This window comes from Equus caballus, chromosome X (assembly GCF_041296265.1).
Source record: "Equus caballus isolate H_3958 breed thoroughbred chromosome X, TB-T2T, whole genome shotgun sequence".
In the NCBI taxonomy this organism is placed as follows: Eukaryota; Metazoa; Chordata; class Mammalia; order Perissodactyla; family Equidae; genus Equus; species Equus caballus.
Window position 1 is genome coordinate 129,117,879 of NC_091715.1, and position 144,179 is coordinate 129,262,057.

Sequence of the window (144,179 nt, forward strand, 5' to 3'; positions counted from 1 at the left end):
CCAATCTTCTTAAAAAAAAAAAAGCCTGGTCATTTCTAACTCAATTGCTATAAGCTTAAATGGGATTTCGAATAAGCAAAGTTAAAAAGGAATAGGGATGCTTCAAAGATTAGGAGAGGGAATTTCTCCTCCTCCTCACTAATACCTTAGGGAAAATTGAAATAACTATCAGAGGGGAAACTTCAAATGCCCTTCTAGATCACAGGGCTACATTATCAGTTCTTAACCCTACCCTTGTTGGTTTCCCTCTCCCTTGGAGTACACAATCGCCTCAAGTGGTAGGGGTTTCTAATTTACCAATGCAAGTCTTTAAATCTGAGCCAATAACCTTTCAATTAGGAACCATCACAAGGAAACATGTTTCTCCTGGTAAAGTGTGCTCCAATTTGTTGGATTGCACAAGACCTCCTAGAAGCAAATAATGCTCATATTGCCTTTTCACGAAAGGGTGAAATGCTTCTAGATTTAGAAACTTTGGATGCTGACCAAAATTTAATTACTGAAAAACTGATGGGTATAAACTCAGTGACTCAAAGAGACCAAGAAAAATTTGATGACCTGTTATTGCAAGTGCCTAAAGAACTTTGGTCATCACCTTCTTCAAATATTGAAAAGATTAAATTGGCTACTCTTATTAAGGTGACTGTTGACAACTCTAAGCCTCTACCTAATATTCAGCAATATCCACTTAAACCAGAGACATTAAATGGGATAAGACCTATTGTTCAAGAATTTCTTGAGAGGATACTTGTAATTCCTTGTACCAGTCCATGTAATATAGCTATTTTAGCAGTAAAAAAAAATTAATGGAAAAGTCTGGAGATTTGTTCAAGATCTGAAAGCTATAAATAATATTGTGATTCCTCGACATCTTGTGGTCCCAAATCCACATACTCTTCTCTCAGTCATTCCAACTAACAGCTGCTATTCTTCAGTAATTGACTTATGCAGCACCTTCTTTAGCATTCCAGTAGAAAAAGACAGTTAATATCTCTCTGCCTTTATGTGGGAAGATCACCAGTATACCTGGACAGTTACACCACAGGGCTATACTGAAAGCCCTACTTACTTTTCTCAAATACTCAAGGCTGATTTAACTAATGTAGATTTTCATAATGACTCTTCTTTAATTCAATATGTAGATGACTTGCTCTTGTGCTCAAAAACTTAATTAGACTCTCAAAGTGATACAACCTATCTGCTACAACAACTGGCATCTAAGGGACATAAAGTATCCAAGGATAAACTACAATTTTGGTTGCCTTTTGTGAAATATCTAAGGCACATAATATCTAAAGATGGACTGTTGATTGATTCTGCATGGATTAGAGGAATTTTGGCTTTTTCTTTCCCTCAAACAAAAAAACAATTGAGGGGCTTTCTAGGACTAACTAAATTTTGCACGAAATGGGTGCCTAACTTTCCACTTATCAAACTTTACATGCATTACTCAAGTCTGACCAGCCTGACCTGATTGAATGGATGACAGAAAGAGAGAAGGCAGTAAGTAACTTAAAGTCCATCTTGGCTCAGGTACCAGCTTTAGGACACTCTAATTACAGCTGGCCATCTTTCTTCGTTCTGCACAAAGATAAAGGAAAGGCTTCAGGTTTTTTTAACTCAAAAACGTGGTGATGAACATCAACCTATAAGATGTTATAGTCAGCAATTAAATTCAGTAGCAAAAGGACTTCCACCATGTATGAGGGCTATCTCAGCAACAGCTGTCTTGTATAAAGCTACTGAAGAAATGGTGGCAGGGGTCTCCTTTGAATATTTATGTCCCACACTCAGTTGAATCTCTTCTACTCACACTCAGCATTACTCTGTAAGCTGATTAGCCTCTTATGAACTTCTGTTGCTTTCTGCACCTTAGCCCAATGTATTAATCTTAATCCTGCAACTTTGCTTCCAGCACCACAGGAGGGAAAAGACCACAACTGTATTTTCATAACAGATTACCTTCTTCCTCCTAGGAATGACTTACAAGAGACTCTTATTGATAACACTGATCTAATTTGGTTTACAGATGGGTCTTACTTAAAGGATGAGCAAGGACATTACTGGGCAGGATATACAATAACATCTTCAGTGGACGTAATTCAGAGTCCTTATTTACCAGAAATAAAGTCAGCACAGCAAGCTGAATTAATTGCTTTAGCTCACGTTTGTCAATTGGCTAAAGACTAGGTGGCAAATATTTATACTGGCAGCCATTATGCTTTTGGAGTGGCATACGATTTTGGAATGCTATGGAAACATCAGGGTTTTTAAATCTCTTCAGGGCAACCTATAAAAAATGGAAAAGAAGGTGCAGAATTATTAAATGCTATACCACTGCCAAAACAATTGGCAATTATTAAAATACCAGGGCATTCCAAATCTGACCACTTTGGAAGCTAAAGGAAATCAACTTGTGGATGCAGCTGCTAAGCAGGCAGCTTATCCTGTCCAGCCCTGAAAATGCCCACTGCCATTTTTCACCTCCTAGCAAAAGCTACCTCCTGGCTCTGGGAAAAGCTCCTGACAAGCTTTTCCATTTGAACATATATCATGGGAGAGTAGCAGTGTTGCTGGTATGGGAAAATGGGAGGGTATTCTATAGTGGGAAGTGTTGCTGCCACCACCCTTTTCAGAGTTGAGCATTTCTTTTAAATAGCCCTCTTTGTCAATTTGTTATTGTGGTAAATGGAGGAATGCAGTGTGTCAAATTTCTTATAATAAGTAATTTAGTTTGAAAATATCTAAGTATCTTATCCCTGGCACTCATCTCTAACTTTCTGTTCTAGTGGAAGACTTTTGGCAAAATCAAATATCAGTGTGAGTGCATCTGTAATATTTTTTACTTGCTTTCTTCTGACAGTAACCAGGAATTTTTTAAATCCTCAGAGCAAGTGTTCAAAGTGTAAACACTCTCCTTTATCCACCTCTGATCTAGTTCACCAATAGGTTAGTCAACCTACAATTTGCATCATTCTGTCATTTGTAGATGAAGACATTCTGTGTATCATGCTTTTAATGACTAGACTTTTGGTTATTTCCTGAGGAAAAATGTAAATATCTTGCTATTATTTAGAGAGTATAAGCACCTGGCCATGATGTCACTCTGCTGAAGATGGCAAGACTTGGTCTGGATCCATAGAGGACTAGATGCTGCAGTTTGATTCTATATCCTAGCTTGCAAAAAGTGACATATTCAAAAGTACTTAAATGATCAAAATCTAAAAAACAAACAAATAAAAAACAGCAAAATCTCCCAAATCTCTAAGCTGAAGAGTTCATGAGAAGTACAGAAATTTTAAACCATGATGAGCAAATAATGACAGCTAACAGATAAGAGAAGAAAATGACCTCCTTAGAAACATCATCATTTTTAACCATTCTTACAATAATTTATTTAGGAAGAGAGCACTGATGGATGCTAAAGTCATTAGGTGAAAGATCATAGGAAAATAAAGTATTTACACACTCTCAGACTACTTACTTATTATATAGAGGAAATTCTCCATTAATTACAATGGAGCTATCTTGAGACACTTTAATGTTTAACTTCAGTCTAATAATTAAGAAAAAAATCAGACAAGAGAGGACACGCCAGCATCATGGCAGAGTGAGCTCCCCGGGACTCTCTCCCCTTCAAATTACAACCAAAAGACGCAAGCGCATTCCAACAAAAAAATCCTAATAGCACAGAAATCGTCAGAGACCCACAGCAGCCAAATGACGGAGGGTGGAGAGGCTGGAGACCCCTCTGAGGAGCTGGACTGGGGTAAGACAGAACTTCGCTCCCTCCCCTAGAGACTGGGATTGCTGCCACGGGAGGCTCCATTATGGAAGGAGCAGGGGAGGGGCCGCCCGTCTGGGGTATCATCCAGGACTCCCACAGACTCTTGCAGTGGAAACCCTCTAACTGCGGAAAGCTTTTGCGTGGGGGGAACCCCATCAAGCCAAGGCCCCAGGAAACCAGAGAACAGAGCTGATCAGAATCCAGATCTGCCCAGGAGAGAAAGTGCCCCTCCTCCTCCAACCCGCACTGTGCACCATCATCACAGCTGAAGGTGGAGGGCTCAGAACGCACGGCTCTCTACCTCCCCATCTAGTGACGACAGGCTGTAACTGCAACTGAATAATGGCATCATGCACAAAAACCGTTCCTCTACCATCCAGCAATTTATAAAAGCTCCAGTCCAAAAGGAAAACAATAAAAATACAGAAGTACGTCCTGAGGACTTGAAAATAGGTAAACTAAGTGACAATGAATTCAGAATAGCTATCATCAAAAAACTCAATGAGGTAAAGGGAAATATAGAAAAACAAGTCAATGAGTTCTGGAGTTACTTCACAAAAGAGATTGAAACTATAAAGAAGAATCAATCAGAAGTACTAGAGGTGAAAAATACAATGGATCAGATAAAACAGAATATGGATTCCCTGAATGCCCATGTAGACACCATAGAGGAGAAAATTAGCATAATCGAACATAGACAAGTTGAATGGCTACAGACAGAGGAAGAAAGAGAACTAGGAATAAAAACACTGAAGAAAACCTCAGAGAAATAGCTGACTCAATGAGAAAATGCAACTTAAGAAGCATCGGTATTCCTGAGGGCATGGAAAAGGAAAATGGAGCAGAAAGTGTGCTCAACAAAATAACAGCAGAGAACTTCCCAAATCTAGTGATTGAGAGAGAAATGTGTGTGGAGGAAGCTTTCAGATCTCCTAGATTTGTCAATGTAAAAAGACATACTGCAAGGCATATAGTAGTAAAAATGGCAAAAATGAATGACAAAGAAAGAATACGCAGGGCAGCAAGGCAGAAGAAAACAACCTACAAAGGAACCCCCCATCAGACTTTCAGTGGATTTCTCCACAGAAACCTTACAAGCTAGGAGAGATTGGAATGACATATCCAAAACTTTAAAGGATAAAAATCTTCAGCCAAGAATACTCTATCCAGCAAAAATATCCTTCAGATATGAGGGAGAAATTAAATCTTTTCCAGACAAACAAAAGCTAAGGGACTTCATAGCCATAAGACCTCCACTACAAGAAATCCTCAAAAAGGTCCTCATACCTGAAAAAAGGAAAAAAGGGAGAAAGGGGTCACAAAAAACAGAGTAGGGAGACAAATAGATAGAATCAGAATAGGATAGCAAATATTCAACTATAGCATTAGGATAAAGGGAAGGAAAGCAAAGGCAATCTTATCACTCTAACCACAAACTCACAACACAAGTTGGAATAAGAGATGAAAATAATAATTTAGGAGGGGGGGAGGAAAGGGACTGAATCAATTTAGGCTAAGGAAGTAAGAGACCACCAGAAAATGGACTATGTTATGCACGAGATTCTGAATGCACAAACTTCAAGATAGCCACTAAACTAAAAAACAGAACAGAGACACAAAACATAAATAAGGAAAAAGCTAAGAAACCCAGCATAAGAAATTGCAGAAGTGAATGGGTAGGCTAAAACACACAAGACAAGAAACAAAGGAAATGCAGGAAAACCAGAAAACAAGTAACAGAATGACAGCATTAAGCCCTCATGCATCAATAATTGCCCTCAATGTAAACGGATTGAACTCTCCAATAAAAAGACACAGAGTGGCAAGATGGATTAAAGAACAAGATCCAACAATTTGTGACCTCCAGGAAACAAACGTCAGCTACAAAGACAAACACAGGCTCAAAGTGAAGGCATGGAAGGCAATACGCCAAGCTAATAGCAAAGAAAAGAAAGCAGGTGTCACAAAACTTATATCAGACAAAACAGACTTCAAGATAAGGCAGGTAAAGAGAGATACAGAGGGCCAATATATAATGATCAAAGGGACACTTCATCAAGAAGAAATAATGCTTATAAATATCTATGCACCCAACACAGGAGCACCAAAGTTCATAAAGCAACTATTAACAAACCTAAAAGAAGATATCAAAAATAACACAATAATTGTAGGGGACCTCAACACCCCACTAACAGCAATGGACAGATCATCCAGACAGAAAATCAACAAAGAAAGAGTGGAGCTAAACGAAAAGCTAAAACAATTGGACTTAATAGACATACATAGAACACTTCATCCAAAAACACCAGAATACTCATTCTTCTCAAGCATGCATGGAACATTCTCAAGGATAGACCATATGTTGGGAAACAAGACAAGCCTCTACGAATTTTAAAAAATTGAGATAATAACAAGCATCTTCTCCAGTCATAATGTTATAAAGCTAGAAATTAATTAGAAAAAAATTAGAATTAGAAAAAGAAAAAAGCTGAGAAAGGCACAAAGAGGTGGAGGCTAAACGACATGCTATTGAACAAGCAATGGGTCATTGAAGAAATCAAAGAAGAAATAAAAAAAATACCCGGATTCAAATGAAAATAATAACATGCCATGCCAACTCATATAGGATACAGCAAAACCTGTATTAAGAGGAAAATTCATCGCAGTACAGGCACATCTTAACAAACAAGAAAAATCCCAAATAAGCAATCTTAAACTACACCTAACTGAATTAGAGAAAGAAGAACAAACAAAGCCCAAAGTCAGCAGAAGGAGAGAAATAATAAAAATCAGAGCAGAAATAAATGCCACTGAAACAAAAAAGGCAGTATAAAGGATCAATGAAACAAAAAGCTGGTTCTTTGAGAAGATAAATAAAATTGACAAACCCCTAGCCAGACTTACAAAGAAAAAAAGAGAGAAAGCTCAAATAAACAAAATCAGAAATGAAAGAGGAGAAATAACAACAGACTCCACAGAAATACAACAGATTATAAAAGAATACTATGAAAAACTATATGCCAACAAAATGGATAACCTAGAGGAAATGGATAAATTCTTGGATTCCTACAATCTCCCAAAGCTTAGTCAAGAAGAAGCAGACAATTTGAACAGACCAATCAAAAGGAAAGAGATTGAAACAGCAATCAAAAGCAACCCAAAGAATAAAACCCAGGACCAGATGGCTTTCCTGGGGAATTATTCCAAACTCTCAGCTTTTCAAGCTATTCCAAAACCTAGGGAGGATGGAACACTTCCTAACACATTCTACGAGGCCAACATCACACTGATACCAAAGCCTGACAAGGACAGCACGAAAAAGGAGAACTATAGGCCAATATCGCTGATGAACATAGATGCAAAAATACTCAATAAAATTTTGGCAACCAGAATTCAGCAATTCATCAAAAGGATCATACATCATGATCAACTGGGATTCATACCAGGGACACAGGTGTGGTTCAACATCTGCAAATCAATCAACATGATACATCACATCAACAAATTGAGGAAGAAAAACCACGTGATCATCTCAATAGATGCAGAGAAAGCACTTGACAAGATCCAACAGCCATTTATGGTAAAAACTCTGAACAAAATGGGCATAGAAGGAAACTACCTCAACATAATAAAGCCCATATATGACAAACCCACAGCCAACATCATACTCAATGGGCAAAAACTGAGCGCCATCCCCCTGAAAACAGGAATGAGACAAGAATGCCCTCTATCACCACTCTTATTTAACATAGTACTGGAGGTTTGGGCCAGAGCAATTAGGCAAGGAAAAGGAATAAAAGGAATCCAAATGGGGAGGGAAGAAGTGAAACTCTCGCTGTTTGCAGATAACATGATCTTATATATACAAAACCCCAAAGAATCCATTGGAAAACTTAGAAATAATCAACAACTACAGCAAAGTTGCAGGGTATAAGATCAATTTACATAAATCAGTAGCATTTCTATACTCTAATAACGAACTAACAGAAAAAGAACTCAAGGACACAATACCATGCACAATCGCAACAAAAAGAATAAAATACCTCAGGGTGAATTTAACTAAGGACGTGAAGGACCTATACAACGAAAAATACAAGGCTTTTCTGAAAGAAATGGATGACGACATATAGAGATGGAAAGACTTTCCATGAACATGGATTGGAAGAATAAACATAGTTAAAATGTCCATTCTACCTAAAGCAATCTACAGATTCAACACAATCCCAATCAGAATCAATCCCAATGACATTCTTTACAGAAATAGAACAAAGAATCCTAAAATTCACTTGGGGCAACAAAAGACCCCAAATTGCTAAAGCAATCCTGAGAAAAAAGAACAAAGCTGGAGGCATCACAATCCATGACTTCAAAACATACTACAAAGCTACAGTAATCAAAACAGCATGGTACTGGTACAAAAACAGGTGCACAGATCAATGGAACAGAATTGAAACCCCAGAAATAAAACCACACATCCACAGACTGCTAATCTTTGATAAAGGAGCTGAGGGCATACAATGGAGAAAAGAAAGTCTTTTCAAGAAATGGTGCTGGGAAAAACTGGAAAGCCACATGTAAAAGAATGAAAATTGACCATTCTTTTTCACCATTCACCAAAATAAACTCAAAATGGATCAAAGACCTAAAGGTAAGACCTGAAACCATAAGGCTTCTAGAAGAAAATGTAGGCAGTACACTCTTTGACATCAGTATTAAAAGGATCTTTTCGGACACCATGTCTTCTCAGACAAGGGAAACAATAGAAAGAATAAACAAATGGGACTTCATCAGACTAAGGAGCTTCTTCGAGGCAAAGGAAAACAGGATTGAAACAAAAAAACAACCCACTAACTGGGAAAAAATATTTGCAAGTCATACATCCGACAAAGGGTTAATATCCATAATATATAAAGAACTTACACAACTCAACAACAAAAAATCAAACAACCCGATCAAAAAATGGGCAGCAGGTATGAACAGACATTTCTCCAAAGAAGATATACAGATGGCCAATAGGCACATGAAAAAATATTCATCATCGCTGATCATGAGGGAAATGCAAAGCAAAACTACACTAAGATATCACCTTACACCCATTAGAATGACAAAAATAACCAAAACAAACAGTAACAAATGTTGGAGAGGTTGTGGAGAAAAAGGAGCCCTCATTCACTGCTGGTGGGAATGCAAACTGGTGCAGCCACTATGGAAAACAGTATGGAGATTCTTCAAAAAATTAAGAATAGAACTACCATATGACCCAGCTATCCCTTTATCCCAGATATCCTTTGGGTATCTGTCCAAAGAGCTTGAAGTCAGCAATTCCAAAAGTCCGACGCACCTCTATGTTCACTGCAGCATTATTTACAATAGCCAAGATGTGGAAGCAACCTAAGTGCCCATCCACAGATCATTGGATAAAGAAGATGTGGTATATATACAATGGAATACTACTCAGCCGTAAAAAAGAAAAAATCGTCCCATTTGCAACAACACAGATGGACCTTGAGGGAATTAAGTGAAATAAGCCAGACAGAGAAGTATAATCTCTGTATGACTCCACTCATGTGAGGAATTTAAAAATGCAAAGAGAACAGATTAGTGGCTACTGGGGGAAAGGTGGGGGGCAGGGTGGGCACAAAGGGTGAAGTGGTGCACCTACAACATGACTGACAAACAATAATGTACAACTGAAATTTCACAAGATTGTAACCTATCATTAACTCGGTAAAAATTAAATTAAAAAAAAAGAAAAAGAAAAAATCAGACAAATCTAAATTCAGAGGTGTTCTGCTTGGAATGAACTTTTCAAAAATGTCACTATCTTGTAAGAAAAAATAATGGAGAAGTATAGATATTTTCTAGGTGAAATTAGACTATGGAGACACGACAAGGAAATGTGTTGTACAATCTTTGATTAGAAATGAGACACAAAGGATGGTATTGGAGCAATTAGGGAATTTTCATTATAGACTGAAAGTAGAATTGTAACTATGAAAAAGTATGTCTGTGTAAGAGAGACAGAATGAGAGAGAGGATCAAATATAATAAAATTGAAACAATTGCTGAGTCTAGGTAAATGGGATATGGGTGTTCATTGTACTATTCCCTCAACTTTTCTGTAGGGTTGAAAGCTTTAAAACCTAAAAGTTGGAGGAAAAATCAGGAAATGCCAAAAGACAGATGCAGGTAACTGAGGTAGAAGTCAGCTCACCCCACATACAACTTCCATTAGCTTCGGAGCCACCTTGGGACTCTGCAGTGGGCTATAAACTCTGGAGGATGACTCATGCCCTTTTCAAAACTGTTTCTCCAGCATTCTGGCACGGTTTCCAGAATATATGTCAGGTGAGGTGAATGTGCCTAGAAGAGTGCCTTCTTTCCAGGATATGCTCCCAGGGAGCAAGGATAGAGTTTGCTGTAGGGGCAAACAAACCAAGTGATGTTCTCAGGCATGGTGTCTTGAGGCCTTTGGATTTCTGGAAGAACCAGGTGACTGGAACTGCATCAGCATAGATGCCACCCACGATGGAACTTGAGTGTCTTTGGCTGGAGATTGTCCCCTGGCAGTGCCCTTTCTGAGCCTCAACTGCCTTCTTTGGTAGGGAAGAACAGAGCTTGCAGGGATGTCTCTGTTGTCCTTTTTCCTCCTTCAATTCATTGGCCCATGAAGCCCCAAGTTGGCTAGAGGGGCTGATGCTCTTCATGGTCCCATCCAGTAAGGGGCCAGGTTTTCTGTTACCACTCCTTATACTTATTTCGATGGATTGCTTTAACCACTCTTCAAATGTTGAACCAGGCTTGCACCCTTGATTTATGTTCTTGACATCTGTGAGGCAAGAAATTCTCAAAGTTCTTTATCCCAATGTCAGCAACCTTGGATAAGGACTTTCTGTTGCTGCCATTGGCTGGATCAGACCTTGGGCAATGGCCAAAGAGTCTGTAATAATTTGCAGATTCAGGAAATTATTGGCAAGGGCATCCAGTGTTAAGACAACTGCCTGAAATTCAATCATTTGTGCAGATCCTTGAGTCTCATCCTTTTTAGAGGCTTCTTGGTCAAGCTCCACCACATATGATGGTGGAGATGAGGTCTAAAAACTCCCTTTGCTTTACAGTCAGTTCATTCCAAGGGCCTCTCCATTAAGTCAAGGGTTCCAGGAGAGGAATGACCTACTTCAGCACTACAGCATCTGGCAAGAGAGTAAGGGCAAAGAAAGATACATTTTCCTGAAGGTGGGATATTCCAGAAGGCCAAGTTTGGCTCTATCATGTAGGAGGGAGATCTTGGTGTTTGTACCCAGCTTATGGGGTGCTGCTTCCGTCACCCAAAGCATAACTGGTAGCTGGGTTTGGGGAGTAAACAAATCAGGGCCTATTTCTAGGAGAGCCCAGTATGTGGTCACCAACTGCCTCTTTAATGTCATATAGCCTGGGGCCAAGTGCTTACATCAGAAGATCTTGGGTGACTCATGCTATCATAGATGGTCTAGAGACTCCTAGAAGTTTAGAAGAAGGTTTCTAAAGCCTCTACAGTGAAAGGGTCTCTAGGGGGCACTAACAGGAGTGCCTGTTGTCTTGAAATTTGAACAGATTCTAGGGCCTTTTGCTGGAGGGGCCCCATTAAAGGCAGGCTTATTTGAACATATCAGCATAAGTGAGCTTAAGCAAAATTTTTAAATGAGGAATATGTTGTCTCCAGAAGCCAAAAATGACTAAAAGATGTTGCTTTTTTTTTTAATGTTGTGGGTGGTGAGAGGGTTGGTCAATAATTGTGTCAGAGTCAGAGGTGGAGATGTGACTACAGAAGCAGAGGTTGGAGTGATGGGAACTACGAGCCAGCGAATGTGGGCAGCCTATAGAGGCTGGAAAAGGCAAGAATGGATTCTTCCCTAGAGCGCCAAAAGGAACACAGTCCTCCTGACCCATTTTAGACTTCTGACTTTCGTAACTATAAGATAATATGTTTGTATTGTTTTAAGCTGCTGTATTTGCGGTAATTTGTTACAACAGCAATGGAAAACTACTACAAGGACTTAATGGGTGGACCTTGACATCAAGATTGAGGAAATCCACCATGAAGTGTCATTCATTTTTCCCAAGTTTTAGAACAGGCCAAATTAGACTACTAAATGGAGAGGCAGTGGGGATAATTATCACTTGTATAACTAGATCGTGCATAATAAGTTTCAATTCTTCAAGACCCTGTTTTAATTTATATTGGGCTTCAGGGGCCAGCCCGGTAGTGTAGTGGTTAAGTTCGCACACTGTGGTTCAGCAACACGGGGTTTGTGGTTTCAGATCCCAGGCACAGACCTACATACCACTCATCAAGCCAGGCCATGGCAGCATCCCACATACAAAATAGAGGAAGATTGGCACATGTGTTAGCTCAGCAACAATCTTCCTCAAGCAAAAAGAGGAGGATTGGCAACAGATGTTAGCTGTTGGGCTAATTTTCCTCACCAAAAAAAAAAACACACACACAAAAATAATTTATATTGGGCTTCATCAACTATTTCAGGCAGGGGAGAGGGGAGTTCATGGGGTCCCATCTTGTCAAGCCAATTGTAAATGCCAAAGACTTAATTTTAATTTCTTACTTCTTAGGTCAGAGTGTCTATGCTCACTGTGGGATATTTTAGGGCAATGGGCAGTATGACTACGGAAAATTTAGGCAAGGCAAAAGTACTAATGTTTAGAGTGACTTGTATTTATGCGCCCTCTATTTTGTGTTTGGTAACTGCCCTAAGAGCATAGGGACTACTTTGCTTAAATTTTGGGATCCCCAGGTATAACTGTACTTTCAGCCCCAGTACTGATTAAGGCCATGAAAGTTTACCTGGTGGTTTATTTTATCTTATTTTATTTTATTTTATGTTAATTTTGGTGAGGAGGATTGGCCCTGAGCTAGCATCCATTGCCAATCTTCCTCTTTTTGCTTGAGGAAGATTGTCCCTGAGCTAACATCTGTGCCAATCTTCTTCTGTTTTGCATGTGGGACGCCGCCACAGCGTGACTTGATGAGTAGTAGAAGGTCTGCACCTGGGATCTGAACCCGTGAACCCCAGGCCGCCAAAGCAGAGCGCACAAACCTAACCACTATGCAACTGGACCAGCCCCTCATGTTTACCAGGTGGTTTATTTTAGCAGATGTTAAACTTAAGCCTGAACTCAGACGCATAAAAGCTGACCAACATCCTTTTATCTTTTTGTTGTATGTATTATTTCAGTAAATGTTGGATTTCCAACTGGGTGAAATTGTGAACCTCTCTTTCAATTTTTTCTTTCTTTCCCCTGTATCCAGATTTGTTTTTTTTTTTTTCCAGTGGATTCTCAATATACTTTGGGGGGTCCTCTCTACTCTGCTCACTCTGCTCATATTTATAAGTTTCTTTATCCCCTTTCTAGTGTCATAGGGGTTCAATGAGTACTTTTCCCTAACAACGCTGAGGATCAGGAGCTCTGTTGCAAGAGAGACACAGGCAGAAAAAACAGCAAAGGCATTTGTTAGGGCCCTAGAAAGCCATATGCTTTTAGGAGTGTGAAGTCAGCATTCCACATGATAACTACTCTTCTTCCATACAAGCAACCACCTGCTGGGCACACATATTGCATAGGGCATTGTGTTTTCCGTTGAGCGCTCTATAGAATGGGGGCCAATACCTGGTTGAGACACACAACTAACGGCATAGGGTAAGAGTCATTCCATGAGCCTAGTGTCAGAAATAACTTATGCTGGAATTCATACACAATGCAATCTGAAATATATAACCATGTCTGGAATGAGACACATGACCCAGGGTCATTTTAAGGAGTATCCCAATCTTATAATTCTGTCTCTATGTGCTAATTGTTGAAATTTCCAAATTAGGTTAGTTAAATCAGTAACAGGGGCGTGGTAGGACCCATCAAATGTAGAACAAAAGAGCACAACTCAAACAGCAAGCTTTCATAGGCAGCAGCTCAATTCATCCTTTCAGGAGGCATCCAAGCCAGTTAGGAAGCCACAGTCAAGCAGTGGTGGTATTCATCACCTAGACATGCTGCTGACTGTACCAATAGTTGTTGTAAGCCCACAGAGATGCAGTGGACACCGTCCCCCACGCACACACTCAAAATTTGGTTTGGGTATCAAGACTGATGATGCTACATAAGCACCAAGAGTGTATTAACAGGTTTATTACTCACATACTGAGGCTTTCTGAGGAGAGCGGGGCAGACTTGCCAAGATGGGAGTTGAAATCTACCAGTAGTCAAACATCAAAAATGGAGTAATATACTTGATTACAGACAATTTCTTGACAAACTCTGGGGTAAAAGTGATTAGGACTGCACATTACAGATAAGAAAATAGGCTTAAATAGATCAATACACATGGCCCACATACTCACCGCTTGTAAGTGTCAGCACAGGGGTTTGGACACACATTTACCTTGTGTCAGTGCTTGTGTTATTAACCCAACAAGGTAAAGTGGGAAAATGTGCTCTAACAACAAGTTGATTTCCAAGTAAGAGAGCACAATGTTTTTATTATGTCAGGATCCTTATAAATTAATGATAAATGTCATACCAGTTATATGCAGTATACAATTACCCTTTAAATTTCAGGGTGTTGCTGCTGGTATATTCACTCTTGCTCCAATTGGACATGAAACTCACCTTTACATCAGTGCCCCGTGCTGCATTAATAGAAATGTATTTTCTTGCCTGAGGACACACACATACCTCTCTGCCACCAACAACACTGTGGGCAGAGGCTGCAGGTCAGTGTGTCTGCAGATTATGCAATCTCATGGTTTTGTCCCTGCTTAGGGTAACGACTCCCTGAGCACCACCAGTATCACTAGCAGCAGCACCTCGAGCCCAGATGCCCAGACTGGCGCCCATCTGGGTCACAGGCGGACCTCGGGATCCCCAGTCCCTATGAGAACTGGAATTGAGCTCAGGCATGGCTGCAAGGGTAGTTGTCCTACTTCTCTGGGCATATGGAGCAGGCTGAATAATTCAGCTAAAGTTCTCAAGACCAGATTCTGGCAGAACTTCCAGGGATACAAATGGAACATCCTCTTTTGAGTGAACACAAGTAATTGCACAGCCGAGGGCCTGACCATCAGCCATGGTGTGGAGACCAGCTTGAGACTCAGGAGCCCTGCCCCTTCTGATACCGTGAGGATCACGAGCTTTGCCTTAGCCCAAGATCTCTTCTTTGGAAATGGGACAGAGAGGAGGGAGCTGTGCCACTGGGGAGGTGAACTCCGAAGGGATTGAATATGTATCCAACTGAGACTGCTGAAACCAGGGAGGTTGGCTGAGATGACCACAATGATGAATGCTAAGGTCATCTGAGCACTACCTGCCTGCTAGACGCTGTTCTGAGTGCCTTAACAGTATCTTCTCATTTAATCCTCACAAACTCCCAACGGGAGGAAGTATTGTTGTCATCCCCACTTTACAAAGGAGGAACCTTTGGATCAGGGAGGTTAAAAGACTTGCCCAGGGTCACACAGAACTGGGAGTGGAAATCAAACCACCTATCTCTTGAGCCTGTGTTCCTAACCACTTCTGCATGTTATGTATTTTTACCACTTTGGACAAATGACAGTTCTCACCCTCCCATTACCCAGCAGGGTTGGAGTTCATTAGTTCAATTAGTTTGTTGATGGCAGATAAAGATGCCACATTATCTTGGTTTATCAGGATGTTTTCTCACCCATCCTACTGAGCAGACACTGTTCCTGCAGGAGCAGCAACTGACCCGGAAGGGAAGGCAAGGAAGGAAAGGAAAGGTACCTTCCCTGAGTCCCAGGCTCTGATTGGTTAAGCACCAAGAGGAGTGATCATGACTCACAATGTGGTTCAGAACCTAGTAATCACATCTGTTTACAGAATCCAAGCACTGGCCACAACCACGTGGGTTACTCCGTGTTCAGAGCTGAATACGGTGAGTGAGAGGTGCTGGAAGAGGGGGCACATACTACCTATGTTTGGGTACCATCTCCACAGCTGTTCCCTGGATAGGATACTCGGCTAGCTTGGCCTCAGAGCTCTTCCTTGGCTTGAGCAAAATCCCTCCACTCCAACTTCTCCTGTGTGAGGAGTTACCAAAATGTCCTCACAGTGTTCTCTGTGTTTCAACAGGTCCACTGGACAACGGACAGTGATTGTGGCCTCAAGATCCAATCACCCAGAGAGAGGTGCAAGGGAACTCAGCTCCCGGTAGGAGTTTCTGCTCTTTCCCCATCTCTGCATCAAGCCTTGGCCACAGTTCTGAGATTACTACATTTATAATACACAGTACACATAAATGGGGTGTTTAATTGTAGAAATTTCTGCTGAGTGGTCGTACTTCTCATGCCATATTACCTTGCGAGTCTCTGATATGGAACAACTATAGAGTTAACATTGAAGTGTGACCCGTGTGCGTATTGTCTAGAGGTAGGACATGGATTCTGACGGGATGTCAGAGGGATAATGGTGAGGACAGGGCTTTGTGTGCTTTATGGAGCTGTTCCCCTGAGGAACTAAAATGACTGTTATGAGGAGATGTGACTTGGCCCCGCGCTGGCTGCCCCCTCAGTCCCACATAACCACTGAGGAAATTGAGGCACAGCTGCCTGTAAGAGGGACCCAGGCCACACGCCCTTCCTTGAATGGCAGGGAAGGCTCAGTTACCCAGGTTTCCTCCCATCCCATAGAGAACCATGGAAAGACACTGAGATATGTGTTCAGTGTTCAACCAAATGGAAGGACAAAGATTGTTTCCTTGCCTTCCACAAGGATCAAGAGGAGGCATCCTGAAGGGTTGGGGGCTGGGGCGCTGAAGCCAGACAAATTAGGTTCACATCCAGGTTCTGCCACATACCAGCTATGTGACCTGGGGCCCGTTACATACCTTTCCTGTGCCTCAGTTCCCTGTCCTGGATAAGTGGGCGTGGCAGTGGCCCCAACAAGCTGTTAGAGGTCCCCTGAGCTGCAGGATGTAAAGCCCTTGGGGAAGTGCCTGGAGGCAGAACCCCTGAGCAGAGGTCTGGTATTGCTGGTGGTGTTACTCTTGTTGTTACCATATGTACTCCTGGGAAGAAGGGGAGGCCTAGGGAGCCTAAGAGACTGGAGAAGAGGTGTCATCACCTCCTCTTTCCCTCCCGAATGAGAACCTCTTACAGTCACAGACAGGGCAGAGACCCTGCCCTGGCTACATCTGCTCTCTTGCTTGGAACTCCACTTATAGGCTGGTTCACTTTTCGTTTGTTTGGGGCTTTGGGTGCCTTTCTTCTGAGCTCCCTTCCCTGGAGGACAGAGGCTATGCCTGGGTCAACCTGCCTTGGTGTTTGTACCTCTCTGTGTCTCAAATCTATGCTTCTGAGGAATCTCGGTTTATTGAGCGAATTTGACAAAATTGACTTACACATATTTTTACATTCTTGTTTTAGAAAATACAAGTAAGAATTACATTTATAGAGATCAACTGATAATCCCCCTTCCTTTGCTAGACTTCACCATCTTACACCCCTACACCAGAAGAGATGCCTTAGCAGTTTTTGTAAAGTTTTCCGATCTTATTCTTTGCATTTACTTTTATCGCTATGGATGACTCTGTGAAGAAAGACAAATGGGATGATAAGATACATACTGGTTTCAAGTTTCTTTCTTCAGTTACCATTTCTTAGAGATCATTTCCATGTCAGTACATAGAGAACCCCTTCATCTCTTTCAATAGCTGCATTTTATGTCATATTATTCATATACTTGTAATTCATACAAATAAGGAAATTGGAAAAATGCCTTTCTCTTTTTAAGTGAATGTCTCTTTAGAATAACCAAGTCAATCACCGAAATATTTTACAAAAAAGTAAGATTGGACACAAGTGAAACATACAAAAGAAGATATTATATACTTCTTTAAGAATAAAATGTGAAATAATAGAAATAATAAATTTAGTTCACACTGTCCACAAAACAGTTGTGAATTTCTTTTTTAAAAATAGAGGGAAAAATGCATGAAACCTTTTTATGAGTTTCCTGTTTTGACACTAAAAATACCAATTCATCCTGGATAGGAAAATTAATTATTGTAATCTTATGAATGCTTCCCAAAATAAATCTCTGAATTCAGGCATGAACCTTAACAGGATTTTGCCATGAAGTAAAATGAGCTGATTATTCAATAAAACAGAGGAGAACATATGTAAGAGTAGCCATGATAGTGACATTGCCCTCCAACGTAGGAAAATCTAAACTATCGATTTAGCAATTAAAATAGGAGTGGAAAATACATTAATGGAACAGAACAGAGATTCTCAACACAGACTCATGCAAATAACAGAATGAAAGAAATGATAAAGTTGGCATTTCAAGTCCAATGATGTGCAAAAGCAACCTCTTATATCAATGCTGGAAACAGATGTGATTATGTTGGGGAGGTGGCAGGGGGAAGAGTGGCCTGGATACACTGGATTAAGTGAGGTTCATCTTCTTTTTCAGGCTTTTTCAGTTGTGCTCTCTTCCTGAATCCATCTGTGGTGTCAACCAGTCATGGATGCAGGAGACTCTGAACTTAAGCCCAGCAGCACCACACCAAGCATCAGGAAGAAGACAGAAGAATACCTAAAACCCACTGTGGTTTCCAAAAACGTGGTGAGCTTTTTACTCGGTAGGCAGCTGGGGAGGCACAGAAGTGATGTGGATCTGTCAAAGTGGCTGTGGATGCTGACAAGAGACATGCCAGGCTGGAGGTGGCCTTTGCCAAAAAATCATGTGACTTACCTGCTTATGCCTGCCAATAATTTTGGAAAATGCAAAAAGAAAAATGTTTAAAATAAACTTCTGCCTTATCTCAGCTGTTAAAATAAAAGCTGTGTATTCAGTCCTTTTGGTCTGATGTGTTTTTATGGCCATACATCTTTCCTGGGCTACCCTGGAGAGGGGAGCCCATTCCTTCTGACATTCTGTGCAAGAGCTCTCAGACTCTGGGAGGTGGTGAGATCACACTGCATATCAGATTTCTTCCACCTTAGTCTGAAGAACAGGAAGGGAATAGTTATGAAGTATTAGGTCGCTCCAAGATGCCAGACTCCTCTCCCTAGTCGCTTTGGAGAGACCTACACTCTGTTCCCCTCTAAAATCTAGTTGCTTCCCCTGGTGAGGAGACATTGAGATCAGACCCTGAGTAGGTGGGAGGTTTAAGATTCCTGCCTTTTTATTATTCTGATGCTCATGAGAGTGTCATTTAGAAACTGCAGCACTGTGTCTTGGCTATTCTATTTAATATTAAATAATCAGAGCACAAGGCATTTTATTTTTTTCTTTTTCTTTTTTTTATGAGGAAGATTCTCCCTGAGCTAACATCTGTTGCCAATCTTCCTCTTTTTGCTTGAGGAAGGTTGTTGTTGAGCTAACATCTGTGCCGATATTCCTCTATATCATGTGGGATCCTGCCACAGCACGGTTTGATGAGTGCTGCTAAGACCGCACCTGAGTTCTGAACCTGCAAACCCCAGACCACGGAAGTGGAGCATGCAAGCTTAACCACTACTCGACCAAGTCAGCCCCAAGGCATTTTAATGCGGGAACATCATACCTTCAGGGCCTTCTAAAGGGAATCTCTTCTCACTGTCCCCAAACAAGTGGAATCCCCAGGGCCCCTTATTTGAGCCACATGAAATAAACCAGTTCAGGTCACAGCTGACTGAAGAGAAGTCATCTGTCTGAAGTGAAGCCAGCCCTTCTCCACAAGACTTGTGCGAGGGCTCCCACAAAGAAGGCTCCCCAAAGGCATGTGCTGGGAAAGTCAGGTCTCACTGGGAGAAACTGGAAATGGGAACTGTAGGAAATGGGGCATTCAGAAGTGAGGGCTAAGCTGAGAGGAGGACAGGGAGAGCTAAGGGGAAAGGGGATGTGAGAAAGCCTAGATGATGAGTAAGCTTACATCTGATCAAGGGGGAAAAGTTCAAACCATCACATACTCCAAGCACGACCCTTATTTGTTCTCTACAGGGAGATCCAAAGGGAAACTCCAGGTGCATTTCTCTCCCTGCTCCTCCCTTCTCCATCCTCTGTGTCCTCACAGCTTGTAGAGCATTTCTACAACACCCTTCCTGTCTCTCCTCCTCCAGCCATGTCTCAGGGGCTGTTGTTCTCTCTCCCCTTAGCCCAATGTCTCCCAGCTCTTTATTATGCACAACAATTGACATAATTATGCAGAACACTTTTCACCCTCCTCCCTGTTCCTGTCCCCTTGGCTGTGCACACTCTGCTGTGGCATTGTCAAATATAGCCGCTAGTCTCTTCTTAGTGGCTCAGGTGTGGCCGTGGGATGGAGAGGAGGGTCTTCACACCCCTGTGTAGGTGACTATAACCTACCAATCATGAGCAAACAGAGGCTGTGAGCTGGAGGAAAGGGAAGACCTGAGGCTGGAGACCAGAAGGTAGGGCAAGAAGGAGACACACCAGGAAGCAGAGACCAATCATAGCCAACCTCCTACAGTCCACTGACATCCAAGAGAAGATGTAACACTTAGACCCTACAGCTTCAATTACCCACGTGGGTAAAGCTCACAACCATCATAGTGAGTGAAAAAAGAAGCAGTGGGGAGGAATGTAGCCAGGGGTAACTGAAACGTGCCAAGCAGTCTTCAACGTGGACATATGTAGTAAAGGTCCCACAAGGAGTGCAGCAGGATGTTCAGGTGTAGCTCTCTCTCATCTCAGATTTGGCTGACTCCCCAGAACAACTGGCTACGACTACCCCCCATCTCACAGGGGTCCCTGACCATCCATGGAGGACTGGGAAGGAAGGCAATCACACACACTCATGTGAGTTCTGACCACCCACCCACAAGAGGGTGTGGACTAACATGAAAGAGTCTGGGTGGGTTGAAGGCCACAGAGACTCTTCACAGAGGCTCGGTGGTGTGCTGAGCTTACAGGAGGAAAATCTCCTTCAACTACCAGGGGGATGGAGGGTGTGATTTGTCTCTCCATAAGGCAGAATCACATGTAAGAAATTCAAAAGGTGAGTGGGTAACTGAGTGAGAGACAGACAGACAGAGTTAGAGGGAGAGGGTGACAGAGGTGGGCGGAAGGAAAAGAGTGACAGGAAGTTGATCCTGGGCCTGCGGCACAGTGTCTGCCATGTCCACACTCATCCTCCTTAGGAACCTCCTGTTACTGCCCAAGGGAGTTCGTCTGCCCATCACAAGACATGCCAATAGTCAAGAGGCAAGGTGGTAAGAGAGAAAGGGTTTTATTACAGTTTTCTAGCAAGGGGGAAGATGGCTTACTAATGTCCAAAAGAACCATCTCACAGAACAAAGACTATAGGCCAGTTATATAGGCACCTGGTTCCTGGGTTGGGGAGACATCTGGTCTTGCGTAGGGCAGACATCTGGTCTTAGTTCCTGATAATCTTTTGTTTTACTGGATATGCGTCAGAGGCTGGAGTAATGCCATATACCCAGATATTTCAATTCTCATAGATGATGGCTATCAGCATAGACTCTCTGCCCCAGGGGCTTATCACATTCCAAAGGAACTCAAAAGAACAAAGTTATATATCCACCTGGGTTAGCTAATCAGAAGTCATTCAAAGTTACAATATGGTTCCTTTTCTACAATATGGCTCCCCTTATGTCAATCTTGTGCTTATCTGGTATCAATTCCCCATTTGGTTGTTCATTCCTCAATCTTGAGGGCTATCCTGCTGATGAGGGGTATAGGTTGTTCCATCTCATTGAACTAGTCTCTTAGTAAGACAGTGATGCAGGTGGGCTCCAGAAGTTAGGCCTATATTCTGTAACTAAGTAACCAGGTATTTAAAAAGAAGAATTTCTAGAGAGACAAAGAGAAAAACAAGGTCAGTGGTGGGAACAAATTATAAACTAGTTTCTGAGCCCAGGGCACAGCCAGTCAAAAAAGATTTTTAGATGTCAGAGTCAAAGCATCTTTTGTAGTTTCAAATGTCTCTAATGATGTCATCAGGTGTTCAGGTATCTTTCTGAGTGGCTTACACAGCAACAGGCATGAATTTCTCTTAAGCTTGTATCAAATTCTCCAGCTTCAGTGTGCAAGGCTTTAGGGAAAAGGACAGGTTCAGTTCTCAATTATTCCAAATGAAAATGATGGGAAAAAATAAAAAACATTAGTTTTGAGATTTGTAGCCAGATATTTCAGGAGACTAGAAAAATTCAGGATGCAGTCCAGTTAACAGATAGAAAACAAAAATCTCAAAGTCAATTAGCAGAACTAGAACCTAATATCCATGAATGTGTACTACAGTTTCTATTGAAACATAATTTTTCTCTCTAAAATCACCCTCATTTTTACCAAAGATAGCAAATTAAGACTCAGTGGTTTGTAAAATAAATTTAGTTTTAATAAACTTGGCCCAATTATTTACATAAGTGCAGCAAGAGTAGCAATTGATTATATAGGCTCTTTTAAGCCTGCTTTGCTAGAACTTTTTATAAGGAATCTCAGATTAAACGTTAAATGTCTCTCGAGGCCTGGAAAGCCAAAACAAGGACTTGTCATCAGACTCCACCTGCAATACCTACAGATTTGGGTGGATTCCTGTCTTCTCAAGGTCCCCAAAATATTCTGAGGTTTCGGGCACCTGCCAAGGAAGTGACCTTCTTTATTCACCTTGTAAGTTTTCTGGGAATCCTGTAAGTAAGTTACCAGGCCAATATTTCCAAGTGGCTTTATTTCATAAAGTCAAACTTTGTTCCTCAAAAGCTGTCTTGTCATATCTGAGTCTGCATGTTTCTCTCAAATATGACATTTAAATCAAAGCCTTGATAATATACCCAATGTTTCCAATTGTTTCCTGTTATAAGAACTTATGCAAACAACTGTATTGCTGTGAAAACAATACTCACTCATTAAGAGTTTTCAAATTCTGGAGGGATCGGGCAGGGGGTAAAGAAGATAAATGTTTCAATTCTGCCTTCAAAGGTATAATTTACCAAATTGCTATAAGTCATAGTTAAGAGAAAAAGGTTTTCTTAAATCTGGAAAAACATTTAAAAATCAGCAACATCTCAAATGAAACATCATGAAAATTATAATCATCCTCTTCAGTCCTGTGTAATCTATTCTTGACCTTAATCTTCTATTAGCAGCTTCATTAAGTCATAAGTTTCTCTGTTAGAGTTCTGTAATTTTTTACCCAGTTCAATCTTATGATCTGAAAGTTTACCAGAAACCTGTATTCTAGAGTAAGTGTCAGAGTCCTTTCCATGAATCTCTCTGAAGATGAAATATATTTGTAAAAACCTCAGAGTAAAACAACAACTATTTGCAAATGACAAAAGACTCAAAAGGGGCAATTGACAAAGATACTTGGCTATTTCTGTGACATACAACACTTCATGATAATAACTAGAATTATGGCTGACAACCAGGATAGATCAGAATTTTAGTAATGTTACATAATTTTTAAAACATATAGATCAATACCATTTACCCATATAATATCACCTATGAAGTTTTATCATCACTTATTTGACAGTGCTTCCTATGTAATTTAACATACCAAATAAGCCTAATTAGTTTAGTATCTTCTTCTTTAATAAGAAGAGAGAGAACAAATTTCTGTAGTTCCAGGGCTAATTGGAAGTTCTCAAAGTTTTCTTTTTTAAGTCAAAAGAAAGACTCTAATTTGGGGGAAGTTCATCAAAATTATCAAAAAGATTTAGAACACTTGGTCAAATAGGAAACAATGCTTAGTTATCCACTTAATCAAAGTGACAACAGAAACAGTCAAAAACACCTTAATAGATTTCAGCCTTTATGAATGTAGGAAATTATTTTAACAAAACATAGCTTTTCTGTATTTTAGGTAGACTTACTCAGAAATGGAGAAAAACCTTTTATAACTTCTTTACCAAGAGCAGACCAAAAGTTCAAGAAAATTATTCTTTTAAGAGAGAGAAGGCCAAATTCTAATTTTGCACCAGCTTACTTTTGACATTAAAACTCGTTTACTTAATTGGATTTACTTTAATCTTAGTTAACTTGACCATGCATAAAACTCCTCAGGGTTTTACTTTCACAAATGTTCTGTGACTTACTTTTTTACATTCAGAATTTGTCCCAAGTTTTTTCCTTTTTTCTTTCCTAGTGCTTTAGGACAAATTTATCTTTCTTAACAAAACAAACGAAAATATTGATACCAGCTCATCACAAGGTTGACATAAGGGAAGCCATATTATAGAAAAGAAACAGGGATGGCCCTGAGGCTGAGTGGTTAAGTTGTGTGACCTGCTTCAGTGGCCCAAGGTTTTGCCAGTTTGGATTCTGGGTGAGGACATGGTATCACTCATCAGGCCATGCTGACGCGTTGTCCCACATAGCACGATCAGAGGCACTCACAACTAGAATACATAACTATATACTGGTGGCTTTGGGAAGAAGAAGAAAAAAAAAAGATTGGCAACAGATGTTAGCTCAAGTGCCAATCTTTAAAAAAAAAAACAAAAGAAAAGAAACAATATTATAACTTTGAATGAGCTCTGATTAACTAACCCAGCTGGATATGCACCCTCCAGGAGATATACATGCTCTGTAGATTTTAGGGCCCTTCCCAGCTGCAACAAGTTGATGACTTTGTTGTTTTGAGTTCCTTAGGAATGTGATGACCCCTGGGGCAAAGAGTGTATGTTGATAGACATCATCTATGACAACTGAAACATCAGTGTATAGGGTATTGCTCTGGTCTCTGATGCATATCCAGTAAAACAAAAGATTATCAGGAACTAAGACCAGATGTCTGCCCCACCCAAAACCAGATATCTGTCCCACCAGGAGACCAGCTGCCTCCCCCATCCAGAGACCAGTCCCCTGTATAACTGGCCTGTAGTCTTTGCTCTGTAAGATGATTTTTTTGGACATTAGTCAGCCCTCTTCCTCCTTGCTAGCAAGCTGTAATAAAACTCCATCTCTCCTATCACTTTGCCTCTTTTACTAGGGGCATGTCTCGCATCAGGCAGACAACCCCCCTGGGCAGTAACAAATTCTCTATTCTTTACTCCTTCTTTACTGAAAACATGCACTTGACTTTCATTGTATACAAACTTTCTAGAAATATATGCTTCCTTATAGAAATTCCTTAGCATGTACAAACCATGTCTGTCAACAAACCCAAGTATTTTTTAATTTCTCTGAGATAAGAAACCAAAGGCAGACAAATGTATGCTCAATAATCAGCTTCTAATATTTTATCTGATGTGGAAATGACCTAGATACTCAATAAATTTTTATCATTTAACTTAATTTAGCAAAACTCTAAAGTTTTAAGTTACCAAATAGAATGTGGAAACAATTTTATTCAAGGATACAGCCCATAAAACATAATTATTGTACCCAAAAACTCTTATTCATTTTCATCTATCTAAATCATTTGTTTCCAACAATTATGTTTTGATTACCATGCAAATTTCATGAGACATTAGACAAAATTAGCTATCATTTCAAGCTATTATGTTGCTGACAAATTTGTAACAGATAACGTGAGTTTATTTGACTAGTAAACCCAGGCTGCATGTCTGGATCATATCGAAATACTGACAACTCTGAGGAGGCATATTTTAATCAAACCAACAAACTTAAACAAGCTCTCATTTACCAAAGATTAATTTGTATCATGTTAACTTGAAAGATTTTTGGGCTAGTTTCTATTACATTTAGAAATAATTTATGTAAGCACTTACTTTAAACAGAGTCTTAATTTTGTCCATACCATCCAGAGGTAAAATATCACACATATATAACACATACATATAGACATACATGAGCACACAGGTAGACACAGACAGAGAGACCTTATAGCTTCCATTAAATTTTTATGAATCAGGTGCAATACAAAAATTACTAATTTCAAACAATGGCTCTCAGATCCTAGAGAAGGTGGGAGCAGAAAATTTACATCATAAAGGAACAGAGAAACCACTCAAGTTTCCTCCAAGATGAAGTTTCTGTGGGCTATTTGCCTCATCAGTTTCTAACATCACAATATCTAGGGGAGGCTTTGGGATTGGTAAAGGGACAAGGGAACTTTGAGCTGCTCTCTAGAGTCATACCTCCGGCCTTGCATAGGTTTGCAAGACAAAGACAGTTGCTTCCAGTTCCCCCAAGGAACTGGATTACAGACTGAATGACAAAAGAGGTTGACCCACCCTTCCAGCTATATTTTTTCCAATTGCTTCTTTATATCAGGGAAATTTTTAACAAAAGAAGTGAATCAGTAGATTTTTATGTTCTAAAACTTCGGGACAATGTGTTGCAACTTTAAAAGTCTGCACGAAGTATTTAACAAAGGCCCCCCTTTCAAAATGTACAATTTAACCCTAGACTAATTTACCTTGTGAGGGGAGCTTTTATTATCTTTTTATTAGCACTTGATACTAGCCTCTAGTTTTTGTCTCATACTGTGTGGGGACTCAGACAACCCCACTGACTTCTCTTTAGTATGTTTAACATTGTCTGAAGGACAGATTTGTACGCTGTCTTACAATCAGGCAGGGGAAACATTCCCCAGTGAGACAGTGTGTCTATGCCCACAATACAATCTATAATACAATCAGGCAAAAAAAGATGCAATCACTTGACATATAAGCCTGTAAATGTATCAATTTTCCTACAAAATTTCATCTGCATTCCATCCACTCTTATACCTCTAATCATAGCTTCCATTAGGACTTTTATCGATAGGTCTCGGTCTTACAATATTGGATAGGGGAAGCATTCCCGGCCAAACAGAACACATTTAGGCAAAGTTGATATAACCTCTTTATATAAAATAAGCTCTTTACATTTTCTCAATTTAATTGTAGCCTGATTGAAGGTCTTAAATCTAGACATTATTTTTATATTTCCTTTTAATTTACTCTTTTCATAGGTACCAATAAAACAATTATGACGAGAGGTCTCTAAAACTTTTTCCCAATTTATAAGTTTTTCCAGTTTAAATGATCCATCATATGGCCACATTGTCTAGTGGGATCTTAATAGTGACTCAAACCAACAAGCTTTTTACAGCTTAACCATGGACACAAGAGGTGTCCCCAAAAGAGAGTGTGAAGAAAGTGTAGGGGAGGAAGACATTTCCTCGATCCCTGTCTGGGTTCATCTGGCCGGAGAACAAATTAAATTCACATGAGACAGAATAACAGGAGTAAATTAAACAAAGCTTTATAACGTGTATACATGGGAGAGGCTCAGGCAAGCTGAGCAACTGGCCAAAATGGCTGAAGCCCCCACCTTAAATATCATCTTCAGCTAATGACAAAGGAGGATGTTGGGGGTGGAGGGGGAGTCGATCATGGGAGATTACCACACAAGTACAGTAAACAAAATGCAGATTTAAGTGCTTGGCTTTGGCATTGATTAAGAGTTTCTAGAGATAAAGTCATCCCCCTCTTCTTCCTGGTACAGAGAGGGAGGTACCTTTACAGATGGAGATTTCCTTTACAATGTAAACGTCTACTAACAAGGGGCAAGCAAGTTCCACTCCTCAGAGCCTCCTTTTATTAAAAGTAATGAACCCCAAACAATCCTCATGCCAAAGAGACATATCTTGGGGTGGCCAATTCCAGGCCCCTACAAAAGCAAAGGCCTTCATTGTATAGTTAGTGCCAGCATTAACAATTAACAAAGGTTGAGGTAACAAAGGCCCCATATGAAAGCAACTGGGACACCTTATGACAAACTCCCCTGAGAGCTGACACAGCCAGACAGAGAGTGCTTCTTGGAACCCCAGTCTATTTGACTGGCCACCAAGATGCATGCAGGTATGTGTATCCTCCAGATGGCAGAGACTAAAAAGGTCACAAAGCCAAGCTCTCAAGACATAGAACAAGGCAAAAGAAAAAACCTCATCTTACATGCACATTAACAGCTTTAGCTAAGGCTTGGGTCTCGTGGAGTCAAATGAATACCTAGGAGGGCAGTGCCATGGAGTTGGGGATTGTGTGGTTTTACAGAGTACCTTGTTGCATGGACATTTTCTTGACATTGGCGTGTGACCTGTGTCATTTACCCTATTCCATGACCAACTTATCCTATCATGGGAATCTTCTTGAGGGGGCGACCACCCTAGTGGCTCTTAACTGCTCAACCCGTGCCCACCAAATTTGCAGGGTTTTTGGCTTCCACGATGCTTTTAGCAACAGCTTTCACCTCATGCACGTATTCCCAGACAACAGGATAATAGAGACGCCTGTGTCTTGCCTTATGGTTTGCCTTTTTATGGAAAACCTCATAAAAAAACAGAGACAAGGGAAAATAGTGACCATCTCTGGGAGGAGAAGGATCAATAAACCAATGAGTACTCAGTAATTTGTACTACATATTCGTAGCTAAAAGTCACCCAATTTGGGAAAATGCAGCCTAAGGGGCTACAGGTGGGGATCAAATTAGTGTTTCCCATTGTTTCAGGATTTAGACATGGCCAGTTGAAAGTATATTTATGCTGCAGCTAGAAAGAGATCGTGAAAACTAAGACCCTCACAATGAAGGCCAAGACAAGGCTTTCTTCTAATGGCCAATCCAATTTCCCTGAGGCTGATGCCAGTTTGGTAGGACCCTTAGCCACAAACAGGAGTGCAATCTGCATTTCTGTCCAACCATCTCTGACCAAAAAATGGAATGTGACAGCATTTTTTTCCCACTGTCCCACCCCCCTGACAATTATCAAGCCAAGCCCTCAGGACATCAAACAAGGTTGGTAAGATTCTGCAGTTCTCGGTAAACATTTGCAGTTCTCTATAAACATTTACATCTCCTGGACCCTTTAGGTTGAAAGGTGGAGCCTTTGACTCTTTAAAGATTTTTTTCTTGGTTCAAAAGCTCAAAAGGAGCCCAAAGCGGCCACTGTAAGGCAACAAATCCCCTCACCTCAACTGCCACAAGGGCCCTTGGCTTTTTTGTTTGCCAACCTGAGAAAGAGTGTGTCTGAGAAAAGGAGCTTATTGCAAGAAGGAGGAGGATCATTGATGCAAGATCAATGGGAGCAAGTGGGACAGGGAGACATCAAGGCCACACCGAACAGAGGAAGGAGCAAGCAGTTATTCCATGGGGACTGGGAGCATCTGTGGAAAGGTGTGCCTAAATGCCAGGCTGCCATTTCTGACTTCCCCTTGCCTTCTCCCGTTGGTGTGGGGCACTGCCAGGATGTCTCCCTCCCGGAGTTCCAGGAAGACTGTGGGGCCAGGTGCCATTCAGAGCTTGGATTCCCAACGTTTCACATTTCCTGTCTAATCCTCTCTCCTTCCTTTTCTAGCTTCTCTCTAGGCCCACTACATACAGTTACACAGGTTGTGAACTCTGCAATTAAAGTGGATCCATTCACATGTGGTGCACCCTTGAGTTGTGGAGTGCACAGCCTCTCTGGCAGCACATATTGACGCTGTGCCCAGCCCCCTCCCTAGCTCTAGAAGGGCCTTACTCTCTTCTAGGGGAGAGAAATCATGAATTTATCCTATCCTGGATTCTGCTTATCTATGGCTTAAAATGCAAATCTCTAGGCTCTGAGCTTTAAACTTTGGCTGTCTGGGGCTGCCCCCCCACCACATATACTTCTTTCTTTCAAGAAAGACTGGCTCTTGCAAATGAAAGCATTAACTTTAAAAACTAAGATCTATGCAATGGGCTCCAAAGCTACACCTTGAGTGGATGCTGGTTTCTGCCATTCTTCTGTTGAAGGGGATTCCTCAGCTTCAAAGGGGGAGTGGTCATGTGCAGCAAGAATGATTTTGGGAAAGAAAACCTTGGTTTCACATCACTAAATATTTCCCCACTGCAAATTTGAGTAGTGGTTAGGTAGGTATGGGTGTGTAAGGCACAGTAGATTCAGGACTGAAATTCTTCCACAAGGTCAAGAACACGTAAGAATGGTCCTCTGGGGCCAGCCCCGTGGCCGAGTTGTTAAGTTCACGCACTCGGTTTTCATGGCCCAGGGTTTCGTTGGTTCTGATGCTGGGCGCGGACACGGCACCACTCATCAGGCCATGTTGAGTTGGCGTCCCATATAGCACAACCAGAGGCACTCACAACTAGAATATACAACTATGTACTGGGGGGCTTTGGGGAGAAGAAGGAAAAGAAAAAGATCGGCAACAGATGTTAGCGCAGGTGCCAATCTTAAAAAAAAAAAGAATGGCCCTCTATTCAAGGACCAACCCAAAACAAGAGCTTTGCCATGTCCACTCCTCCCTGCTAAAGAGAGGGCAAATAAGGGAAGGATTGGTGGGGACATGATCTTTTAGTCTAAGGTGGAAGTACCCTGTGACCTTTCAGGCTGAGGACCTTTCAGATGTGGAGTGATGGGAAGGCAGACCCCAGGGAGCTGTGTTCTCCTGTCCCTCTGTGGGCCTGTGTCTCAGAGGAGGCTCATGATAAAGGGGACTGTGCTGATCTGCAGGAAACAAACCTGGCTACACACATAAGTGTTCTGCCACATTGCACACCAGAGCAGATAGAATAGCATCCTTCAGAAGCATGTGGGAGAAGTCGCCCTAATCAAAATTTCTTTTCCTAATGGGAAATCTGTAAGAGAGAAAATGTTAGAGAGTGGGTAAGTGGACACTAAATATTCTGGGCGACTGTAAGAAATAGAAGTCTTTTAAAATTTACTTTAAATGTGGGAAGTAAAACAAAACCCAGTGCACTCAATATTTCATGGGCATCAACCATACTGACCCGCTGTTGCAGGGAAGTTGAGAAACACTTCATTTGTAATTTTATTTTATCCCAAGAAGATTAATTTATTTATAAAGCCAGTGAAAAACACTCTATGTCTAAGATAACAGCAGATTAAACAAAGGGAAGGTAGCTGAACTTTGTGTACAAAGACAAGTGAATCCACAGGAATCTGTTATTTACACGATGCTGTATCTGGCTTTATTATTCTGTAAAATGCCTGATATTTGTGATCATTTCTGTTTTCTGCTCTGTGCTGTTACACAAAATGTAAGTTAGTATGAAGTGTTTTATTTTAAATTGTTAAAAGAAATAGATTTTATCACTGAACTGCAACAGGTATCGAAACTACATTTTATTGCTATCTTTTCACATAATCAGCTAAGAGATACAAACTTCCGTTATGAAGTGGGGAGGAAGCTGCTGGATGATGGTGGTGGGAGAGTGTAAAGTCACTTACCACCTCATCACTGGGGCTCTGCTTTCTTCTCCCTAAAACCTTGTTCCTCTTTTAATAGATACCCTTTGCCAACTAAAATTGAAGAGAACAAAACAACGTAAAGGATTAAAACAACTTACCTCTACAAGATTCAACACACTGGTGATGAATTTCTGGAGTAGAAATATTTTTGCATTCGCAAACCACATCACAATATGCACTTGCCAGGAAGCCTTCGTTTAAAGAAGCAGCGTGTTAACTGAGGCCATGGAGATAGTGTGCATCACAGGTCCCACCTCCCCCCGTGTATTCAGTGTATTCATTTGCTAGGCTGCCATAACAAAATACTACAGACTGGGTCACTTAAACAATAGACATTGATTTTCTCGCAGTTCTGGAGGTTAGAAGGCAGACACCAAGGTGCCAGCAGGGTTGGTTTCTCCTCAGGCCTCTCTCCTTGGCTTGCACATGGCCACCTTCTTGCTGTGTCCTCACATGGTCTTTCCTCTGTGCAAGCGCATCCCTGGTGTCTCTCTCTCTGTGTCCTAATCTCCTTTTCTTATAAGGACATCAATCAGATTGGACTAGGGCCCACCCTAATGGCCTCATTTAATTTACTCGCCTCTTTAAAGACCCTACTTCCAAATACAGTCACATTCTGAAGTACTGGAGGGTAGGGCTTTAAAAAAAGAAAAATTCAATTTTTTCTTTCCTCCATAGGGAAAAACCATACATAGTGTTTCTTCCCTAAGAGCTTTCTTCCGTGTGAGTCCCCTTTACTATTCAAAACACTTCACTTCTGGTCACCAAATGTGCGGAGGTTTTTCCCCACACCAAGTGATTCTCTGGGACCCTAGCAAGGTGTCCTACAATTTAATTCAATTCTAACACTATCTACAGTGTCAGATCCCATACATTAAGGGCTCCATTCCACAAGATTGCCCCCTTCACACACACGCACACACACAATTCAGACACCAATCACAAGTCCAGGTTGCCACCGGTGCTTCTGACCAAATGGCTATAAATTGGAGGTTCCCACGACCTCCTCCTCAGGTTCAATTAATTTTCTAGAGCAGCTCACAGAACTCAGGGAAACACTTAGTTACGTTTACCAGTTTATTAAAGGATATGATAACAAATACAGATGAACAGGATACAGATGAGCAGCCAGATGAAGAGATACACAGGATGTGGTCTGGGAGGGTCCCAAGCATAGGAACTTCTGTCCTCATGGAGTTGGGGTGTGTCACCCTCCCAATATGGATGTGTTCACCAACCTAGAAGCTCTCCAAACCCCACACTATTGGGAGTTTACAGAGGCTTCCTCATGTAACATGATCAGTTATTAGCTGCATGTTCAGCTCCTCTCCCCGCCTCTGGCGAAGCAGGGGATGGAGATGAAAACTCCAAGCCTCTAATCATGACTTGGACTGTCTAGTGACCAGGCCCCCATCCAGGAGCCATCCAGGAGGCCACCCAGAGTCACTTCTTTAGAACAAAAGATTCTCCTAGTGCTTTCATCAGTTAGAAATTTACAAGGGTCGTAGGAGTCCTGTGGCAGGGACAGGAGCAAAAACTAAACATCAGAACAAGAGATGCTCCTAGTGTTCTTATCACTTAGGAAATTATAAGAGTTTTAGGACCTTGTGCCAGGAATAGGGACAGAGACCAAATATATGTATATTTTCTATTATATCACTGGCTTCAACATATGAATTTGGTGGTGGGGACACAATTCAGCCCATAACATCAGGTCTTTACAGTAGAATTATACTTGCCTAACCAAAAATTAGACAAGGATCTCCAGCAGCTATCTGAATCAAAGACTTGAAATTGATCTTTTGAACAAAGTTTCTAGCTAGAACCAGGTTTACATATTGTTTTAAAGGCTCTGAAGCCTGAGCTGGAACTGATAACCAGTGTAGCATAGTGTTCAGTACACCAACTTCGGGCTCAGAAAGTCCTGAATTTCTATCCTTGGTCAGCTCTATAACTGACTAGCTCTATGACCCTCGGCAAGTGGTTTAACCTCATTTCCGTCATTTATAAAGTGAGGACAATAACAGTAGCTATTTACTATTGTGAGGATGTATTAAGGCCAGAATTGCAAAGTCTTTCGCATTTAGGAATATTTCAATATGGTAGTTAGGGGACGCAGGTAGGGAGTAGCAGTGGATACATCCCAAATCTATACATATTGATCCTTAGGAAACTCCAGTGCCCAAGGTATCTCATTGTGGTTTTGATTTGCATTTCCCTAATGGTTAATGACTTGAGCATCTTTTCAAGTGATAATTCGCCCTTTACATATCCTCTTTGGAGAAATGTCTATTCAAGTCCTTTGACCATTTTTAAAAATTTGGATTGTTCCTCTTTTTGTTAAGATGTAAGAGTTCTTTATATTCTGGACACTAGAGCTTGCCATATGTGTGAACTGCAAATATTTTCTCTTATTCTTGGAGTTGTCTTTTCATTCTTGTGATAGTGTCCATTGATTTAAAACTTTGAACAATTATGATGAAACATAATTTATCTATTTTTTCTTTTGTTAGTTTTGCTTTTGGCATCATATCTAAGAAATCATGGCCAAATCCAAGGTCATGAAAATTTACCCCTATGTTTTCTTCTAAGAGTTTTATAGTTTTAACACTTACATTTAGATCTTTGATCCATTTTGAGTTAATTTTTGTATATCATGTGAGGTAAAGGTCCAATTTCACCCTTTTTCATGTAGCTTCCCAGTTCTCCCAGGACCATTTGTTAAAAAGATTATCCTTTCTCCTCTGAGTCGTCTTGATATCTTTGGCAAAAATCAAGATCATTCTAATATCCAGAATCTATAAAGAACTCTTAAAACTCAACAACACAAAGTCAAAGCCTCAATTTAAAAATTGGCAAAGGGCTTGTACAAAAATCTCTCCAAAGAAGGTATACAAATGGCCAACAAGCACATGAAAAGATGCTCAACGTCATTAGTTATTAAGGAAATGCAAATCAAAACCACAATAATGTACCACATCACACTAACTATGCTAGCCAAAAAACAAGATGAAACAAAAGAGAAATTAACTAGTGCCGGAGAGTATATGGAGAAATTGGGACCCTCATATATTATAGGAATGTAACATGGTACAGACGCTTTGGAAAACAATCCAGCAGTTCCTCAAAAAATTAAATGTAGAATTACCAATAACCCAGTCACTCCACTTCTAGGCATATGCCCAAGAGAAATGAAAATGTATGTTCACACAAACACTTGTAGACAAATATGAATTTCATCTTTATTCATAATAGCCAAGTAGAGGAAACAACCCATATGTCCATCAAATGATTATTGGATAAGCAAATGTGGTATATCCATACAATGGGATGTTATTTGGCCATAAAAAGGAATAAAGTAATGATACATGCTACAACATGGATGAACCTTGAAAACATCATGCTAAGTGAAAGAAGCCAGTCACAAAAGACCATATTTATATGATTCCATTCATACGAAAGTCCAGAATAGGGAAATCTATAAAATATCCTTGTGTTGTTCTTGATCTTAGGGGCAAAGCATTTAGTCTTCCACCATTAAGTACGATGCTAGCTGTGGGTTTTTCGTAGATGCCCTTTACCGGGTTGAGGAATGAACTGAGGATATTAGTATTAACTGGAAAATTTATCAGGTTTCTTTTTGGTGTAGTATGAGCAATTTTTCATCAGTAACCATTGCATGACACTGTTGAATTTACCTAGGCCATTCTCTCTGCCTCCTTAGCTGTCCCTTACAGTGACCTCATGGGATCCTCCAGTAAGGAGCTTGGACCTGCTCTTTGAAATGTGACTACAGGAGAATGGGAGGTCATCGATCCTGCCTTTCAATAGCAGACTATTCCCTGAAATTCCTTCCAGTGTTGTCTTACATTGACCCCAGTGCCAGGGACTTAGAAGAAAGGAAATCTGCCAGTTTTATCTACCCACAGTTGGCACGAATACATGTGTACACCAGGCACTAAGTGTTTTACATGCACTAGTTTGTGAAACATCATCTCACTAAAACAAGGCAGTGAACAACTATGCCTGTGAAGTTTGCCAGAAGGAGAGCAAGATTGGGTGAAGTTTCCTATTGGAATGCTTTTTTACTGCCCATGGCCAAGTATCCGGGCTCCTCATTGTCCTCGGATCAAGGGACAATGCCTCAAGTAGGAGGAAGATCATTTTGATGACATAATAAGATCTGCGTAGGGATATTACAGTGGTGGTGGGGAGAGGTTGCATTCTTTGAAGAGTGAGTTTAATATTATAAGAGAGCCTTAACTCTTATGTATAAATATGAAATGGAACTACATTTGACTGGGAAACTCCAGAAGGAGAAAAAAGGAAAATGATGGGTAACCAGAAAAGGATTTGGGGTTCAGAGGAAAATGAGGTTAAAAATCAAAGGTCCTATTGGCGTGCTCTGTTAACAAGAGAATCAACGAGAGCCTCCCTCCAATCCAGCAGACAGAGATGCGCACACAAGTCCCTCCCCAAGAAACCGATGTGGACTTCCCTCCATACTTGGCACTCACTGAGGAGCTGGGCTCCACTTTGGGCACCACAACAGCTGAAAAGTGACATGGAGAACGTGCAGGTGGTCCCAACGAAAGGAAACAAAAAGCTAACAGTAACCCCCTTGCAGAATTGGTGTAAATGTTTTACACTTTTGACTCACTTGATGTACTTGATGCATGAAAACAAATGGAAGCGTTATTCTTTCTTCCCATGTGTGTTTCAACATGGCTGTAATCATCATGTACGTGGGGCTTACTTTATGAATATTTTTCTTTTTTGCGTCCCTGGGTGGCATGATATTGTTTTAAGACTTACCCCAAACCTTTTCTCATGAGAATTTTCCTACACGTAGTAAAGTTGGAAGAATTGGACAGTGCACACCTGGACATCCTCCACCACAATCCAACGACTAACTTTTGGTCTTATTTTATGGGCATTTTACACTTCTGCATAGCAATTCATCACATCATGCATCTTAATTTATTTAGAAAACCTCATGTTGGATATACTCCTTGGTTCCGAATTTCCAAAATTTCCTGAATTTTTTAAGGCCCACGACAGCTGATAAGCTGGAACATTGAGCCAGTGTCCCTGAAATTTTTGTCTTTAGGGAAGGGTCAAAAGATGCTAATGGGGAATAGAAAGTCTAAGAGAATTCAAAGGAACAAGTACCTTGAAATGGCAAGGAGTCGGAAACTTAGAGCAGGCACAGTGCCCTGGGGCTCTGTGAGTGTGTGCGTGTGCGTGTGGAGGGGTCACTGGATTCTACTTCTATCCTAGCAAGCTCGCCATGGGTCAGCCTCCTTTCCTTAAGCTCTGGTGGCTGGGGCTTGAGTCCGAGGCCACTGTGCCACTTGACAGATGTTGAACTGACATTCATCAAGGGGACATTAGATCAGAGGATGCCTCCTGTGCAGGTTTCTTGGCAAAACTCAGAGCTTACGTCAGGGAGGTGAGTGTCTAAGGAACAGGATCGTGGTCAGAAATGGCTCAGTCTTCATCTCTGGAAAAGAAATCCTCACCCACTGAGCCCACATTTCCATTAGTCTCCTGCACCGTGTCCTGTGTCCCTGGAGAGGACCCTCTTGCTAGGATCCTGATGCTCCCTGCCTCCTGGGAGAAGTAGACAGTCATGTCCCCTAAGCACCAGGCCATGGAAAGAGCATAAGGTCCCCTTCGTCCCCGGATGCATCAAGAACAGTTCTACAAAAGGCTGTGGACTAGAGGGGCAGATACGAGCACGCTGAGAACAGCTTTCATGGGGGCGCAGGAGAGCGGGCCTACGTGTGAGATGTGGGGGAGACAAATGAGGAGGGCAGCAGGGAGACGTGTGAGTGAGAGAGAAAGGACCCTCTGCAAGTGGCAGCAAGGGCTCCCACAAGAGGAGCCCTCAGTGAGGAGGAAGTAGGATCTTCCATGCCACCCGGGTCCATCCTCTGCTGGCCTTCCACGGTCCCCTCAGGAGGAAAGAAAGAAAGTCAGGGGGCAGATGAAGCTGACTGAAGGTGATAGAAATCACAATGACAACAGCGTATCTAACCGGTGTGTCTCACGGATTATTACAACATAGTATCCATCCCTCCAAACCCAGCCCCTACTCCTTAGGATTAAATCCTCTGAAAAGAGAGGGCAACTGACTCCAAAATGATGGAGTCACAGGAAAGGAACACTGGCCATCTCTCCCTGCTGGCCTGCAGTGCTCCAAACCTCTTACCCGGCCCTCCCACAACACAGAAAAGGACTCCACTCCCCACGCGGTCTGAGGCTGCCCACCCCCAACCCCCATGCAGAGACATTGTGACTTGGGGCACTGGTGAAGGAGATCCCACCACAACAAGCACCCAGCCTGGAAAGCACTCTCCTTCTCTACCAAGCCTGTGACTCCCTACTCTGAGCCAGAAACACCATGAAAGCAAGGGACACCAGCAAGGGGAGCCCACCACAACGAAGTGCCTGGCCCGGGAGCCCTCTCCTTCCCAGCTGGGCCTGAGAATGCCCTCTCCACTCAGAGACACTTTACTGCTGGGAGGCACCCCAGGGAATCAGGTCATAAGGAATGCCAGGCCTGGCTGAAATGTTCTCCATCCCCCACTGGCAGGGGCATCCGGCCTCTGACACTGGTAACCTTCCTCTTCCAGAAGTCAGCAAAATCCCTTCCCCCACCACTAGGTGGCCAGGCCTCGGCAAGCTCCTTTCACTCCCTCAAGCAGCGTCTGTGGGGAAGACAGGTGAGAAACCAAGCACACCTATATAGCACCACAGAATCTCTAAACATCACACTGTCGTGACAGCCACAGCCCACAGCAGTAGGCCAGGACCTGCATGCCAAACCTAAACCGGGGGATGCCTGCTACGGTAAAAAATTGAAATAGACCACAGTGTCTCCTAGCATAATACCCAAAATGTCCAGAATACAATAAAAAATCATCCCTCATAAAACAAAAAAAACAGAGAGGCCAGCCAGGTGGCGCAATGGCTAAGTGCGCACGTTCCACTTCGGCGGCCCGGGGTTCGCAGGTTCAGATCCCGGGTGAGGACATGGCACCGCTTGGCAAGCCGTGCTATGGTAGGCGTCCCGCATGTAAAGTGGAGGAAGATGGGCACAGATATTAGCTCAGGGCCAGCCTTCCTCAGCAAAAAGAGGAAGATTGGTGGCAGATGTTAGCTCAGGGCTAATCTTCCTCAAAAAACAAAAAAGCCGGAAAGGTCACAACTTGAATGAGAAAAGACAATCAAGTGACCCTACCGCCAAGGTGAATCAGATATCAGAATTCTCTGACAAGGATTTTAAAGCAGCCATCATAAAAACAATTCAAAATGCAACCACAAATTCTCTTGAAATGGAAGAAAAAAGAGAAAATCTCAGAAAATAAATAGAAGTTACAAAAAGGAACCAAATGAGAATTACAGAACTGAAAAATACAGTAACCACAGGGTAGCCACAGGGCTGAGATTTCTTTCTTTCTTTCTTTCTTCCTTCCTTCCTTCCTTCCTTCCTTCCTTTCTTTCTTTTTTTTTGGAGGAAGATTAGCCCTGAGCTAACATCTGTGCTCATCTTCCACTACTTAAATGTGGGACACCTGCCACAGCATTGCTTGACAAGTGGTGCGTAGGTCTGCGCCCAGGATCTGGGCCCACAAACCCCAGGCCACTGAAGCGAAGCCCGCGAACTTAACCGCTGAGCCACCAGGCCAGCCCCTAGGGCTGAGATTTCTGAAAATCAAACCCAGACTATCATCCTGCCAGTGGCTAAATTACAATACAAATTACATTCCAAACTTTAGAGTGTCTTCTGTTAAAGTGAAGGCATTGCCTGGAAAGAAATGGGAGCCTAAACACTGGAATGGGGACATATGCACAGATCCCAATAAAGCCGGGGACAGTGAAGCCCTAAATTCTGCTGAGTCTTCTCTGCCAGTAGAAGCGGCCCTCCCAGCCCAGCTGAGGCAGTTTACCCTGCTTTGCCTGAAAACCTTTAATGGCCTCCCCCAAGGTGGTTGACTTGGAAGACACCGCTGATTCTCCTCAGGATCTACACGCCTCTTTGCTTCTAGACCGATCACCAGCCTCGAGGCCCAGCAGGCCCCAAAAGGTCAGGTACGAAAGGTGACCCATGAAGAGGCAAGCTACACATCAAAAGAACAGCATGATTTTTTGGATTTCTACAGAGAGAAATCTGGGGACTCTGTGTGGAAATGGATATTAAGGGTGTGAGATAACAGTATGAAGAACATAACATTGGATCGGGCTGAATATATGGATATGGGCCTCCTAAGCAGAGGTTCTGGACTCAAAGATGCAGCTCAAGGGGCTTTCTAGCCCCTAGGCGCTAACACTTTGGTTGGTTGGTTGGTTGGCTGAAACACGAACCAAAAGGTTGTCTACACTGTATGAAGTTGAAATGCTAGAACTGCCTTGGTATAGTGTATCTGAAAGTTGAGGGAGACGGAAGTGTAAAAGTGGATTTATCATGTAAGACCTGTTCACCCATCCCAGGAGGGTGCAGAGAACACAACTTTCATGACTGTGAGAAATAAATTTGGGAGGGGAATCCCAACAACCTTGAAGAACTGTGATCACTCTTCTCTCTAGGTCAGAAATTACAGTGGGAACTACTGCCACTGAACTGGTATCCTCAAATGCAATGGGGGTAACTGGGCTCCAGGGTGGCAGGGGCCAAGTGAGGGTACTTAATCAACAGAGACAAGGTAGATACAGTTATTGTAGTGGACAGTAAAGTCAAAGCAGTAATGAGAATAGTCTGACTCACAGAGACCTATGGTGTTGGCTAGTTGACCATGCTGTCCCTCGAAATGAAATAGATAGGCAGTGTACTAAATTCTTACTTGAGCTGTATAAGCAGAAGAGTTCTAGGATGAGTGCACCCAAGTCTAATTTGAATCACCAAAACAGAGTCATGGCCCCTCAATCAATTCCCAGACTTGAGCCAGTTTACAGACCCAGAATCCCTTGAATGAAGGGGAGGCCAGGTCCCCTGAGGAAGGACCCCACTACACTGCCAAGATATATATACTGTTAATCTTTCTGTCAGCAACTGGAAGAACCCCCACACAGGTTCCCTGACCTGTGGAGTGAGAACTATTATGGCGAGAAAGGCCAAGTAGAAGCCACTAGAACTTCCTTTACCTAGGAAAATAGTAAACCAAAAGCAATACCACATTCCTGGGGGGATTTCAGAGATTCGCGCCACCATCAGAAACCTGAAACCCGCAGGGTTGGGGATTCCCACTACATCCTCATTCAACTCGCCTGTTCAGCCCGTGGAGAAAACAGATAGAGTTTCGAGGATGACAGTGGTTCATTGTAAACTTAACCAGGTGGTGCCTCCACTTGCAGCTGCTGTTCCAGGTGTGAGTTCATTGCTTGAGCAAATTAACATATCCCCTGGTACGTGGTATGCAGCTATTGATCTGGCAAAAGCATTTTTTTCAATAACTGTTAGGAGAGACCCCCAGAAGCAGTTTGCTTTCAGCTGGCAAGGCAAGCAATACCCCTTCACTGTCCTATCTCCGGGACGTATCAACTTTCCAGCCCCATGTCATAATTCAGTTCATGGATGTCTTGATCAACTTTCCCTTCCACAAGACGTCACAAAGGTCTATCACATTGATGATGATATGCTGATTGGACCTAGTGAGCAACAAGTAGCAACTACTCTAGACGTCAGGGCTTCCCTGAGTGTCCCTCGGCTCCAGCTTGAAGCTCAGTGACTTTCATGTTTCCTGAGGCAAAGCCTCCTCCAAAAGCACTTGTGTGCCCAGCCCATTGTTTGTAACCCAGGAGCCAATCTGCCGTCACTTATGGCCACAACAGGGCCCAACAGAAAGGGTATTATCACAGGAATCTGATGGCAAACCTTCAATGGAAGACCATGGCCTGTCCCTTTGGACCCAACAAAAGAAAAGGATGGTTTAAACTAGAAGGGTTTTTTTATGCCATGTCCTTGAGTGAAAATGTGTGATTGTGTGTGGAGGGTGTGGGGAGAGGGCATGTCTGTGAGTGAAAACGTGTGTGTGTGATTGTGTGTGGGGAGAGGATCACGTTCATGAGTGAAAATGTGTGTGTGTGATGGTGTGTGGAGGGTGTGGGGAGAGGTCATGTCCATGAGTGAAAACGTGTGTGTGTGATGGTTTGTGGAGAGTGTGGGGAGAGGGTCCCCCCCAGGGCACGGCTTTCCCCCCTAGATCTTCTGAAGTACTTCACTCCCCCTTTCCCTCTCTCCTCTTTCCCAGATGCTCCGTTCCTCACTGCTAGATAAGCTAACCTGGGGGGCCCTGGGGCCAGTGACCTCGAACCTCAGTACCAAATGGGTTTTCTAAGTTCACCATTACCTGAGACCCAGCGCTGCAGAGGAGACCAGACTGCTGACCTCAATACAACAACAGCTCACGGCTTTAATCACTGTGTGCCAGCAGTGTGATCATGGCGGCAGTGTGATCAAAACGTACACGCTGCTCTCCCTTTAATCCTCAAAACCATCCCAGAAGCCATTTTACCAACAAGGAAATTGAGGCCCGAGGAGGAAGAATAACTTGCCCAAAGTCCCATAGCTGGTGGGCAGCGAACAAGAGCCGGGATTTGAAGCCCTTAGTTCGCGCTCCAGCGTGGACAGTAACTATTGCAGCAGCAACGCTGCCTCCGGTGGAAACGGGCACTCTTCACGGATCACTGTGCGCTGGGGGAGAATCTGGAGGATGGACGTTCCAGACTAAACTCCACAAAGTCACTCGCCCATGTGAGGTCTGCTCGGGGCAATCAAGAAAATCCGAATGGGGAACTAAGACTCCATGATGTCCGTCTTTGGAACCAACCAAACCATAGATAACAACCCCTCTCTCTCCCTCTCTCTCTCTCACTCACTTATTGTCTCAGTCTCGCAAGCTCTCTCTGCTTAGACTCTAAATGAGTCACAGCTTCTTCGCAGCTCTGCGGACGCAGCTTCTGCACCCTGCTGTGGCTCTCCAGGGACAAGATGGTCAGGAACCGCTCCTACACCAGTAGCTCTAAGATCTGCTTCATGGTGCGAATGTCAGGCCTGAGAGACCCACCCATGGTAAAGCTCCAGGAATCACCTGAGTGTTTCCTGGGAACAAGCGACAGAACCCACAGAAGCGCAGGTGGGAGGCCTTCACACTGGACCGTCAGTTGGGCAGCCTGGCTCCAGGCGCAGGAACTCCTCTGGTTTCACAATCAGGAGCCGAGCCCTTTTTGCTTCTGGGAGCCTGGGCCAGAAGCCACCGTCAGGCTCCACGACCACCTTGGCCCTGAAACCCGCCACAACAGCCGGCGAAGGATTCCAGCGCCGGGTGCAACAATAAACAGCATCCGCAGGAGTCGGCGTGCCTGGGGCTCCAAGTCTCAGCCCATGAGCCTAACTCCAGTCCAAGCAGAGCTGTCTCCAGTGCCTTGGCCTCTATGGGTTCAGGACAGAGAGCCGCCTGCCCCCTCGTCTCAACTCCATGAGGGCCTCTGGGAGGCACAGTTGCAGGCAACTCTCTCCTTTCTGTCCCAGATCCACGTAAGACTAGGTCTTCGTCCCATGCAGGAAGTACCAGCACTAAAGTTTGGCGTCCAAAGAACAACAGTACTAGCTCGGGACCAATGTGAGGACTACCTTTCCTGAATGACAGCATTGCACCTCGCCTAGCACGGCTCACCGCTGACTACCCACAAGGGAAAATTTGACTCCAGGGGCGGGACCAACGACGGACCAATTGGAAGACAAGAGGCGGGGCCATCGGGCGAGCCCCAAAACCCAAGAACCTTCTGGTGGCGGCTACTGGCGGACATGGATGTAGCTAGGTGGGGTAGAAAGGTGGAAGCTCGGTTGTTTAAAAGAAGAAAATACAAAGGTACCTCAAGGCCACTGTAACCCGAGAGGAGAAGATCAGAATCATAATCCCTAGGAAAGCTTATTAAAATGCGAATTCCCTAGCTCATCAGAAATCCAGTGCGTCAGAGTGTCGGGGTGGGGCCCAGAAATCTGAATTTTTAACAAGCTCTCCCAAGAAATTCTTCCTACACAGAGAGGTTTGAGAATCACTGACCCAATAATAAAAGATTTAAAGGACGTCCCCACCAGCTCCGGTTACTCTAGAGCTGATGGGAGAGAAGTCCTCGCTAGGATCAAGATCAGGGCACACCCCACCCAATCCCCTGGGATCTAGAAGCGCCTAGGACCGGAAATAGGATCGCTTCCAAAATAGCTTGAGGCCTGGTGGAAGCTAAGGAAATGCCCAGCCCTTCCCACGTCAGCATCCTTCTGGGCCCAGACGTCTGGCCGGGTGGCAAGGGAGCTGCTGGGAGATGTAGTTTGCAGCGCAGCTGCGCGCCTGCGCCCTGGGCAGCTGCACTCGGTGAGCCTGGGAGAGCCGTGGGCGCCGAGGCGGTGAGTCCCGGAGCGGCCAGAGGGCGTGGCCGTCCCTGGGGCGCGGGCGCGGGCGCGGGCGCGGGTAGCGGGGCTCTGGTCCCACTCCTGCTCCACGAACTGGCCGCATCCAGCCCTGAGCTGGCGGCGGGCGCGGGAAGGTACGAAGGGCGGCAGGCCCCTGTCCGGCCCAGGTCCCCGCCGCTGCTCCCTGCGATCCAGCCAGGCCTTCCCGGGGGTCGTCGGGACCTGGGAGCACCCCCTCGGGCGGACTGACATCTTCACCCAGGGGCGCGATGGGGCCGCGCCCGCACCCCTGGCATCCGATTTCACACCGTCTTTGAGAGCTTTCAGGTTTTCGTCCCCGTTTCTCTCCCCGAGTGCCCTCTTTTCACACAGCTCCTTATCCATGGGCCCTGGGAGCGCGGCTTCATTCAGGAGGGATTGGGGAGAAGCCACCAGCCCGGGGTGGAGTGGAGTTTTCATCTGGAAGGGCCCACGGAGGGAAACCCGGAGGATCAGGTCGACTCCCCGGGAGACGTGGTGGAAGGTTGGGGTCAGTCGGCGGAGGGCTGCCCAGCTGTGAGGCAGGAGTGGGTAACGGAGGGTGACAGGCAAAAGCCACACGGTTCCTGGCTGCCCTCCAGCGACGGTCAGGTGCCTGGCAAGGGAAAGAGAAGCTGCCTAGGAATGAGTCCCCAGGAGCATTTCTTGAGCACTTGCTCTGTCCCAGGCACACTGCTGTCCGCTCTCCAGACGATGGGCTGCGCCACAGGAAATTTTGTGAAATAGATGCTATGATTATTCTCATGTGACGGACAGAAGCCATGGGTGTCACGGTCACGCGCCTTGCAGGTTATCACCCCTCCATCCGTCTGCCCCTAAAGTCCCGGCTACCATCAAGAGAAAGGGTGGTAGGGGGACAGTGTCCATTTGGGATGACTCAATGGGAAGCGTCCTGAGTATTTTTTTCTTGATCCCCCCCAGGAAAGAGGACAGGAACATGAGCCGGGTGGACAAGTACAGGGAGAGAGGCCCCATAGCACGTAGGCAGGGCCTCGTCTGGAGACTTGTGGAGACATGTCTGTGACCGCCTCTGTGACCTCAGAGATTGTGCTAAGAATGCTTGGATGTTTGTAGACATGGGCATGGCAGGAATCTATGGAGTCTGGCCTTGTCACCACGTCCCTCTGGTATTTGCTCTGTGACCTGGGACAAGTGATCCAGTCCTCCTAAGCCTCACCCCTCTGCGCCCTCCTCTGTATTCCGGGCATGATGCTAGTGCCCACCTCCTACCACGGGGCGAGGGCTCCATGAACTAGTGGACGAGGAGGCTTAGAGCAGCGCCTGCTCCCGGCCTGATGAACCTGAGAAGTGTCCTTCGTTACTGACGCAGACCACATTCCTGGTGGCCCGTCCTACTGCCGCGGATTTTTCTCCTGAGAAAGCCCCTTGGGAGGCTACAGCAGGATGAGGGGCACGGTGATGTCGGCTGAACTGCGCACACCTCGAGGGGAGAACAAGGAGGGGTTGAGGATTTGCACCTTTGCCAGGCGTGGCTCTGGCTGAGGGGCCGTGGGTGACGGAGACTCAGGGTTCCCCGAGGCTGGATGGACGTCCAGGCTTATTCACCGGGGTTATGAGTGTTGCTCCTCGGCTTCTTCTGTGCCTGCCTGTATTCAGAAACACAGGCCATCCAGGCTTAGACTGGGCGTGGGGCTGCGGGCCTGCCCAGCGTGCTGGGTCCTCCTTAGGGGCGAGGCTTCTCAGCCCTGCTGGGTGGGGGGGGGGGGGTAAGTTCTAGAGCAGAGCTGCCCACAGAACCCTCTGCCCTGCGGGCTGTCGAGCGCTGGAAACATGCGTAGGAGCGGAATTTTTATTTTAGCCAGGTCCACGTGGGTCTAGTGGCTACCATATTGGACAGCGCAGTGCTAGAGGGTCCCTGGATGGGCTTGGACATTTTCTGAATCTTTTGGTTTTTCCAGGAAGGGCGTCCATGGCTTTTGTCATATGCTCAAACCCACCACCAACTTGACAATCTGCAGCTTTAGGGCTTTGGTGAAAATTGAGCAATTAAGAGAGCTAAGTATGCCCTCTGGTAACCACTGCTGCCTCTCCTCTCTCCTTTTGCCCTGTCCTCAGCTGTAGGTGGCTCCCTGCCCCACAATTACACAAAGAAACCAGTTGCAATCTGAGACTTCAGGCTCGGGATAAGGTGTACACTGCTGGAAGGGGCGATGGCGGTGGCCCTGGGGTGTGCCATCCAGGCCTCCTTGAATCAGGGCTCGGTGTTTCAAGAGTATGATACTGACTGTGAAGTCTTCCGCCAGCGCTTCCGGCAGTTCCAGTACAAAGAAGCAGCCGGGCCCCACGAAGCTTTCAACAAACTCTGGGAGCTCTGCTGTCAGTGGCTGAAGCCAAAGATGCGTTCGAAGGAGCAAATCCTGGAGCTGCTAGTGTTGGAGCAATTCCTAACCATTCTGCCCACGGAGATAGAGACCTGGGTGAGGGAGCACTGCCCAGAGAATAGAGAAAGAGTTGTGTCCCTCATAGAAGACTTACAGAGAGAACTTGAGATACCAGAGCAGCAGGTGAGAAACGAGTTTTGGATCTTGGTAATTAAACCAAAAGAATGAGCAGGGACATCTTGTACTAGATGAGCCATGTTGTCCTTGTGCCGCAAGATTTCCCCACAGTGATTTCCATTTTTTCCTTCTGATGGAGTCAGCATATGTTTCAGTGATTCTAAACTATTAAACCCAACTCCTCTTCTATAACAAATATGTGGTTATGTCCCCTTGACTATCCTAAAATGAAATTTATAGGTAATGTAATCTACCTACATACATAAAATCAAAAACATCAATAGAATAAGTGCTCTTTGGGCCAAATGCAGCCCAAGACCTGTTTTTATATAGCCTATGAGCTAATAATGGTTACTTCCTTTGTAAAGTGTTGTTAAAAAAAAAAAAAAAGAATAGGCAACAGACCAACATGACCCACAAAGCCTAGAATATTTACTATCTGGCTCTTTAGAAAAAAAGTTTGCCAACCCTGAGTCAAGTAGAGTCTAGAAGGAATATAAGGAGAAGGCAGGTGGTTTATTATAAACTAGTAAGCATTTCAGCGTGCACGTGTTTGGGCTGGACCGCAGCAGCGAACCTCACGAGCTGTCAGATGCTCCCTCTATGCGCACGCGCGCTGTGAGGCCCACGGCCCGAAGTTCAGACGGTCGCAGCTCCAAACTCTGAGCGGTGTGGCTGCTGGTCATGGGATTTTCCCAAGTGGCAAACAAGTCTTGGTAAATCTGGACAGTAGGTAGGATAGTGTCTCTTTGATTTCCAAAGTAGTGCTTTCCTAGAAAATTCAAGTCATGCTAAATTATGCAAAATTATTTTGTTTTTATATGACGGCCAGGGTGAAGTTCTTGACAGGTTCTTTTACCCACGTGACTGTTTGAGGGGGACATTCCAAAATTGGTAGGGACCTGGAACAACTCTGCGCTGTGAAATACGTAGACTCCCATGTCTGCCCGCTAGACTCTGATAGCCACCGGCTGCCATTGTAGCCACAGCACCCCACGGGGACAGTGGCTCTGTCCTCTGTTCAGAAGCACCGAGTGAATCCTGTTTGGGGCTGGGCCCAGGGCAGATCTTTGGGAGAAGGGAGGTTGGGCATTAGGCGCTCTGCCGTCTCGTGTGCTGGTGGGGCTCTGCCGTTAGCCTGTCTGAACAGGACTCTTCCAAAGGTCCCTGCCCCCTCGGATGGAAAGAATTTGTGGTTTCCCTTCCTTTCTCTGTCTTCTTGTTTGGCTTATGATATAAGATTTCCTCTCCGTATGGTCTAGTCTTGCACTGCCCAGCACAGTAGCCACCAGCCAAGTGTGGCTCATGAGCGATGAAATGTGGCCCATCCAAATTGGATATGCTGTAAGTATAAAACGCACGCCATGTTCAGCAGGCTTCATATGAAAAGTAAAGTGTGTGAAATATGTCATTAATGATTGTTTAAATCGATTACATTCTGAAATTATGATATATTAGATATGTTGGGTTAAACAATGCATATTATGAAGATTGACTTCACTTGTTGCTTTTTTTTCTATATGACCACTGGAAAATTTACAATGACATGGGTAGCTCACATTATATTGCTGCTGGGCAGTGCTGTCTAGACTCCAGAGTGATCGGTTCTGGCATTTCCCCAGATCGACAGGCAGGAAATGCTGTTGGAAGAACTGGCACCAGTGGGGACGGCACACATGCCACCAGACATCCACCTGGAGTCACCTCCCCTACAAGTCATGGGACCTGGCCCCGAGGCCCCAGTGGCAGAGGCGTGGATGCCACAGGCAGGGCCACAGGAGCTGGGCTTCGGTGCTGCTGGGGCGTGCCAGCCCTTTCTGGACCCTGGTAAGGCAAGGGCTTTCTTTCCTCTCTCTGCTCTCTGTTTTGAGAGCTCAAGAGTTCTCCAAAGTTGGGGTTGGGTTAGAAACACTGATTCCCCCTTGGAAACGGATCAGTCTGACAGAGAGTAAGAGGAGGGACTGTCTCTCTAGGAATGGCTGGAACAGGGCATGTTAGAAAGAACGGGATTAAAAACCCCGCCTACTCTAATCACCCTGTTCAAGAAGCCTATTTTTCTCTTTTCAATTTTTTTATTGTGGTAAAATACGCATAACCTAAGATTTGCCATCTTAACCGTTTTTACATGTACAGTTCAGTGGTATTTAATACATTCATAATGTTGTGAAAACACCACCATCCAGCTCCATAGCTATTTTTATCTTGTAAAACTGAAACTCTATACTAATTTTAACAATAACTGCCCATTCCCACCTCCTCTGCCCAGCACCTGGCCACCACCATTAAACTTTGTCTCAATGAACACGACTGCTCTATGTACCTCATGTAAATGGAATCATACGGTCTTTGTCTTTGAGACTGACTTATTTCACTTAGTGTAATGTCTTCAACATGTTGTAGCATGTCAGAATTTCCGTCCTTTTAAAGGCTGGATAGTCTTCTTCCATTGTGTGTATATACCACCTTTTGCTCATCCATTTTCTGTAAATGTATACTTGGGTTGCTTTTACGTTTTAACTATTGTGAATAATGTTTCTTATGAACATGGGTGTACAGATGTCTTTTTGAGACCCTGCTTTTACTTCTTTTGGGTATACAACCAGAAGTGGAATTGCTGGATCATATAGTAATTGTTTTTAATTTTTTGAGGAACTGCCAGACTATTTTCCACAGCAGCTGTGCCATTTTACATTCCCACCAGCAGTGTACAAGCTTTCCAATTTCTCCATATCCTTGTCAACACTTGTAACTTTCTGTTTTTTTGATAGTAGTCATCCTAATGTCTGTGAAGTGGTATCTCATTGTACTTTTGATTTGCATTTCCCAAATGATTAGTGATGTTGAACATCTTTTCATCTGCTTATTGACCATTTGTGTATCTTGTTTGAAGAATGTCTGTTCAAGTCCTTTGCACATTTTTGAATCAGGTTGTTTTTTGTGGTTGTTGAATTTGAAAGTTCTCTATATATTCTGGATATTAACCCTTTATCAGATATATGATTTGCAAGTATTTTTCGCATTCAATAGGTTGAATTTTTACTCTGTTGATATTCTTTTTTTTTCCTGAGGAAGATTAGCCCTGAGCTAACATCTGTGTCAGTCTTCCTCCACTTTATATGTGGGTCGCCACCACAGCATGGCTGATGAGTGATGTTGGTCCACACCGGGGATCCAAACCCTCAAACCCAGGCTTCCAAAGCAGAGTGTGCTGAACTTAAATATGTCATGGGACTGGCCCCAATATTGTCTTTTGATGAACAGATTTTTAAAATTTTCATGAAGTACTCTGCATCTACCTTTTCTTTTGTTGCCTGTGCTTTTGGTGAATATCCAAGAAATCACTGCGAAATCCAATATCATGAAGTTTTGTCCTGTATTTTCTTCTAAGAGGTTTATAATTTTAGGTCTTACTTTTAGGTCTTTGATCCATTTTGAGTTAATTTTTGTATATGGTATCAGGTAAGGGTCCAACTTCCTTCTTTTGCACATGCATATTCAGTTTTTCCAGCACCGTTTGTTGAAAAGACTGTCTTTTATCCACTGAATGATTGTGGTACCTTTGTTAAAAATCATTTCACCATATATGTGAAGGTTTATTTCTGGGCTGTCTGTTCTATTCCGTTGGTCTGTATGCTGGTCTTTATGCTAGTACCAAGCAGTTTTGATTACTGTAACTTTGTAGTAAGTTTTGAAATCAGAAAGTGTGAGTCCTCTAGCTATGTTCTTCCTTTTCAAGACTGTTTTGTCTATTCAGGGTTCCTGGAGATTCTATGTGAATTTTAGGATGGGTTTTTCTATTTCTGTGAAAAATGTCATTGGAATTTTGATAGACTTTGCATTGAATCTGTAGATCACTTTGGGTAGTATTAACATCCTAATAATATTAAGTCTTCCAATCCATGAACATGGGATGTGTTTCCATTTATGTCTTCTTTAATTTCTTTTACCAATGTTTTGTAAATTTTATTGTACAAGTCTTTCACCTACTTGTTTAATTCCTAAGTATTTTATTCTTTTTGGTGCTACTGTAAATGGAATTGTTTTCACAATTTCCAGAATTATTCATTGTCCATTGTTAGTGTATAGAAATGGAACTGGTTTCTGTTTATTCTGTATCCTGGTACTTTGCTGAATTCATTTATTAATTCTAATGGTTTTTTAAGGGAATCTTTAGGGTTTTCTACATATTAAGTTGGATAATCTGCCAATAGAGGTCATTTTACTTCTTCCTTTCCATTGAATACCTTTTACTTCTTTTTCTTGCCTAATTGCTCTGGCTAGAACTTCCAGGACTGTGTTGAGTACAAACGGCCAAAGCAGGCATCCTTGCCTTCCTGATCTTATAGGAAAAGCTTTCAGTCTTTCACCATTGAGTATGATGTTCCTGTGGGTTTTTCATATGTGGTTTTCATTTTGTGGAGGTAATTTCCTTCTATTCCTATTTTGTTGAGTGTTTTTATCATGAAAGGATGTTGAATTTTGTCAAATGCTTTTTCTGCATCAATTGAGGTGATCATGTCAGGTTTTTTCTTTCATTCTGTTAATGTGGTATATTACATTGCTTGATTTTCATATGTTGAAACATCCTTGCATTCCAGGAACACATACTACTTGATGATGGTGTATAATCCTTTTAATGTGCTGCTGAATTCGGTTTGCTAGTATTTTGTTGAGGATTTTTGCATGTTCTTTTCTTATAGTCTTTTTCTGGTTTTAGTATCAGGGTAATGCTGGTCTCAGAGAATGAATTAGGCAGTGTTTCTTCCTCTTTGATTTTTTGTAAAGGTTTGAGAAGGATTGATATTAGTTCTTCTCTAAATGTTTAGTAGAATCCACCAATGAAGCTAATAGGTCCAGGGCTTTTCTTTGTCAGGAGATTTTTTATTACTGATTTGATCTCCTACTAGTTATAGGTCTATTCAGATTTTTGTATTTCTTCATGATTTAATCTTCATAGGTTTTGTATTTCTGTAATTTATCCATTTCATTTAGGTTGTCCAATTTGTTGGTGTTCAATTGTTCATAGTACTCTCTTATAATGCATTTTATATGTAGAGTCATTGGTAATATCTCCATTTTAATTTTGATTTTAGTAATCTGAGCCTTCTCTTTTTTTCTTAGTCCACCTAGCTAAAGATTCATCAACATTGTTGATCTTTTCAAAGAACCAGCTTTTGGTTTCATTGATTTTCTGTTTTTCTAGTCTCTGTTTTGTTTATCTCTTCCTAATCTTTATTGTTTCCTTCCTTTTGCTAACTTTGGGTTTAGTTTTCTTCTTTTCCTACTTGTTCCTTAAGTTGTAAAGTTATGTTGTTGTTTTGGGATCTTTCTTGTTTATTAATGTAAGTATTTATAGCTATAAATTTCCTTCTTAGCACTACATTCACTGTGTCCCATAAGTTTTGGTGTGTTTTGTTTTCATTTTCATTCATCTCTAAGTATTTCTAATTTTTCTTGTGATTTCTTTGATCCATTGGTTGTTTATAAATGTAATATTTAATTTTCACAAATTTGTCAATTTTCCAGTTTTCCTTCTGTTACTGATTTCTAACTTCAGCCCATTATGGTCAGAGTAGATACTTTGTATGATATCTATCTTTTTAAGTCTATTGAGACTAATTTGTGGCCTAACATATTGTCTATAGCCTGGAAAATGTCCCATGTGCACTTGAGAAGAATGCTGTTGTTGTTGGGTTGAGTCTTCTGTAAATGTCCATTAGATCTAGTTGGCTTATTGAGTTGTTTAGGTCCTCTATTTCCTTACTTATCTTCTAACTAGTTGTTCTGCCAGTTATTGAAAATGGAGTATTGAAGTCTCCGAGTATTATTGTAGAACTACCTATTTCTCCCATCATTCCTGTCAGTTTTTCCTTCATATATTTTGATGGTCTGTTATTAGGAGTGAAAATGTTTATAACTGTTACATCTCTTGTTGTATTGGACCTTTTTTTTAAGATTTTTTTTCCCTTTTTCTCCCCAAGGTCCCCTAGTACACAGTTGTATATTTTAGTTGTGGGTCCTTCTAGTTGTGGCATGTGGGACGCCCCCTGAGCATGGCTCAATGAGTGGTGCCATATACACGCCCAGGATTCGAACCAGCGAAACACCGGGCCACCTGCAGTGGAGCATGCAAACTTAACCACTCGGCCGTGGGGCTGGACCTTTTATTAATATATAATGTCCTTCTTTGTCTCTTGTAACTTTTTTTTGATTTAAAGTCTGTTTTGTCTGATATTAGTATAGCCACCTCTGTTCTCTTTTGGTTACTCTTTGCATGGAATATCTTTTTCCACCCTTTCATTTTCAATCTGTTTGTGTCTTTGGATATAAAGTGAGTCTCTTGTAAACAGCATGTAGTTGGATCATATGTTTTTATCCATTCTGTCAAGCTCTGTCTTCTGATTGGAGTTTAACCTATTTACATTTAAAGTAATTACTGATAGGGAGAAACTTACTTCTGTCATTTTTGCTGTTTTCTACGTGCCTTATAGCTTTTTTTGTCCCTCATTTTGTGCATTACTGTCTTCTTTTGTGTCCAGTTGATTTTTTATAGTGAAATGCTTAAGTCCCTTCTCATTTCCCTTTGAATGTATTTTCTTTGTGGTTACCATGGGGATTACATTTGACAGCCTGAATTTATAACGCTAATTTGAATTTTATAACATCTTAACTACAATAACATCCTAAAGCTCCTCTCTTTTACAGCTCCATCCCCACTTCTTCTGTTGTTGATATCACGGAATTACATCTTTATACATTATGTGCCCCCAAACATAAACTAATAATTATTTTAAATGCATTAGTCTCTTAAATTATGTGGAAAAGAAAATGTGGAGTTACAAACAAGTTACAATAATACTAGCTTTTAGACTAATAATTATGTTTTTAAAAATGTATTAGTCACTTAAATCATATAGAAGACAAAAAGAGGAATTAGAAACCATTGTTACAGTAACAGTAGCTTTTATAATTGCCCACCTATTTACCTTCATTGAGATCTTTATTTCTTCATAGGGCTTCAAGTTACTGTCTAGTGTTGTTTTTATTTCATCCTGCAGGATTCCCTTGAGTATTTCTTGCAGGGCAGGTGTAATGGTAATGAACACCCTCAAGCTTTTGTTTATCTGGGAATGTCTTAATTTCTCCTTCACTTTGAAGGACAATTTTGCTGGATATAGGATTCTTGGTTGACAGTTTATTTCTTTTAGCACTTTGAATATATCAGCTCACTGCCTTCTGGCCTCTATGGTTTCTGATGAGAAATCTGCTGACTTTCTTATTAAAATTCCCTAGTACATGATGTGTTTCTTCTCTCTACTGTTTTCAAGATCCTCTCTCTGTCTTTGGCTTTTTCAGGTTTGATTATAATGTGTCCTGGTGTGATCTCTTTGAGTTCATCTTACTTGGAGTTTGTCAAACTTTGTGGATGATTGTATTCATCTCTTTCATCAAATTTGGGAAGTTGTCAGCCATTATTTCTTCATATATTCTCTCTGCCCCTTTCTCTCTCTTCTGCATCTGGGATTCTTACAATGTATATGTTGGTCGTTTTGATGCTGTCCCATAGGTCCCTTCGGCTCTGTTCACTTTTCTTCGATCTTTTCTTATTTCTCTTCCTCAGACTCAATCATTTACATTGTCCTATCTTCAGATTTGCTGATTATTTCTCCTGCCTGCTCAAATCAGCTTTGAATCCCTATACTGAATTTTACATCTCGATTATTGTACTTTTCAGCTCCAGAATTTATTATTGGTTTCTTTTTAGGTTTTCCATATCTTTACTGATATTTTCATTTATTCATACATCATTTTCTTTACTTTCCCATATCTTCCTTTAGTTCTTTGAGCATCTTTAAAATAGTTTCTTTTAAGTCTTTACCTAATAGATTTTCCATCAGTTCTTTTTCAGAGAGTTTCTGTTGATTTTTTTTCCCTTTGAATGGGCTATACTTTCTTGTTTCTTTGTGTGACTTGTGGGGTTTTTGATGAAAATTGGACATTTGACTATAATAATGTGGTAACTCTGGGAATCAGATTCTCTCCCTCCCCCAAGGTTTGCTGCTTTTTTGTTATCGTTTGTATTTATTATTTAGTTTTTTGATTGTTGTAGGCTATGTCTGTGCCAAAGATGAGACCAAGGTATAAAATTAAGGTCTTCTCTGGTCTTTTCTGAGCCTGCACCTTTCCCTAGGCATGCATGGTCATTTTCTGTTTGCCCATATATTGAGCTGCTTTTGAATGTCCTAGTCTTCAATGTCTGGTCCAAAAAGCAGAAAAAGAGAAAAATTAAAGAGGAGAAAAGGTTGCTGACACTTTAAATCTCCTGGAAGTCACTTCAGTAGGAGGGGAAAGGGCTTGCAGCAATGGGGGGAGGTATAACAACAATAGGCACCACCTCTTTGTCTGCAGCTCTATGATAAAAAGCAGCAATCAGTGATCAGAGCCCAGATCCCTGATACTTAGCGTATTGGGTCCTTTTTGCCCACCCTGGCTCCCACAAGCTGTGCGCAAGTGGCTCCAGGAACACGTGCACAGCTGCCTGCCACAGGGCTGGGGTTGTGGGATAGGTAGGTGCTGCTGTGCTTAGAGCTGAAATTGACCAAAAATAAGCACAATTTACCATCCAAGCCTTCCACTGGAAGTTTCAAGGCCTCAATAGACTCTAGATTTCCAAAACAATTACATCAGACAGATTCTGCCAATGTAATTATTGTCTAGGTGGGAAGAGAGGTACTTCCTGCTCTGCCATCTTTCCGGAATCCTCTCTACCTCAAGAGGCCTTTGATCCAGAATGTTATACAGGGAAACTGTGGGAGTTTGGATGCTCTGGATGTGGATTCATTTCCCCTGCAAATTTTAATCAATGGGGTCTGTGATCCGGTGGGTCCCAAGGGCCTCAGTTGTTTTTATAGCATAAGAGCTACATTCAAACTTGATAGTTTATTAGTATCCTCACTTCAGTTCCTTTCAGAGGATTTAATTCCCACAGTATAAGGGAGATACCTATCTCATTTCATCCAAACTTGGAACAGTGTTTCTCCAGGTGTAGTCAGCAGACTGCGCAAGTCAGGATCACCTGGGTTGCATTGTTAACAAGCTCTCCAGGTAAGTGCTGTACATACTAAACTTTGAGAACCGCTGCTCCAGACACTACAGGGGTTACTACTAGAAGGAGAAAGTCCAGGTGGAGAAAGGCAGCTGGACTGCGTAGTTGTTGTGTTCCTCTGTTTCGCTTCCTTTGGGGATGTTCTTATGTTGCCAGCAGTGATCCCTGCCTCTACCCAACACCCTCCCACCACTGCCTCCCATCCCCGTCCATTAAAGCTTTGGCCCGAGGGTGGCCAGAAACCTCTCTCCTAACTCTCTCAGGCATAGCTTCAACATGTCCACACATTCAAGACACTGTGAAATACTGAGAAAATGAAAGAGACATAAAAAATGAACATATTGAGAACAGTCCCCGTTACAAACTGTAGATGCCTGGTTGATCTGTAACTAGCTCAGTGCCAGGGCTTAGGAACCAAGTCCCTCTCCACATCTTAGCATTCATTCATTCAACCAATAAACATGAGCACCTATTAAGAGCCAGGCACTGCGCCAGACCCTGGGGATTGGGCAGGACGCAAGGCAGCAGATGAGTCCCAGGCTTCCTGGACCTTCAACTCCTGTGGACCGTTCAATCTGTAAATGGGACTGTAGGTCCTCCAGACGAGATGTAAGTAGGACTGTAAAACAACGTGTTGGAGGGAGTAGGATGCTATGGGAGCCCCTAGGAGGGCCACCTAACCAGCTTTTGGCAGAGAGGGAGGACGTCCTGAGAGGGGAAGGGGGATCTGCACTGGAACCGCTAGGATGAATTGGAGTAAGCCTGCTGAGTGCTGGGAGTGGGCAGGGGAGAGGGCTCTGGGCGGAATGGACAGCCTGCGCAAGGCTGAGTGGGGTAGAGAGCTCTGCATATATGAAGAGCTCCTGCTGCAGTGGGAGGGGCGCAGAGGAGGAGCGGAGGAGCCAGAGTGGTGTCAAAGAGCCTGGAGAGAGAAGCAGGGGCCAGGTCCTGAAGAACGTTGTCAGCCTTGCTGAGCACTTATGCTTTCTTATCAGGGTCCACGGGAGGTCCCTGAGTAGGGGAGGGATGGACACCGAGTTGCATTGTGTAGGTCACTCAGGCTACTGTAACAATGGGAAGACTGGAAGCAGGCATCCTTAGTCATCCACCTTACAGAGGAGAATATTCTGGACTAGGATTGTATCACTGATGATGGAGAGAAAAGGACTGATTCAAAAGATATGTAGGAAGTAGAAATTATGGAACTTGGTGAATGATTGGGTGTTGGGTGAAGAAGAAGAAGGGGTTAAAGACGGCGTCCAGGTTTCTGTTCAGTGAACTGGGGAGATGGTAATATTATTTACTGACATAGACAACATAAGAAGAGACTCAGATTTGGTGGGTCAAAGTGAGTTTAGATTTGATCATGTGGACTTTGAGGTGTTATAGGTCTCCAGAATGTTTTTAAATAAAGATGACAAAGAGGAAGAACCCACAAGTACATATGCATGCATATTATGATCAAAGCAGAATGGTATAATGTCATTTATGTTCCAGTCTTTACATTACCTATAGTTTATAGTCTGTTAAAAAGTTCTAAAACATCTGTATTTTTGTGTGTATGCCTGCAACAAGTGGTAGGATTTGGATAGTAACATTTAATTATAAGTGTTTCTGCATATGCATTCCCACACTCCATGTTCATTTGCTCCTCTTGGCAACAGTGCCAGGTACAAAGATCACATATGATGCTGAGCAGCACTATTGCTGTTGCTTATAGTACAGTAGAGCAAGGTCCAGTGTATTCAACAGTGGTGAGATAGAATGAGTTAAACAAGTAAGATATACCAATTTGGAGGAGAGGAATTTGCCCCTTTCTCATCACTGTTTAAAGTCATATAATGTGCTTTCCGAAATGGTACAAGACGGGGAGCAGCCCAGTGGCATAGCAGTTAAGTTCACATCCTCTGCTTCAGTGACCCAGGATGCGCTGGTTCGGATCCCGGGCACAGACCTACACACCACTCATCAAGCCATGCCGTGGCAGGCATCCCACATATAAAATAGTGGAAGATGGGCACAGATGTTAGCTCAGGGCCTATCGTCCTCAAGAAATAAAATGATCCAAGACTTATTGTTCCATAATTTAAGGTTACTTACACTTTTACTGCTTTTTTTTAAAAAAATGAAAACATCTTTAAAGTATTGCATGAAGCACATCTTATTGAAGGCTGAGTGGAAAGCACAGGATGCTAGCAGAGCAGAAGAAATTTAAAAGTAATGGAAGAAGTCAATTGATTTTATATTAAAGTTTGAAATACATTCCCTGTCGGTGAAAAGTTAAGTTGTTGAGTACATTTGAAATTAAATATATATATATATATATATTTGTACACACACATATTCATCTAATGATCTTCATTTGATATAAGTGAATAAACACACACAGAGTAAAATAAAAAAGAACTTAAGTGGAAAATGCAAAGTGATCTAAGAAACACATAAACTTAAAAAAAATCCCTCCTTTGAATTTAAGCCAGACACACCAGACGTTAGAGGTAGCCAAAGGTATTAGAATGTCTGCAATCAGAAAGAATAGATGTGCTTGTCCTAAAAATATAAAATATATAATTCTTATCCTTGAAAATGTGGACTTCAATATTAGTACACCAAATTTGGAACACATTTTCATTTGTCAAAGCTTTTGGGTTTTTTATTTAAATTGATGAGGTTTCACTAGGAAATTGTATGCAAAATATCAAAGATCACATCCTTTTGGTGATAAGGAATATGAGAAATGAAAATTTAAAGTAAAATATGGGGCAAACAAATGGTGTCTGCAAAGCATCAGAAGATTCTTGTTATTTAAATCTCTTCAGATTATCCTATTATACCAAATAATATATCATTAGCTAATATCCAACCCCAACCATAGTCATGATATTTCTTGGGGCAGTGGAACCTTTATGACACAGTCTTTGATAATGGGGCTTGATGAAGTCATTCCCTGAGCATGGGATGGGGGAACATTCATCAATGAAGCACCTTCTTTGTTCCCTTAAATTGCTTTTTCCCTCTTTGTATTGGATAGCTATTGCTGCATAATAAATTACCCCCAAAACTTAGCAGCTTAAAGGAAAAAGTACTTATCCTTTCACAGTTTCTGAGAGTCAGGAATTTGAGAGTGGTTTACTGGGTGTTTCTGGCTCAGAGTCTCTCATACAGTTGTTGTCAAGATGTCAGCAGGGGCGGGCAGGAGGCCTCACATCCTTGCTAAGCGATCTTCTCCATAGGCTACCTGAGTGTCCACCCAACAAGGCAGCGGGTTTTCCCCAGAGCAAATGAATCAAGAGAAAGCAAGGGGGATGCCACAATGTTTTTGATTAGCCACACACCATCACTGCTACCATATTCTATTCATTAGAAGAGAGTCACTAAGTCCAACCCATACTCAAGGAGAAGAAAATGGAACTCCACCTCTTGAAGGGAAGAATATCAAAGAGTTTGGGGGCGTATTTTAAAACAACTGTACACCCATGCTTCCCTGTCCCTACTAGCCTTTTACTTTTTACTTCAGTTTTTTAGGTCAGAAACTAATTTTTTTCTTTTTCTTGAGTAAATTTCTTCAGTTAACTAGTTCAAATGGAATATATCCATGATGAGTCTTTTAACCATAACGTATCCTGGACGATACGTTAACATCACTGGGAAACTAATGTTCTAGACTGTAATCAAAGAGGCAGAAGACATGATTGAACTTAAAGGTAACAGGCTTTGGCTTCTATCTGTTTTGTCGTTAGTGCCATCAAGGTGATTCCGACTCCCAGTGACCCGGTGGACACCAGAGCAGAACCCTGCCCAGTCTTTTTGCTCCATCCCTTCACCTTCCGGTGCTCTATTAGACAGTGTTCTACTGCCATTCATAGAGTTTTCATGGCAGATTTTTTCAGAAATGGGTAGACAGGTCCTTCTTCCTAGTCTGTCTTAGTCGAAGCTCCGCTCAAACCATGGATGACCCTGCTGGTATTTGAAATACTGGTGGCATAGCTTTCAGTATCACTGCAACGCACAACCACTACAGTCTGACAACTGACAGATGGGTGGTGTGGTTCCCTGACCAGGAATCAACCCGGGCTGCGGCAATGAGAGCAGCGAATCTTAACCGCTAGACCACCAGGGCTGGCTTTCTATCTGTAGGACCCTCCTTTTTATACTGACTGACAGCAATTGATATTTGTTCTATTGCTGTAAAACCACTCATCCAATGGTAATAGTAGCTCCACAGACTAGTTTCCATTGAGGGTAAAGAGAAGAGCCCCCTAACTGAAGTAGGCATTAGGGCCTGCTTTCTGACTGCCATTCAGCGTTGACCCAAAAGCCCTGGAGCCAAGCTATAAAATGTACAGAGTATTCTTATATAAATACAGGTGTCAATAGGATAAATTGCTAGAAGTGGGATCAGTTGGTTAATGGGCATTTAAAACTTTAATAGATATTATCAAATTGTCCTCCAAAATTATTGTACCAATTTATCCTCCCATCACAGCATATGAGAGTGCCAAAGTCTCCTCACCTTCACTTAGACTGTGTCATCAAACTCTTTGATCTTTGCTGTAAAGAGTCATAACTGTTCTCCCCATATTGACAGACAGAAAAAGGGCTGAGACCTGTGAAGACCTTTTTCATAAGCATCAAGTTCATTCAGCATTCATGATGCTGTTTTCTAGAATGTATAAGAGTAGAGATGGGAAGTGAGGTCAGGAGGTGGGAGATGGGGCAAAGGGGAATGGTTAGAGGCCTTAGCTGACATGGGCTGTGAGCATAGGTTGGGGAATGCCAACTGGTCATAGTGTCAGGAGCAGGGCTTTGAGTGTCCAGGAACAGAGGCCAAGTGCACTGAGGCACAAGGATCTCAGTGTTACACAGGACGACAGGGTGGGTGGGAGTGGTAGATAGTCAGGAAGTGCGTGACATTAACATCCAGGAGGAAGCTCAAGTTTGAGCACATGTTTTCTGCATTCAGGGTGTGGGGGACTATCCTGATGCACCGGATTTTGGGCCAAACATTTTGAAAGCTGGCACCAGGAGTATGATGTTAGGGATGAAGAACCAAAGTGAAAGTTCTCAGGCCTCTTTATTTGGTGCTGTGCAGAAAGTAGCAGTTAGACTTGAGGGCCAAACCTTATGGGAAACCCATGAGACACAGCTGCATGGTAGCAGTGCTAGGAGTCTTACCAGGGGTCTTAGTTCTCGTGGGTACTAGATTTTGCTTCCAGGACTGGTTGTAGTCCTTGGCAAGGTCTAATAGCTTCACTTTCACCCAAGGGGCCATTGTCTGGGCCAGATTTTCAAACTTATGTTTGATGAAATCTACAGCCTGAAGGGTTTCAAGTTCATGCTTGCAGGGTGACATGGCTGTAGGAACAGTTCCTGTCATTCCCCAAACTGTTTTTCCTGGCTTTTATGTTAAGACACCCTGGGCTTCCAGGCTTCTCCCGCCCTAAGCCTTTGCTGCTTGTTGCTCTCTCCTCAGTCTCAGTTTCTTCCCACCTTTACCTGATGGCAGCTTCTTGGATCCATGACCTCCAGTTTGGTTTTACCTGTACCACATCATTCAGTCATCCTACTCTTAGTTTTGACAACTAAGCATGAACAAAATAGTGAATTTAAAAATCATTTCATTGGAAATGCATTTTATTTTTCTTGATCTGAAATCTATTGCTTTTTCCCTATGAAAATATAAAATGTTTTATGCCGCTTCTTAGGGTTTGATATAACGTACTGAAATTTAAATTTTCCTTCAGATTAATATTAGTCAAACTAACTTGCTAATATTATTTAATGATGTTACCACGTAAACGTTTTCTTACATTTAGATCTTTTAAAACAGCATTATTGAGATATAATTCACATACCATACATAGCAGTCATTTAAAGTATATAATTCATTGTTTTTTGGTATATTCCTAGATATGTACAACTATCACTCCAGTCAATTTTAGAACATTTTCATCACCTCAGTAAGAAACTGTGTACCCTTTGGCTACAACCTCCTTCCCTCCCATCTCTCCCAGGCCTGAGCAACCATTGATCTACTTTCTGTCTATAGATTTGCCTATTCTAGGCATTTCATATAAATGGAATCATGCAATATGTGGAATTTTGTGACTGACTTCTTTCACTTAGCATAATGTTTTCAAGGTTCAACTATATTGTAGCATGCATCAGCATGAATAATACTCATTCATTCATTCATTCATTCAGTATAGCGTGAATAATATTCGATTCTAAGGATATACCACATTTTTGTTTATCCATTCATCACTTGATGAACATTCAGATTGTCTCCACCTTTTGGCTATTACGAATGATGCTGCTGTGAAAATTTGGGTACAAGATTTTATATGGACGTATGTTTTCATTTCTCTTGGGTACATACCTAAGAGTGGAATTTCTGGGTTGTATGGTGACTTCTGAGGAATGGCCAGACTGTTTTCCAAGGTGGCTGCACCCTTTTCCATTCCCATCAGCCGTGTAGAGGAGGCTGATTTCTCCACATCTTTTGGCAACACGTTATTATTATATGACATTTTTATCCTAGCCATCCTAGTGGTGTGAGGTGGTATCTCTTTGACGTTTTGATTTGCATTTCTATGAAGACTAATGGTGTTGCACATCTTTTCACGTGCTTATTGGTTATTTGTATATCTTCATTTGAGGAATGTCTATTCAGATCCTTTGCCCATTTTTTAATTGGATTATTTGTCTTTTTATTATTAAGTTGTGTATGTTCTTTGTTTATTCGAGATAAAAGTCCCTTATTAGGTATATGATTTGCAAATATTTTCTACCATTCTGTGGTTCATCTTTTTGCTTTCTTAATAGTATCCTTTGTAACAGAAAAGCTTTTTTTTTTTAATTTTGACAAAGTCCAATTTAACTATTTTTTTTTGTTGTTCCTTGTGCTTTTGATGTCTTGTTGAAGAAACCAGGGCCTAACATAAGGTCATGAAAATTTACCCCTAAGTTTTCTTCCAAGAGTTTTATAGCTTTAGATCTTACATTTAAGGCTTTCATACATTTTCAATTAATTTTCATATAAGGTGTAAGGTAGGGGTCCAAATTTTATATATACATATATCAAGTTGTCTTAGCGTGATTTGTTAGAAAGTTTATTCTTTCCACATCAAATGGTCTTGAAACCCTTGTCATAAATCAGTTGACCACAGGTATATGGTATATGGTTGTATATCCTAGTTGTAAGTCATTCCAGTTCCTCCATGTGAGCCACCACCAAAACATGGCAACTCACAGACAGGTGGTGTGGACTGGGAAGCAAACCTGGGCCACTGAAGCAGAGAGCACAGAACTTTAACCACTAGGCCATCAGGGCTGGCTCACTCTTAATTTTATTTTCAAGTTGTTCATTGAAAATATGTAGAATTACAATTGATCTTGTATCCTGTAACCTTACTGACCTCGTTTGTTAGTTTGAATTGTTTCTTAGTGGATTCCTTAGGATTTTCTCTATACAAGATCATGTCATCTGAGAAAAGAGATAGTTTTCCTTCTCATGTTCCAATCTAGATAACTTTTATTTCTTTTTCTTGCCTAATTGCCCTGGCTAGAACCTCCAGTACGATGCTGAATACAAGTGGCAAGACTGGACATCCTTGTCTTGTTCCTGATCTCATGGGAAATGTATTTAGCCTTTTGCCTGTATTTACAATGTTAGTTGTGGGTCTTCCATAGATTCCTTTTATCAGGATGAGGAGTTCCCTTCTATCCCTAGATTATTAGTGTTTTTATCAGGAAACTGTGTTGAATTTTGTCAAATGCTTTTTGTGTGTCTATTGGGATGATCATATGGTTTTACTTTTCATTCTATTGTGATGGTATTACCTTAACTTTTGAATATTAAACCTACCTGGTATTCCTGAGATAAATACCACTTGGTCCAGGTGTATAATTCATGTTATATGTTGCTGGATTTGGTTTGCTAGTATTTTTTTCAAGATTTTTGCATGCATTTTCATCACAGATATTGGTCTGTAGTTTTCTCGTTCTGTGTCTATCTGGTTTTGTTATCAGGGTAATAATTGCCTCATAGAATGAGTGGAGAAGTCTCTCCTCCTCTTCTATTTTTTGAAGTGGTTGTGAAGAATTGCTATTTTTTCTTTTGTTGCTTGTACTTTGGATGTCTTATTTAAGAAACTGTTGCTTAATCCAGGGTCATGTAGATTTATACCTCTGCTTCCTTCTAAGAGTCTTATGGATTTAGCTCTTATATTTAGGCTATTGATCCATTTTTAATTAATTTTTTCATATGATGTGAGGAATGGGACCAACATCATTCTTTTGCATGTGCATATCCAGTTGTCCCAGCACCATTTGTTAAGGAGACTATTCTTTCCCCATTGAATTGTCTTGGCACCTTTATCAAAAATCAATTGACCAGAAATGTAAAAGTGTACTTCTGGACTCTCCATTCTATTCCATTGATATATCTTCCTTTCCTTATGCCAGTAAAGTGGGTTGGAAAGTATTCTATTCTCTTCTATTTTCAGGAAGAGATTATGTAGAACTTGTGTTAATTCTTCTTAAATGTTCAGTAGAATTCACCAATGAAACCATCTGGACCTGGGCTTTTCTTTGTGAGAAGAGTTTTGATTACTAATTCAGTCTCTTTACATGTTATAAGTCAATTCAGATTTTCTATTTCTTCTTGACTCAATTTTTGGTAGTTTGTGTGTTTCTAGGAATTTATATGTATAGGAATAATCTAATTTATTTCCATACAATTGTTCATAGTATTCCTTTATAATCCTTTTTATTTCTATAAGGTTAGTAGTAGTGTCTCCCCTTTCATTAGTGATTGTAGTAATTTGAATTTTATTTCTTCTTTTCTTGGTCAATCTAGCTAAAGATTTGTCAGTTTTATTAATTTTTTTCAAAGAATCAACCTTGATTTCATTGATTTTCTGTATTGTGTCACTAGTCTCTATTTCATTAAATTCCACTCTCATCTTTATTATTTCCTTCATTCCAGTTGTCTTAAGTTTAGTTTGATCTTCTCTTTCTAGCATTTTAAGGTGCAAAGTTAGGTTATTAATTTGAGATTTTTCTTCTTTTTTAATATAGGGATTCATAGCTTTAAATTTCCCTCTAAGCACTGGTATAGGTACATCTCTAAGTTTTGGTATGTTGTGTGTTCATTTTCATTTTTCTCAAAATATTTCTAATTTCCCATTTGATTTCTTCTTTGACTAATTGGTTATTTAGGAGTATGTTGTTTAATTTCCATATATTTGTGAATTTCCCAAATTTCTGTCTGTTATTTCTAATTTCATTCCATTTTAGTGGAAGAATACAGTTTTTAATTGTGGTCTTTTTAAATTTTTGAACATTTTTTTATGGTATAGCATCTCTACTGTCCTGGAGAATTTTCCATGTGCACTTGAGAAGAATCTATATTCTGCTGTTGTTGAGTGGAGTGTTCTATAAATGTCTGCAATGTTTTGTTGGTATATGGTATTTTTTAAGTCTCTATTTTTAAGATATTGTTGATCATCTGCCTAGATTTTCTATCCAATAGTGCAAAGAGGTATTGAAGTCTTCAACTACCATTGTTCAATTCTCTATTTCTTTTACTATTTCTGTCAGTTTTTACATCATGTATTTTGGCACTCTGTTATTAAGTGCCTGTATGGTTATAATTGTTAGGTCTTCCTGATGGAGTGATCCTTTTATCATTATAAAGTGATCCTCTTTATCTCTAGTAACTTTTTTAGTTTTAATATCTATTTTGTCTGATATTAGTATAGTCACTGTGGCTGTCTTGTGGTTGCTGTTTGCATGATACATCTTTTTCCATCCCTTTACTTTCAATCTATTTGTATCTTTGAATTTAAAGTGTGTCTCCTCTAGTCAGCATATAGTTGTATTTTTTTATCCAGTCCAACAATCTCTGCCTTTTGATTGGGTTGTTTAATCCATACACATTTAATCCATTTTTTATATGGTTTGGATTTACATCTGCCATTTTACTTTCTGTTTGCTATATGTCTCATATCTTTTTTGTTCCTCTAGCCCTCATTTATTACTTTCTTTAGCACTAAGTAAATATTTGAAATGTAACATTTTACTTACTTTAATGACTTTTCACTATTTTTTTAATTATTTCCATAGTGGTTGCTCTTAGGGTTTAGCATGTACATCTTAACTTATCATAATCAGCTTCAGATTTATAATAACTTAATGCCAGTGAGATCTGGACATATTTCCCCTATATAACTCTATTCCCTTTCTCCCCTGTTTTTGGTATTACTCTCATACATATTTCATCAAAAATGTTACAAACTCAACAATACATTGTCATAGCTATTACTTTATATAATTTAAGACATTTTTTTAAAGATTTTATTTTTCCTTTTTCTCCCAAAGCCCCCAGGTACATAGTTGTGTATTTTTAGTTGTAGGTCCTTCTAGTTGTGGCATGTGGGATGCCGTCTCAGCATGGCTTGACAAGCAGTGCTATGTCTGCACCCAGGATTCGAACTGGCAAAACCCTGGGCCGCCGAAGCAGAGCGTGCGAACTTAACCACTCGGCCACGGGGCCAGCCCCCTAATTTAAGACTTTTAAAGGAGTTGAAAGAAGAAAGGAAAACAAGTATATATTATCACTTTTGTTATATTAACATTATTTATCACTTCCGGTTTTCTTCATTTTTCCTGTTGATTCAAGTTACTAACTGCAGTCATTTCTTTAGCCCAATACAATTTTGCTCCCTCCCACCTCATTTGTGCTGTTATTGGCAAATATATTACATTTCTATATGTTATATGCCCAACAATGCACTATATACATATTGTTGTATGTAATTGCTTTAAAATCTTTTAAGAGAATAAAGAAACAGAAATTTGTATTTATACTGTCTTTCATATTTACATAATTATCCTTACTTGTGCCTTTGTTTTTATCATGTGGATTCGAATTACATTTGTAATTACTTGCTTTCAGACTGAGGAACTTCCTTTAGTATTTCTGGTTAGGCAAGTCTACTATCAATGAATGCCCTCAGTTTTTTTTATCACAAAAGTTACTTTGTATTCATTTTTGAAACATAGCTTTTCTGGATATAAGATTCTTGGTTTACAGTTTTCATTTTTGTTTGAGTACTTTGAATCTGTTATCCCACTGTCTTCTAGCCTTCATTGTTTCTGATGAGAACTCAGCTTTTAATCTTATCAGAGCTCCCTTATTAGTGAAAAGTCATTTTTCTCTTGCTGTCTTTCAAAGTTTTTCTTTTTATTTAGCTGTTAGGATTTTTACTATGATATGTCTGTTTGTAGATCTCTTTGTGCTTATCCTACTTGGAATTCATTGGGCTTCATAGGTGTGTAGATTAATGTTTTTCAATACATTTGGGGAGTTTGGGGCCATTATTTCTTCAGATATTTTTTCTGCTCCTTTCTCTCACTGCTCTTCTTCTGATGCTTTCATTATATATCTGTTGATGCACTTAATGGTGCCCCACTCTTCTCTGAGGCTCCATTAATTTCCCTTCATTCTTTTTTCTGTTCTTCTGATAGCATAATCTCTATTGATCTGTCTTGAAGTTCAGTAATTCTTCTGCCAGTTCAGATCTGCTCTTGACTCATTCAAGTGAATTTTTCATTCCAGTTGTTATACTTTTCAACTCCAGAATTTCTATTTGATTCTTTTTTATAATTTCTATTTATTAATATTCTCTATCTGATGTGATGTGATATTGTCATCATAATTTACTTCCTTAATCATGGTTTCCTTTAGTTCTTGGAACATATTCATAATGGCTACTTTGAAGTCTTTGTTAAATTCAATATCTAGTCACTGTCATAGGCATATTCTGTCGCCTGCTCTTTGTATTCCAGTGTATACTTTCATACTTTCCTGTCCACATGCATGTCTCATTATTTTTTGTTAGAAACTGGACATTTTAGATAATATATTATAGCAACTCTGTGTCCTTCTCCCCCCTCCCCAGGGCCTGTTATTGTTATTTGCTTGTTTATTTGTTTGGTGAATAGCTGGATTATTTTAGTGAAGTCTAGCCCACTGTGCAATGTTAAGCATTTGATGTTGCCCCTCATAGCCTTGGGTGTGCACATAGTCACCCTGGAATGATAGTAGTTTTTGCAAGACTTTCTTTGGCTGTCTCTTTCCCTGACCAGACCCAGCTATTAATTGCCAGCCAATTGCTCTATTGTTTTCAACCCTGGCCTGGAGTATAAATTGCTCTGCAGACTAATCCAATCAAATTCAGAATTTGTGTGTGTGTGTGTGAGGGAGATTCACCGTGAGCTAGCATTCATTGCCAATCTTCCTCTTTTTTTTTTTTTTTTTTTTTGCTTGAGGAAGCTTAACCCTGAGCTAACATCTGCACCAGCCTCCCTCTACTTTGTATGTGGGATGCCTCCACAGCATGGCTGATGAGTGGAGTAGGGCTGCACCCGGGATCTGAACCTGCAAACCTGGGCCACTGAAGCGGAGCATACAGGACTTTAACCACTCAACCAGGGGGCCAGCCCCAAATTCAGAAATTTTTGAAGGGCTAGTTCCTGAGGTCAGTTTTTGAGATTTGTTCTGATCCCAGGAAGGCTCCTCCCAGCTGTCTCTTCCTCCAGTTGTCTTCTGCAAACTAGTTAGCCTATAGTATATCCTGTATGTTCAGTAAATCGATGAAACTCTTTCCAGTTGCCTTTCATTACAACCTCCACTCTTTTTGAGAGTACCCTTAGGCTTGAACTTCTCCACTCTCTGTTGCAAATGAAGTCAGTTTCTTTGAGAAGACATTAGGAGCTATCTGTTTTTAGGCCTGCTTCTTTTCCCAGTCCAAATCTCTAGTGCATTGCTCTGGAGCTGGAGCTGGGGACAATGATGTGCTTATCTATGAGTAACATTGCCACTTTAGGAGCTGAGCACTAGGTCTGAGCCTCAGGTCTTCTTGGCTTGCCTCTCCAGTCATGGAACCACTGACTTACAATCACACTTGCCTTACAAAACCACAGTTGCCTTACAAGAGCAATCAGGGCCCTAGTATTCTCAGCAATGCTATACCCAAGGTAGATCTTCCAGCCACCAGTGGAAACTGGGTGGATAAAAGGAGCCCCCACCCCTCAGCCACAGTTGCCTGGAATTTAGACTCAACATAGGTAGTTGGGGGTAGGACAAGAAATGCTGAGGTCCTTCCCCTCCCAGGAAGATAGCCCTCTGAAAGGGAGCTGGCGGGAGAGGATGCCCCAGGCCTTTGACTACACCAATCTAGAGTGGAGCTGGGACAGAGACTAAAGAGAACAGTTTCAGTTTAAATACTTAAGATTCTCGCTGTTCTCTTTGTTTTTGTTTTTGTTTTTGTTTGAGGAAGATCAGCCCTGAGCTAACTACTGCCAGTCCTCCTCTTTTTGCTGAGGAAGCCTGGCCCTGAGCTAACATCCATGCCCATCTTCCTCTACTTTATACGTGGGACGCCTACCACAGCATGGCGTGCCAAGCGGTGCCGTGTCCGCACCCGGGATCTGAACCGGCGAACCCTGGTCCGCCAAGAAGCAGAACGTGTGAACTTAACCACTGCGCCACCGGGCCAGCCCCTAGCTGTTCTCTTTGAACTTTAGCAGATTTCAAAAAATAGATGTTTCCTAATTTATTGTATGCCCTTAGGACCACTTTGAGAGACTTTAAATGTTTTTTTTTTTATTTATAATAATTTTCACCAATTTCTTTGGGAATTAGGTCTGCAGAGCTCTTCATGGTATCACGCTGGAAGTCTGTCTCCCTCCCCAGATTTAGAGTCTGAATCAGTATTTTACACCTAGGCCTTTTCTACTCTCTGCTTATTGCAAATTTCAGTTTGTTCCTAACTTTAGTGAATGGCAGCTTTCCTTTGATCTTTGACCACCAGTGTTATTTGACCTGTGCCGTACCCTTTCATCCCACTCTCAGCTTTGATGTCCCAACAGAAACAATATAGTGAATTTAAGCAGAATTTTATTTGAGATGCATTTTTGTTTCTTAATCTTAAGAAGTTCTCTTTTTTTGGAAAATACAAACTAAGGTATTTCAGTACACTTCCTATGTTTGAAATAATGTTTTGAAATTTAAATTTCTGTCAAATTAACTTAATGTTATTTATAATGCTAATGTTTAAACGTCATTCTGCATTTTGATCTCAGGTCAGCAATTTCCAACCCACACTTTATTGCAGATCAGGATACTTTGCCAGAGCTGAGGAAGGTGAAGAAGGAGTGTGGAAAGAGGCTGCAAGGCACAGCGGCTTTTCCTGAGGAGAGGGGTGGTAGAACACAGTGGGACAGGGAGTGTAGCAACTTCTCCTGGTTGTCCTTAGGTTGACCGAGAGAAACACTGTTTGATATTTATTGGGGTTAATTTCAAGAGAATCCACTTCTAGACTTCAGCTGAAACAAACATAAAGGCTGCTTTTGCTGGTTGCCAACCCAATCGGTTTCCATTTCAATTTGAAAATCCCAACTGAAATTATTCCAGTAAACAGTTTCATAACTCCTACTTTTACCTCTCTCTCTCTCTCTCTCTTTGTTTGGTACTCAATAGCAGCATTTCTCAGTTTTAATACACCAAAATATTATGAAGATTTGCTTCATATTTTGGCTCTAACCTAAATAAATCTATTATCAAAATAGATACAGAAGTAATTTAGTGCATTGATTTCAGCACAGAATTGATTCATTCCCCTTCCATTGATTAGAGGAGAATAGCTTTGAATTGAGCCCAAAAGGATGTTCTCTCATTTTTGTTTTGTTCTTGTCTTTTAAAAAAAAAGGCTATTTTAAAAGATTCCAGGTGAAGTAATAGTAGTTGAAGAGAAGGTAGATATTAAGCAGCCATCTATCCAAGATATCAGCCTGAACTCTGGAAAAAACGAAACCAAAAACCAAGTGACTCAACTCTTAATGCTTTTCATGTTTCTTATGGCCAGGATATCCACTACCAAAACTTGACGTGAGCTTTCCATTGGAGCATAGAGAAGAGGCATGGGTGAAGGAACTACAAGATTCCAAAGAAATTAAACAATTACTTGACTCCAAGATAGGTAAGTAACTGTTCGTTGACACTGGAGAAGAAAGAAAAGAAAAATTCAACCGTATTCAGGGTAAAGAGTTCTGGATTCTACTTAGGAATTTCTGTATTCCCACAGTGGTTTGATATAACTCTTCATTTTCCCTCATGTTCTTTTCTCTGTGGGACACAGTGACATCTGCAGTTTCTGTTTCTTCTCTCAGGTTTTGAGATTGGGATAGAAAATGAAGAAGATCCTTCAAAACAGAAAAAAATGGAGAATATGTATCCATTTATTGTTACTTTAGAGGGGAATGCTCTCCATGGTCCCATTTTGCAAAAAGACTATGTACAGTTAGAAAATCAGTGGGAAACCCCCCCAGAGGATTTACAGACAGAGTTAACAAAACTTGTAGATCATCAGAACCCCTCTGCAGGAGAGAAACCTGAGAGCTCCAACTTGGAAGAACCTCTCAACCCTAGACCCCATAAGAAAAAGAATCCAGGAGACAAACCTCACCGATGTTCTCAGTGTGGAAAATGTTTTGCTCGAAAGTCACAACTTACAGGACACCAGAGAATTCATTCAGGAGAAGAACCTCACAAATGCCCTGAATGCGGAAAAAGATTCCTTCGTAGTTCGGACCTTTATAGACACCAACGACTTCATACAGGGGAAAGACCCTATGAATGCACTGTGTGTAAAAAGCGATTCACCCGGCGGTCACACCTTATAGGGCACCAGAGAACCCATTCTGAAGAAGAAACATATAAATGCCTTGAGTGTGGGAAAAGCTTTTGTCATGGATCAAGTCTTAAAAGACATCTTAAAACTCATTCAGGGGAAAAACCTCATAGATGTCATAATTGTGGGAAAAGTTTCAGTAGACTGACTGCTCTTACTTTGCACCAGAGAACTCACACTGAAGAAAGACCTTTTAAATGTAATTATTGTGGGAAAAGCTTTAGACAGAGACCAAGCCTTGTTATACATTTAAGAATTCATACGGGGGAGAAGCCGTACAAGTGTAGTCATTGTTCTAAAAGCTTCAGACAGAGAGCAGGCCTTATTATGCACCAAGTCACTCACTTTAGAGGACTTCTTTAAGAATTGTTAAAGAAAACAGATCCTACAGAAATTGACACTAACTCAAAAAAAAAAATCTTAACCTGCAGCAGCCTGTTTATCTTGGAAGAATCTTTTTGTTTGAGCTTATAAGAACAGCTTTTTTTTTTTTTTTTACCATTTTAAAAACCCATCTTCCAAGGCATATGAATTCTAGAGTATCCACCTACTCTTGCAGTTTTCCTAGATTTGATTTGTTCTGTCTCTACAACTCTTATTTTTTTATTACAATGAGAATTTTTGGTCCCAAGCCAATTGTATCATAGATGCAAGCATAAAGCGTACAAATGATGACAATCCTTTTCAGGGTAGGGTCAGTATAATGGATAATTATGCCTATCTGACATATCTTTTATAACAGCACCATAATTACTCTACTGTCATTATTCAAGGTGATTATATTTGTTCAAAGCTTTATATGTGTCCCAAGTGGCAAGAAAGGAGGCAGTATATTTTGTCAAATAATAAAAATGTGTCAGGAACACATGGATGAAGAGGATTTCATTTGCCTGGTAAGAACTGGGTTATTTCCGCTGAGATTTTTTTATGTTTAAGGAAATGAAGATTTTAACTTTTACTTTTGACTTTTGCAAAGTTTGCCAGTCTGCGTAGTTGGCACTCTGAGGTGATGCTGTTTAGTTGATGATTTAGTTTGTTCACAGAATAAGTAAGCTGGATGTGGAAGAATTCATTTGACAGTTGAAGTCATACAAGCAGAATCTCATTTAACTTAGATTGGCTGGGGAACCAGTGTCCATTGCTTTTGACTCTCCTTTGCTATTCAACCACGTGTCTCTGAGTGCTTTTTAAACTTCACCCATTCTTTAATTCAGTGTCTCCCTAAATGTGTGTCATAGAGCACTTAGTTCTGCAAGATATTCTGCAAATAAGTTTGGGAATCCCTTCCTGCTGTTTCTCCTTTCTAGACTCGCAGTGCACATCAGCACATGAGACTGTCTGAGAGGTCCTCCAGGAAAGGTGGGAAAAGCACCTCTTTTGGCTCAATGTTGCAAGCCTATTTGACTCCAGAACTTTTTTCATGCACGCCTAGTAATAACCGACAGAACTAAGTATTCTGCAAATACTGCTTGGCATACCTTGCCTTTAACAAATATTTCTATAGCTATCAGTATAGTCTTGTTGCTCCCAAGCCTAGTTATCTTCAGTTGTTTCAAGGGTGTTATGAAAAACTTTTTATACATATATGTTTTTTATGTAATATATACACACACATTCACATATACATACACACATATTATTTTAAGGAGGTGAGGGTCACTAATTCAGATAATTTATAAGTAGCTCAGTGATTCTCAGCCTCTTTGAATTTTACTTATAATCACACACACACACATTGCTACTTATATAAATGTTTTCATATAATCATGGTAATGACTCAAATTCCTATAGCAAGGGAAGAACTCTCTTTGTCAGTTAAAGCTGTTAATACATGAAAATATTCATTCAGCCTAGTTCCTTGTTATAAAATACAATAGGATATTCAAGTATTTTCTCTTTATGAAGATACCAGTCATCCTTTCCTTAAACTAGAACTAGGGAAAGTATATGTTTTCTATTCCATTGAAATTCTTGGAATTGATATTTAATATAAGTGTTTTGGGGGTATCTACCATGTGCCTAACTAGTCCTGTTCTAGGCCTAATGGAAACTACTAAAGAAATTAATCCGTGGGTCAGGTTCATAAAGAGTTTATAATATCTTTAGTTAAACAAGAGTTGGGAAACAAATGGAGAACAATGCAAGAGAGTTTGTGATTAAGTGCCAAATGATATCAAGTGCTAGGGCCAGGATGTGTCTTTAATTCTTGTCATACAGGTCACTGTATGATGCTGCTATAAGTGTGGGGTTAAAACTGAGATCCCTGTAGCAATAAACATGTAACGCGGGAGGAGTCTGAATGTAGAGATGAAAAATACGGAATGTAATGGCTTCTCTTTTCTCTCTTGTGGAACTGCATTAAAACCAGAACAGTGCCTTAGAATGGATGTGCCCAACTGCTCTGTATCTATGCAATATTTTAATAAAGTGAAAACGTATATGCTCTTGCTGCTTCCATCACATTAACTAATTGTTTGAACAACTTTGAGCTGCTTCCTTGAGCAGCGGCAACAAGCACCGCAGTGGAATCCTGCCCCCACCCTAAGTTGGAATCACTTTATTCTCTGAAACCATGGTGCTGGATTTATGCATCATTTTTAGCATCTAATACAGTCAATTTTAGCTAGTAGGGTTAGTTACAATCATAATATGAACTGCATCCTCCCCCTCATCTACATCATAAATTCACATGACTGGATTTTACAGGGTAGAGAACATCTATTATTCATTTCTTTGTTACAGCATCCTATATGTAATAAGCACTAATAAACATTTGTGGCATTGAATCAAGAAATAATGTGAAATAATTCTTGGAAACAGGTATCATAGAACATGGTGTGGATGTGCCTAATTATACTTCTAACATTTCAAAAAGATAAGGGCAAAATGCGGTACCTACCTCATAAGCACTGTGAAGATTAAATAAAATATATTTTGTCCAGGCCCTACATAGTATAAGTTTTCAATAAATATCTAGCAAATTGTATTTTAGTTCTTTGTTGCTTAATGATAAAGTATTAAATGCTATGAATTTTCCTCTAAGTATTGCTTTTGTTAAATTCCATAGCTTTTATATATAATGTTTGTGTTAGGATTCTCCAGAGAAACAGAACCAATAGGATATATATGAGGAGATTTATTATAGGAATTGGCTCAGACAGTTATGAAGATAGAGAAGTCCCATAATCTGCCGTCTGCAAGCTGGAGAACCAGGAGAGCTGGTGGTATAATTCAATCTGAGTCCAAAGACGTAAGAAGCAGGGGAGCAGATGGTGTAACTCCCAGTCTAAGGCGAAAGGCCTGAGAACTAGGGGGCTGCAGATGTAAGTCCCAGACTCCAAAAGCTAGAGAACAAGGAGCTCTGATGTTCCAGGGCAGGCAAAGATGGACATCCCAGCTGAAAAGGAGAGTGAGAGAATTCGCCTTTCCTATACCTTTTTGTTCTATGCAGGTCATTAACTGATTGGATGATACCCACCCACATTGGTGAGGGCAGGTCTCTTTACTCAGTCACTAAATCAAATGCTAATCTCTTCCAGAAACATCCTCACAGACATGCCCAGAAATAATGTCTTACCAGCTAGGTGAGCATCCCTTAGCTCAGTGAACTTGGCACATAAAATGAACCATCACAATGTTATTGATGATTTCGAAATTGTTTTTGCAGTTTTCATAATTCCCCTTTGACCCAAGAGCTGTACAATGTTGCCATTTTCTTAATTTTTGGTTTTGCTGCATTGTGATTAGAAAACGAGGTTCATTCTTTTTCTGCTTTTAAAGTTCATTTAGGTTTTTCTTAAGACTTATGTTTGATAAAATTTGGTAAGTGTCCTAAAGACCCTAGAAAATAAGGATTCTATTTGTAAGGCACAACTTTAGAATACAGCCTAGGACCTCTCAATTACTTTAATGTCTTTTGGAGTGTCCTTGGTGTTTGTGAAAGGGCAGTAGCATAGAAGAGATCGGGTTGCTCCCCATTCTGCTTCCCTACGTTTTTGTACTCCCCGTTTCCTTGCTAAGAGGTTGTTGGGGGATATGTTCTATGTATGTTATACAGCAATTGTTCATAGCTGCCCCGCTATCAAGGCTGGCAGTGAAAGCAGGAAGCTGAAGGACTTAGGCGAGACCTAGCCTCCCCACACCCAGCTGAGACAGCTCTCCCTCGAGATTCCGTAGTGGTCTGTCCTGAAAACAGAGAGAAGTTGCAATGCGCACTTGAAGGTTTCTGTAACAGGCCCTCTTGAATCATCAGGGCTTGTTTCACAGCATGCTGAGGAGGTTGTCTAGGCCAAAATCAAGGTACCATACGGGTGAATCAGCCCCCAAGTGGCTTGCCATCAGGTAGGGGAGGAGAGATATTACATTTTGCCCGCTTGCACCTGCAGTCACCATGACATTCCGAAGAGAAACAGTCTTGGTCAGCTCCAGGAAACTGCGAGGTGAAATTGCATGATCTTTCTTCCTGAAACCCTCTCTCTCGTTTCTAACGTTGTGATATGAGCTGAGTAATCTCATAAATAACCAAAGCTCACCCTTTAGCCTTGGGCAGCCTCTGCTTCTTTTCCTCTGTAACAAATATGCAATGGACAGGAAGACAGCTCATCTCTTAGTCTCTCCTTAGCCTGAATAATGTTTACTCAGCCCCCTAATTCTGAAATTTTAATTACTGGAATTAGGGGGTAGTGGTAGATTCTTTTCTCACCAGAGTGGTATATAAGTTAGTCTCTGTCCAGCGTTTTTCAGATTGCATTGTCAGACAGGACTTCTCAGAGATCTAGCAAGACCTAAGTTCACATTTTTTAGGGATCCAAAGTTATTAAAATATTACATACCTTTCCACTCAATAACTGAAACCCATTACAATCCCCAACAGACATGATACATCGATTTTCAAAAACAAAATTTTGTCTCCAAAGATTACCTGGAAACCTGATTCATATATTAGAGAACCGGTTTACATTCAAAAGGTATATAACTACTGAGTCACTGAAGAATTCCTCTAGATTTTTATTCGAAATAAACAATATGAGTAGTCCATGTGGATTCAGACTTATCCTTCAACCACTCCAGCTGCTAAAAAACTATAGAAGTTGACTAAATGTCTCTCTGTTGTGTCTGCAACACCTTCCGTGAGAGTGATGAATTCAAACCAGGATGTTCCCTCTATCTGCTTCAGCCATCTTCAGGTTCCATTCTGACCTTCTCTATGCACTGCATTCCGAACAATAGAATCTCCAAGTTTTGGAGTCTGGTTTTCCCCCTGGAGGCCATTATCTTAACTTCCCCGCGCCACTACATTCCCATTCACCTTTTTAAAGGCCCCTGAGATTAAAAGCATCAACAAGCTCTTGGATTAATACAGCTGTACCAAGATCACACCCCATACACAAAGGGAGGAGTCACTCCTGTTGGTAAAGGTGGGACTGAAAATTCAATTCTTCCATGTGATGCCAGAAAGCCTCTTAATACAAGTCATTTGCTTGTAGTAAAGGTGTATGTTGCTATAGGATTTACCTGCCTAACATCTTTAGTATGAAGTTGATGTGCCCTTAAGAAAATGGCTCACAGCCCAGCCCAGTGACGCAGCGGTTAAGTGCGCATGTTCTGCTTTGGCGGCCCAGGGTTCGCCGGGTCCCGGGTGCAGACATGGCACCGCTTGGCAAGCCATGCTGTGGCGGGTGTCCCACATACAAAAGAGAGGGAGATGGGCATGGATGTAAGCTCAGGGCTAATCTTCCTCAAAAAAAAAAGAAAGAAAATGGTTCACTCTACTTTTTTTCCTCTGCTAAAAGCCATTGGCTGTTGGTAGTCTGAACCCATTTGTTATTTTGGTCTTCTTGGAGGGGCACTTGCGTTGCCTCAAAGGAGCATTGCTTACCTGAACTTTATCTATGAAGGCTTGAACAATCCTCTGTATTCCACTTTACCAAACTTAGTCAAGGTTTCCCTTTCTTCTCTGCGCCTTATATTGTGATGACCTTGTTCCCTCAAGGACTAAACAGTACATGCTTTAAAGTGGACTTGTAGGATTTGAGTGTCTTTTGATTTGAAACCACATCACATAAACTTGTACAGAGGTGGTCTGCTTCTGGGTCACCGCCTAATGGTTCCTGGGCTCATTCTATTTAATTGGAGCTCCATGTGATGTAGGGATTTAGTAACCGACATCAAGCATGTGCCATTTCTGTAACCTAGCCTTTTCCTGCCTTTGAGGCGGCCGCCAGGTGTATACCCTCTTAGGCATTCAGGAATAGCAGGGGTTAAACAGCCATTCTGGAGACCTGATCTAGGAGAGTGCGGGGCATCCAGTTTCATCAACAGATGCCCATTAGGATTCGAAGCTCGCAGCCTGGAAAAGGGTAAGGTTTACTGTGAGGCACAACAGGAAGCTGATCTTGGGATAAGTTTAAGTTAAAAGCGAGATAAGTATGAGGATGTTCAGTGGAGTAAGTTTAAGGTTGAATGTGGGACAACAAGAATGATGATAATACCTGCAGCTGTTACTGATCAGGAGACAAGAAACATTAAGATAAAGACGCAAATAATGTTAATGTCCACTGTGTGACAACAGCATAAAAATGACTGTTTCGGGTCCCGGCTGGGCCGGGAATCGCTGCCGTGCGTCAGAGCTGACATGGAAACAACAAGGGGCCACCTGCGCCTGGTTGCTGGGCAGCAGCTCTGCTCCCAAGGGGCGGTGGACTCGTTCTCTCCACCTCCTCCCATCTGTGATCAGTGACCAGGTCCACTGCAGAAATCACATCGCAGACAGATAGATGAAGAAGAAAACAGAGAAGGAGCAAAGCTTTGATTGAAAATGTCTTAATGAACAAATGTGGCAGGAAAAAAATATATTAAGACAAATGACCTTGGAAATAATTGAATCCCAGCAGGATGAAGCAGATTCTGTGTAACAGATTCTGTAACAGGTGCAGCAGATTCTGTGGCAGAGTGAATCTGCTCATATGCAGACTCCAGTCAAAATTCAATCCGTGCTTTAGCTCAGGTTTCTGTAGCTGGATCAGGCATCAGAAGAGGCTCCCCAGCTGTACCTCTAGTGCAATTCCCTTCAGGCAGAACGGTACAAGCCCCAAGAGTATTTGAGACATCACAGCCATCGGTTATTCAGTCACCACAAATACAAACGGTTCAGGTAGCAGCAGTTGCAGAGACAGACAAGTCTGAAGAATCAGAAGGTGTAAGCAAGTCTCCTAAATGTAGAGAAATCCTTTCACAGGGACCCTTTATAGAAAAATACTGAATGAACTTTTCTCTGATGTGCCTGGTGTTCCCAAGATTGAAGAAGAAAAATCAGAGGAATGAAGAATGCCACCTAGCATCGCTATCATGGCGGCACGAACCGGCATCTATCAGACTAGCATCATTAATACCTAACTTGTGTATAATGAAATGAAAAGTGAATGTTAAAATGAGAAATTTGTACTGATAGCTGTCATATGCTTTTGAAAAGTAAAATTTTCTATTGCTGAATGTAGAAGAGCATTTGGGGGAAAAATAAACAAGGGACAGTTTTTCTTCTTTTTATCTATACTCATCTCTTGGAAAAGTTTAAAACACGGTTTTTGTTGTCTTTATGATGCATGCAAACATGTTAGGATACAAATGTCTGGGTTTCTTTCTTGTTGGCTTTTGTTACCAACAATTATATGTCATACTTACTAACCTAAAATGAGAACATTTGTTTTCTAAATTATGACTTCAATGTAATTCTGTTTTCACTACTCTCTACTGAGTTAATTTGTGCTGCAGTTTTTTCCTAAAAGAGAATGGAAAAATGACTTATTTTCTTAAACTATAGCAATTGGACAGATCATTTTGTTTTAAATTTTAAGCACCAAACAGATACGGTCACGTTTACTTTTTAAAATGACTTACATGAATTATATTAACGTTCAGAGTGAGACAACAAGCATAGATGACACCTGGAATAGACTTATGGTTCAGTGTTTGATAACAAGCATATGGATCTAACGGATGGAATGATTTTAAGGTTCAGCGTGAAACAATATACACAAAGATGACCACTGGAGTAAAGTTAAGATTGAGGTTGAAACCACAAGCACCAAGATGGTCACTTGTTCAGCGTGAGACAAAAGCAGGACATTTTCACTGGGTAAAGGTATGATTCAGTGTGAGGCAGCGAGCATGAAGATGACTGCTGGAATAAGGCAGTTCTCAGTGTGAGAAGCAATCCTGAAGATGACTGCTGGACTGAGGGAAAGGTTCACTAGGCAGCACAGCAATTAGATGGCTGCCCAAGTTAGATTATGTTTCCATTTAACACAATCAGCATAGTGATGAATGCCAGAATCAGTTTACTCATCAGTGTGAGACGGAGAGCATCCAGCTGACTGCTGAATGAGGTTAGATTTGGTGTGCGGCAACAAGAAAGAGGATCACTGGGAATAAGTTTCAAGTTCAGTGTGACCCAACAACCATGAGTGTGACAACAAGCTAGAAGTTCACTGCAGGAATGGGATAAGGTTCAGTGTGACACAATAACCAATGACTGATAGGTTATGGTTAAGGATCAGAGTGAGATAATAGCATGAAGATGACTGCCAGCATAAGGTTAATGTTCTGTGTGATACAGCAATCATAAAGGTGGCCATTGGATTAAGGTCATTCTTCAGTGTGTGACAAAAAGCAAGAAGCTGAGTGCTGGGATAAAGGTATAGCCAATGTGAGAAAACAGGCATGTTGATTACTGCTGGAATAAAGGTACAGTTCAGCGTGACACAACAAATATGTTGATGACTGCTATAATGAAAGTTCAGGGGCCGGCCCCGTGGCCGAGTGGTTAAGTTTGTGCGCTCTACTGCAGCAGCCCAGGGTTTCGCCGGTTCAGATCCTGGGCGCGGGCATGGCACCACTCGTCAGGCCACGCTGAGGCGGCGTCCCACATGCCACAACTAGAAGGACCTGCAACTAGGATATACAACTATGTATGGGGGGGATTTGGGGAGATAAAGCAGAAAAAACAAAAGATTGGCAACAGTTCTTAGCTCAGGTGCCAATCTAGAAAAAAAAAGAAAGAAAGTTCAGGATGAGACAGCAAACCTGAAAATGACTGTGGAAATATGGTAAAGGTTAAAAGTGTGACAATTTGTATGAGGATGTCTGCTGAAATAAGGTTAAGGTTCAATGTGCAACAATAAGCGAGTAGATGACTTACAAAGCTTCTGAGTGAGGGAACACGCATGAAGATGACCTCTGGAAGAAGGTTAAGTTCAGTGTGAGACTACAATTACGAAGAGGACCACTGGAAAATGGATAAATTTGTTGTGACATCAAGCAGGAAGCTGACCTTTGGTATTAGGCTACTGTTCAGTGTGAATTAACAAACCTGAAGATGACCGCTGGTATAAAGTTACAAGAGTGTCATAAGGTTAAGTGTCAAACATTGTCAGGAACATGATTGCTTGAATAAGGTTAAGGTTGAGTGTGAGACAACAAGCATGATGACAACCACAAGAATAAGATTACAGTTCTTTGTGAGACAGCAAGCATGGTGATAACTGTTGGAACGAGGTTAAGATTCAGTATGAGACAACATGTGGGAAGATGACCAGTGGAATAAAGTTTTGCTTCATGTGTGATATCAAGCATTCGATTGAAAGCTAGAATAAACGTGAATATACAGTTTACAATGAGAAGCATGAAAATGACTGCTGGAGTTAAGGGTCACTGAGGGAACACAAACAAGATTACTGGTGGAATAAAGTTAAAAGTTCAGTGTGACACCACAACCATTAACATGGCCACTGGCATATGGTTAAGGTTTAGAGTATGTCAACATAATATTACCGATGGATTAGGTTAAGATTCAGTGTGACACAACTACCAAGAAGATGCCTGTTGGAATAAGGGCAACATTCAGGTGAGACAAGAAGCATGATGCTGACTGCTGGAATAAGGTTAATGTTCAGTGTCAGATAACAACGGTGAGGATGACCACTGGAATAAGTTGCAGTTTCATTGTAGGACAACAAGCATGAGGATGAATGCTCAAATGAGGAGAATGATCAGTAGGAGACAAAAAGCATGATGATGACTATTGAAATAATGTTAAAATTCAGAGCACAATAACAAACATGACGATGAAGGGTGGAATAAGATGAACGTTCAGATAATGCAGCAAGCATGAGATGGCTGCTGGAATAATTTTAAAGTTTCAGTGGAGATTCCGAGCAAGAAGATGGCTGCTAGCAAAGTGTAAGGTTCGGTGTGTGCCAACAAGCATGAAGATGATGACTGTAATAAGGTTATAGTTCAGTGTGTGACAGCAAGTACAAGGATGAACACTGGAATAATCAATCCCATCTGCAAAATGGAGATAAAAGTAGTACTTATCTCATAGGGTTTTTTAGAAGATGAAGTGAGATGGATGAAAAGAGCTGAGCACAATTCTTGGTCCTAGTAAGCTTTAAATCATTGGTAGCAATGGCTGTTTTCTTATGTATCATCACCTCCACCACCAGCAGGAGCGCCATTATCACCATCACAGTGGCCATTTCCAGCAAGTTAGTGCCTCTTTCAAAATGACTGTTGCTGCGTGGCTTCCTCCGTTGGCGAGGTTTAACAGGAACCCTTCTTCTTTCAGGAATGTATATACACACAGCTACACTGTTTTCAGTGGCTAATGTTTCCCATCTGTGGTTGGGACCTAGGCTCCAGAAAAACAACTTAGTCACTAGGAGGATTGAAAGTGGCACTCAAGGTGGGAAGTACAGGCCTGAAGTTCCCGAAGTGGGGAGTGGAGAGTGCCTTGCCTCCACCTATAAATCTGGGAAAAAATAGGACTTCTCTTCTGTTACTTGCACATATCCTCACTTCACAAGGAGCCTGAGAGAGGCAGACACTTAGCCAAGGGGCAAACAGTGAAAACAGTAAATTTGATCTGTTGGGTAGATACCATATTTAGAGAAGGAATGAAGTTACCCTGAGTGGGAGGCTACACAGGTTCCTTTGTGTACGGTGAATAGTCCTGCTTCTCTTTCTGCTCCTTTCCCACCATGCTTCCAGCTGGCATCTCTTACCTGTCTCGTCTAGTGGAATCCTCGCCCAAACATCAATCATTGTGTCATCAAAGGGAGAAGGATCCAAGCAAGGTCTGACTCTGGGAGGAGCGCTGTAGCAGAGGCTCACAGGTCTACTCTTTGGAAATCTCTCAGTTACTAGGCTATTCTGAGCCACTTTATGCAACAGTACAGCAGAGACACCTAGACCTTCTGCCCAGTCTAGCTAGGGAATGAGGAAAGTCCAACTAGAAATACACTAAAATTCTAACTGTGGGTGTAATTCCAGGTGGATGGATTTTGGATTTTGGGTGTAGACGTCTCTAGACCTTCTACAAAGAATTTATTACATCTATAATTTGAAACATCATTTCCAAAAGAATAAAAATTGAGCACATCTAGCTTTTTTGTATGTTGTGCCTTTTCATCAAGTATTAGCAAAATTGTCTCCTACATAGATAATCCATAGAGTTTGAGTCTATGGCCTTCCCTTAAAGTTTCAATGATAAATCATTCTCTTTCTGATAAGGATAATAACAAGGAAAAGAAAAACACACTTAATCCAATAATTTGTTTGATGTGGAATACATCGCCTCAATAATTTATAGCAAATTAACATTCTCACCAATGAGGAACCGTTCACTGAACAGAAGGCACATGAGTAAAAGGACAAAGGCTGGCCTAGGAGTCAACTCCTTGCAAATGATCCAAGGAGCCATACGCTACTGTCAATTCCGAGAGGAGTCACCTTCCCTTTCCCGGGGGGAAGGGGTGGTTTTCCAATTCTGGAGATTGCCACCAATTAGAGTCACCCTTCTTGGAGTCCTCTGCCTTGTGACCTCTTTTTCAATACCAATTCTCAGTGGGACTGCTCATTAAACCAAACAATTCATTGAGGACTTCCCCCAACCTACTACAATAAAGACACCCAAGATGACTGGGTTTCTAAGGTAAAAGAGGTTTCACAGATGTATTTTACTTCACAACTTTCTTGGTCTAGCAAATAAGCAACACTTTGGTCAAGAGCCAAATATAAATCTAGGTAGTGAGTGGCTGGCCCTTGGTCACTATCAAAGCCCTCATTGGAAGTTCTCATGGTGGAAGAGCTTGGCTGCCATGGCTCATAAGTGGTCTGGGGTTAAGCTTTTTCAAAATATATGAGGCCTCAGCTTTTCACACCTGGAAAATAACAATGATCTCCACCTTCCTAGGCTTTTACATAATTTAACAAATTATAGTAATAAATCAAAAGTCTTTGAAATGTCAACATGCTCTACAAAAGTGAGGCAGGCTGTTCAGTTTCTAATCAAATAGAAATTTAGGGTGTTGGACCTTCGGTGTGGGGAACAGCTGGCCTCATGGGTATACAACCTGTGAATTCAGAGCCCCATGCTTGGTTTAATTCTTTGCTATTGGTATCTTGAAATTCTTAGTTTTTGAGGAAGAGATCCCTCATTTTCATTTCACACTGGGGCCCTACAAATTATGGAGCTTTACCTGGTATCAGGTGCACGACACCACCTTGTGAATAAAACCTATGCATATAGAAGAATACACTAACCAGAGATGTCTACTAAGAATAAGGGTGAAAAGTCTCTTTGAGAACATTTTCTAATAGTTCATATTTATATTTAACAATCCCTCTGCTCAAATTGTCAAGTCTTCACCTGATCCTCAATGAGTTAATCACTGCCTGGAAAAGAACTGACTTTATATAGGCAAGGAAAGAGCAGAAACTTTTCTGGCACTACCAGTTAATAGGCACTCTCTGTTCTGCACAGTGTACTCATCCTAGAAAGTCCAGATAGGCCCTGGTTGCTGAGCCATATAGACCTCCACACACATAAGGTGTCTAACTGACCGGAGCAGAACCCATCTCAAAGCAAGGAAAAGCCCGGGGTCCTGAGCCACCTCATGCTTCACAGCAAGATTACAGAAGGCTGGCTTCCAACGAGAAGCTCATGTAATCTCTGAGGAAACTTGCTGGCCTTAGGAAAGGAAACAAACAATTAAAGGAAATGATGATAAAGTCTGAAGAGCTTAGGGGGTTGGGATGGGGACAAGGGATGGGAAGACAGTCAGGTAGGAGGAAATGCTAATCTAAGCACCAAAATGTTCTGCTCCAAAATATGGATTAAGGATATGGGATACTAATGCCTTGAGTACCTCTGTGTGCTGGGCACTTTACAAAGATATACACACTTGATCCTCATAACATCCCTGATAGCAAAGTCTGATTCCCATTTGATGGCTGAGGAAACTCAGGCTTGAAGATGAGATTTAGTGAGAATGAGCCAAAGATCTTTCAGACTCAGATACTGGAGATTTATTGTGAATGAGACATGGTTTGTGGTCCCAGCAACGTCTACAAAGCAAGAAAATGGACAATTTATCAAAGGTAACGATGTGGAGGAGTATTGTATCTATTACTTAGATTGCTGGCCTATGCCTCCACATGCCTACTCCACCACTGCAGGAGAGACTGGCAGACCACCACTCCCTGCTCCCCACTTGGTCCACGTGTCCCATCTTTCCCCTTTTTCATAGATAGAGTTGGCTTTAAATAACATTTCAACCCATGTTCTCACCTCTAAAACAAAGGCCCCTGAGCAGCACACCTGCACTCACTGGGTTCTTGCAGTCGCTTTTCAACAATCCCATGCAGTCATCCTCCTGCTGCTTCCTGCTATGGCATGGCTTTCTAAAATAAGGATAAAAATAAAGATCAAAACTTTGGTGCTTAGGGGCCGGCCCCGTGGCCGAGCAGTTAACTTCGTGTGCTCTTCTTCAGTGGCCCGGGGTTCGCTGGTTCGGATCCTGCGTGTGGACCTACACACCGCTCATCAAGCCATGGTGTGGCAGCATCCCACATAGAGGAACTAGAATGATCTACAACTAGGATATACAACTATGTACTGGGGCTTTGGGGAGAAAAATAAAAAGAGGAAGATTGGCAACAGATGTTAGCTCAGGGCCACTCTCCTCATGAAAATAAATAAATAGCCAATGAAAAACAAAACTTTAGTGCTTAAAAGGTCAAAGTCAGGTTTATTTTAAATGAGAACCATCTCTTAAAGTCAATTTGTCTGTAACAGCGGTACCCATAGTGGACAGAGGAACACAAATAAGGACTGGAGATGTCACTGTGTAATGACAGGAACAGGTTGTAGGAAAAGGGTCTCTATCATGGACCTAGTCAGCAGTGCCCAGGAGTGACCCTGCCACTGCTGGAGTTCCTGTCTCTAGAGACCCAGAAAAGGGGTTTCAACATCAACACCAACACCATCTTTTTTTTTTTTTTTTTTGAGGAAGATTAGCCTTGAGCTAACATCTGCTGCCAATCCTCCTCTTTTTGCTGAGGAAGACTGGCCCTGAGATAATATCCATGCCCATCTTCCTCCACTTTATATGTGGGACGCCTACCACAGCATGGCTTGCCAAGCAGTGCCATGTCCATACCCGGGATCTGAACCGGTAAACCCTGGGCCGCTGAGAAGCGCAACATGTGCACTTAACCACTGCACCACCGGGGCAGCCCAACACCATCTTTAACAGTGGCACAACGGACAGGAAAAAGGGGCTGCCCTCTGCCCAACTACATAGAGATGCACTTACTTGCCTGGCTGGTCTTAACAATTAGTTCTGGTTCCACTCTCTTCAAGTCGCAAACCCATAGGCTGACCACTCTTGGAATTTTTCCATCAGAGGTCCTGCAAAAGATGACCATTGTACATGCTCTGTACATATGACTGTCTCTACATGCTGTCTGCCCTAGAAGGCTGACCCTCACAGACTGCCTTACCTGGGCTTCCTTGCCCTCTGGCTGGTAGTTGGGTTTGGCCAACAGTAAGCAACTTCATGTGATCCAAGGATGGGAAGAGAGAGGCCAAGATGTTTACTCCCTACCACAACCCTAACTTGTCATTGTGTCTCTGGCAGAGGCTATGTCCCTCCACAATTGTAGCTCCTGGTGACTGACCCTTCCTCTATGAATCTACAATAACAGAAGGTAGATCAGTGGTTGCTCAGGTGTGGGAGGCAGGAAAGGATGGGAGGAAGACATTACAAAGGGGCATGAGGAGACTTGAGGGTGATGGATGCATTCATTTGATTGCACTGATGGTTTCAAGGGGGGGTATATACATGTCAAAGCTTATTAAATTATACACTTTAAATATGCTCCATATATTGTATGTCAGTTATACCTCAATAAAGGTGTCTAAAAAATGAAATGAACATTGTCTTTTATTTCATGCGATACACAAAAAATTATTTTTTTTTTCGGCTGGAGCAGGAATGTTCTCTTGCTGTGCACAGACACTTCCTGTAGCTCCACTCTCCTACTTTCTGGCATGGTGAGCCAGAAGCACCCAGCTGCCACTCCAGCCGGGCAGAGGAAAACCAAAAATTATTTTGAAATGGGTACCAGATCAAAATGCAAAAGTAAAACTCTAAGACATTGTTACTGAACCAAAGTGGGTCCACTTCTTGGTGAGTTAAAATCAAAGCCTTTACCAGAAATAGTTGTCACACGAAGTAAGATTTATCTTCAGCAACTAACAAGACCATGGAATCGTTTCCAAAGCCATGGCCCCTGAGCAAAGGAAAACAGGTGCCTTTTATTTCAGATGAGGAATGAATATTCAAAAGGGAGGTTTCCTCATCACATGTAGAGGTGGGTATTTGCTCACGCCAGTGCAGTTTGAAAATATGCTTCCACATACATTACATGTTATGGTAATAAGGCCTAAGCTCCTCCTAGGACAGAGATCTTAACATTAAAATGCAGCAAAGGTGACTCAGGTACTTCTCAGCCCATCAGAGCAGGTGTTGCTTTTGTGGTCGGGTTTGAACTGGCTCAGGGTGATTGGTAATTGCATCTCTTAACATAACTAAAAGAGAAACAGTCAAATGCTTCCCAAACCTCCTTTGAGTTACTCAGGGTGGTTAGTCCATGATAATTTCCAAAATAAAGCATAGGAGAAGACCTTGGTAACTTTGGGATAGGCACAGATTTCCTACACAGGACCAAAAACTATGAACCATAAAGAAAACATTGATAAATTAAACTTCATCAAAATTGAAAACTTCTGGTCTTTGAAATACACTGCAAAAATTAAAAGGCAAGCCATAGACTGGGAAAAAATATTTGCAAAACATGTATCCAACAAAGGCTTGGTATTTAAAATATATAAATGCCTCTTACAATTCAATTATAAATAGACAACCAAATTTTTTAAAGGTAGTGAAAGATTTGAATGAACACTACAAGAAAATAGATATTGCATGGCAAACAAGCATATGAAAAGATACTCAGCATCATTAGTCAGAAGTGAAACGCAAAAGAAAGCCACAATGAAATATCCGTACACACCCATTAGGATGGCTACAATGAAAAAGACTCCCACTACCAAGTGTTGCTATTAAACGAAGTCGCTAAATCCAGCCCACATTCAAGGCTGTGGACTGCCCAAGGAAGTGAATACCAGGTGGTGGGGGATCACTGGGAGCAGTCTTAAAAGCTGCCTACCACAAGTGACTGAGTCAACAATTTGTAACATAGCCATACGATTGAAAACTACTTAGTGTCAACAAAAATAATCCATAACCAATCTATAAACGAAAATTTGGGTGAGTTTATTCTGAGCTTAAATCTGAGGATTATAACCCGGGAGAGTCCTTCCACAAAGGAACAGAGCACTCCAAAGAAGTGGGGGTATACAGGGTGGTTATATACCCTCACAGAGTATGTTTCACATGTGATTGAAATGTCCCTTTTACAATAGTCACGAGGCTGCTCTGTCAGCACAGCGATTGATGGAAACGGCAGATAGGTCTGCTGTCTCAGTGAACGCTGCGGGGTGGCAGGTGTGTTGCCTCGGGCTGGGCGGTCACAGATGAGCGCTGCAATCCGTTTCCAGCCTAAAGAAAGATGCTTAATCTTTAAGGAGATGCCAACGTTGGGAGGGGGAGAGAAGTTGCACCTCTATCTCAAGGGCCTTTGCGCTTGCCATAGGGAATCTCTAAAGCAGATATACAATGCATGCTCAACGGCCTCGGTCAGGCCCTTTTGGAAAGAAAAGGTCAGGCCGAATTAGGTTTACACAAAATGGCTTCCTCATATACTCCAATATATCCTATTACTTGCCATTTTTATTTGTCATTAGCAATAAAAAGAAACTAAATACTCACATGAAACATGGACAAATCTCAAAAATGTAATGCTTAGCAAAAAAGAGTAGACATAAATGATTTCATATTGTGTGATTCCGTTTATGTGAACCAGCTAGAAAAACAAATCCATAGTGACAAAAGAAAAATCTACAGTGACAGAAAACACACCAGGAGTGGCCTGCTCCAGGATATGGAGGGAAGCAGTTGGTTGAGAGGGGCACAAGGGAACTTTTTGTTGTGATGGAAATATTCTATATCTTGATTGTGGTCATAGCTACACAGATATATAAATGTAACAGAACTCATCAATATGTATCCTCAACATGGTTGCATTTCCTTGTATGTTAATTATACCTCAAACACAGGAAAACTCCGGAAGGTGGGAGTAAGGACTGCCTAGGGACCTTGGGACTTGAGGAAAGACAAGGCAGTGAGTTCCCGGGGCTTTCTTTTGGCCTCCCACAGATCCCTGCCAGGGCACTGGAGAAGCCTGCAACCTAGAACCTCCAACAAAGAAAAGCCTGCTCTCCTGAGTCAAAGAACTGGGGAAAAGGTGGCCTAACAGGACAGGACACCTTGTTAACTGTCCTCGCCTTCCTCCAGTCAAAGCACCCCACTCCTCTCCACAGTTTCAACAGGGCTAAGTGGGGACCTGATCTTCAATTCCTTCTCCAACCCCCTCGTGGAAACAGTTGGGCAGGACTGGTCAGCCCTCTGCTTTTCCGTCCACTGACAACCGCCAATTCTATATCCAGCAAATACATCCTTCAGGAATGAAGGCAAGATAAAGACTTCTCAGATGAAGGAAACCTAAGAGAATCAGTTGCCAGCAGACCTACCCTTAAAGAATGGCTAAAGGAAATTCTCTAACCAGAAAGGAAGTTATAACACAAGGAGGATGGGACTTCAGGAAGGAAGACAGACCAATGAGATGAGTAAAAGTCAGGGTAAATATAATAGAATAACCATCTCCTGATTAATTTTTTAAGATCAGGTTTTATAGTGAAAACAAGCTATAACGTCATCTGCTGTGGGTTCAATGTACAGAGAGGAAATACTTAGGCTATTTATATTTAAAAGGGAGAAAGGTAAAGGTGTTAACGAAACAAAGGGGATTTGCCTCCTGGCGAATTCAGTCAGACTCTCCACCAGAAGGAAGTAGCTGTCTCACAAAGTAAAGTATATTTGCAGCAAATAAGAGACCATGTGGAATCATTTCCAGAGTCATGGCGTCCCTGAACAAAGGGAAGCAGGGACTTTTATTTCAGATGGGGAATAAATATTCAAAAGACAGAGGTGGGTACTCGCTTGCACAGGCTCAGTTGGAAAACATGCTTCCCCACACACTGCGGGTCACATTATGGTAAGAAGGCCTAAGCTCCTCCTGGAGAGATCTTAGCATTGAAAATAAGGCAAAGGCCACAGGCATAGCTCTTGTGGTGAGGCCTGGTCGGTTGAGGGTGGTTGGTGATTGCATTCCTTAGCATAACAAAAGGGGAAAAAAAATTTGGAAGAATAGCTCAATGCTCCAAACCCAGCCTTGAGTTCCTCGGAGCAATTAGCCCATGACAAAGGGACCTAAATGGGAGTAAATTTTCTCCACTTCACTTGGTTTAAGTGCTCATACCAGTAAACAGTGGTATGTATGCATGTATATTGCATTAAAAAACTATAAAGTAAATAATAAAACTATAAAATAAAATACGTAAGATAAAAAGCTATACCAAGAGCTATATTCAAAAACACTATAGAGAAATCAAAATAGAATTTCTAAAAAATGTTCAAATATCCTACAGGAAGGCAAGAAAAGGGAAATAGGAATGAGAACAAAATGAACAACCAGAAAACAAATAATGGCAGATTGAAGCTGTAACATGTCAATAACCACTTTAAATATAAATGGCATATGAAGAACAATTAAAAGACAGAAATTGTCAGGGTAGATGCTTAAAACACATCACCCATCTCTACACTGCCTGCAAGAACCTCACTTCAGAGTTTTATGTGATTTTAAAGATTTGTTCATTTTAAAGCATAACTTTATGCTTCTTATACAAAAAACATATTTTCAAAATAAAGTACAAAATAAAATTACTTAGTTTTATAATGAACACAAATATTAGTGAACATGGAAGCAAGAGCCTGGAACTGTAAAGAATCTTTCAGGCCATCTAGTTTAATGGCCCCATCATGGAAAACTTAATTTAGCAATATTCCTGACCAATAATTAATTTCCAGGTGGTGCTAGTGATGCGGACTTGGTGAGTCAAGGAGTTGAAAGAAAGATTTCTTGGACTCTCAAAGTCTGGCAGTAGTGCTCCCTTATTTAGAGAATAGCATGGGGACAGGACCCATGGGCAGTAAGAGCTGCAATGTGTTGAGGGTTAGAGCTAAATTTATAAGGCATAGATAGGTGAGTTATTTCTTTACAAGACAAAGGAAAGATTAAAAAAAATTGTTAAAATGGTAGCAGTGTAGTTAGGGTCTGATTATTGGGCGGTCCTATAACTTCAGATAAGAATCAGATCGGATTAAGTCAGAGCATCCTATACTTCCCAGATTGGTATGTAGGGCACGTCACCTTGGGCTTCTCTCCCTGGGGCAGCCTTGATTCTCATCACTAGGACACTTGAAATGACAGGGACCTCATTGGTTCTCAAGGCTGCCTACTCCTTATGTTGGCTAAGGACAGTTTCAGCCAACTGGCCTAAATTCTAAACCGTGGAATAGTACAGTAGAAGTTTAATCGCTCTTGAGCCTGGTAGACTTTCAAATATTTGAAGAAGCTCTGATGTTTCCTTTATAAGTTTTGGTTCTCTAAACTACAACCATTTTTTCAATCATTCGTCACAAGACATGGAACCAGTTCCTTCATCACCCACATTGTCTTCCTCTGGAAATACTCCAGAGGAATGCTCTCCTTAAAGTAATAAAACAGAACTAAAAAATATTTAAAAGGGGGGCCAGCCCCGTGTCTGAATGGTTAAGTTCACACACTCCACTTTGGCAGCCCAAGGTTTTGCCAGTTCGGATCCTGGGTGCGGACATGGCACTGCTCTTCAAGCCATGCTGAGGCGATGTCCCACATAGCACAAACAGAAGGACCTACAACTAGAATATACAACTATGTACTGGGGGCTTTGGGGAGAAGAATAAAAAAAAGAAGAAGAAGAAGATTGGCAACAGATGTTAGCTCAGGTGCCAATCTTTAAAAAAAATTTTTTAAAAATCGAAAGCATACTGGGGCTGGCCCCGTGGCCGAGTGGTTAAGTTCGCGCGCTCCGCTGCAGGCGACCCAGTGTTTCGTTGGTTCGAATCCTGGGCGCCGACATGGCACTGCTCATCAGACCACGCTGAGGCAGCATCCCACATGCCACAACTAGAAGAACCCACAACGAAGAATACACAACTATGTACCCGGGGGGCTTTGGGGAGAAAAAGGAAAAAATAAAATCTTTAAAAAAAAAAAATCGAAAGCATACAGAGTTTGGTTTCCGACTACAGTGGGATCAAACTAGAAATTAATAGAAAAATAACAAGAAAATCTCCAAAGGTGGAAAATAAACAATACACTCCTAATTAATTCTACATAATTTCTATGTAGTAACAATGAGCATGTACAAACTGAAATGAAAAACACAATATCATTTATAATTGCTTCAAAGAAAATGAATACTTAAGAATACATTTATTAAACATGTACAGGAATAAGACAGAAAATTATACAAATTTTGATGAAAGAAATCAAAGATCTCGGGGCTGGCCCGGTGGCATAGCTGTTAAGTTCACACATTTTGCTTCTCGGCGGCCCGGGGTTTGCCGGTTCGGATCCCGGGTGCGGACATGGCACCGCTTGGCAAAAAGCCATGCTGTGGTAGGCATCCCACATATAAAGTAGAGGAAGATGGGAATTGATTTTAGCTCAGGGCCAGTCTTCCTCAACAAAAAAAGAGGAGGATTGGCAGTAGTTAGCTCAGGGCTAATCTTCCTCAAAAAAAAAAAAAAATCAAAGATCTAAATAAATAAATAAATAGACATACTGAGTTCATGAATTTGAAGACTAAGTATAGAAATGGTGTCAATTCTCCCTCAAATTGGTCTGTGAGCTTAACTATTTCTAGCAAGACTTAATGTACCCATAGACAAGCTTATTCTAAAATTTATATGAGCAAACACAAGTCCTAGAATAGCTAAAGAAATGCTGAAAACGAAAAATAAAGTGGGATGACTCACTCTACCTGAAATGAACACATACTATAGATGTAGCTACAGTAATCAAGACACTGTAGTATCGGAGAAAAGATAAACACATAGACCAATGCAACAGAACAGAGGACAGCAAAATAGACCCATAGAAATATGCTCAACTGATCTTTGACAAAGATGAAAAAGAAATTCAGTGGAGGAAGGATAACCTTTTCAACAAATTGTGATCTAGCAATTGGACATATAGTCAAAAACTGAACCTGATGGGGGCCAGCCCAATGGCTGAGTGGTGAAAGTTCCACATGCTTCAGCAGCCCAGTTCGCCAGTTCGGATCTTGGGCACAGACCTACTCCACTCATCAGCCATGCTGTGGCAGTGTCCACATACAAAATAGAGGAAGACTGGCACAGATGTGAGCTCAGGGCTAATCTTCCTCGGCGAAAAGAGGAGGATTGGCAGCAGTTAGCTCAGGGCTAATCTTCCTCAAAAAAAAAAAAAAAGATTTTCATCATCGTTAGCTATTAGGGAAACACAAAATAAAATTACAATGAGCTATCACGATACAACTATCAGAATGGCTAAAATAAAAAATAGTAATAACACCAAATGCTGACAAAGATGCAGAAAAATTGGATATATTCATAAATTGCTGATGGGAACATAAAATGTTACAGCCACTCTGCAAAACAATTTGGAAGAGTCTTTCAAAACTAAACATGCACTTACCTTTTGACACAGCAATCACACTCTTGGGCATTTACCCCCAAGAAATGGAAATTTTTGTTCACACAGTAACCTGTAAACAAATATTCACAGCCTAATAGCCAAAACCTGGAAACAACCCTGAAGTCTTTCTCGGGTGAATGGTTACAAAACTATGGTCCAACCATACCATACTACTCAGCAATAAAAAGAAAGAAACTATTGACACTCGACATTCCCAACAACTTGGATGACTCTCCAGAGAATGATGCTGAGTGAAAAATGTCAATCCCAAAAGGTTCCATACTATATAATTTCATTTGTATAACATTCTTGAAAAGACAAAATTATAGAAACAGACAACAGATTAGTGGTTGCCAGGCATTAAGGAGGGAGAACCAGATGAAAGTGAGTGTGGTCAAAAAGGGGCAACATGAGGGATCTTTTTGGTGATGGAACTATTCTGTATCTTTTTTAAAAATTTTATTTTTTGAGGAAGATTAGCCCTGAGCTAACTGCTACCAATCCTCCACTTTTCGCTGAGGAAGACTGGCCCTGAGCTAACATCTGTGCCCATCTTTCTCTACTTTATATGTGGGACGCCTGCCACAGCATAGTGTGCCGAGCGGTGCCATGTCCACACCCGGGATCCAGGCCAGCGAACCCTGGGCCGTGGAAGCGGAATGTGCGCACTTAACCGCTGCACCACCGGGCCAGCCCCACTATTCTGTATCTTGACTGTGGTAGAGGATGCATGAACCTACACATATGATAAAATTGCATGGAACTAATACACACACACACAAGATCAAATAAATTGGGGAAATCTGAACAAGATAGATGGATTGCATCGATATCCTGATTTTAATACTGTACTATAGTTTTTTTAAATTAAAAAAATTTTTTTTTTATTATTTTTTATTTTTTCCTTTTTCTTCCCAAAGCCCCCCGGTACATAGTTGTATATTCCTCATTGTGGGTCCTTCTTGTTGCGGCATGTGGGATGCCACCCTGCAGCGGAGCGCGCGAACTTAACCACTCGGCCACGGGGCCAGCTCCTACTATAGTTTTGAAAGATGCTACGCCTGTGGGAAACTGAGTAAAAGGTATATGGGGTTGCTCTGTATTTTTTCTTACAACTGCATGTAAATCTCAAAATAAAAAAGTTTAAAAAATCAATTGCAGTTCTGTATACTAACAACGAACATGTAGAAACCAAAATTAAACACACTTACAGCCACTCCAAAAAAAATGAAATAGATATAACCAACAAAATATGTACAGGGTCACTGACTGAGTACAAAGAAGTAGCCCAAAGGAGTTCTTTTGTGGTGATGAAATATTTTTGTGCTTGATTGTAGTTGTGGTTACACAAACCCTGACATGGAATAAAATTGCTAGAGCTATACATGTGCACACACACAAATTAATGCAGGTTACAAAAATGCTGGCAGCTGAATTAGGCCTGTAGTCTAGTTAATGGTAATGTTCCAATTTCAATTTCCTGGTTTTGATATTATGCTGCATCTATAGAAAATATCACCATTGGGGAAGCTGGGTGAAAGGCACAAGGTCTTTTTTGTACTATTTTCGCAACTTCCTGTGAGTCTATAATTATTTCAAAATAAAATGTTAAAAATAAATGAGATGAGGACAAGGAGAAGTTTCAGAAATGAGTGGAGGAAAAAGGCTCTGGGAATGAATGAGGCTGGATCCAGCCTGGAACAAAGGGCTCCTATGTGGTTTAGGTCTCTATTTCTGTGGCCCCTTCTTTTTCAAATAATTAATTTTTTCATTGTATTATACAAGTAATACTTATAGATATACATATACATAGAGAGTAAGAAGTATGTCTTCCTTCCTACTGCCTTCACCAGAAGTAAAGTGTGGAGTAGTTTGACATATCTGCGCTGGCATTTTTTCATGCATTCATACCCACGCATGGTTATGTTGATAAAATCATGATGCCACACAATAATCCAGTGTCTCTGAAACTCGCTTTTTTCCTTGACCATGTAGGAATGACCATTGCTCAATCCGTGTATATGAAGCTGCTGGGTTCCTTAAATAGTTATACAGAAGCCACAGAGATGTTCAGGTGTGACAGTGAACAGGCATTTTGAGAGGGTCTTAATGCTCAGCCCAGTCTTCCCTGTGAAAACTGGGATGAGTTCGTGGTAAATCTACTTCTTGCAGACAGCTTTTAAAACTCATGACTATGAGGAAGCGTGAGCGTTTCAACAGTCTTGAAAACATGATGGAGTTTCGGTTGGATTTGGCTTAGACTAACAAGTTTAGATGCAACAGTGAAAAGGCCTTTATGCCCAGGAGCAAGAAAAAGGCTATGAACCAGAGCAAATGAGACCCTGAGAAGCTCCTGTGCAGCTCGCAGGGCAAACAATGGATGAAGAGCGTTTAGAAATCACTAGGGGGGAGCAAGGAGTTCAGGACATGCCACTCCAAAGTATGCCACCTTAGATATTTTGATTATTTTGAGCTGAAGCCACTTGAAAAACAGCAAATGCAGGGAGAGGCTTTCTCTGAAATCCCCTTATCTGCCTAAAGACAGATCCTCCAGAAGGAACTTGACCGGCCTAAGTCCCTTCCTTGGAAGTTTCACCAGCCGGGGAAGATAGCCTCTTACTAGAGGAGAGGGGACTGTTAGTGCACACCACCCCAGGCAAACTGGCACAAATCACCGCGCCTTCCATCTGCTCTTCTAAGGACCCGTTCATCTTTTCTGAAAATCATTCTCTCCCCGAAATTGCCTACATCTTCCTTCCTCCTCCCCTTTTAAGATTACGGTATATAAGCTTGCAAATCTCACTGCCTTTCTGAGTGTTCACTGTTTTTTCCCTGTGATGCTCCTGTGCACGTAACATTAAGAATTAATAAATGTGTATCCCTTTTCTCCTGTTAATCTGCCTGTAGTGGGTTTATTGCACAGACCGAAGAGGGGTACTGAACCTAGGAGAGTAGAGGGAAAGTGTTTCAACCCCTACAGGTGAAAGGAAGGACAATGGGGCAATTCACGAATAAAGAAATACACATGAGCAGCAAACACACCAGAAAGGAAAAAACGCGCGTGTGGGTTTGCTGACGCTCCACAGAGTTACCAGAGAAATGAATGCGAATTAGAGAAAGCTACAACGGGTTGGCTGGCCGGGTTTTCTGCGGAGACGCGGGGGAATGGTGTGAACGGCGGAGCGCGCTGTACAGAATCAGCATGGCGGTGCAGACCCCCGGCCCTCCACTCTGCCCTAGAGCGTTCCGCTAGAGCGATCTCTGCGGGTCACCGACTTCCAAGCCGCTCAGGCCCTGGGCTCCGCTCGCGGGAACCCGGGAGGGGACGGCCTCATGGGTGGGGCTTGCCGTGGGCGTGGCCGTGGGCGGGGCTGTGTCGGCGGCGGCTCTGCGGCGCCCGGCAAGGGGCGGGGCTCCGCTGGGGGCGGGGCTCCGCCGGCGGCCTCCGCTTAGGGAGCCGGCGAGGGGGCGGAGCCGTCCCTGGGCCGCGGAGGAGGGGTGGCGGCTGCGGCGCTGGCTGTGGCCCGAGCCCAGCCGGGGAGCTGGAGGCTGAGGGCGGGCCGGGGCGGGTCGCTCTAGACCTCGCGTCCACCTGCCCGCCCGCTCGCGCTCCGGCCGGTCGGCGGGGCCTGCCCGGGCCCGGGCCCATGGCGGCGTCGGTGGCTCTGACCGCGGCGGCGGCGGCGGCGGCCCTGTCGGGCCTGGCGGTGCGGCTGTCGCGCTCGGTGGCGGCCCGAGGCTCCTATGGCGCCTTCTGCAAGGGGCTCACGCGCACGCTGCTCACCTTCTTCGACCTGGCCTGGCGGCTGCGCATGAACTTCCCCTACTTCTACGTCGTGGCCTCCGTGATGCTCAACGTCCGCCTGCAGGTGCGGATCGAGTGAGCGCCCGCGGCCACAGCGGCCCGGCCCGACCCCCTACCGCCACCGACCCCCTGCGCCAGACCCCGACCCCTAGCCACCGACCCCCTGCGCCAGACCCGAGCTCCAGCCTGGGCCGTCACCAGCCCACACGCGTCGCGGCCGATGACAGATTGCACAGAAACTCCCAAGACGGGCCCTTTCGGTCGGGCTCGAGAAAATTATTTGAGTGCAGCCAACCTGTTGCCTCACATTGGCCGAGGGGGGAGGGGACCAGAAAGAAGCAATTCTGCAGCAGGAGCTCGACTCAGCTGGCCCTGACCACCAAGGTAGGTGACCAGAGGTTGGACTGGCGGGCTGGAGGGAGGCGGTTGCCATGACATCTAGATGTCCAAGTCCCTTGGGGGTTTGGGGGAAGGGACCCCAGGAAGCCCTACCCGCAAAGCTGCGGAGCCGAGCAGGGGCAAGGCAGGGCAGACGCAGGCTCTCTGGATCCCCGTGTCATGATGGCAAGATGGGGGGAGGGGCGGCGGCAGCCTAGGCAGCTCGCATCTGCATCTTGGAGGGTCAGCCCATCACCGACAGAGACCGGGGCGTCCCCTCCAGTCCACAGCCCAGTCCCCACCCCCCTGGGCCCGGAGCAGACCCTAGAGGAGAAAAGATGCTGCCACCCTTCTCCTCCACCCCCTGGGGTAGACCACCTGGAAGGATGGTTGTATTCTTGGCCACACATTCCCCAGGTCTGTCCGCTTCTGGGTCCTCAGGCCCCTGGGGCTCTCTGCAGCTCCTGGTACAGCCCTTTGCAGACTGCCTCCTGCCCTGTCTTTGGGGCCAGGGACCGCTCTCTGCCTGCTCCTGCTGTCCCGGTTGCTCCCCTCCGCCCTCTCTGAGGACCTCCCCCAAAGCCCTGCGTTTGCAGACAGGGAAGAGTGGGAAAGACTCTTCCTCTCTCGCCCTCCCCCAGGGTCTTGCTGTTCCACCATCTCAGCCATGCTCCCTCCAGCCCTCCCAGGGCCCTCCCGGTGCCACAGAATGCCCTCCCCCAGCCCTGGACGGCCTCCAGCAGCCCACCGTGTACCCAGAGGATCTGGGGAAATGGGAATCTCCTTGAGCAGAGGGCAGCTCTCCGGCTGGGTGGGGAGAGCAGAGGGAGAAGGGGCTTGTAGAGGAATCAACAGTTGGGGAAACGGGGACCTCTCGGGGTGGCGGGCAACTCTCAAGTCTCCCTCTCTTTCTATCTTTCAGGAACTGCTGTGTGTAGGTGGTGACCCGCCCCTTCTCTGGCCTTGTCAAGAGAGTCAAATTGCTGCCCAGGGGCGCCCCTGGCCCTAGAGCTGCCTGGGGAGCAGCTGAGGGAAGGGCCTGATGGAGGAGGAGAGGAAGGGCCTTCCAGGCAGAGGCCCTGAAAGGTGAGGTAGCCCAGTGGTCAGGTTCCGGCATGCGGAAGGACAGACCCTGTCATCTGGGCCCTGAGATCTCCCAGCAATACCATGAGGGGGTTCTGTTCTCCCCTACGGATTGGGGAAACTGGGGCTCTGTGGGAGATAGGGATTGTCCCTTGTCACACAGATAAGAAGTGGTGGAGCTGAATCTGCCCTTAGGCCTGCACTCCCCCAGCTGACCCCCAGGCTTCTCCAAGACCTGGCACAGTGGGATGTGGGAGGGGAGCACAAGGCTCCCAGGGGACCTAGGGGGAGAGAGGTCCAGGGTGGGGAAGGTGTGGAACCAGCTTTCGTTGGAGCCGTATGAGAGGTCAGAGGGAAAACCAGGAGGACAGTCTGAGCTGAGAATGGCGCAAGAGAGATGAATCCCAGCACCCCCCCCCCCCGCCCCCCACAGGGAGCCCAGGTCCTCACCCACAGAGCCTGGCCTCCCCAATCCCCACCCCTACCTCAGGCTTGACCAAGGGCTCCACAGCAGTTGGGTGGCACAAGCCTCTGAGTTTGGGTGGAGGGGTGGGGTGGGACATGATGTAACCAGGAGGGGGAAGGGCTAACCCTGGGGTGGGATGGGACATGACCCCATCTCTCTGTCCCCAGTCTCAGCCCAGGATCACACAGGAGAATCTCCTCTGGATGGGCTTGGATTGGTCCTAGAGGCCCTGGGTGTGCTGCTGACTGGCATACCAGGATGGCCAGGGGCAGCCCAGAGGGGCGCCAGGAGAGACCCTGGCCCTCACCACCCACCCCGCTCCCACAGCTGCTCTGACACTGGTTGCTCCAGGCCCATGTAATCAGAGTCCCTGGGACTGAAAACCGCAGCAGCCTGTTCAAGCCCAGAGACAGTGGCCCACTCCCACACCATGTGCCCTCTTCAGCTGCCCAGCAGGAGCCTGAGTCCTGGGTGAAGATCTCCGCCTCTCATCCCAGGGACTGAGGCTGGACCAGAGCCACCATGTGGCCCCCGCAGTTTCGCACAGACGGGGCCTGATGGCTTCCTTCCTTGTGCCAAGTCTCCTGGGAGCCCCCATCCTAGTGGTCCCCTCCACCCCAACTCTGTCCACCCAGGACCACTTCTGCGAGCCTGCCAGCCTGCTGACTCCATCCATCGATCTCCGGGGCAGCCTCTGAGAGATGAGAGCAACACGGGGCTGCATGAGAGGAGAGGAGGACGAGGGGCCTCCTTGGGGCTGACACACAGATGTGCCCCTTTCAAGCCCAGGTGTCACCCTCTGCGTGACTCCAGCATCTTTCTGAGCCAGCCAGGCGGGGAGGAGGAAGGCCTGAGAATGGCAAGAGGGAAGCTCTTCACTGAACGTGTGTGCGAGTGCGAGTGTGTGCGCATGTGTGGTGGGGTGGGGTGCTGCTGTGGGGCAGGATGAGCGCACTGGGTGCCTGGCCCTCCCTGGGCAAGCGGCTCAGCTCAACCTGCCTGGGGCCTAGGAGGCCACTTCCCCACAGACAGGGCACAGCCTCAGGGGCCCTGGCTCAGAGACCTCCTCTCCTCAGAGAGCCCCACCCCACACAGAGGGGCGCAGCAAGTCCAGATGGCTCTGGCTCTGGCTGGCTGGGCTCAGAGGGGTTGGCGGGGGGTGGGTCCTCAGCCTGAGTTCCTGCCCCTGCTTTCCTTACCGTCTGGCCTTGAGTAGTTAGCACGCTTCTGCTCTCCCCCCTTCCCTCCTCCCCTGGGCCCTGGCTGCTCGACGGGCTCTCAGTGCACTTTATTTATTTGCAGCCTGCTTTTCAGGCAGCAGAGCTTCTAGAAAATCAAAGACCGACCTGAGTAAGACGACTTTCCCTTTTCTGTGTGTGAACTCTGTACTGGCAGCACAATCTGGTCAGAGATAATGGTCTTGTTCCTGCTGTTGTCACATCTTGTTGTCTAAGTAAAAAATAATAAGTCCTTGAGTTCAATAAAATACAATAAAACTGGAGGCCTCCTGTTTCTGGTGTGATGCGGTAGCTTGTAGCTTTGGAGGAGAGAGGGGCGGGTGGTGAGGTCACCCTGCTGATGGCCAGGAGCTACGGAGGGGAGCACCCTCAGAGGGCTGTAGGGGGGTCGGGCTGTGGCGGGGATGTCGGGCCTGTTCAGAGGATGCTCGGAGGCCCGACTTGACCTGGACCACTGTCCCCATGAGGAGAAGTCAGCAGCATAGGCCTGGCCCGAGAGGTGACAGTTTGTCCCAGACAGAACGTTCGTTTGAATAACCTAATACCTAAGTCTTCATTGTAGAGCCTGGTATTAGAAAGCACTTACTTCAGTTCAACCCCGAGGGTGGGCTGGGGGAGGTGAGGTGAAATAGACTGCAGATGGTTTTGTGTCACCTGGAGGCCCCCCAGCGGCAGCAGATGGCAAGTCCCCTGCCTCCCTGCTGGCTAGGAGGATGCGGAGTTTTGGAGAGGATAAACCACCAGGACCAGAAACCTGCTTCCCTTCCCCCACTCTAGACCCAACCTGCCTCTTCAGAGCCCCCCTCAGGGCCTCCCCAGAGAAGCCAGGCCAGGGGCGCTGAGGCTGCTGCAGGGTAAGGGTGGGCAGGCGGGCAGAGGGCTGGATGAGGGAGGCCGGGGCGGAGCGCAGCATCTGCAACCGAGGAAGGAAGGCCCACAGGCCCCAGGAGGGAGGTGGCCTGAGGACACGGGGTTATGGCCACTGAGGAGCACAGCCTGGGGCAAGGCACCCTGACAAGAGGGACCCTTCCAATATCTGCCACCATAGGAGGGATGGACCCCAGTCCCTGCCAGTGCCCTGAGCTTCACTCTCCTTTGTCCAGATGATCCTGTTCAGTCCTTGATGGTCCCGCACCCACTCCAGGGTTCATGTAGGCTGGCACAACCAAGTCAGGACAGGATCAGACCAGAGCTCGGGGTCCAAGGCCCGCTGAGGAGAGAGGACCACCCTTTCCTGCTATGGAAGAAGGCAGGCAGGGTCGTCCTGCTCTGGGTAAGAGTGGAGCCCTGAGCCTAGCCCTTCCACTGAGCACGGCGTGGCCCCAGGCCAGCCTTGCACACTCATGCATTTTCAGCAAGGAGCCTTCAGGGTGGTTGTGGGCATTCAGTATGATGATCCCTATCCAATGTTTGTCCTCATGTCTCACCTGGAGCAGCCTTGTCACTATGAGGAGAAGAAACCAAGTAAAGGGAACCGACATGTGATAAGAGCCCACCCAGCGCCAGGCACATGCTGGGTGCTTTGCTTCTGCAATCTCATCATAGTCACCACAGCTGCCTGTTGGAAGAGGTCATCAAGAGGACATGACTGCTGGTTGACCCACAAGCTGGACCTGGGCAATCAGAGGCTCCTCACCCCCTCCCCTGTCCTTGAAATGGATCTTCCACCCACCGTTCCCATAGTCGGAGCTGTTTCAAGGACACAGCCAGGAGAGAGTAAGGTGCTGTTGAGAACATGTGACAAACTCCATTTAACCTCTATATAAACTTTCAAGATTCTGGGGGACGGGGGCAGGGGCAGAGATCTACTCATCTTTCGGCCTCCCAAGACAAGCTTCATATGTAAGTTCCCTTGCTCATTATACCTGCCACCTACCAATCTGGAGTGGTCTGCCTCTATCTTCAGTTCTCCTTGCCCTCTGTGTATGGGGGCCAGTTTGTGAACCAACACCACCCAACCATTATTCCCATTTTACAGAGAAACTGAGGATTGGGCCCCAGTCTTAACTAGAACGCCAAGCAGAAGCTTTTGTCCTGAGGGCCCACTGCCCTCTGGAGGGTCAGGGAATTGGGCTGGAGGAGTGGGGGAATGGCACAGGCTGAAGATGACCCTGTCCTTTCTAGGTAGGGGCCAGGAGACAGATAAGAAATCCAGGGCTTGGGGGTCAGAACTGGGGGCCTTCTCAGTATGGAGCTCCCCAATGGCAGCAGCTAGGGCCACGCTGAGATGGGCCCACCTGTCTTCTCCCCTACCTCCCACCTCTGGAGATTGACTGGGATCTAAGCAACTGAGTCAGGAGAGGGCAAAACAGCAGCCGAGTTGGCAATTCCTGGAGCACTAGAGCCCATACAGTAGAACACGAGAAATAGAAACAGTGCACAGAATCCCAGCCCACCCTACCCCTAAGGGAAACTGCTAAATTTGGGGTGAATTTTCACTTTGTGTGTATGTCTTTTATATACGCAACATTAGGAACATATGACTTTGAAACCTACTCCCCCATTCACGTGTATCTTAGCATGTGATTAATTTTTTTTCTGCATCTAAAGCTGCACAGTATCTCTTGTATGAAGGTTTCATCATGTGTTTCCCAATGCCTCGCGGTTGTTTTCCTTTATTGTTGTTTGTGGGGTTGGGTTTTGGTTGTTGTGAGGATTTGGTTTGCTTTTTGTTGTTTTTGTTCACGATGCAGTGACAGATGCCATTGTGGATAAATGCTGTGGCATATGATCAATTTCTTAACATATATTCCTAGAAGAGGGCCAAAGGATATGCAAGCTTTAGCGCTTTTGACACCCTCCGGAGTCGTGGTGCCAAGTTACTCACTCCACTCAGGAATGAGAGTGTTTTGAGACAAGGGTGGCAATTCTGGGTAACAACAGATGTTTCAAAATTTGTTACTGCCTTTCATTGCCTCAAGCTGAGTGTATTTCTCTCTCCTCAAGATCAGTGTAATCTTTCATTTAACCCATTATTTCCCTAAAACTTTTGCTTCCCCAATATCCCCAGTTTATAGTCAGAGTTAAATCCAGTCTCCAAGTGTCTTGGGATAAGGACCCAGATCCTTTCCTTCTTCTCCTCCCCTTTACATGGACCGAAGTCTTGTTCTTAAATCTCAATTGGATAAGCCAAATAATTTACTTTGATAGTAGTTTGCATGCCTTTGAATACATATCAAGATTAAATTTTTTCATATGCCCATTGGCCATTTGTACTTCTCTTTTCAACTACAGGGAGTAATTTTTTTATTGAGATACAATTGACATATAAATTGTGTAAGTTTAAGGTGTACAACATGTTGGTTTGATACATTTATATATTGCAATATGATTACCACTGTAGTGTTAGCTAACACCTCCACCACATCACATAATTACCATTTCTTTTTTGTGGTGAGAACATTTAAGACCTAGTCTATTAGCAACTTTGGAGTCTATGATACAATGTTTTTGACTATAATCACTATGCTGTGCATTACATCTCCAGAACTTATTTATCTACTACTTGCAAGTTTACACCCTTAAACAACATCTCCCCAGGTCCCCCCACCCAGCAGCCCCTGGTAACCAGCATTCTACTCTTTGTTTTTACAAAATTGGCTTTTTTAGATTCCATATGTCATATCATACAGTATTTGTCTTTCTCTGTTTTTCTTATCTCACTTAGCATAATGCCCTCAAGGTCCATCCATGTTGTCACAAATGGAAGAATTTCCTTCTTTCTCATGACTGAATAATATTCCATTGTGTGTGTATATGTATGTGTGTGTGTGTGTTTGTGTATATATACATACACACATATATATATTGCATCTTCTTTATCCATTTGTCCATTGATGGACACATAGGTTGTTTCCATATCTTGGCTATTGTGAATAATGCTGCAAGGAACATAGGAATGCAGACGTCTTTTCAATATCCTGTTTCCATTTCCTTCAGATATATACCCAGAAGTGAGATTGCTGGATCATATGTAGTTCTATTTTTAGAACCTAGGACCTAGGGGCAGGGGAGTGGGCCTGGTTCTGAGGCCAGCTTGCTCTGTGGTCTGCTGTGAAGTCGGGTGCTCACTTGACACTCCTCCCATGGGTGAGGTTTCTCACTCTGTGCTGGGCTGATAGGGCTTGGGGGAGAGGGGAGGGGGCCACGTAAATCTATCTTTCCTACTCTCCTCAATGCATCTTTTCTTATTTCTGTGCTTCACCCACGTGCTGTAATCTCTCACCTAGAATCCTTCACTCTTATGAAGGTATTTTCGTGTGCAGGGGGAACACACACTAGAAATCCCCATGTCACCATTTTGCTGATGTCACTCCATCTTCTCCATTATTGATATGTTTCCAAAAGTCTTGGCCGCCTCTCCGCACTTCCATGTCAGCTCCATGAGGGCAAGGATTCCTTTTGTTGTTCTCTGCTGTGCCCCCAGCACCCAGAACAGTGCCTGGCACATAGTGGGTGTTCATAATACTGGGGGAATAAACTGAGTAAGAGAAGGGTAAGGGCTTGCTTGGGCAAGTCCAGGCAACCTAGGGAGAAGATCCGGTTTCGAGGCAAGTCAGACCAAACCAGAAGATTTCACTTTTGCACTTGCCTCTTTCTCAATAGTATTCGTCCTTACTCATGACAACGTTACGGCTGGCTATAAACACAAGACCTACAGCTCAGAAGACATGAGATCCAGTCCCAACTCAGCTTTTTCCTGGCTTCATGATCTGTCTGCAGGGCTCTGGCTATGACAAAAACTTAAAAATAAATCAGCCAATAACTTGGGTTTTCTGTAATCTCAGTAACTCAACCTCCCTGGTGAAGATGAGCTGCACCACACAGTAAAATGGTATTGTTTCAAACATAAAAGCTAATTTGGAAACAAGTATTTGATTAATGTTTACACAAACATTTCTGTAAACTTAAAATGACATTGCTCTAGATGACATATGTCATTAACTGTATTTTTTATTGAGATTTAATGGATGGGGAAATTCTCATCTATATCTTTTTGTTCAGCCCTCAATTAGTCCTGCGTATCTATTTTTTCCCCTTTGGTCAGGGAATGTCAGTTGATGTTACCTTTTCAACTGTGAAGCATGTTCTTTACACCATCAAAACAACGTGTACCTTTGGTGTAGTTTCAACAGTAAAATTACACTTCTCACCAGTTGCGTACACAGTACCTCCTCAAACATCCCGAGCAGGTGAGGAACGAAATGTTCTTTCCACGTAATTGGCAGTTAACTGGGGCAACGCTCTCAGAGGAAACTGCCCCGGGAGGAGCCGAGAGAACGTTCCACTCCCCGATAACTGATCTGAGTCCTTGCCTATGCATGTTTAGAACTAACACCCTTTACCAACCCCGAGACCTCACTTTGCAGTCAGCCCAGCAGCCCTGGGGTCAGCTCACTTGGGAGGATGCTCCTGGAGAACTAAAGTCCAGCTACCTGAAGTGGCAGTTACAACAGAGTGGTGAATGTAAGCCAGCTCTGTGACAGGGTTCCAGAGGCAAGGAGATCCCCCTGCTCTCCCCAAGCCTTCCTTCCTTGGAGGACAGGGCCCTCCTTCCTTCCTTCCTTGTTGTCTAAACACCCAAGGGTAGAATGGTGGCTGCGAGCCTGCCCCCAAAAGGTGCGAAGGCAGCCCGATGGCAGCCAGGGCCTGTGAGAGGAGAGAGTGAGGGTCTGGTGGGAAGGCTGCCCGAGGGTCAGAGTGCACGCAGCAGGACTGTGCACAGAAGCAAATGTGCGAGGAGGCCGGGAGGCAGGGGCCTCCACCTCTGCGGGAGCTAGAAACACGGAAAGGTGGAAAGAGAGCGAAACCTGCGTGATCCCTCTGCTCTTGGACTGATACCAGAGGTACCGAGGCAATCTCAGGGTTTTCAATGGATATAGAAATAAGATCTTGGTTTCTAAACACGAATATCTCCACGAAACAGGGCCACAGAACCTTGGAGAAATGGCTGAAGAAATGACATTTTTAATTCCCGACAAAACAAACCAAAGAACCACACATGAAACATCTATTAGTAAGATGGACAGTCCAACCTGTACGTGTCTAACGACAGCAGTGAAACGAACAAATCACAGCCTATTAGGAATCCAAATAGTAATAGAAGGAACCACAATGTCGATGAGAGACTTCAGTTAATACATGAGCCCTTCTGTTAATACAGCCACCACAATGAAGACGACGGGGACAGCAGGGTCAGCGCGTCATCCCCTGATTAGGTTCCAGGTACTTGAATGCAGCTTCATCTGTTAAGAACCAGCCCAGGCAGCACAGCAGATGTGGGAAATGCAGGGGAGGGGAAGTGTCCTCACGCACTTCTCTGCCACCACCATCCCACCTTTGGACCGATTGGGGACTTTGGCGCTCGGGTGGGTGCAGGCCCAGCTCTCGGGGATCAGGGACACGCCCCCCCCATGCACATAAGATGGAGCCACGCCCTACCACCCGGGCAGGGGTGGGGGAGCCCCCTGGGGAGGGTCCTTGTGTAGGGGACAAGGGGACTGAGAGGGTACCTGGTGGGACCCCAGGCTGCCTCAGGCACTCCTCCTCCGCAGAGTCCACCCTCCTCTGGAAGAAGGTCACAGCCCTGGGCAGAAGCCTAACCATGGTCCTGATGTCCCCAAGGCCTGGGCACACACCACAGAGACGAAGCACAAGGCCTGCCTTTGTGGCAGCTGCTGCCTCACAGATGCCCTCTAGCCACAGTGGCCTTTTAAGAGCTCGTGCCTCCTGCTTCCATTCCTCAGTCTCTGTGCTCCTGCCCCAAGGGACACTGCTGTCACCATAGGAGTTGGCACGTGCCCTACCTCGGTGCCTTTGAGCACGTGTCATGCGGGGCCCAGCCCCACTGCCATCCAGCCAATAGGCGTGGAGTGGGTGGGCTATTGCGGCCAGTAAGAGGTGGTGGGTGGGGACATTCTGGCTCCTCTCTTCACTGTGAGGGCACAAATATGGCGGCCATAGGGAAATGGGCTGGGGTTTGGGCTCCTCTGTGTGCCTCAGGGGTAGAGGGGCTCCTCTGTGGGGTCCCTGGGAACATAGGAGCCTGGCATGGAAGGTATGGCTTTTTGAGCAGGGCTGCAGTCTTAGAAGAGGCTGGTGGCTCCACATCCCCCTACACTGGGAGTCTTTCTCTTCTGCCTCATAGACAACATCGTCTGTGAACGGGAATTAAGGAGACCAGGGAAGACCTGGTCCAAACATCCTAGAGATGTATACCATGAGCAAGTGGGATTTATCCCAGGAATGCAAAGTTGGTTTAACATCTGAAAATCAACTAATGTTATACTCTATATTAATAGAACAAGGAGGGGGAAACATGCCCATTGCAGTAGATGCAGAAAACAGATTTGACAAAATCCAACGGCCATTCGTGATAAAAAAACTTTCAACAAATTTGGAATAGAAGGGAACTTCCTCAACTTAATAAAGTGTCTACATAAACTCACAGCGTGCATCGTACTTACTGGTGAAAGAGTGAATGTTTGCCCTAATATTGAGGACAATGCAGAATGTCCACTTTTGCCATTTCTATGAAACATTGTACGGGAGGTTCTAGCCAGTGGAATAAGCTCCCCACCAACACCAAAACAAAACCCTACTGATTGGAAAGGAAGAAATAAAACTGTTTTTGCTCACAGATGATCGTATATGGAGAAAATCCCAAGACATGCACACACAAAAAAAAGCTACAAGACCCGTAAACAAATTTAGCAAGGTCACAGGACACAAGATCAATATTACAATATCAATTGTATTTCTATATACTAGCAACAAAAATTCCAAAAATGAAACTAAGAAAATAATTTGATTCACAATAGGCTTAAAAAGAATAAAAGACTTAGGGAGAAGTCAGATAAAATATGTGTAAGACTTGCATACTAAAAATCACAAAACATTGCTGGGAACATTTAAAGAAGCTCTAAATGAAGAGACATTTCATGGATTGGTAGACTCAATATTGTCAAGATGGCAGTCTTCCCCAAATTTATCTGTAGATTGAACACAATGTCTATCAAAATCTCAGCGGACTTTCCTGTAGAAATCGATGAGCTGATCCTAAAATGTATGTGGAAATGTATATTAACTTAAACAGCCCTACACTTTGAAAGAGAAGAACAAAGTTGCAGGACTTACTGCATCTATTTCAGAACTTCTTAGAGAGCCACAGTAATGAACACAGTGTGGCATTGGTGCAGAGAGAGGTGCACGATCAAGGGAACAGACTGAGAGACTATAAACATAGCCTACATTCGTGATCAATTGACCTTTTTATTGTGGCAAAACACATATAACATAAAATTTGCCATTTTAACCATTTTAAAGCAGGCAATTCAGTGGCATGAAGCACATTCACAATGTTGTGCAGCATCACCACTATCTAGTTCCAGAACATTTTCATCACCACAAAGGGAAACGTCATACCCATTAAGCAGTCAGTCCATGTTCTTTCCCCACCCCAGCCCCTGGCAACCATAAATATGCTTTCTGTCTCTGTGTATATGCCTATGCTGGATATTTCGTAAAAATGGGATCAGATGACATGTGACCTTTTATATCTGGCTTCTTTAACTTAGCGTAACGTTTTGGAGGTTCATCCACATTGTTGTGTGTATCAGTACCTTGTTCCTTTTTATGGCTAAATGATATTCCATTTTATGGATAGACCACATTTTGTTTATCCATTCATCTGGTGATGGACGTTTGTATTGTTTCCACCTTTGGGCCATCGTGAATAGTGCTACTGTGAACGTTCATGTACAAGTTTTGTTTGAACACCTGATTTTAATGTTGGGGGTCCATATCTAGGATTAGAATTACTGGGTCACATGGTAGTTCTGTGTTTAACTCACTGAAGAACCACCACACTGTTTTACAGAGAGGCTGCACCATTTTACACCCCCACTAGTAATGGATGATGGTGCTAATTTTTCCACATCCTCTCCAACACTTGTTATTTTCCTTTTTTAAAATTATGGCTATCCTAGCGTGAAGTAGCATCTCATTGTAATGTTAATTTGCATTTCCCTAAAGACTAATGATGTCAAACATCTTTTCATTTGCTTGTTGGCCATTTGTATCTTTTTTGTAGAAATATGAACTTAGGGATAAATTCGACAAAAGATATGGAAGAACTGAAAACTACAAAAAATTAAAGAATACATCCACAAACCAATGGAGAAATATACCATGCTCACAGATTTGAAGACAATGTTGCTAGAGGTCAGCTCTCCCAACCTGATCTGTCGATTCAGCGCATTCCCAATAAAGTCACAGCAGGACTTTTTAAAGAAACCGAAAGGTGATTCCAACGTTTCCATAGAAATGCAAAAGGCTTGGGACAGCAAAACAATTTTGAAAAAGAACAAAGTTGCAGGACTTACACCACCTGGTTTTAAGACTCGCCATAGAACAACAATAATGCAGGCAGTGTGGTATCGCATAAAGCAGAGATCAATGGAACAGAACAGAGAGTCCAGAACATTCTCACAACTATGTGGACAACTGACTTTTGACAGAAGCGTCAAGGCAATCCAACAGATAAGGGATAATATTTTCAACAAATAGTGCTGGAAACATTGGGAAAGCATCTCTTTAAAAACAAAACTTGACCCTTACTTCACACCATATATGAAAATTAACTCAAAATCATGACATACATGTAAGAGATAAAACCGTAATACATGCCACCTTCGAGTTAGTGCAGTTCGAGGACGCTCTGCTGGGCGCGCTTAGCCCCGATGTGACATTTAATAAAAAGTCAGACCACATCACCCTGGGAGTCGCAGCCAAACAGGCTAAAGCCGAGGCTCTGCAGTTTCACACTGACGCTCACTGCCCTCACTCCCTTCCTGTGCCCCAAGATCTTTCTTCCCTTCCCCTTACCCAAACCTGCTTGCCAGGGTGACTGTCCCTCTCCCGGAAGGCCTTAGGACCACCGCCCCACCCCACCACTTCCCCTCCCCTCCCACGCGCCAGGGCTCTCTGATGTAGGTCAAGGGAGCAGCCAGTAGATGGCGCTGCTCCACTAGCACAGGCCAGACTAGGGCTGGCGCAAGGAGCATTTCACGCTGCTTTGACAGTATTAACTTTCCGTAAATGAATAAGCCATGAAGATGAGATACGTAGGTTTTCAAAAGTTATACAAGGTGCAAGATCTTGAGCAAATAAGAACCTACGAACTGATTATGTGCTTCCGATTTCTCTGCAGGCCACAACAGTGATTCTCACACACAACCAGGAGCAAGGCTGCCCCGGAAGGCACCAGGGTCTTTTCAGAACACCATTAACACCGGGAGCTGGTCAGTCTCATCTTTAAACTAGGCGCAATGCGGTTCCAGCAGGCTCCAGAGGGGGAAACCAGCGGGGTTTGAACCCTGGCTTTCCGGTTATGAGTGGGGGGACACTGTCCAGGTCCCCTACACTCTCTGAGCTTCACTTTCTCTAGCTGCAAAATGATTAGTAATTCAAAATAACTAGTAATTCTCTGAGGAATCAGTGAAATAACGCAATCAGTCAATAAACGCTGAGCACGGTGCCTGGCAGGTGGAAGCGGTCAGCAAATGAGGGCTAGTCTTTACTAGCCATTAACCTTATTCGTAGTGAGTCCTATGAGCTGTTCAGTCTCAGGGACGGCAAAAGGCCGCGCTCTGTCAGTAGCAAGGGCGCAAACTGTGTCCTTAGATACAGCAGCTCCACCACCTTATAGGGGCTGTGGGAATACCACTCCGCCTCTCTGAGCCCAGCTTCGTGACTGTAAAAGCAGTATGTGCAGTGGCTGCCTCGCAGGCTGTCATAGGGATCAGGGGCCGCTGTGTGAATGCAAGTGCCTGGCACGTAGGAAGGGCCCAGAGGTGGTGGCTGGGGCAGCCACCTGCACAGCAATGGCACCACCACAACGCACTAGCCCGCAGAAACAACTCATTCCCTCCGCCTTGTCTGCACCTCGTTCATCTATTTCTCATCGGCTCGTTCTCGGCTACACAGAGGGGTAGCAGACATCGAATAGGAGAAAAAAGGAAACATAAAACAGAGGGAATTCTATCCATGCACAGTTTTCCAGCTTTGGAAAAGACAAAGCCACACTTCGACGGTTGTACTACTGCTTGAATCCGCAATGAGCCTCCCTGAAGCTCACAGTCTTCCTCTGCTGGCTCCCAGTTTTGCTAGAAACGTCCTGAGACCTAGTGTGCCTGCACCCCTGGCCTCCGGCAGCCACGGGAGCAAGCCTCTTGCTGCTGTCTCTCCTCACCAGCCGCTCTGTGAGGACAATTGAAGGACAAGAGCTTGGCCGCGTTCCTGCCCCTACTCCGTTCGTTCCTGTAACTTCGCCTTTTCCCCTGCCTGGGAGCAGGCCTTGTCATACTGTGTGCAGTTTCCTGTCCCTGCTTCTGGGGAACTCCTCAAACCCGGGCCACTTCATCGCCATGTGGGGGGTCAGCCCAGTGAGGCTCTGGAGCCAGACTCGTTTGTAGTGGGAAGAATTTTGAATCCCAGCATTCGAGAGACCAAAGAGAATCTTTATGTTTCTTTTGTTGTTGTCGTTGCTTTTTGTTTGGTTTGGTTTGGTTTCATCGTCATCACTAATAATATTTATTGGAAACTGAAGAGGAGCAAGGCCCTGGCCTAGGCACCATATAGTACTGGATTCCACAAGGCTCCTTATAGCTGAACCAGAATGGCTCCAGGTCAGGTAAACATAAAGCATTCAAGAAACAACTAGCGGCGGGCCCATGGCCAAGCAGTTCGGTTCGCTGGCTCAGATCCTGGGCGCAGACCTACACACTGCTCATCAGGCCATGCTGTGGCAGCATCCCACATAGAGGAACTGGAATGACGTACAACTGGGATATATAACTATGTACTGGGGCTTTGGGGAGAAACAAAAGGAAGATTGGCAACAGATGTTAGCTCAGGGCCCATCTTCCTCACCAAAAAGCATACTTAAAAAAAAAAGAACTAAGATTTCTCGTTTTTAATCTTGAAAGCTATTTTTTTCTCCCAGTGTTTCAAATCTGGATTTGAGCTGAGCAATAGAATAAATGCAGTTAAAATTATGCCAGAAAGATGGTAACAAGGCGCAGTTGGAGGGGAAAAAATAGGTTGGACAAGGAGAGGCATTTTATAGCCATCTCCTTGACCATTTCCTGAGTCCAAGCTGCCTCCGTGTCTTGCTTGGATGAAGGTGACAGCCTCCTAACCCGAAGCCTTCTTGTCTCTATTCTTGCCCCTCCATTCTATACACAGCAGCAGGGTTGAATCTTGAAAAACATAAATCCCATTTCTTCCCTGCCCAAAGCTCTGTGAGTTTACACTTAGACCCCACCCCAAATCCCGTTCTTGTGTCGTTCTCCTGTGCTCTCCCAGTGATCCTGCCACGTGTGCTTTGGCCATCCCTTTTGATTGGAAAGCCTTGACCTGATTGCCTTGACCATCTCATGGGACCTCCTTCTTGTCATTCAGACCTCACCTTAGTGTGACATCTCAAAGAGGCCTTTCCTGACTACCCTCTGCCATGCTTGCTCAGTTCTTCATCACACGGCGCTTAGTTGACATCGCTCATTGTCTGTCTCTCACTGGAGAATTTGAGCCCCAGGAGGGCAGCATCCTTGTCTGTCCTGTCCCCCAGTTATCGCCAACTCTTAGAACAATGCCTGCCACATGGCGGGTGACTGATAAATATTGGTTTAATGATCATCAAAGTGATCCCACTATATTTTCCCCTTTCCTTAAACATACAGTGATTCTCCACCTGGTTTTGTGACGCTTCATGGTGGCTTTAAGCTTGTAAGTGGAAAAGGGAGCCAGGAGTGGACTCGCGTCCTTGAGAAAACTTGGATAAGTGCCTTGGTGTTTCTGAACTTCAGTTCCACTTAAGCCCTACTTCCTTTGTGGGCTGTGAGGATTAGCTAATAAATGTAAAAGCCCTTATGAACTGCAAAGCAATGTGTAGACCACGAGAGTGGAATGCTCCCTCATTTTAAAGGTGAAGAAGAGGAAGCCCAGAAAAATTAAGTGATAGTGAGTAAACAGATTTGCCTACTGCCCCAAGCTATAAAGCACAAATATTAAATGATATTTAAATGCATTGATTTTAAGCAGATTAAATACCAAAACAACACTTTCAGGAGAGGGAAGAGGTGTTGAACAACTTGGAAGTTTTTTTAATGGATTTTTTTCCTTTTTCACAAATTTTTTTCAGATTTCTCAAATTGCTTGGCCTTGAGGATTTTAAATGAAGTCACAGCACCGTTGTCTGTTTTTCACTCCCTCCCTACAGTCTACACTACATGAACTGCCTTCAAACATGCAATAGTATTGCGTATAACTTGCTGTCCTATTTTTTTTTTTGACCTGGGATAGAATTCTGAATAGAATTTCTGAAATTCTATTTAAATCATCAATTACCTCAACTTTTATCTTATTTTGCTTTATTTTTTTTGGTCTATGGCGCTAACCGTTAAGTGATACTGCCTCTCTTCTGGAGCAAGGTCTACAATCTATGGTAGTATCCTTTATGTTCGAGATTGTAAATTGTCCTCCGTTGTCCATTCTTACCAGTGCTATTTTGTAGTTTTCGTCACATGCAGCCAGATTGACTCCTACTTGTTTTTTAAACTGAGATATAATCGACAGATAACATTGTATTAGTTTTAGGTGTACAGCATGAAGATTTGATGTACGTGTATATTGTGAAATGATGACCACAATAAGTCTAGGTAACATCCATCACCACACATACTTACAATTTGTGTGTGTGTGTTGAAGACTTTTAAGATCTACTCTTTTAGCAACTTTCAAATACACAATACGGTATTGTTAACTATAGTCACCATGCTGTACGTTACAGCCCCAGGATTTATTTATCTTATAACTAGAAATTTGGACCTTTTGACCACCTACACCCATTTCACTCACCCCCTCACCCCCTACCTCTGGCAACCACCAATCTGTTCTCTGTATCTATGAGTTTCTTTGTTTTTGTTTTAGATTCCACATATAAGTGAGATCACATGGTTTTTGACTTTCCCTGTCTGACTTATTTCATTGAGCATAATGCCCTTAAGGTCCAACTATGTTTTCGCAAATGGCAGGATGCTCTCCTTTTTTACAGCTGAATAATATTCCGTTGTTTACACCACATCTTCTTTATCTCTTCATCTGTTGACAGACACTTAGCTTGTTTCTATATCTTAGCTATTGTAAATAATGCTGCAACATCTCCTATTTTTTTTTTACCTAGGAAAGAATTTCCTGAAATTTTATTCAAATAATCAATTACCTCAATTATTTTAAACTTCAAAAATGACTACAGAGTTATGTTATAATGTAATGGAAATGTCTTGACTCTTTCAGGCATTTGGGGCTTTTCATAGAGACAGCACAGCAGTTCCAGCACTATAAGCTCTGGAGTTGGGTGTCCCAGGTTGGAATTCCAACTGGCACTTATTAATAGTGACTCTGATCAATTACTCAACTATGTGGAGCTCTGTTCCCCCGTTTGAAATACAAGGCTGATGGAAACCTGTCTCACAAGGTTACTGGGAGGATCCAATAAAAATTATGTACGTGCAGTGCTTCACACACAGTAAATGTTCAATAACTATTCTTTTCTGCAGAATTTTGCCTCTTCTTAGAAGCTTAGATCAATAAGATGTTTAGTGTTTTCTCTGGTACATTCTATGTTTATAACTCAATAGTTTAAATCTCTGACTTATTAGAAGCCTGAAAAATGGCATAACTAGCTTTTACTGCATAATGATGTTAAAACATACTTAAAAGTTTTGAAGGACACTGTCTCATATATGTGAAAAATCAATTTTACCATGAAATCTGAATTAATGAAGTTGAAAACCTGAAAAAAGGACTATCCCCAGCTACCACTGATTTGTCTAACTTGCCATTATATCCCATTGGAGTCAGAATAATCTTCATTTCAAAATATCATTTTCATTGTATAAAAATGTAAAAAATCCAGCAAGACCAGAAATACGGATACATTTTCCTGGGCTGTCACATTTGTTGATTTTTATTCACAATCTCTTTTTCAACATGATTTACAACCTCACCCCCATTTCCAGTCTCATTATACAAGTGCTAAGTAGCAGAAAGGTCTAGAATAAATACATCAGAAGAAAAGGTAAAGCTGTGAAACTAAATGACATTCAACTGGTTTATGAAGGTGGCGGTAGGTGGCTGGGAAGTAAAATACAGTAAGACACACTAATTGGAAGGTTTTAGCTAAAGTTCTTTCAATGATCTTTGTCTTTTGCTCCATGTTTAAGGATGCGCGTGAACTCAATGTAATTGTAATTTCCCCTTTTGTCAATGGTCTCTGTACAGCTCATCTACTTCCTCATCTATAAATTGATCTCTCGTTGTTGTCAACCGCTTTCTCAGGTAATCTTCCTGAATGGTGCCTGTTGCTTCTTCATCAAAGCAAGCAAAAGCATTTCTTTTTAAGAAAAGAACAAAGGAAAACAATTTCTTCTTGTGCTGCAAACTCTTAAGATCTACTCTCTTAACAACTTTCCTACATTTCATACAGCAGTATTAGCTACAGTCATCATGTTGTACATTACATCCCTAGTATTATTTACCTTATAACTGAAAGCTTGTACCTTTTGGCCACCTTGCAAAAGCATTTCTGATGACATCTTCTGAGTCTGCGCCATTTAACTTCTCACCAAACATCGTGAGGAGCACTGTGAAATTTATGGGTCCTGAGGCTTCATTGATCATGGCATTGAGGCATGCATCAGTTGGATGCTTCCCTAGAGAAAAAAGCATATCATGCAAATTTTTTTTGTTGATGAAACCATCTTTGTTCTGATCAATCATGTCGAAGGCCTCCTTGAATTCCTGAATCTGTGGCTGGTCCAACATGGCGAGCGTGTTGGATGTTGCGTGTTGAGGGCACTTCTTGGTGGTCTTAGTCTTTGCCTTTTTGCTCGACATGGTGGCTATTTAATTCTGGGAATCTGTCCTTCAGAAGTTGCAGTCCATCTTGTCCAAACTCAGTCTCATTAAAGCACAAATGAGTATCGAGTCAACCATCATGGGAGTTGTATCATTCAACAGAGCCCAATGCCACACACTAGAACCAGGGCTGCCCTGTGCCCTAGTTTTTTAAGCTCCTATCACTTGGATATGAAACAAGATGGACAAAATGGTGGTACTTGTTGAAGCTGGGTAGTGGGTACATTCGAGTTCGTTATACTTTTCATTCAAATTTGGTGTATGTTTGAAAATTTCCATAAGAAAAATAGGTTAAAACATCCCCTTCCCAAAAGGGCTGTGATCCAATGGTTTTCAACCTCTTCTAAAAAATAAACAAAAGGACTCCCTTTATTTTTCAAATAAAATCTTAGGTGGAACTCTAATATGTAAAGCAAGTCAAAGGCAAGCTGCTCTGGCTGAAGCTGGGGAGGGGATGCTGACTAGAGTCCTGACTGCTTGTCTCCCATCTACACCAGCAGAGGGAGCCCTTGAGCTATTTCTGTAGTCCTCTATGCTTGCTTGCTACTCAAAGTGTGGTCCAGGGAGCAGGGGCATTAGCATCACCTGGAAGCTTGTGACTCTGAGGCCCCCACCCCAGACCTACTGAATCAGGATTTGCATTTTAACAAGATCCCTGGTGATTCAAGCGCACGTTATGGTTTGAGAAGCGAAGCTCTGCAGTAGCTTGAGGCTTCCAAGGTTGACATAAATGAATTTCTTTATTGTACAAATGAACTAAGGAAGGCTCACAATGATGCGCATAAAGCCATACAACCAGCAGGTGGGAGAGCCAAGGTTAGCAGACAGGTTGCCTGACTTTCAGCCCAGGCGTTTCTGCACCATTTTGTCAATTGCACCCTGTGTCAAATCCCTCTCTGGTCCAGAGGCCAGGCTCATGCTTTGCTTCTGGGACCAAGCCCCAGCCTTATGCCTGGTGCCTGTCACAGGGCCAGTGTCTCATGTCCCTTCATCTAAATCCATGACTTGCTTCCTTACCTAACACCAAGTTCCTTCAGAACTGAGGTTAAACCTTGTCCCTACTACTCTCCACTCCCAACACATTCCTCATCCCAGTCCTTACTAGAAATATCTTTGGTGAGTCTGGCAGCCTAATGGGAAAAGGTCTGGGAGAGTAGGCATTTGGCAGTGTGAAGTCCCCAGGCTGGATTCCAGTTTCCAGTGAGGACTGGGATGAGCACCGTGGGGCCTGCTGTCGCCTTCTCCTGCTCCTTGGTTAGAGTACTCTTGGAACATGTGATTATCAACTGCTTTTGCTTCTGCCGAAGCTGTCAGGCAGGGCAGCTGCCACTGACAACAAACATTTCAGCCCCCTTCCTTCCAAAGACCATTTTAAAATATGATGGATACACCAGAATATTCTTAAATAAAAAGCCTTATTTTCTTGATTCCTGATCCCAGAACCACTCCCACTGAGGCTAGGAATGCTTGATGCAGCCCTTATATTGGGCAACACTGGCTTGGGTAAAACAAAGAGCAGGGGTTCATGGTGGCTGTGGCGTGTCCTGCCCCAGGCCTGCAGGAATGGATCCCTCTGTAAAGTCCTGGCACCCTGTTGCCAGCAGCAGGCTGCCACTGTATACTTAATGGAACTCTCCATACGCATCTGAAATGCAGCAGCCTACCAGCAGATGGAGGCGAGGAGGGAAGAAAACAAATATTACAAGATCTAAACATCTGAGTCCTCTGCCTCAGGACTCTCAGAACTCACTCAAGTAGGAGAGCCTTGTGGGGAGCCTTCTATCTAGTACCAAAGTGTATTTTTCTCAGCACGAATGGGACGTGTATATGTATCAGGGGAGGAACACCTTACATTTTGAAATGACGCTTTTTTGGACATGATTTGCTGGAGATGAATGATTATGTTAAAGAACTGCTGTGAGCATTTCCAAAGCTCAAGTCCATGCGCCTGTCCAATCGTGCAAGTAAGAAAGAAGCTGGCAAAATTTGAACGTTCATGGGGTTCTTTCTATACCTTTCCTGGCCAGAATGAGGCTGTCTCATATACGGTATCCATGAAGGCAAGCCACGCAGCTCTGCTGGGGAAGAAGGCAGTGGTCCTTATGCTTGTGAGATGAACTGGGGTGGTATTACTAGGCACCTATGGCTGCTGATCAGCAGAAGCAGCCTTCATGTACCAGTGAGGTTTTAAGAATTTGAGATAAATCCCAAGCTATCTCAGGCGCTCCTGCTGGATTTCAGCACACAAAGCAGAGCGTGACTGGGGCCGTGGACTGCTTAGAGTTATCCCTTGATGTCTGTGTTCGGTTATTAGATTAACGTGGAAGTGGCTGCTGAAATCTCTACAGCTCCTGGGTGAAGCTGAGGAATAACAATCCTCTAACAAGAGGCATTTCTCCAGGCCTCTGTAAATTACGCGCATCTACTAGTATTCTGGAGGGGATAATAAGTGCTACTCGGAAAAAAAATTCTTTCCTCACCACCTCGCCACTTCCCAGCGGCGGCTACCAAGAATGCAAGACTTCTGGTTTCCATGGATCCTAGAAGATGTTTGTGAAAACTAACTCCATTATTTCACATCTCCTTAAATGTCCTGGATTAAGGGTGTCTGTTCTGAACTGGGGCCTTGGCAGGGAAAGGGACAGGTCAAGGATAAGAAGGACAAGGGTCGAGAGTCTGGGAACAGGTTAGCTGGGTCCTCTGCTCTAGGCCTGAACCAGACTGCAAATTTCATCTGGGGCTCAGGGTCCTCTTCCAAGCTCACTGGTTGTTAACAGAATTCCTTTCCTGTGGTTTTTGGAATTTCTTGCTGGCTATAACTTGGGGCGGGGGGGGGGGGGGGGGCGGGGATCACTCTCAGCTCTAGAGGCTGCCCATAGTTCCTTGCCAAGTGGCCCTCATACTTTTTACAAAAAGAACAATGCAAAAGCCTTGGACAGTGGAGGGAGGGTGAGGATCTCCATAAACCTGCCCCTCCGTAAAAGCAACAAAAACACCAGCAGAAACTGTCAATGTGTCCAGAACCCTGGAAATTAACCAAAGGCTTGCAACAATCTGAGACGCTTTGATCCAAGAACAACTGCTGAATCTCAGTAAGAACAACAGGGTTTATGGCTTTCTAACTTGGACTATTCCCATCCTCTTCTCCCCAGCTTCACGGGAGCCTTAAAATCCAGCAGCCTCGCAATCACAGTAGCTACGAAAACCATCGACCTGAAAGATGAACCAAAAAAAAAGAAAAAGCCAAAATAGAAACAGCCCAAATGTTCTTCCATTAACACTGATTATCTCTGAGTGGGAAGTAAGATTGGAGAGACTTTTGCTTTTTACTTTGTAGCGCTTCTACGCAGTTAAACTGTTACAAAATAAAGAACACTAATAAAGATAAAGCAGAGGAAGAGAGAGTTCCTCAAAATGCTTTAATGATTAAGGAATGGTGGGTGGAAATTGTACAGGACTATTTATGGCTATTTCTAATATACGACCTATATAAAACATCGACGTTCTTTTTATTTGATGTCCCATCTTTAACATTTCATTTTGAGAGCCAAAAATGTTTCTAAGAGCATTTATAGACTCACATTTGACCTTTGGTTCTAAGTTGGTCAGCTGTAAACTCTCTTACCGTGGTGGTTTTCAGGGACACAGCCATAACAAGTGGAGCAAGGGCTTTATACGGTCTAGGGCTTTATCTGGCAAGCTTGCTCTACTACTCCTTGCAAAAATAACTGAGTTAACCCAGCTGTAATCTTAAAAGCTAACTAGAAGCCATCATAAGCAGATTTTTGTTCCCAATGGTATAGCCTGATCTGGAGCCTAAAACTATTTTTGACAGTGCAGAATGATGCCCCCTGTGCCCAAGAGATACATTAGCAAGAAGACTTTAGGCAGCCGCCAATTGTGATAATGTCCCCACAATTATTTAGGAGGCCATCTGTGTGAATGAGCCTAGGAAAAACCCTGCCACGAAAAACATCCCCTACCTCTCACTCCAGACGCAGCAGTTATCCATGTTTTGTTTGAGACAAGGAAGTAACCTGCAGGATTCAAATTTTCCCCATAATTATTAGAAAGTATCTCTGCTTAAAACCAGGAAGTAACCACTGTGATCAAATCTCCCACAATTATCTGTTGATCATGAACGGGAATCAGATGTCTTTGATGGCCCTGAAATTGTAGATATAATTTCATACTAATGCAAATTTGAGAGCATGTCCATTGCTTTCATCAGTTTACTAAGGTGGCCTATGGCCAAAAGAAATATAAGATCCACTGATCTAAGGGTTTCCTGGATTGAGACCAGGAAGTAACGGACTGATAAAAGACATTCTTTCACCCCACCTCCGCGAGATTCTTCAAAGACAGCTCTGACACTACAGAGACAGCTCTGTACCAGCAGTTTCTTTGACACCATATCCAGGCAGAGGATGCAAGCACTGAGGGGAGGTGGAGGCAGGAAAACATGACAAGACAGAGGGGTGCTTCCAAGCTCCTGACCTGAAGCGGTCTTCACGGAGAAGGATCGGTCCCAGCTTGGAGAGTAACCCCAGTCTTAACTAGGTCGTGGAGCCTATAGGAGAGGAAAGCTGGATGTTTCTGGATGTGAGGATCAGACAAGGAGTAACTGCCATGTTAGGGATCATCATAGATCCAGTTTCTGTGGTTGGATTCAGGGGAATTGTCCCTGGAGCTGAGCCAAGATAGGACCAAGGGCCAGGGCTGAGGGAGATAACCTGCCCGGCCTAGACTGAAATGGCTGGAATAAAGCAGCAGCATCATGTACAGGGAGAACAAAGGGGCAGCACAAGTCCAGAAATCTCAGTCCTTGGATAACGGTGTGCACTTGGGCAAGACCTTTAACCTTTTCAGATCTCAGTTCCTTCTCTGCAGACTAATGACACTCACAAGCGTGTATCATTTAGAGTTTCAGGTTGAAAGCCTTTGCTTACATCTCCAAAACTTGGAAAAGCCTGACTTAGAAGCTAATTTGAGCCAAGTAAGATGTGACTAAGTTGCTCACCTATATAGTGTACCTACCTGGGACCCTGAGATGCCTCACACTGTACTAGAGTAGATTTTGATGTCTCAATTGCTATCTCAAAGTGTCCAGATTTGAATGAAATGCCAAGGAGGAAAGGGCTGGAAGTGGAATGATGCTCAGAGCTCAGCCAGAAAATCGTTGTCTTCAGAGGAGAAATAAAGGCATTAATCCCTCTGGCGGAGGCAGCAGAATTGATCAGAGGGAAACTGGGAGAAGATCCTGTTTGGGGACGCAGCTTTAAAACCCTTGGATCAGAAAACCCCTCAAGGGATGATTCTTAGTCAATCTATGTAGAGGATCACCATAGAGTCTCACCTCTACCCTCGAAACTGAAGGATATACTCATGGAGCATTAAACTTCAGAAGAAGTTCATGAAATATCTAGTGATAGTCTCCTAAATCCCTGGTAGGAATTTCAATTGCTCTAACCCTTTTGGGAAACAGTTTTCAAATATTTAGTAAGAGCCATGAAACCATATGTACACTCTGACCTCGCAGTTCCCATTTTGGAGACTGTCCTAAAGGAAATGATCCAAATTGATGTTCCCTGTAGTCCAACCCCACCTCACTTCCCCAGCCCCCACCAGCATCCACACACACCCTATTCTTCCCACTCACTTACTTTCAAAAAGGCCCCCTAACGTAATGTCACTATCGCACATGTATTATGTCAAAGGCACTCACCTCATTCCCAAAGGAGACCACCCAAAGTCTCATCCTTGCTTTGCATCAAGCTTAAAGTGCAGTACCTCTGGGTGATGGTCCTTCCTCTTGTTCATTTCTGGATGTAACATCTTATAATTCAAAGACCTACAGTTAAAGGATAACATTAACCATCCCAAACAGTCCCAATACAAGATGAGAGTAAGATAACAGAATACCTGTAATACAGTTCCCATCTAGAAAGGGGAAGAGGGGAAACCACCTTTGGTGGTGACCCCAAGTTGTTGCATGCCTCACATTCGGCTGTAGAGAAGCAGGGGCTCCTCGCTCTCCCTGAGGAGTGAGCTTCTTGGGCAACCTTTCTGCTGCCCCTGGTTTCTGCGCTCTGAGAAGATTGACTTTGCCCATTTTCTTTGTGGCCACATCTGAGGAGGACACGGGGAAGGAGTCTCTTTCTGGGGGTGTAGCAGCCTGCTTCCTGGTAGCAGGCTAGGTGCCTGATGGGGTAAGCACTCACAGGTCCTTGGTGGTGAGGCTGGAGGTTTCTCCAGCAAGATGATCCCTTTATCAACTTAGGAGGTTGGGGATCTCTTTGCTTCTGGTCAATTCTATAGGCTGATGACTAAAGTGGACAGTTACCAAACACGAAATTCCAGACTGGGTGGTTTTATCTCTTAGCATTAATCCTTGTTGCTAAACCCATTCTCCTGGCTCTGAGCTTAATGACCTCCTTGGTTGCTGCTTTAGGATAATTCAAAACAATATCTTGAGATAGAGAGGCTCCACGGGGATAATTGGTATCTTTCCCAGGCAGGGAATGTTCAGCCTAAGGTGCCGGGGAAAGGCTGGGAGGATCAGGGTCTGGTTCCTCCCAGCTCTCTGCCTTCACTGGCCCTACCTTCACCTTGGGGCAGATAATGGGAGTTTGTCCACCTCGCACAGTTGTGTGACTCAGCCATCTTGGAGTGTAGACTGCAGGGCTTTTATTAGGAAAGCTGTATTTTCTTCCCTCTCTGCTTTCAGATAGATCAGCTTCACCACCCAAAACTTGTCTCTTCCTTGAGGAACCTTTCTGAATGCCACAAGGAGCAACCAAAACGACACCTGTATCTCAACTCTCTACAAATCCCCATGAGGCCCTGGCCTCTCTAGGCACAAGTTTACCAAAAAATGACCACTTTGAAGCCGTATAACCAGGTTTGCCCATTTCCCCATTCAAGATGGAAGACGTTTCACTGCCACTCACCCAACCTTGCCTTAGGCAATTCCACATTGTTTGGCTTGTCCCTTGCTAGGCCCCACTTCTAGGGACCAATTTCTGCATAGGATCTCTTCAGTTGCCTATGACAGAAAAATCTAATTGCTGTGTTCTTGTGATAACCTCAACTGACTGGGTGTCGAGTAATGCTGGATGGTGAGGTGAGGGTGGAGGGGTGAAAATTTTCCATACTTCAATTCTAGTCTTTTTGATGCCTGCCAGTGCTTCTTACGCCCCAATATTTGGGTAGTTTGGAAGTGTCAGTGCCCTTCAGCCAACGACCACCAGGAGCACACCTGTAGTTGAACAAGTTTTTAAGAATGAACACCATGGGAGAACAATGAGGTCTTTCAGCAACAGAAGCGTGATGAGGTTCTTCCAAGCTGGTAAGACTAAAGGGTAAGGGGACCCAGAAAGCAATGATATTAGCAAGAAAGTAACTGAAGGATTGGATCTTTCAATCCAGGCTGGATAAGAAGTCAAATCATAGAAAAATAATTTTGACGGCAGAGGGAGAGGAGGACAGGTGTCAACAGTGTCCAATACTATGGAGATGACCAGAAAGAAAAAGACTGAATTTTGTCAAGACCATTATCAACTGAGCGATGGGAGTAGAAGCCAGATTGCAGTTGAGGAGTGGACAGGAAAGCAAGATGTGGAGGCAGCAACTATAGACAATTCTTTTGAGAAGCATGACGTTGAAGGAAGAAGAAAGGGCAATAGCTAGAAAGAGACAGGGTCAAGAGTGCTGATTATGTTGGTGTTGTTTTAATGGGAAACACTTGAGTTCGTTTAAATGCTGTTGAGAAACATTAAAGAGTGAAGAAGGGGGTAAAAATAGAGGGGAAAAGGGGAGAATGGAGAAAGGGTCAGGAGGAGATTCATTCAGTCAGTCAACAAATGTTTGAGGGGCTAATGTATTCCTCACACTGTATAGGTCCTGAAAATGCAGCGGTAATCAAAACCCAGAGCACAGATGGCGAGACTGGGCTCAGAAGGAACAGCCCCTCTTCCTATGTGACAAGGAACGAGGAGGCAAGTGTGACTGCTGAAGTGGGTGGGTTTTTAGTGATGTGAAAGTAGAAAGCTGAAGGATTTCCTGCCTAAAAATGCCCATTTTCCCTGAAGAGTAGGAAGCAAAGTCCTTTTTTACTGCAATTGGGGGTTACAAGTGGAGAAGGTTTCAAATAGTTCCTGCAGGACATGGAAAAATGTGATGGTTAATTTTATGTTTCAATTTGGCTGGGCCATAGTACCCAGATATTTAGTCAAAAACTAGTCTAGAGGTTGCCGTGAAGGTATTTTTTAGATGAGATTCACATTTAAATGAGTAGATTTTGAGTAAAGAAGATTACCTTCCATGATATTACTGAGTAGGCCTCATCAGTTGAAGGCCTTAAGAACAAAAGACTCAGGTTGGCTGAGGAAGAAAGGATTCTGTCAACAGACTGCCTTCAGACTCAAGCTGCGCCATCAGCTCTTCCTTGTGTCTTCAGTCTTCCAGCATGCCCTGAAGAATTCCAACTTGCCAGCTCCCACAATCATGTAGGCCAATTCCTTAAAATCTCTCTAGATAGATAGATAGATAGATAGATAAACAGATGATAGATGGATGATAGATAGATAGATGACAGATAGATAAAGATGAAGCTAGATCCTATTGGATCCATTTCGCTGGAGAATGCTGATACAGAGAGAGACTGCTGGCTTGAGCTCAGAGAAATACTGGTGGATGGCATCAAGGACTGAGGCAGGGTTAGAGACCATGAATTTGTAGCGGCTGGCACCCCTCCACGTGGTTGCAGGATTCCCCCTTGCAGCACTCAGCAGTCCTAGAGTAAGAAGGTAGAGGGAAGGCCGGTGCAGTTGGATTGATCCAGGATTGGAGTTTTCTTCTGGGGAAGTGGAATGGAAACATAAGGGGGATAAGGAGTCATTGAATGATAGACCACAGGTCCAGTCTGGATTGGGAAGGAACTGAAGACAGAAATGGGTTAATTGACTATGAGAACATAGAAGGGTCAGGGGACTGAAATCTGGTGAGATTAAAAACCCAAAATAACAACAAACGGGTATGGTATAGGTTGAAGTGTGTCCCCTCCAAAAAAGATACGTTGAAGACCTAATCTCCAGTACCTCAGAACGTGACCTTATTTGGAAATAGGGTCTTTACAGAGGCAATCCAGTTAAAATGAGGTCATTAGTATGGGCTGTAATCCAATATGACTTTATACGTCCTTATAAAGTGGGAAAGTTTGGACACGGAGACAGACATGTGTAGAGGGAAGACAATATGAAGATGCAGGAGGAAGGCCCTGTGAAGACAGAGGATTGGAGTGATGCAGCTACAATCCAAGGCACGACAAAGATTGCTGGCAACCCACCAGAAGCTAGTAAGAGGCAAGAAAGGAACCCCTTAGAGGTTTCAGAGGGAGCATGATCCTGCCAACACTTTAATTTCAGACTTCCAGCCTCCAGAACAGTGAGACAATAAATTTGCGTTATTTTAAGGCACCCAGTCTGTGGTACTTGTTATGGTAGCCCTAGGAAACTAATACTAGGTATACAGAGAGTAAGGGAGTCAAAGAGCCCGAAGATAAGAGTTGATAAAAGAGTAGACTCTAATTGAGTCCAGACCCCTGAAGCAGTTAGGAAATCTTGAGAGGGTGCACAGAATAATCAGCTCCCTCGGAGTTTCTGAAAAACCCAGATTTGTAGAGGGTGATGCCAAGTAACTAGGGGGCTTCTCTGGAGCCACTGGACTCTTTCCTATCTCAACCCACATCTCGCTGGTGGTCTTAGGGCACCCCACAGCAAACCAGGGGTTTAGAATGTAGGACCTCCCCAAGGTAATCATTTTGAGATCAAATGAGCACTGTACTGCTTACACCAAACATTGCTACAAGGTCTTTTTGTGTGAAACTATAATGGCAAACAGACTTGTGGTTCACCATAGGATGGCTTCCCTCAGCTGTCACTAAGCAACAAATCAGGATGGATCCATCTGTGGCCAATTACGTGCTCTCCAGAAAAAGACACTTTCTTTAGGAAGCAAACCTGAAAGTCCTGTATAATACCATACACACAGCAGAAATCCTTTACTCAGCTAAAAAACACTTTCAACTTTTGAAATTTCTTCGAAACAAAGGCCAAAGTTTCATGCCATACATTGGGTTATAAGTGTAGTTAAGACACTCATGATTGTATGAGAAGTGTCTGGTTTTGCTTTGTAAAGCTAGGGTGGCAGGTGACCCATTTCACTGACCTACTTTCAATATAAATAGAAAGTGTCAACTAAAACCCAACTCATGTCAGTTGCAGAGATCTGTCTTTCAAAATTCATGTGATAAGAAAAAAATATTACTTCAGGTTTCCTCATAATCAACAACAAATGCCTATTGGACGCCAACTCTAAAGATGAATAGGACACAGTTCCTGCCCTCGGTGATAGGTGCTACAATCTCACTGGGGAGACAGTGCACGTAAAAAGAAAGATAGTAATACAAAGTAGCATAGGGCTTATCTGATATAATCCTAACAACAATCCTATGAGGGAGGTTATATCATTATGGCCATTTTACAGATGAGGAAATCAAGTTGAGAGAGAAAAGCCTTTTGAACATGATATCACATTCAGGTCCATAGTAGCGACATTATGTGGATAGCTTTTTCAAAGTACACTAGGTTATTATAGCAGGTCAGCCAGTACCAATCAATTATTATAAAAACCCTCAGACATAGGTGAGCTTGATGAAGGCTCTAGGTCATCCATACCTCAGGGGGGACTCTTCTCCTCTCTGGCTTCTTGCCTTAACCATTTCCATCATCATCCTCTGACTCCACTGTGATGGTCTGCCATCTGGCCATTTGAGAAAATATTACAACTAATAAGGGACATAGAACCTTACATTGGCATTTAAGGAACAATAGCTATTATGTATTTAGCACTATCATATATCAGCCTGTTTGTATCTATTATCTAAATCTTCATCAAAAACCTATGGAATTAATATTACTATCACTCCATTTCACATCTGAGGAAACCGAGGCACAGAGACGTTAAATTACACAGCTAGTAAGTAGTGGCTGGGGCTTGAGCCAGCTCTAACTGACTACAGTCTGTTCTCTTTAAATGTCACACCCTAATGAGTTCCATATAATATTGAATGAGAAAATTATGTCTACATGTCAATTGACCATGCTGTTTTATATTCCTATTAATGTTTATTTGTCCCTTCTGAATACATCTTCTTAGCTTATTTTAAGACTCACTCTCATTAATTTTTGTAGAGAAACCAGAACTCCCTTATTTCTATATTGTATGGCAGACATGTCTAATTTGGGCTAACTCGTTCAATCCATCCACTCTCCCTATTTAGGGGTGCACATGTGTATGTGCGTACATGTGTGCACACACGTGTGTGTGCATGCATGTGTGCACGCACATGTGTGTTTCTCTGTGTTAAGCACCAATTCATTTCAGGATATCTACCAAATGAAGGACCTTAACCAGAACAGCCCTGCAATTCTAGATGGTATTTCTATGAGAGAGCTATTACGCACATACACATGCACACAAGCCCACATGCAAATACACGCACACAAACAACTTGTGTCAAGTCAGCAGAATCATCCCTACCTAAAGGCCAATTGGGGAGATGGCTTTGGGAGTCCCACCTTGCTGGAAATCATGTAAAGGGAGCGCTGGGGGAGGGAATAAGTCACTGACATAGAAAAATAAAACTTACTGGGGCTCTCACAGTGAGACTGTAAAGTGGTGAGACCAGCTTCCCCGGCAGCCGCTCTTCTGCAGCCACCCTCAACCATCCTGATCTGTGACTCCTTTCCCCTTTAGGCTATCTTGGTGTGCATTTTAACTCGATTTGTTTCTGGATTTGAAAAATCGACTGCAACGATCAGAGAAGGCATTGTGAGGTGATTTTCCCAGGCTCCTGTTCATGATAACTTAAAATGTTCTGTCACTACCTATTCTCCAGTCCCACCGCCTCCAACCTAGCCCAGGCTCTCCTTTTCTCCTGCCTGAATGATCACCAGCTGGCCTGGATAACCACAATGACCCCCCACCTTCAATCCATCCCACATCACCTCCTGATACCAGAGTAATGGTCCTTAGACATCACACATGACACCCACTTCCCTGTGCTAAACTTTTCAGTGGCTCCCCGGATTTTCAATAGCAGATAGTCTAAACTTATCCGCTAGCCTATCAAGACCCTTCCCCGTCAGGCCTCATCCTGGCCCCCACCTACCTTATTTCCCACAACTCCTAACATACTTCTTCTACTCTGATCAGGCCTGTCCCGTCGGTGTCCCATGAACCCAGCAAGTTCATTCATTCACAAATTGTCATATTACAATGAGATGCTGTGTTTCGTTCAAAAAAGTATTGTAGGCCTACTTTGATCTTGATGAGATGCTAGATCACCAGGTGACCAAGATAACCCCTAGCCATTTGGTAGAGGCAACAGACAGCTGAACTGGCGATCCTATTGCAGCCTGATAGGTGCTGTGATGAAGGGGGCCCAGGGAGCTGTGGAAGCCCAGAGGAGAGGCATCTACCCCAGACTGGGGAGAGCTGGAAAGGATTCAAGAAGAAGAGACATCGCAATCCTGAGACACGAAGAATGAGTAAGAGCTAGCCGGGCAAGGACCCAGAGAGGGGAAGTGACTTTCCCAGCAGAAAGAACAGCATTGACAAAGGCCTGGAGAGAGATCCTGACCCGTTCACAGGCCTGCAAGTAGTTTAGCGTGGCTGAAGGGTTGAGAGTGAGGAGGGGAGGCAAAAGCGTCCTGAGAGCACATAAGAGGAAGCATTTAATTCTGCCCATTGTGTGTGGGGGGAGAGGGTGTGGAGGGGATCAAAGAAGACAACAGAGACAGTGAGAGTTTGAATATGTTTCAGACATCTTTGCGTTGTGTGTGTACCTAGCACTCTCTTGGGCACATAAGAAGCACTCTAAAATTGATTCTTAGTTGACCATTCTGCCTCTTCACCTGCTAGGCTATTTAACAGATTCATTTCGGCCAAGGGACGTTGTATTAGTTATGCTGTGGTAACAAAAAACACCAAAATCTCAGTGGCTGAGTACAAGAAAATTGAATTTCTTGCTCTCACGAAGTCCATTGCAAATCCATGTGACACTCTGGGGCAGCTTTCCTCCACGTGGTGACTCAGTGATACTTGCTGCTCTGATTTTGTGGCACTTGCCTCTCCACGTGTGCTTCCACCATCACTGTGAGAGTGGGAAGAGAAAGTGGAGGGTCTCACACAGGCAGTTAAATGCCACAGTCATGAAATATGTCACTTCATCTTTCATGGGCCGGAATGAGTCACATGGCCCCTTCCAACAGCAAGGGGGCGTGGAGATGAGGAGTCCTCCAGTGTGCTCAGAAGGAGAAGAGAACCAGTTAGGCTAACACCAGCGAGGTGAGTGGTAGACTTCTCTTAAATAGACATTCTTTATGATTATTGTGTGCCAAGTTGGTCTGTCGGTTATTGTGTTCAGAGAGCCAGCTACTCAGATGTTTGAGCTTGGATGGTTGTGTTAGAGTTGTTACTTTTCCTGACTGGAATTTATGCCATCATCTATTCTTGAGTTTGAGCCAAGAATGCTAAGTCATTTGGCAAAGAGATTACATTGCTTGAGCCACAGTATTAGCGAAGTTGTTGTCACCATTTGGGAAATGTGATTTGTACATGGTGAAAATGAAACAAGACAAACAGCCAAGTGGCAGACCCAGGACAGATCCACTACCTTGCCTAGGTCTTGGTTACCTGATCAAGAGTTTCTTCATTAATGTCTTTTGATGGGTGATTCGGCTATTTCCTTGGATCAGACTAGGGTGCAACCTAAGCCACACCTATTATCCATTTCTATCATCTATATTTCCCACATAGAAACTCTACAAAGTAACATATACCAGACATATGTCTTGGTGTGTGTTCCCAGAGTGGGTATCTAACATGCCAGGCCCTGAGAAATGGCTCTAAGAACTTTTTGAAGATATTTGCAGGTTATATAGAAGAACAATAAAGGCTGGTTAACACCTGCTTTCTAATTCACCCTGTATATGGATGCTTAACGTATATTGATTATTGATAACAATAAGATATCCTTTTTCATCCATCATAGTAGGGAAGATTTAAAAGTTTGATAGTATTGAAGAGGATGTGGACAAGCCAGCAGGCTGTTGCCGAAAATGAAAATTGGTATAACATTTTCAAAGAGCAATTTGAATATCTATTAAAACATAACTTTGGGGCTGGCTGGTGGCGCAGCGGTTAAGTGTGCATGTTCTGCTTCGGCAGCCCAGGGTTCGCCGGTTCAGATCCCGAGGGCAGACATGGCACCACTTGGCAAGCCATGCTGTGGCAGGCATCCCACATATAAAGTAGAGGAAGATGGGCATGGATGTTAGCTCAGGGCCAGTCTTCCTCAGCAAAAAGAGGAGGATTGGCAGCAGATGTTAGCTCAGGGCTAATCTTTCTCAGAAATAAATAAATAACACAAAAAAGAAGGAACATATTTAAAAAAAAAGATAACTTTTTAGACCTTATGATCCAAGATTTCCAGTGCCAGAAGTTTATCCTATAGAAACATTGCCAGAAATGTGCAAAGATTTACGTATGAGGATGTTTATTGCAGTGTTGTCAATAATAGAAAAAAATGGAAACAACCCAAATATCTATTCCTAGAAGAACTGAGAAAATATACAAAAGTGCATTATTTTTTAAAAATTAAATAGATCTACATGTACTAATATGCAAAAGTGTCCATGCTGCATAGATCAGTCAAGAAAGAAAGTTAAAAAATAGCATGAATAGTTCATTTAAAAAATTGTCTTAATAAATGCTATCATACAAGAAAAAAGAATATTTGGAGGGCTCGATACCAACTTAACAGTAGTTATCTTTGTAGGACCAGGACTATGGGACACTTTCACTTTCTATAATGCTTGTATACTTCTGTAACGTTAGCAAATTTTGGAATCAGGAAGTGACATGAAATTTTTTCTAATTTAAAAAATAATGTAAAACCTTCTTCCAAGAAAATTCTGTGACTAAAAGCTGACTTCTGAGAAAATCCTGGTTTACTCTATAGCTCAGAGAGTAGATTTGACAGAGCTTAACTCGAGCAGCCAAGTGTAACAGAGTTGAGCTTAGCAAGAGGCTCTGAGCAATTAAAGCTGCAGAATGATTACCAGCCATCAGGGCTTCTGATGGAACCCAGGCCTCTGCACTGTCGTCTTTGATCTGCTCTCAGGGCGTAATGTTCTAAGCATTTAGCACTCTGGGCACGAAAGTACAGTTCTCATTCAGACCACACTGTTTAAAACCGCCCATGGCTACCATTTGCCTACAGAATAAACCCAAATCATTTAGCATGGCATTCAAGGCTCTATGCCATTTCCCAACCCTAAATCCCAACCTAGTCAAAGGGCTTATACGGCATAATGTTTAAGAGTTCAGGCTTTAGATCTTTAGCCAGATCTAAGATTTAATTTTCTGCCTCAGCTCCATTTCAACAAACCCTAAACTATTTGTTGTTCAAAGCCAAGTTCACCTGTCCTTTCTCCATACCCGGCCCTTCCCAGATCCCTGTCAGAAAGCATTAAACTGGCTTTCCCTAAACTCCTGCATGGCTTTGCCTATACTGCTTTTATGGCACTTATACTTTCTTACAAAGCAATTTTTTTAATGACCTCCCTAATAAAATGTCAGCCCCGTGAGTGTAAGACCCCCCACCCCGCCATAGCGTGCAGCACATTGCTTGCACATGCCAGGCTGACAGTAAATATTTACAGAATTGAATGACAAATGAATGAATGGATTTCCCTTTCAACAACTGCCCGCCGGTTTTCACATGCTGCCAGCAAGTGGCAGCAGTCACCTTTGGCTCTTCTACAGTTCAGCACACTGCTGCTCGTCAGAGCCTGAAATCATTCTGCAAGTAGAACAATTCCCAGCTCAAGATCCTTTGGCAGAGATGAAAGTGCTGAACTCAGACTCAGGTAACCTGGCCTTTTAGCCCCAGATCTGCCACTAACCAGATGGGTGACTTTCAAGCCAGTTCCTTCACTTTCTGAATCTCTTTCCACGTCTTCAAAATGAAGGAGTAAGTTTGGATGATTTCCAGTCTGACATTCTATGATTTTCGTACTCTGCAAACTCAAGATAACTAGAGCTATGAGACCCTTGGATAGTTGCCACCATCATTTCTCATCCATTCTAGAATGTACTTATGATAACAATATGGACAGAGGCATTTCCTTAAAAATCCTCTCCAAATGTTCTTTCCTTGTTTGGATATAATGGGACACACCAGGGCCCGACCATTCCAAGTCTCTGACTAGTGTTGACTTTCAGGAGGAAACTGAGTAGTGATCCCTAGAAGTGGGGGAAGGAAGAAGATGAGGGGAGGAAACTCAGTTCAAGAACCATGGAATCAGCCAAAGCCCCTAGTAGCGGAGAGGAGCTCTGCTGTATTTATTTTGAAACCTCTCTTTTTCTTCTGTATAAATACGCTTAAAAAGTTATTTTCTGGAGCAAAGGAGTAGTTATTTTTTATCATTACTATTATAATTCAGCCATTTAAATCTTTTTTAAACTTCAGTTCTGTATCAAAACACTGCCCCTGCTTTCCCAGGTGAAGAGCAGACAGGAGGCCAAGGGAAGTGCAGGTAGGCACAAGGAGAAGAGAAAGTCCTACTGTGCAGCTCAGGCTTTAAAGGCAAGAAAGGGCAAAGGGCTGCCAAGTTACTTAGAAAAAGATGTCCATAAACAGGGTTTTATATTTGGTTAACAGATTTAATGGATATTGCATTTAAAGTTTGGGTACTCATAAAGTTATAAAAAAAAAAGAAGATATGTTCTTTTTTATTAAAAAGTTAAACTTGGTGTAGAAGTCTGATTCTAGCTCCAAGAGAAAATCTTCCCCCGTCTCCATTGTCTAGTGACAGAGGGCGCAAATTACAAGAACAATGATGAAATCTGGAATAAGGGTCTTCTCTGAGAGGGAAACTAAAAGGTGGGAAAAACGTTTCCTAATTACAAGGAACAACTGCTTTAACTTTAGCTGAGCCACTGATATTAGCACATGTAAAGAAATAATATCTATCGAACACAGCACGAGCAAGAGAGATTCTATTTGCGTGTGTGCAGCACTAAGGGAGAGAGAAACTGAAACTCACAATATTAAGTGAAACAAACCAGATTTCAACCTCTTTACACAACATGATCCATTGTCTTTAATTGTAGTGTGTACCCACAGAAAAATGAATGGCAGAAAATATATAAAATATGTTCACAGTGGTTATAATGGAATTATAGGTGATAAATAATTTTTAATTTCTTCTGCATAATTTTCTGTATCTTCTCAATTCTCTATGGAACTTGTAGAACTTTTACGATATAAACAGTAAAATTAATGTCAAGGCCTATTAGGTTAATAGTGAAAAAGGCAGGTATGGTTGAAGTTCTCTGGATCCTTGAAGCCCAACTTGCTGTCCAACCCCCACAGATTCCCAGAGTGGGATATGATCACAAAGGTGCCCCGGGAGAGAGCCCACTTAGTACTGAATCGCTAAGTAGTTACATCTGCTGGCAAACTGGCCTGCACTATGTGTGAGCTGAAAGGACTCATTTGTCCCTTGAGCTGAAAGGGATTTAGGCTAGAGGTAGGCCTAAGGTAGGCTTATGGTAGGCCTGCTTTTTTCTCCTTGGCCCACTCTGGTTTCCTCTTTGGGTAAGGCCAAGGGTGCCTGCTCATAACAGGAGGTGATCCTGGTCTGTCTTGTCATAACAGCCAGATGAGAGGCAGGCGTTAAGGGGGAATGCGAAGACAACTTGCACCACGCTGAAGAGCTGGCCCCCGTCCTGTTCTAACTAAAATCACTTTACTCCTCCCAGGGGCTGGCCCCGTGGCCGAGCGGTTAAGTTCGCGCGCTCCGCTGCAGGCGGCCCAGTGTTTCGTTGGTTCCAATCCTGGGCGCGGACATGGCACTGCTCATCAAACCACGCTGAGGCAGCGTCCCACATGCCACAACTAGAAGGACCCACAACAAAGAATATACAACTATGTACCGGGGAGCTTGGGGGAGAAAAAGGAAAAAATAAAAAAATCTTTAAAAAAAAATAAATATAAAAAAAATAAAATCACTTTACTCCTCCCAAAGAAAGTTCTCACCCCTAGCGGAGGAGAGGAAGGGGAGAAGCAGGGGCTGCCACGCTTTGATGACAATCCCAATACACACTTACCACACACTCGCACACACACCTGAAATAAAACATTCACGAACAATACCTCATCATCACGACTGGCTTCCTAGGCGGTGACCTATATGGTAGCATAGGGCTCCACACTCAGGCCCCATGCTTGGTTTAATGCTCTGCTGTCGCTGTTGTGAAATTCTTAATTTTATTTTTGAACTTGTGTTTTGCAAGTGAAGCCAGATGGAACAGTGGAGCATGCCTGTGAGCAGACAAGATTTGGGCACTATGTGTGTCTGCTGCCATTTCTTGCTGCTCCATTTGCATATAGCATTTGTGATGCCCCATGAGCACCGAACTCCAGCAGACCCACAATGCGTGGGAGTTCAGCAAGACTCAAAGCAAGGACAAGGTCAGTGTGTCGCATCGCATCAACAACTGTGGAAGGTGGGGGTGGGGTGGGGGAGTGGTGGTGGTGACAAACCAAAGAGGCCACACTTTCCTTTCAAACCAGAACTTGTTTCCAGTGCAGAAAGAATGCAATAGAGTTCTGAGAAACACGAAGACCAAGGAACCCTATCACATCCTATTGTGTTACTTTCCTGTATTAGCTAACCACTTATGCTGAAAATGATGACATAGAAAGAAAGGGAAAAAGAAGCCAAGCCTTTCCTCTTCATCCTTCTTCACTCATCGGTAAGCTGAAGGTAGAGACTGATGGTAGAATGCTCATGCATCAAGAAATGAAATAAAATATTTTTTTGTCTTGTGATGAGAATATTGAATCATCATGTTGTACACCTGAAACTAATATATTATGTGTCAATTTTACTACCTCAACAAAAATTTTTTAAAAATAAATTAAAATTAAAAAAATTTTTAAATAAATTAAAATTGAAAAATTAAAAACTGAAATAAAAACAGTTGAATTTGTTTTGTGCAGCATGTCTACTGTTCTAGTAAGAACTAAATACACAGTATATATGCATATATGAGCTATAAAATATGAATTATGCAATTTTGGTGATTATGCATATAAGTTAAATGGTCTTATACTTGCATTTTAAACTGGCATTGCAAAACAAAGATGTATGGTAAAATTCACGTTAGCAATTTTAAAATTTGTTTTTTAAAAAAATGAAGATAAATAGGGTGATAAATAGCAAATAAAAAACACTATAACAAGTCAAGAGAGAGACTGCAAAAGAAAGAGAAAAGCTTTATATTTGAAGACCTTTAACAACACCTTTCCTGCTTTTTGATCATGGAGTCCCACAGTTCCATTTTGCCCTGGGCCCTGAAAATTCTGTAGCCAGTCCTGCTTATGATGCGTGAGGCCCTGTGATGCTTTCTACTCTGGTCTTCTCTGTTTTTAAATGTTGCTCACGATCCACTAAATTGATTTCCTGACCCCTAAATGCTTGTGATGGGCAGTGGGAAGAACACTGCCCTAGAGGTTAGAGTGCACGGTTAACATTCCCCCAACATTTTTCTCCTTAACTAAAGCAAAGGGCTTAACAGACAGGCCTAAGGTCAGTCAGAGGTGGTATTGTTCCCCCTTGGGGGAGATAATCAGAGGTATCAGAAAAGTCCTGCCAGCACCTTCACAAGACTGCTTGATTAATTATTGCCATGGCTTCTAGAACCAATGAGATGGGTAATTCGGTCCCTCAAGGCCTTATACATATGTCTCTTTGATCTTACCTCAGAAGTCTCTGCAATCCATCACAGTAATGCTTCAATTAAGTTCATCCCACAGCTATCCCAGGTACTAGGTCAAGAAGTCATCCCCTATTCTATTTACCATCTAAAATCATGCATGACTCTATTATCCAAATAAGGTCATCAGATGGGACGATACGATGTTGGCTGGATATTACCATCTTATGGAGGAAACTACATTTCTAACAAAACTAAGAATATGGTGGTTCAGAGCATAAATTTAGGAGTCAGTTAGAGGCAGATACTAACCCCAGCTCTACCCCTCTCTTGGGCAAGTGACTTAATCTTTCTGCATTTTGATTTTCTCATCTGTAAAATGGGAATATTAATACCTACCCCATAGTGTTGCTGTGAGGATTAAATTAGTTAATGTTTGCAAAGTGCCTAAGAGTAGCTAGTAAATGATAGCTGTTAGTGTTGTTGTTGTCATTTGTATTTCCAACAGAGAAATTTAAGTAAAGTTATCTACAAAAACATGTTCCTTACTCAACTTTCATCCTGAATTTTTCGGTCTGGCCAAAAGGGTCTTTCCTGAGTGCCTCTTCAGTGGTTCTTAATCAGGGGCAACTTTGCCCCACCAGGCAATATTTGGCAATGTCTGGAGATATTTTTGATTGTCACATTGTGGGGGAGGTGTTACTGACATCTAGCGGGTAGAGGCCAGTGATGCTGCTGAACATCCTACAATGCGCACTATGCCTCCCCCCACCCCAACACACAACAAAGAATGATCCCATACAAACTGTCAATAGGGCTGAAGATGAAGAGCCCTGCCCTGGCTGAAACCTAGACCAGCATCTAGAGGAAAGTACGCAGCTTCTTCAACACCTCCCAAATTGGATGCCTTCAACTTCATGACTCCTATTTTCCAAAATTCCCAGAGCTATCGGAATATATGATGCATGGTGCAGTATCAAAGAAGAATACCTATAATTATCGGAAAAAGTTGTTAAAATACACCTCTTTTCTCCAACTACATACCTATGGGAGTCCTGATTCTCTTCACATACTGTAACCAAAACAACATATGGCAAGTGATTGAACACAGAAGCAGATATGAGAATCTGGCTGTCTTTTATTACACCGGACATTAAAGAGATTTTCAAAAATGCAAAACAACGCCACTTTTCTCAATATTTTTTTTGTCTTGGAAAATACAAGGTTTTTTGAAAATTCATTTTATCAGTCTTGAGAACTACCTGTATTTGATTTGAACTTAAAATTGCAAGTCATCACGTACCTGGATTACTATCACACCTATGAATCATCATTCTGGGAGGAAATATATTCTAAACAAGAGTCTAACTGTTTTCTAGGGATAGACACAACTGGAGTGAGAATATGAGGATTCCTGGAAAATATGTAACTGGAACTGCTTTGCATAAAAAAGAGTATTCCCATGAAAAAGGTTAAAAAAATATAAGGAAGGGAATTGATAAACAGAAGGATAAATATATAAGAATGGAAATTTAAAGTAGGAAATGATGAGATAAGGCTAAAAAGTGAAAAATGATTTGAAGCTGTATCTTAGTCTACTAATGAAACTGGAGTCAGACTGAACGACAACCAGTGGGAAACTATTCAAATGTCCATTAACAGGAGGATGGATAAACAAATTGTGGTGTATTCATACAATGGAATGCTATTCAGCAACAGAAAGGAACGGACTGCTGATACACACAACATTGGATGAATCTCAAAAACATTACGATGAGTGAAAAAAGCCAGACACAAAATAATATATACAGTATGATTCCATTTATAGAAAGCTAAAGAACAGGCAAAAATAACTGATGCTGATATAGTTCAGAACAGTGGGTACCTATGAGGGGGTAGGGATGGACTGGAAGGAGGCAAAAGGACACTCTTTGGAGTTACTTGGATAATAGTAACACGGGTATATACATTTTTCAAAGATCATAAAACTGTACACTCAAGATCCATGCCTTTTACTGAATTAAACTGTAAATAAAAAAAAAAAAAACGAGTTAAACCAATGGATCAACCACACTTTGAAAGAATCTGTTTGTCACTGATTTCACCTAAGATGCTTGTTTCTTTCCAACTGAAATGGTTGGAGCAAGGCTGTCACCACCTGGGGTCTGTTCTTGTGCACCTGAGGCAGTCCCCACCCCCCGACCCTAGAGTATTTCTAGCCTTACACGTATGAGCCCCAGTGCCCCACCATGGAGCTTTATACGACTTCTCACTCTCAGAGTACACAGAGGGCTAGGCTGGGGAAAAAGACTTGTTTCTCCAGCAAAATCATCCCAAATCATCACTTTTCTCCACCTCCACTACTCTGCCTGGAGTACACGAGGAGCCTCCATGTGAACTCCCTGCTTCCCATCCTGCTACAATTTTTTTGTCTACACGGCAACTGCGCCAGTCAGATCATGCCATTTCTCCGCTCAAACCTTCCAGTGGCTTCCCACCACATTCAGGAAGAAATCCTAGCTCTTTCCTCTCTCCTACGAAGCCCTACATGATCTGGTCCTGCCCTCCTCACCAGCCCCTCTGCCACGTATTACTGTGTTCTGGCTACCCTGACCTTTCAGTTCCAAAGCACCGAGTTCCTTCCTGGCTCTGGACACTCACACAGACTGTTTCCTCTGCCTAGAAAGCTCTTCTCTGCTCCCTTCACCTGACTAACTTTCACCCATTCTACAAATCCACTGGAATGCCACTTTCTCAGAGAGGCCTTTCTTGACTCTCCAGTCTGTTAGGTGCTATCATAATTCACTCTTCATAGCACATCACGTTCTTTTCTTTCATGGAACTTCTCACGATTTACAGTTATATACTTATTAGTGTGTTCATTTGTTTACTGTATGTGTTCCCTACTAGAATGCTCTTTCTCCAGAGTCTAGCGCCTATTCACCAATAAATATTTGGTGAAGGAATGAATGAATGCGCTCATCCTGCTAACTAGAAAGGGTTCTATAATGGAGTCCTTTGCAGGATGCTATGAAGATTGGCCTAGTGAAAAAAGACAGGAGAGCATCCGTAGAACTACTCTGGACAGAATAGAAAGAGCAATAGTGTAATAATGAAGGGCATCTGTTTTACTGAGCACCCCAGGTGACTCTGAGGCAAACGGTCGCCAAATAGGACTCATTCTTTAGTTGGTGCTACAAGTACTTAACTAGCACTAGGTGCTGGGGATACAGGAGGGAACAAGATAGATGGTCCCTGCCCTCACGGAGTCCACATTCTAGTGGAGCAAATGACCGTATACCCTAACATCAGAGCTTGAGCTGCAGCAGTGGTGGTGCCTACTCTAGCTCCACCCCCACCACGAGAAGCCTGGCGAGTACCACGATGTACCACCCCGGCCTGATCATGTTGCTTTTCTCTGCCTTCTCGCTATTTTAAACTAAATCCTGAGCAGGTCTCGGCCTTTTCTATTTTCGCTGTTTCCCAACCATGGCTGCACAATGGGATTGTTTCGGAGCTTTTAAAAATACTGATACCCTGGACTCCCCTCCCTCAGACATTCGGTTTTTATTGTTCTGGCCTGTGGTCTGGGCAGGCGGATTTTTTAAAGTTCCCAAGGTGATTCTGTGTAGGGAAGGTTGTGATACTGCATTAGAAAGAATACTTTCAAGACACACTAAGTCTTGGACATCGGTGATTTTTAACAAGCCCTTCCCCTTGGCTGAACACTTCAACCCTAACCAGAGGTTCTCAGTGTGCAGTCCTCTGAGCGCCTGAACCTGCTGGAGAGCATGTTAAATGTAGACTTCTTGATTCTACACCCAGAGTTTGAGATGAGGCTCATCAACCCACATTGAAATAAGCATCCTCCATGGCTCTTAGGCACACTACAGTCTGAGAACCTTGAGTCCAAGAGATTGACCGCTCCCTCCCAACTGGGGCTGCAAAGCCCTGCTCTAGGTGATGTAGTGGCTTAGGAAAAGAAAGACTAAATCAAGGACCTCACAACACAGGATGGGAGGGGAAAGCTGGACGTGATAGCTCCAAGTCAAGGTACAGTGAGGGGGATGTCATAGCAGAGATATTTAGGTAGAAAAACAGGAAATTACTGATATTCAGACATTTTAAGGTTGGGCAAAACTTTAATAGTTAGAAATAGAGCTAGACAGGGGAAGGTCCAGATAGCCCCCCACCCCCTTTTCCTGGTCTGGTACACTGGATCTCAACAGTGCCAGGTCTTAAGTGTGGAGTGTTCTTCTCCATGACAAATGCCCAGGAGTGGCATTTATCATGGGTCATATGAGAAGTAGATGTTTATTTATTAAGAAATTTCCAAACTATTTTCCAGAGTGGCTATACCATTTTACATTCTCATCAGCAATGTATAAGCAATTGAGTTTCTCCACATCCTGGCAAGCATTTGGTGGTGTTACTATGTTTTGTTTTGTTTTTTTCATTTTAGCCCTTCTGATAGATGTACTGTAGTGATATTTCATTGTTGTTTTAATTTATATTTCCCTAATGGCTAACGATGTTGAACATCTTTTCATGCTTGCCTTCCATCTGTATATCCTCTTCAGTGAAACGTCTGTTCACGTGTTTTGCTCATTTTATAATTGAATTGTTTGCTTCTTTCCTGTTGACTTATAAAAGTTGTTTACATATTCTAGATACCAGTCATTTGTCAGATGTGTGGCTTGCAAATATCTTCTTTCAGTCTGTAGCTAGTCTTGTCATCTTCTTCACAGGGTCTTTCACAGAGCAAAAGTTTTTCCTTTTGATGAAGTCCAACTTATTGATTTTTTTCCTTTATGAATCATACTTTTGGGGTCATGAGTTAATTTTTGTACAAAGTGTGAAGTTTAGATCAAGGTTAGTGTTTTTGCCTATGGATACCTAATTGCACTATTAGCATTTGTTGAAAAGACTATCCTCCTTCCATTGAATTGCTTTCACACCTTGGAAAAACAATCAGCTGGCTGTACTTACATGGGGCCATTTCTGAGTTCTTTATACTGTTTCATTGATCTATCTCACAGCCAACACCACACAGTCTTGATTACTGTAACTTGAAATATTAGCAAATAGAATTCAGCAATAAATAACAATTCTACACCATGAGATTGGGTAGGCTGATTGTTCCCGTTTCATTGTTTTCAAAATTGTTTTGGCTATTCTGATTCATTTCCCTCTCCATAAGAATTTTAGAATAATCTTGTTTATATCTGCAAAACATCTTGCTAGGATTTTGAATTGTGTTAAACCAGTACCTCAATTTTAGGAGAATTGAAATCTTGACTATGTTGAGTCTTGCAATCCATTAACATGCTATCGCTCTCCATTTATTTAGATAGTCTTTGATTTCTCGATCAGTCTTGTGTAGTTTTCAACATAAAAGTCCTAGTCCTGTACATGTTTTGTTAGATCTACACTTAGGTATTTCATTTTTGAACAAATGTAAATGGCATTGTATTTTTAATTTTGGTGTCCACGTATTCATTGCTAGTATACAGATGTGCAATTAATTTATATGTCTATGCTGTATACCATGACCTTAATGAACTCACTTATTAGTTCTGGGAGGTTTTTGTAGATTCCTTGGGGTTTTCTACATAGACAATCATATCGTCTGCAAATAGAGACAGTTTTACCTCTTCCTTTCTGATCTGTATGCCTTTTGTTTCCTTGCCTTGCCTTATGGCACTGTAGAGAACTTCTGGTACCATGTTGAACAGCAGAGGTAAGAATGGAAATTCTTGCCTTGTTCCCGATCTTAGGGGGAAACATTCATTCTTTCCCCATGAAGCATGATGTTAGCTGAAGGATTTTTGCAGATGTTCTTTATTAAGTTGAGGAAGTTATCCTCTATTCCTATCTTTTGATAGTTTTTTGTCATAAATAGGTGTTAGATGTTGTCAAATTGTTTTCTGAAGCAATTGATATGATGATATGATTTTTCTTATTTAGCCAATTATTATAAGGGATTATATTGATTCATTTTTTAAAACTACTGAAGCAGCTTTGCGTCCCTGAAATAAAACTCATTTGGTTATGGTGTAGAATTGTTATATTGCTGGATTCTATTTGCTAATATTTTCTTGGGTATTTTTGCATCTAAGTTTATGAGGGATATTGGTCTATAGTTTTTGTTTTTGTTTTTGCCATGTCTTTGCCGGGTTTTGATATCAGAGTAAAGCTGTCCTCATAAAGCAAGTTTAAAAAGTGTGCCCCTCTCCTATTTTCTGGAAGATATGGTGGATTATTAGTGTTTAATTGTTCGTCAAAAGTTTGGTAAAATTCTTTAGTGAAACCATCTGGGCTAGCAGATGTCTTTTTACGGAGGTTTAAAGTTACCAATTCAATTTCCTTCATTGTTATAGTGCTATTCAAATTATCTATTTCATATTGGGTGACTTTGGTTGTTTGTGCTTTTCAAGAAATTGGCCTATTTTATCAAAGTTTTCAAAGTTACGTGTGCAGAGTTTAATGGCAATAGCTTCTGTAGTGCTGTCCCCTGTTTCATTCCTGATGTTAGTCCTTTGTGTCACCTTTTTTTTATTTTTCAGTCTTGCTAGAGGTTTGTTAATTTTGTATACTTTTTCAAAGAACCAGCTTCTTGTTTCATTGCCTTTCTCTAATGTTTTTTCTATTTTCAATTTCATCAATTTCTGCTCTTTATGATTTCCATTCTTCCCCTTGTTTTGGGTTGATTTTGCTCTTCATTTTCTGGGTTCTTAAAGTGGGAGCTTAGATTATTGATATGATACTTTTCTTCATTTCCAACATAAGCATTTAGTGCCATAAATTTTCTCTTTAATACTGCTTTAGCTGGATCTCAAACATTATGATATGTTGTATTTTCATTTTCATTCAGTTCAATGTATTTTTTAATTTCCCTTGAAACTTCTTTGATCTATGGATTATTTAGAAGGGTGTTCTGTAGTTTCCAAGTGTTTAAAAAATTTTCCTGTTATCTTTCTCTTATTAATTTCTAGTTTGATTCCATTGTGGTCAGAGAACAAACTCTGTATGCTTTTAATTCTTTTCAACTTATTGTGGTTCACTTTATGGTCCACAAAAGGGTCTATCATGGTATTACGTTCCATGGGTGCTTGAAAAGAATGTGAATTCTGCTGTTGTTGGATAGAGCATTCTAGAAATGTTGATTAGATCATTTTGGTTCTAATGGTATTGAATTCTTCTACAGCTTTGCTGGTTTTGTGCCTGGTTGTTCTGTCAATTGTTGAGAGAGGAGTGTTAAAGTTTTGACTCTAATGGTGGATCTGTCTATTTTTCCTTTCAGTTCTATCACTTTTTGCTTCCCAAATTGCTCAGCTCTGCTGTTTGGTGCATACACATTTAGGATTCTTAGCGGATTGGCTCTTTTGTCATTATGTAATGATCCTCTGTCCCTGATACTTTTCTCTGTTTTATTGCTCCTGCCTTCCTGTAGGTTATTTGAACATTTTTAGAATTCTATTTTGAGTTATCTATAGTGGTTTTTAGTGTATCTCTTTGTCTAGCTTTTTAGTGGCTGCTCTAGGTATGATATTATACATACATAACATATCACCGTCCTCTGGTATCTCATTTTATCAGTTCAAGTGGGTGTAGGAAATTTATCTCCCTTTATGTCCCTTTGTCTTCCCCATTTATAATATAATTTTCTTAAATAATTGACAACCAGGTCAAGGTAGTATTGCAGTTTTTGCTTCAACCATCAAACATAATTTAGAAAACTCAAAAGAAGACAAAAAGTCTATTGTATTTACCCATAGTTTCATTCATTCTGTTATTCTTCCTTCTTGATAATATGAAAGTCCTTTTATTATTTCCTATCTTTTCATAGAAGTTCCTGTAACCATTCTTTTCCACTGGCATTGCATTCTTAGTTCATCTTCATCTGAGAATGCCTTGATTATACTTTCATTCCTGGAAGACGTTTTTGTTGGATATAAAATGTTGGATTGCCAGTTCTTTTCTTTCAGTGCTTGAAAATGTTGCCACTTCATTCTGAGCTCCATGGTTTCTGGTGAGAAATTAGCTGTTATTTGAATTGTTTTTATCTTGTTGGTAAGGTTTCATTTCTCTCTTTCCAATTTCAAGATTTTCTTGTTGTATTTAGTTTTCAGAATTTTTACTATGATTTATCTTGGCCTGAATTTCTTTGGATTTATCCTGTTTGGGGTTTGTGCAGCTTCTTGGAGTTGTAGGTTTGTTTCTTTTGCAAAATTTTGGGAATTTCACCCATTATCGTTTTGAATACTTTTTAAGTCCCTCCCTCTTTCACCTCTGTTGGGACTCTATTGACATGAATGTTAGATCTTTTGTTATAGCCCCATATATCTCTGTTATACAAGTTTTAATAAAAGGAAAATTTTATTGCTCTATTTTCAACTCCCACACTTCTTTCCTCTGTCTTGTCCATTCTG

At 42.7% G+C, this 144,179-nt stretch overlaps 2 protein-coding genes, 2 long non-coding RNA genes and 1 pseudogene across 10 annotated transcripts; 3 read left to right on the forward strand and 2 right to left on the reverse strand.

Annotated features, from left to right (window-relative positions):
- The first annotated feature begins 15,620 nt into the window (after positions 1 to 15,620).
- Positions 15,621 to 18,656, forward strand: LOC138921889 (uncharacterized). Its single transcript, XR_011434861.1, has 3 exons — positions 15,621 to 15,731; positions 15,929 to 16,006; positions 18,272 to 18,656. It is a non-coding gene; the product is annotated as an uncharacterized lncRNA (long non-coding RNA).
- Positions 18,657 to 43,267: 24,611 nt separating this feature from the next.
- Positions 43,268 to 73,240, forward strand: ZNF449 (zinc finger protein 449). Of its 5 annotated transcripts, none has more exons than XM_001490967.7 (5): positions 43,268 to 43,374; positions 45,496 to 45,944; positions 47,561 to 47,765; positions 69,978 to 70,091; positions 70,282 to 73,240. In XM_001490967.7, exons 2-5 carry the CDS (start codon positions 45,591 to 45,593, stop codon positions 71,163 to 71,165), a joined length of 1,557 nt encoding a protein of 518 aa, XP_001491017.1. In that variant the 5' UTR covers positions 43,268 to 43,374; positions 45,496 to 45,590; the 3' UTR covers positions 71,166 to 73,240. The 5 variants fall into 5 exon arrangements, with proteins under 5 accessions (XP_001491017.1, XP_014584687.1, XP_070114536.1 ...); XM_014729201.3 differs by having other exon boundaries at positions 43,315 to 43,514; XM_070258435.1 differs by lacking the exon at positions 43,268 to 43,374 and adding an exon at positions 43,394 to 43,707.
- Positions 73,241 to 83,211: 9,971 nt separating this feature from the next.
- On the reverse strand, positions 83,212 to 98,779 carry LOC138921987 (uncharacterized). 2 transcript variants are annotated; one of them, XR_011435056.1, is made up of 4 exons: positions 98,700 to 98,779; positions 85,457 to 85,551; positions 84,430 to 84,542; positions 83,212 to 84,206 (listed from the first exon to the last, which is right to left on the reverse strand). It is a non-coding gene; the product is annotated as an uncharacterized lncRNA (long non-coding RNA). The 2 variants fall into 2 exon arrangements; XR_011435055.1 differs by lacking the exon at positions 98,700 to 98,779 and adding an exon at positions 97,510 to 98,058.
- Positions 96,402 to 100,181, forward strand: SMIM10L2A (small integral membrane protein 10 like 2A). Of its 2 annotated transcripts, none has more exons than XM_023633378.2 (3): positions 96,402 to 97,137; positions 98,054 to 98,217; positions 98,848 to 100,181. In XM_023633378.2, the coding sequence occupies exon 1, from the start codon at positions 96,596 to 96,598 to the stop codon at positions 96,830 to 96,832; it is 237 nt and encodes a 78-aa protein (XP_023489146.2). In that variant the 5' UTR covers positions 96,402 to 96,595; the 3' UTR covers positions 96,833 to 97,137; positions 98,054 to 98,217; positions 98,848 to 100,181. The 2 variants fall into 2 exon arrangements, with proteins under 2 accessions (XP_023489146.2, XP_070114537.1); XM_070258436.1 differs by having other exon boundaries at positions 99,008 to 100,181.
- Positions 100,182 to 115,169: 14,988 nt separating this feature from the next.
- LOC111771616 (myosin regulatory light chain 12B pseudogene) lies at positions 115,170 to 115,915 on the reverse strand (annotated as a pseudogene).
- Between the last annotated feature and the right edge of the window lie 28,264 nt (positions 115,916 to 144,179).

Bases quoted from the DNA above. Each gene is read 5' to 3' on its own strand.
- ZNF449 (XM_001490967.7), top strand. From the start codon at position 45,591: ATGGCGGTGGCCCTGGGGTGTGCCATCCAGGCCTCCTTGAATCAGGGC. The intron at 47,766-69,977 runs GTAAGGCAAGGG...TCTTATGGCCAG, and splicing joins CCAGCCCTTTCTGGACCCTG to GATATCCACTACCAAAACTT. The intron at 70,092-70,281 runs GTAAGTAACTGT...TTCTTCTCTCAG, and splicing joins ATTACTTGACTCCAAGATAG to GTTTTGAGATTGGGATAGAA.
- SMIM10L2A (XM_023633378.2), top strand. From the start codon at position 96,596: ATGGCGGCGTCGGTGGCTCTGACCGCGGCGGCGGCGGCGGCGGCCCTG.